General features: G+C 49.9%; 3 protein-coding genes and 1 long non-coding RNA gene across 9 annotated transcripts in view; 2 read left to right on the forward strand and 2 right to left on the reverse strand.

The window, feature by feature from the left end:
- Window positions 1-6,730, forward strand: part of LOC307226466 — a 14,520-nt gene extending 7,790 nt beyond the window's left edge. Inside the window, exon 2 of the long non-coding RNA XR_013843453.1 lies at window positions 6,562-6,730. This is a non-coding gene — a long non-coding RNA (uncharacterized lncRNA). The remainder of the gene's footprint in view (window positions 1-6,561) is intronic.
- A 36,895-nt stretch (window positions 6,731-43,625) lies between these two features.
- On the forward strand, window positions 43,626-85,626 carry PHF24 (PHD finger protein 24). The gene is made up of 8 exons (XM_079995028.1): window positions 43,626-44,407; window positions 70,677-71,052; window positions 72,619-72,804; window positions 73,126-73,204; window positions 77,503-77,693; window positions 77,946-78,112; window positions 79,180-79,272; window positions 83,833-85,626. The coding sequence occupies exons 2-8, from the start codon at window positions 70,681-70,683 to the stop codon at window positions 83,930-83,932; spliced, it is 1,188 nt and encodes a 395-aa protein (XP_079851154.1). The 5' UTR covers window positions 43,626-44,407; window positions 70,677-70,680; the 3' UTR covers window positions 83,933-85,626.
- Window positions 85,627-96,752: 11,126 nt separating this feature from the next.
- On the reverse strand, window positions 96,753-105,357 carry LOC307226356 (elongation factor 1-alpha 1-like). The gene is made up of 4 exons (XM_079995125.1): window positions 105,257-105,357; window positions 104,056-104,232; window positions 101,625-101,912; window positions 96,753-97,070 (listed from the first exon to the last, which is right to left on the reverse strand). Exons 1-4 carry the CDS (start codon window positions 105,275-105,277, stop codon window positions 96,864-96,866), a joined length of 693 nt encoding a protein of 230 aa, XP_079851251.1. The 5' UTR covers window positions 105,278-105,357; the 3' UTR covers window positions 96,753-96,863.
- An 11,659-nt stretch (window positions 105,358-117,016) lies between these two features.
- Window positions 117,017-141,122, reverse strand: DNAJB5 (DnaJ heat shock protein family (Hsp40) member B5). Of its 6 annotated transcripts, none has more exons than XM_079995033.1 (4): window positions 140,958-141,122; window positions 127,423-127,679; window positions 123,608-124,212; window positions 117,017-119,089 (listed from the first exon to the last, which is right to left on the reverse strand). In XM_079995033.1, exons 2-4 carry the CDS (start codon window positions 127,631-127,633, stop codon window positions 118,856-118,858), a joined length of 1,050 nt encoding a protein of 349 aa, XP_079851159.1. In that variant the 5' UTR covers window positions 127,634-127,679; window positions 140,958-141,122; the 3' UTR covers window positions 117,017-118,855. The 6 variants fall into 6 exon arrangements, with proteins under 6 accessions (XP_079851159.1, XP_079851158.1, XP_079851156.1 ...); XM_079995032.1 differs by lacking the exon at window positions 140,958-141,122 and adding an exon at window positions 135,317-135,404; XM_079995030.1 differs by lacking the exon at window positions 140,958-141,122 and adding an exon at window positions 134,115-134,485.
- Between the last annotated feature and the right edge of the window lie 523 nt (window positions 141,123-141,645).

Consider the following 141,645-nt stretch of genomic DNA (forward strand, 5'->3'; position numbering starts at 1 on the left):
ATTTCCCTATGCCTTGCTTACAAAGAGACAGTGCAGTGCAATGGCTAGTGTCGGACTAGGACCCAAGAGACCAGGCTTTGAATCCCCACTCAAACATGAAGTTCACTGGTTGACCCTTCGGCCAACCACGGCCACTCTCGGCCTCCTTCACAGGGTTGTTGTGGAGACAAAATGGGGAGGGGGAGAACTATCTACAGCACCTTCAGCCCCTTGGAGAAAAAGGAGGGGGGAAGGCAGGAAAGTTCTGCCTTACCATCAGCCTGGCAAAAACCAACATCCTGGGTCAGGACACCACCAGCACTTCACGCATCAGCCTTGGGGACCACACACTTGAGGTGGTAGATGATTTTGTCTTCCTGGGATCTACCATAACCACCACCTCCTCCTCCTCCTCCTCCTCCCCCCCCCTCCTCCTCCTCCTCCTCCTCCTCCTTCTTCTTCTTCTTCTTCTTCTTCTTCTTCTTCTTCTTCTTCTGTGATCCCTCGTAGCTGAGTAAGATTGTCTTCCAAAAACACGGTTTTAACAGTGAGTCTGTAAGTGACCGTGGAGGCCAATTCTGGATCCACACGTCCTTCCACAGTGGGGACATAGGTTTCTGGGTGGGAGTTGATCACGGTGAGGGTTTGCCAAGCGTGCCTTCCTCTTAGCACATTTCTCCTGAGTTCAAGCGTCTTCAAAGCCCATGACACCTTTGGTCAAGGTTGTTCTCCAACTGGAGCACTCGCAGGCCAGTGTTTCCCAGTTGTCGATGTTTATACTACATTTTTTAAAAGATTTGCCTTGACAGAGTCCATAGCCAGCAACCTTTCCATCGACACTGAGCTGTGCTAATGTCCAATACCAAGATGGAGGTGTATCAGGCTTGCATGTTGAGCACGCTGATTTATGGAAGTGCATCGTGGGCAACTTACAACCACCAGGAGTGACACCTCAATGCCTTCCACATGCGCTGTGCCAGGAAGGTTTGGGGCATCACATAAGAGGACAAACAAAGCCCACAGTCTACGCTGGCTTGGCCATGTCCGCAGAATGGAAGATGGCAGGATCCCCAGGGAGGTGCTCTACAGGAGCTGGCTTCCAGCACCAGGCCACTTGGCAGACCAACTCTGCTGTGCTACAAAGATGTCTGCAAACATGGCATGAAGGCTGGCAACATCAAACCTGTCATGTGGGAATCCCTTGTAGATGACCACAGTGTCTGCAGACAGACAATCAGGTCTTGTATCCATAGCAGTGACCAGAAGAGGAAAGACCTGGGAGGAGCACAGGGAGAAGAAACACCTTCCTCTGTCCCAGCTGCAACAAAACATGTCTCTCCCACATCGGTCTCTACAACCACAGCAGGCGCTGTAACTCTCCAGAGGTTGGACTTCACCCCTGAAGGCACACTCCTCCATCATCTCTCGAGACAGATAGATGCCAACAGCAATGGCTTATAGCCATTGACAGCCTTATCCTCTGCAAATTTGTCTAATCCTCTTTTAAAGTTGGTGGCCCTCCCTGCCACAGTTTTGCCATGCACTGCGTGAAGATTTCTTTTATCTGCCCTGAATCCTACAATCTGCTTGGGCTGGTGGAGTCCCAGTAGCCTAAATGTTTCATGGTGGGAGGCCACAGCTGAGCTGCCATAAATTTTGTTGACAGCGCTGCCTTGTTCTCTGCTGGCCCCCGAGGGAGAGGAAGGAAGATCCTACTCTCTCCGGCAGATAGAAGTCACGACGAGTATTTGTCTGTAATGCACTTGCTTGGGCTTCGAGGCTCCTCTCACCAGCACGGAAATGCCAGCTCAGTGTAAGCCTCCTGAAATCTCTTTCTGGGCGCGTGGTTTTCATTGGACTCTGCACTATTTTCATTGGCTGTTTTTATTAGTTTGCTTGCGGATTGTTGGCCTGTGGCCTGTCTCCATTTAGAGACAGAGCACCCCAGGGGGATGAGCCGCCTTCCTAAACGCGGATGTTTGTCTTCTGCCTGCCAGATCTCTCCCAGGAGTTGTGACTCTCTCACGGCATCCTCCCCTGGGCATCTGGACTGCGGCCCAGACACGCCAAGCTGCAAGCAAAAGGCTCCTGCTGCCCTTGCTTTCCAGGCTAGCTTTCCTTCTCCTCTGCAGAGAGATGCACCACGACCTCCAGCTCTGCATGGAGAAGGTCCCACCTTCGTTCCCTGCTGGTGTCTTATAGAACCATAGAATTACAGTGGTACCTCGGGTTACAGACACTTCAGGTTACATAGGCTTCAGGTTACAGACTCCGCTAACCCAGAAATAGTATCTCAGGTTAAGAACTTTGCTACAGGATGAGAACAGAAACTGTGCAGCGGTAGAGGCCCCATTAGCTAAAGTGGTGCTTCAGGTTAAGAACAGTTTCAGGTTAAGAACAGACCTCTGGAACGAATTAAGTACAAAGGTTGTTGTTGTTGTTTAGTCGTTTAGTCATGTCCGACTCTTCGTGACCCCGTGGACCAGAGCACGCCAGGCACTCCTGTCCTCCACTGCCTCCCGCAGTTTGGTCAAACTCATGCTGGTAGCTTCGAGAACACTGTCCCACTATCTCATCCTCTCTTGTCCCCTTCTCCTTGTGCCCTCCATCTTCCCCAACATCAGGGTCTTTTCCAGGGAGACTTCTCTTCTCATGAGATCTTCTCATGAGGCCAAAGTCTTGGAGTCTCAACTTCAGGATCTGTCCTTCCAATGAGCACTCAGGGCTGATTTCCTTCAGAATGGAGAGGTTTGATCTTCTTGCAGTCCATGGGACTCTCAAGAGTCTCCTCCAGCACAGAGGTACCACTGTATAAAGGGACCCCCAGGGGTCTTATAGTTCTGTGATGACCTGGGACTCGGGCTCGGACTCAGAACCAGAAAAGACTCAGTCTGCACCGGATCCTTTGCCTCAGGCATCACCTGAACCAAGTCTGGGGCTGATCCTGAAGAGTCCCAGTCTGCACAGCTTCCCCTGCAACAAGCACCAGCTGGGCCGCGTCAGGGGCCTGATCCTGCCCTGGCTCCAGATGCGGGGATGACCTCATTGCCTTCAGCTGGGCCATCACTTACAGCTGCTCCACTAGCAGTTGGGTCAGGGGAGGCTGAGGCGGCCTCTGGGTCTAGTCACCCACCGACGTCTCCTGAGCTGCAGAGACTCTGGTCTGAGAGAAGGAGAGACCTGAGTACTCGCAGGAGGAGTGCTCACCTTCAGGCGAAACAGGAAGGTGAGTCACTGAGGGATCAGGACCGGCCGTTACCCCGTCAGAGATAAAAGGCTGTCGGATCCCGCCCCAGATTGTGGGAGCAACATTGCTGTATGCCAGCTCCTGCCTGAGATCCTGTACCTGTCCTTGCCTGGTTTCCTGCCTTGTGTCCTGCCTTGGCCCTGTCAGACTGACTCCTAGCAGAATCTTCGGATTCTGGACCGGTCCTGGACTGTGTTTCACGGGTTACCCCCATGCCCAGCACAAGTTCAACCCACTGCAATGCAGGAATCACAGCCTAGAGAATCCCTGACAGATGGCCATCTGACCTCTGTTTAAGCACCTCCAATGAAGCAGAGGCCACCACCTTCCGAGGGAATCCATTCTAATGTTGAATGGCTCTTCCTAATGTTTTCTTGGAAATCTTCTTTCTTGTGATTTCTGAAGGGCTATCATGTGGACGATGATACAAGCTTGTTTTATCCTGCTTCAAAGAGAAGAACTCAAACCAATGGCTTCAAGTTCCAAGGAAAGAGATTGCAACTCAACATCAGGAAAAACTTTCTGACAGTCAGAGCCGTTTGACCATGAGATGGAAGGAGGTGAACTCTTCTTCCTTGGAGGTTTTCAAGCAGAGATTAGATGGCCATCTGCCATGTATGCTTTAGCTGAGAGTCCTGCATTTCAGGGGGTTGGTCTAGATGACCCTTAGGGTCCCTTCCAAGTCTGTGATTTTATGATTCAATATTTCCATCAATGCATGTGTAAACCCAGATATTAATTGATTGACAATTTAATGCTGCCTTTCAGCCCTCAGAAGGGTCCCCAAGTCAACTTAAACAGTATGGGGGGGTAGTCAGCTAATTTTTACTCAGAGTAGGCCTATTGAAAGTAATGACCCTGTCCTTCCAGTTCTGCAATTCTGTGATTCCATGGAAGCATCCTCTAGATCATCTCTACCCACCATCAATAGTTTTGGCACGAGATCCCTCTGCTTCCTGTGCACGTTTTCTCTAAAGAGTAAATGCGTCTCGTGTGACGCTGGGCATTTCCTCCTCGCTTCCTCTCCCTTTCCCCGTCCAGGCCTTTGATTCCAGGGAGATTTGCAGCTCTCAATGTCTCTGTCAGTCCCACCCGGCTCTGATCAAGGCCTTTGCTGAATGAGAAGAGAGAGGCAGATAGGAGTCAGGCCTCCTCCCAGCATCATTCCAAATAAGCCGTCCTCCAATCTCCGTGCTCTCTTTCAAGTCTGCTCCAAACAGACGTTGGGAAAGGGTTGCTATGGAAACACCAGGACAAGGCCTTTTACATAAAAATCGTGAAAAGTGTGTGCGTTGGGGTGGGGAGGGAGAGCGATGGTAAAATGAAGTAAACCTCTCGTGGGCTGCTTAAGCGAGAGAAGGAAATATGGAGGGGTTCATTAGCAAATGCAAAGCCCTGTCTTCGGTCCTGCAAATGGCCCATGGGCTGCTATGGGGCTATAAAGAGCAGTTCTGTGCAAATGCTGCTCCCCCAGTCACAGACAGCTGTCCGTCCCGGGAATACAGGTGAAAAACATTGTTAAAGATAAAATAACCAAGCATGTAGAAGAACAAGCCTTGCTCAAGCACAGCCAGCATGGCTTATGCCAAGGCAGCTCCTGCTTTGCCATCCCATTAGAGCATGGGTAGGCAGACTAAGGCCCGGGGGCCGGATCTGGCCCAATCGCCTTATAAATCCAGCCCTCGGATGGTCTGGGAATCGGTGTGTTTTTACATGAGTAGAATGTGCCTTTTTATTTAAAATGCATCTCTGGGTTATTTGTGGGGCATAGGAATTTGTTCATTATTATTTTTTTCAAAATATAGTCTGGCCCCCCACAAGGTCTGAGGGACAGTGGACCAGCCCCCTGCTGAAAAAGTTTGCTGACCCCTGCATTAGAGTTTTGAAAGTGCTAGCAAGCATATATATGGCATGCTTGTGCTTTCAAAAAGCTTTTGACAAGGTGCCTCACCAAAGATTCCTGAGTAAGCCTAGCAGTCAAGGAATAAGAGGAGAGATTCTCTTGTGGATCACAGATTGGCTAAGTCCCCTAACCTGGTGCTCTCCAAATGCAATGGACTACAAGACCCCTTGATCCTCTCCAATAGCTGAATTTTGCAAGAGTCTTGCATGGCTGTGTTGGCTGGGACTGATGGGAGTCCAAAACATCTGGAGGGCACCAGGTTGGGGAAGATTGCTCCTCTGTGCCAATGCACAGCCTGGGAAGGACTCTTTGGAACACTCATGTCATGCTTGGGGGTGGAAATCAGTGTGGGAATGTTCAGGGTGGCAGGAGAGGATATAGTGTTCATTAATATCCTTCCTAACTTGCGCTAGCAAGTTCCTTTACTTAGCACATTCCCCCTTTTTATATGCACAGCAGATAGCTGGATGCAGGCTCATGTGAGCATCTCACTATTATACAATTCAGTCTGTCTCAGATTGAATTGTACGTTCCTGGTAAGTTCCCTTGAATCCCTCTTAAAAGAATAAAGACGCTACAATCTTATTCAAAGTCAATAAAAGTTTACTTACATCAGTTCACATTTGGATTCCTGAAGGCAGACTTGGTTACAAATATGTCCATGTGGATCTACCCCATATGGGTGAATGATCCCAGTGCTTCTGCTCGCTGAGAGCTAGCAGAGCAGTCCTAGCTAGAAGCTGGTCAAACGAAGAAGGAAGTGAAAAAGAGAGAGGTGTGCTGCGTCACTCGTCCTTTTGTTACCTGGACAGGTAAGGCCATGCCCACCTTCTATCACATGCAAAAGGAAGGATGCTCCAGCCAGGAGGAACAGGAAGTTTCGACTGGCTGGACCAAACATTCCCTAGCCTGTCTTCTCTAGCATTGCAAGGAATGTTGTATTTGACTGCCTCTCATGGATCACATCCCACAATCAGTTCATCACAGGGCCCAGTTATTGATTTGATTTCTCTGCTGCCCTTCCCAAGAACGTCAAAAGAGCCTGCTGGATCAGGCCAAAGGGGGCCCATCTGGTCTAGCATCCTGTACTCATACTGGCCAGCCACACACCTCTTTTGAGAAGTCCAAATTTTCGCTGGCTAGATTCAATTCTAATCCCTCTAACCTCCCTTGGAGTAGGTTTGCGGGTATGGCAGAAGGAGATAGGATGTGCCCATGCGATGCCCACCTGGTGGAAACTCTCACTCACATGGTCCTTAAATCTAAAATGTATGATGAGCTCCGCCCACAATTTCTAGACCATCTATGTATTCCAACATTGAAACCAGAGACAGAGGTTATAGGCTTCTTATTAGAGGGGAGAGACCAGGAGCTCACCAAGACAGTAGCTAAGCTCCTCTATTTGATTTTTTGTCGCCGAAGTACGCTACAGGATCCTGCCCTTGCTGGAGACCCACAGAGATGAAATAGATTGCTCACCTCTTCTTCCCTTTGGCAAATGACTGTACTGTTGAAATGGTGACGAGATCGCACTGGCCTATTTATTCTGAATGTTTGTATGAGATGCCAATAAAGGTTCGATGATGATGAGAAGACCAAAAGCAGGGCCTGAGCCCAGGAGCATCACCATCCCCTCCTCTGGTTTGCAGCAACTGGGATTTGGAGGCAGAGAATAGAGCCATCCTGGCTAGTGGTCACTGACAGCCCTCTCCTATGAGATTCACTGCATGTTACAGTCTCAGAGAAAATGAAAAGAAGATGCTATACAGGTGGTACCTAACCCTGGCCAAATTGGCAAAAATGTAAAAGAACAGTTCAGATGCTTGTTGGAGGTGTAAAATTGGAGTAGGTACATTTATGCACATGTGGTGGGATTGTAAGAGAATAAGAGAATTTTGGGACACCATATATAACCTGAGGCCTTCCTGTGAGGAATAATGTCCATGGAAATTAAGAAAAATCATAGACCTCTGTTCATGTAAGTGACCACAGCAGCTAGGATTTTGATAGCAAAGAATTGGAAAAGTGATAACATCCCCACAAAAACTGACTGGCAAGCAAAAATGATACAATATTTACAACTTGCAAAGATGACAGGGAAATTAAGAGGAAAATCAATACAAAAAGTTAATAAAGAGTGGATAATGTTTAAAGAATATCTTAAAAACTATGGTGATAACGGTAAACTCCTGGCAGATCTAGAATGAATCTTGAAATATAAAGAAATGGGAAAACTTTAAAAAAATAATGAATTGTGTACAGGATAACAAAATGCAAAACAGTACAATGAGAAGAACCAGAAGTTAGTGTCCAAGAGGTGTAATAGGTGGAATGGGTATTGTTTGTATTGTATGTATTGTTTAAGTTTTATGTAAATTAATATTAAAAAGGTCCAGTCGCGGACAACTCTGGGGTTGCGGCGCTCATCTTGCTTTACTGGCCGAGGGAGCAGGCGTACAGCTTCCAGGTCATGTGGCCAGCATGACTAAGCCACTTCTGGCGAACCAGAGCAGCGCACGGAAATGCCGTTTACCTTCCCCCCGGAGCGGTACCTATTTATCTACTTGTACTTTGACGTGCTTTCAAACTGCTAGGTTGGCAGGAACAGGGACTGAGCAAAGGGAGCTCACCCCGTCGCGGGGATTCGAACCACCAACCTTCTGATTGGCAAGCCCTAGGCTCTGTGATTTAACCCACAGCACCACCCGCATCCCTTACATTAATATTAATTGATGTATAATAAAAGGTTATTTTTAAAAAAGAAAAAGATAGCCCTCTCCTCCTCTATGAGTTTGCCTAATACTCTTTCGAAACCTGGGAGAGGGGCAAAGAACAGAATCATAAAAAACATATTGAAAGCAATTAAGAACTTCTGGGGCTATATCTGGGTTGGGATGGCTGGCTGTGCTTTGTCCTTGAAGCGCAGGAGCCAAGTTGGTTATTTACAGGCTGGGTTTCCCGTTTGCAGGGACGCCCAGTGACTTAGGGGCTCTCACGTGACTGCTGGCGTTCTCTTTTTATTGCTTCCATTACCTGGAGAGGGACGTGACCACAGCCACAAAGGCCCTCTTTCCAACAGCTCTTTCTGAGAGATATATGTCAGAATGGTTAGGAACTATAAGGCAAATGGCCTTGGCACTCAAGCCAACATACCGGGTGGGAGCTGGAGGGAAGATTTATTGAAAAGTCAGCTTTATTCAGGAGCTTTTGGAATGGCAGCGTTGGAGATAATATCTCGCCCAACCTGCTGCTTTAAAAAAGGAGAGTTGAAAAACAACTGGGGAGGATGTAGAACTGTTATTGGTAATCTTTCTTACGTTATAAAAATAGTAAATAAAAAATAAGAGCAGTGAAAAGTCTCCATGGTGTTGTGAGGGGTCTCACTCCAACAAGCACTTGTGACGAGTTGATGCTGGAAAAGCAGCTTATTATTATTATTATTATTATTATTATTATTATTATTTATACCCCCGCCCATCTGGCTGGGTTTTCCCAGCCATTCTAGGCGGCTTCCAACAAAATATTAAAAATACAATAAAACATCAGACATTAAAAGCTTCCCAAAACAGGGCTGCCTTCAGATGTCTTCTAAAAGTCAGGTAGTAGTTTATTTCCTTGACATCTGCTGGGAGGGCGTTCCACAGAGCGGGTGCCACCACCGAGAACCTCACTTCTCACAGTAAGGGAACAGCCAGAAGGCCCTCAGAGCTGTACCTCTGCATCCAGGCTGAATGATGGGGGTGGAGACGCTCCTTCAGGTCTACTGGGCCGAGGCCGTTTAGGGCTTTCAAGGTCAGCAACAACACTTTGAATTGTGCTCGGAAACGTAGCTAAGGTGGTCCTGCTAGGGTTGCACTTTGCCCCTCTGACCCACCACAGACAGGGAGACCCGGCTCAACATGACCATTCCCTGCCCCATGTTTGTTCGTGTGACTGTCAGGCTCAGCTACGGTACAGTCAGCATGGGAAAGGGGAGCCATGAGCAGCAGACTGTGGGACTGGCCTGGGATGTCATCCCGTCCTGACTGAACAGAAACAGTTTCATAGAATGGAAGTGGGTGGCGTATCCTTGCCAGTCTCCTGAGGCTGGGCTGAATGGCATGAAGCTGTTGTCTGTCGCCATTCTGGGTCCTTGGGTCCTGGAGCTGTAGCCTGGATGCTCAGAGTTGAGAGTGGATTTCATGCTCTTTATTCAGCTCATAGTGGTGAGGAGGAATGGAAGTTCCCCCAGAATGTCTGCTTTATATACATTATTTACACAATGGGCTGCACGTGATTGGCTAATTCCGGGATTCACCTGTAGGCCAATCAGGTTGCGGATTCACTTCTACCTGGAGCTGGATTGGGTGGCTCCTGTGGACCAATCAGACTGATGCATTCTGAATCCTATTGTTCTAGGACCAATCAGACTGCTGCCTTTTGGATCCTATTCAACTCAGTACATAACACGGGTGCAGTGCTGTGTTGCCTGTGGCGGCTGTGTGCGGTGCACAGCAGACAGCTCAGCAGGATCCCACCTTCGTCGCCAGTGAAATATACTCAGAGTCCTGTAGTGATTTCATGCTCTTTATTGCAGCTTGTAAAACAGTGATTGAATTGCCCCCCAAACCTTTTATATACATTATTTACACAAGGAGTCCTCTCTGATTGGCTGATTCTGCTTCCCTCCTGGAGCCTGATTGGTCTTTTCCTGCAGGCCAATCAGTTGTTGCGTTCTACGATCCTACCAGCCTAATGTTCTAGGATCCAAGCTTAGTACATAACACCTGACCAATGTCCATCCAAGCTCTGTATTCATATTATATTTGCAAAAACAAAGAAAGTCAATAGACTTGATGGCAGGATTTAAACAAACATTCACATTATTAGCATTAGAAAATGTTTAGAAGATAGTGAAATATGATGGTGTATTTACTGTTATTTTTATGTCTTTAGGCTTGATGTTATGTTATTAATAACTTTTTCTGTTAAGAGATAGCAAAGTGGGTGAAAATAGAAACAAACCAGAAGCGGAAGTTGGGGGAAGCCTTGGAGAGGAGGGAGGGAGGAATATATAGTAAATGTTAAGAATTTGAGATGTATGTAATGAATGAAAAAGAAAAATGATTTTTTTTTTTTAATGTCCATCCAAGCTCTGTTTCAAAACATCCCAATGGAGGAGAGTCCACCACCTTCCGCCCCACTGTTGAATGGCCCTTACCTTCAGAAACTTCTTTCTAAGGTGGAGTCAGAATCTAATTCCCACCCTCTAGAGCAGGGGGAAACAAGCTTGCTCCATCTTCCATGGGACAGCCCTTCAGATATTTGAAGGTGGCTTCAAATATTCTTGAGAGTCCCATGGACTGCAAGAAGATCAAACCTCTCCATTCTGAAGGAAATCAGCCCTGAGGGCTCACTGGAAGGACAGATCCTGAAGCTGAGGCTCCAATACTGTGGCCACCTCATGAGAAGAGAAGACTCCCTGGAAAAGACCCTGATGGTGGGAAAGATGGAGGGCACAAGGAGAAGGGGACAACAGAGGACGAGATGGTGGGAAGCTACTAGCATGAGTTTGACCAAACTGCGGGAGGCAGTGGAAGACAGGAGTGCCTCGTGTGCTCCAGTCCATGGAGTCACGAAAACTCGGACACCACTAAACGACTAAACAACAACAAGTCCTATCACCTCTCATTCTTGTCTTCTCCCTCAACCATTCCTCATAAGGCTTAGTTTCCAGACCCTGGAGCCACAGGCCAGTCCACTGTCCCTCAGACCTTGTGGCAGGCACTGGGGGAGGGGAGCTGGGAGAAGAGGCGAGGGGGGGCAAGTAGTCTTCCTCCCCACCACCCAGCCCCAGCTTCTCATGGGTAATAATAATAATAATAATAATAATAATAATAATAATTTTATTTATACCCCGCCCTCTCCAGCAAAGACCAGGCTCAGGGCGGCCAACACCAGATATAAAAACAATTGATTAAAATACAACTTAAAAACAAGATTAAAATACAACATTAAAATGCAGGGTAGGCAAAGGGAGCTTGTCTGTTCTGCTTTCTGGCCCACAGGAGCACCAGGGCAGCGGTGGCAGCAGTGGCGGAGGGAAGTTGAGTGGCACGAAAGGGCTGGCTCTGGAAGGGGGCTGCTTAAAATGGCACTCAGCCAGCTCGGCCCAGCCCCCTTCCCCCTCTAGGAAGGGCAGGGAGGGAACTTCCGGGTTAGCGCCATCGGCGAATGGCGGAGTTCCTCCGATCGGAGGAACGGGCTCCGTGGAAACTGGGTCTTCCCGTCGTGGCGAAGACGGGGGCCCGCTAGAAATCCCAGGCGGAGAAGCCTGGGAACGTGGGGTTTGGCAGAGCACCAAGAGCGCCTCCCCTACTCGCGGGGAACCCCTTTTTTGGGGCTCTGGAGTGGAGTGGGGTGAGCAGCACGGTGCAGCGAACCGATTGCTACTGTTACGGAAGGGGGGGGCATGTCTTCTTCACCTTCTTCGCTACAATATATTTGCTCAATTTTCCTTTCCTCCAGGCAATGTCAGGTGCCAGACTATGCATATTTGGGACCATTGTTTTCTCATCCCCAGGAAGTGTTTATCTGCGCATATCTCCAGCTCTGCATATCTCCAGCTCTGCATATTCCCCCCTCCCTCCTCCATATGTTAATCCGTGTAACCCAACCTCCCTTTAATATATTCATGATGTAATCTGTGTAACCAAACCTCTCTTTAATGTATTCATGACGTGTTTTGCACTGTATTCTGGGACATGGAGGGAGTTTCAAAAACTCATGTCACCCCTTTCTCACTGTTCAATCTTGCCTTGAACCTGTTGCGCAATAAACTTGGATCTTCTGCTGTTTGCTCCTGTCTCCGGCTGAGCTCATTTCCTCCGCAGGGACCCACGGACTTAGTCCGATGAGCTGGGTGGCAGAGCAGCCTCGCAATCAGATTTTTGCCGTAACAGATGGCGCCCGTTTCCACTGTTACGGAAGGGGGGGGCATGTCTTCTTCACCTTCTTCGCTACAATATATTTGCTCAATTTCCCTTTCCTCCAGGCAATGTCAGGTGCCAGACTATGCATATTTGGGACCATTGTTTTCTCATCCCCAGGAAGTGTTTATCTGCGCATATCTCCAGCTCTGCATATCTCCAGCTCTGCATATTCCCCCCTCCCTCCTCCATATGTTAATCCGTGTAACCCAACCTCCCTTTAATATATTCATGATGTAATCTGTGTAACCAAACCTCTCTTTAATGTATTCATGACGTGTTTTGCACTGTATTCTAGGACATGGAGGGAGTTTCAAAAACTCATGTCACCCCTTTCTCACTGTTCAATCTTGCCTTGAACCTGTTGCGCAATAAACTTGGATCTTCTGCTGTTTGCTCCTGTCTCCGGCTGAGCTCATTTCCTCCGCAGGGACCCACGGACTTAGTCCGATGAGCTGGGTGGCAGAGCAGCCTCGCACCCAGATTTTGCCGTAACAGATGGCGCCCCAACGTGGGGCATGCGGTACTCCCGCGTTGCTGACCGGGGGCCCCGAAATCTTCAGCCGGCACCAGGCCATTTTGCCTGGGAAGATCCTTTGGACCCCCGGCCATCTTCCGGGCGGTAATCGAAAGCCCCAGGAGTTCAGCCGGGGAGCAAAGAGGGATCCAGCCGGCTTATTCATCAATCCCGGGATCATCATAGAAGACACGTGAGTATAAGGAAAAGGAAAAATCCAGTGCAGTGGTGGGAAAGGGGTGGAAATCTCCTGGCAACTGAATTCTCTGCCCTCCTCTCTATCGCTCCTTCTCGCCTGTCTTTTGGTCCAATTGGTGAGAGAGACCGTGGACTGCTGCTCGACCCAAAAGGGGGTTCTGAGCTCTATCTCTTTCTCCTCTCAAACCCTCCAGTCAGCTGCACCAATTGGGGGTCCGAAAATAAGACGGAGAGACCCGGCTTGGAAAGACAGCCGACTCCCCGCAACGGACTCTCTCAGTTGAAGCAAGGGTCTGGAATTCTTCTTCCGAACTTCCCGAGCGCCCTTACGGAGGGGGCAGGAAGGGGTCTGGCTTTCTGTATCAATCCCAGCCTCACTGGTTGGTGCCACGTAACACGTGTAGCGTGCGTGAGCCCGCTTCCAAAAGCAAGGGGGATTTTCGGTTCAAAACTCTATCCAGGGATCACCCGATCTGGCACCGCACGGCGCGGGCGTTCAGTAGGGCCCCTTTTCCTGAGATTGTGGCGATAGGTAGGAGGTTGCCAGGAGGGATAGCCCATGAGGAATTGGGCAGGATCGGAAGAGTGGAAAAGGACCCCAGGTTATTGACTAAGGAAATAGGAAGGAAATATAAGGAACCGGATAGCTAGAGCTCTTTAAAAACCCACTAAGGAAGTCGCCAAGCGACGAAAGACCCCTCTTTACTATAGCCCCCTGTACAAGTTACCCAAATCCTAATCAACCCCTCTCCTTCTCCCTTCTCTATCCCCCCCAAAAAAGAAAACAACAACAAAAGCAACAACAACAACGCATGCTTATATAAAAGGGTACCCAGTCAACTAAGCATTGTGAGCCCTGCCAGTTTGGTTAACTGGTGGTGTTTGAAGAGGCAAGGAGGCTCTTAAAACCATGTGGGACCTTCCTACTAATTTCACTTAATGAGGCTAAAGGAAGCAGCCCAACTCCTTGCAATAACCAACTAAAGGATGAGAATATGTGTGTTTACATGTTGTCTGTTATGTGTGTTGTGTGTTAATACATGTATGAGAATGTGTGTTTACATGTTGTCTGTTATGTGTGTTGTGTGTTAATACATATATGAGAATATGTGTGTTTACATGTTGTCTGTTATGTGTGTTGTCTGTTCCTTCTGTCTCTGACAGACTGCCTTTCTTAAGCGCGCATAGTTTAAACTGCAAGCTTGCTTCAAAATTTTAAAACTAAGGAAGCCATGCTGGACCTTATCAGTCTTAAATAAGACCAAATGAGAATGAAGGGTGCAAATGTTTACCCCACCTCTTGCTTTGCCGCAACTTTTCAGATTGTGAGTCTACAGTCTATTTTGGAATGTGAATGTTTCTAATGTTTCTGGAATGTGAATGTTTCTAATGTGAATTAGATGTTTCTGCTGCAAAAGCGTAGTTGAGCACAACTGCTCTCTCAAGCTAAAATGCAGTATATTTATTTCATGAAGCACATAAAAGGTAGAAGCTTTGATAGTGTTGCAGGAACCCCCCCACCCCAATCATTCTGTTTGTATAAACTTCACACACACACACACACGCCACATTTCTGTTATAAATTCATAGAAAAATAGAAAATCAATCATACATCGGATTTGCACTGTTTCATTTTATTTTTACTCCATATGACAAGAACTAACAAAGGGGGGTGACTTAGTCCTGGTCAGCCATAATCCCTTCACTGTCTCAGCACATACACAGGAGCCCTGCCCATGCCAACCCTGATGATCCCAGACAGAAGACAATCAAGATCACAAAGAACTTGCATATGGGAGTGGATTCAACATGGACTGAAACAAAGGACACTGATCAGATCTTCCCTCAGGGGGCAGGAAACTGCAAACTCCCCTTTGTCTCCTACAAGTTCCTGGAAGGGGAGGGGGAAAGGAGGAACCAGCCAGGTGACAAGACACTCAGGTTACCACCAACTCCTCCCTCAGCCCCTCCTTTCTGTAATGTATGCATGATGTTTCTGGGGGTGGGCTAGACCTAGAGGAGGGGAATTTCAAAAGTTTTTATAAGACCTTGCACACTATTCTTCTGGGTCTTTCCTCTCTCCTGCACGTGAGGGGAATACCCTGTTGCAACAGTTCAATAAAGGCCAAGCCTACAGGCTGCTGTTTTGCTCCAAGTTATCCTGGTTGGTGTCTTTGTTTTGTCCAAGGGAGCCCTCGGATTTTTCCGGTAACAATAGACAACAATTGTCTATCTATAGAGTCCAGTCCTGATACCAGTCCCTAAGATCAACCAGGGTTTCTTATTGGAAATTACCTCCCCCACTTGGTTCTGTCTCTTTCAGACCCCCCCCCCCCTTTCTTACTTCTGTGCCAAGTGAATTTACTCCTGAGTGAGCTTCCTTCAACAAGGGAAGGGGGCACATTCTTTGCTAAAAGTACCCGACATCTCACCGTCCTTTATATCGTTATTTAAAAATCGTAGTTCAGAGACATTAAATCAAATCCAGGACTGGTTCTATTATTTGAGTGGGTATATCAACTGAAATAACCCTATGCTTATAAAATATTCTCTCCCAGATTCTCTTCCTATCTTATCTTAGGAAACTGTTCTTCCTTTAGAGGGTTCTGTATAAAACTGGATACTTTTATTTTCCTCTTCCTTAGTACATGATAGGAGCATTGAGTGTGCTCTCTTCCCCAGTAGTGCCTGTGTACATAAGTATGTGTGTGTGTCTTTGGTAGTACAAATCTTGCTGTGAAATCTTGCTGTGAACCCTATATTTTGGAGGGTTGGACTAGAGGACCCTAGGGTCCCTTTCAACTCTCCCAATTTGTGGCTGTGTGGAAGGACATGTGTCCGCAAGCATTGCAGGGTAATTCTTAATTCTGGTGTGGTGATGGAGTTAAAATTCAGTCTAGCTTTGCTCTTTAGTTTTAAAAGGTGAGAGGTGAAGCTGTGATGTTTTGAAGCACAACTGGTAATATCAATTTTGTCTACTATTTAAAAATCAGACTTCAAAGTCAATTCAAAGTTCAAACACATACAAATACATATGGGCCTTGACCAATCCTGTAAATAAAGGGGCAGGAAAAATTTTGTCTGCAAATGGGAAGGCCGAAATAACTTAGAATGTTAAAAAAAAATCCTATGAATTCTGACTCTCTGGCCATTGTTCCCATATATAAGGGCGTGGCATTGTTCCGCGAATGGCCAGAGGGATATTAGCCCTTTCCTGTACATAAAGGAAGCAGTCGCTTTGCTTGGGCTGAAATTGCTAGCTTTTGTTGGTGAATACTTCAATTGCTGAGTTTCTCTTTTTTGTTTTAAATCTAACCCTCTTTTAAAATCTACTCCTCCTTACCCTTCCCTTATTCAAATTCTAATTTTGCCAAAAGATGCGACATTTCAATAGTATAGAAGATTTGCTGAGACATGAACTCCACACATGCACAGAGACTAGATCAGCTAAAAAAAAAAGAGAGAGGAAAAAGAGAGAGAGGAAGGAGGGGGAACTGTAGAGGTGGGGAGAGGAGGTTTATGTAAAACTTGGAACCATTGAGAGAAATCACCCTTAATGTGTCCCAAGTTTGAAATCTTAACATGCCAAATTCTTTTCACAGGTAAATATCAAAGCATTCCACCCCTCAATGGGATTTAAGTCACAGACTTTGTTTATGTGCAATTTTAGGAACAGCATTTCCTGACAGGCTTCTCACATGAAATAATTTTCCCTTTTAACAGGATATGTGAACCCCGATAACAAAGTGTTTGTCCCTTTTTCCTCCCACAACAACTTTCTTTCTGTTCTGTGAAATCCCTGCTGTAGTAGTGACTTCCATCTCTTTGTGGCTTTGACACTTTTAAAGTTACAAATAATCTGTTTCCATTTATTTAATCCGTTTTTCCATGGTCTATGAAATTAATCGAAGCATAACCAAACATTGTTTGTGGAATGGTATTTGTTTACCTTTTGCCTGAGCATTTCTTATTAATTCTGTCATTTGGCTAGTTCAAGGTACTTGCAAAACTTTAAATTGCCATTAAGTCATTTTCCAGTATTTTGCTATTAACATTCTAGCCGATGTTGTCACATCAAGAAACACTCTTTTATTTTCATTGTTACTTCGGATTTCTTAAAATTCTGTGTCTTAGCATTTATTTATTTTGGTTCCTCATAGGTCATTGTGTGTGTTTGTGTGTGTGTTTTATTATTTTAACTGTGTCTTTTAAGTCCACCCTGCCCTTACAGGATATCACTTCTACAAGTGTGTTACTACAGATCCAATGAAAAGCTTCGCCACCACAACAACAGACACCAAAGTTTTCAAAGTGGCCACAGCTATCTCTTTCAAAGGATATAGACTGCCGGGGGGTGGAGTTGAATTACAAGGACATTTTCTGACTTTTGAACCTCAAGATACATATATAAAATATCCCAATTGTCTCAAGATATGCAACTGAGATTTAATTAGTTTGTTTTGTATTATGTGTTATTATGTAGGAATGTTGAAATGTGTCTGACAGTGTGTCATTTCCACAAATGGGGGGGCTATTTTTGTGGCTATTTTTGTGTGTAAGTGTTTTATGTCTAATGTCTTATTCCTTACACCCCAGTGGAGGATCCTCATACATTTTATGCCTTTTAACAGATCAGGCTATTATGTAGTCCAATGTTTAGACTTAGATAAATTTATAACCATATTTCGTTGTTTCACCTGGCACTCTGCCAACTTCCCTACCCATTTTAAAAATGTGCTAAAACTCACTTTACCAAGGAGAAGCTTCAGGAAGGTATATATGCTTTGGTTTAGCAGGAATAATCCCTTATAGAGTTAAATTGACTTATTTGGACGAGTGCCCTTTAAGAGTGGTTTTATTTTAACTGATTGGTTTGGGAAGTCGAGAACCATGGGGCAAGATAAATTCAAATTGGACTCAGTTTGAATTGGGCAAGTGTATCCAGGCTGCAATTAGCTTTTGGTCCTTAATGTGCAAGTGAGCAACTTCCCATGACTGCAAGACCAGAGCCTATAATAATAAAATCCCATGGAATGGCCAAGGCTAGGATATTTCCCTCAGGACGTGTCCAAACCTGTGCCAGCTGTGATGGGTGCCAGGCAACATGGTTAATATGAAAGCCCTAAGTGGATTCACCAGGGATTGCCACTACTGTGAGACCACAGAAGAGCTACCTTGACACCTGAGAACACAAAAATGGCGGGGGACAAAGCAAACTGCATTTTTTTTTCAGTCAGTAGTGGACCTTCCTGCTAAATGTAAAGCATAGACCACTATTAAACAAAATACGACAGGTGTCCTTTTATGCGATATCCTATATCCAGCTATCTGCACTACTATACTTGCAAATGGCCTTAAGAGGCATGATTTGCAAGTCCCTTTCAGGTTTGCATAAACCCACACCTCTGGTACGGTAGATACCAAGTTATTAGTTAGCGCATATCTATAACACGCATGTACATTGTATTGGTCAGTGTTGCTCCCTCCTTTGCTGCCCTGCTCAACCCACCTCCTTTTCCATTAGGGCCTATTCCCACTCACACGGCACCCCTACCTTCACCGAGATTTAGGGTGCGGAGAAAAGATTTGCAAGTTCTTACAGAACTTTAATGCAAATCTATCTCCGAATGGGGGACTGTTACGGAAGGGGGGGGGCATGTCTTCTTCACCTTCTTCGCTACAATATATTTGCTCAATTTCCCTTTCCTCCAGGCAATGTCAGGTGCCAGACTATGCATATTTGGGACCATTGTTTTCTCATCCCCAGGAAGTGTTTATCTGCGCATATCTCCAGCTCTGCATATCTCCAGCTCTGCATATTCCCCCCTCCCTCCTCCATATGTTAATCCGTGTAACCCAACCTCCCTTTAATATATTCATGATGTAATCTGTGTAACCAAACCTCTCTTTAATGTATTCATGACGTGTTTTGCACTGTATTCTGGGACATGGAGGGAGTTTCAAAAACTCATGTCACCCCTTTCTCACTGTTCAATCTTGCCTTGAACCTGTTGCGCAATAAACTTGGATCTTCTGCTGTTTGCTCCTGTCTCCGGCTGAGCTCATTTCCTCCGCAGGGACCCACGGACTTAGTCCGATGAGCTGCGTGGCAGAGCAGCCTCGCACCCAGATTTTTGCCGTAACACTACTTTCACGGAGGGAAGCCGCACAGCCATCGCCGGAGAGCGCTGACTTTTTCCTGATGACAATTGGACTCTAAACAAGTACCCGTGAGTAAAAGCGGAAGATTTGGGCAAGAAAATTTGTGAATTAGGCAACGAAGCGGGAAGGTCTAAACAGGAAGTCTGCCTTCATCAAGCACAATATTCTAAATTGATAAACCAGGAAATAGAGTGGAAGATTAAATTAATGAAACAAAAAACCTTTGAATCGGCAAACAAATGTGGAAAACTGCTAGCTTGGCAGTTGAAGAGGAGACAAAAACTAAATACAGTTACAAATTTAGAGATTGAAGGAAGAAATATTCAGAACCCTGTGGATATTAGAAAGTGCTTCCAGAGATACTTCAAAAAATTATACACTCAAGGGCCGCAAGACGAGGTCGAGATTAAACAATTTCTGGAAAAAAATGGGCTACCAAAATTGTCACAAGAAAATAGATCAATCCTGAACTGCAAAATAACACGACAAGAGATTGAACAAGCCATTCAGAATATGCAAATGGGCAAATCTCCAGGGCCAGATGGGCTGACCTCCAAGTATTATAAGACATTAAAAGACTATTTGATACAACCACTGATGGAGGTTAGCAATGAAATTATGGAGGGGAAGAGGGCGCCGGAATCGTGGAAGGAAGCCTTTATCACATTGATACCAAAATCGGAAGCTGAAAAGACACAACTTAAGAACTATTGTCCCATCTCTCTTTTAAATGTGGATTACAAAATATTTGCAGACATTTTGGCAAGTAGACTTAAAAAAGTTTTAAATGAAGTAATTCACAAGGACCAGGCAGGCTTTCTCCCAGGTAGACACTTGTTTGCTAACACAAGGAACATTATTGACATCTTGGAACTTTTGCAAACAGACATAAATACAAAAGCAGTGTTAATTTTTATAGATGCGGAGAAGGCCTTTGACAATATTTCCTGGAAATTTATGAAGGGAAATTTAAAAGAAATGGGAGTGGGATGGGGTTTTGAGAATGGGATTGATGCAATATATTCAGAGCAAAAGGCTAAACTGATAGTCAACAATGTGGTTACAGAAGAGTTTAAAATCGAAAAAGGAACACGACAAGGCTGCCCTATTTCCCCTTTGCTATTTATTTCGGTTCTGGAGGTGCTCTTGAATATGATTAGAGGGGACCAGTTGGTGGAAGGAATTCAGGTTGGAGCGAAACAATATAAACTTAAAGCTTTCGCAGATGACCTAGTTTTGACCCTGCAGGAGCCAGAATCTAGTACGAAAAGAGTATTACAATTGATTCAAGATTTTGGTCGGGTGGCGGGATTTAAATTAAACAAACAGAAAACTAAGGTATTGGGGAAAAACTGGACAGATACAGAGTCAGAACGGTTTCAGAAAGAGACAGAACTAAATGTGGTTAAAAAAGTAAAGTACCTAGGGGTAAACATAACAGCAAAAAATCTGAGTCTTTTAAAGGATAATTATGAAAAATGTTGGTCAGAATTTAAGAGAGACTTAGATAGTTGGACAAAATTGAAACTTTCTTTGTTAGGCCGAATTGCTGCTATCAAGATGAATGTATTGCCAAACATTACAGATTGTGGACAAGACGGAGTGCTTCCGGAAGTGGCAGAGAGATATTTCTAAGTTTGTCTGGCAGGGCAAAAAGCCCAGAATTAAGTTTAAGATATTAACTGATGCGAAAGAAAGAGGGGGCTTTGCCCTGCCAGACCTAAAGTTGTACTATGAGGCCGCAGCTTTCTGCTGGCTAAAAGATTGGCTACTTCTCGAAGACACTGATGTATTGGATCTGGAAGGTTTTAACAATGCTTTTGGTTGGCATGCATATTTATGGTATGACAAGGTTAAGATCAATAAGGCCTTTAAGAACCATATTGTCAGAAAAGCAGTGTTTAATGTCTGGACAAAATATAAAGACTTATTGGAAAATAAAACTCCAAGGTGGCTTTCACCGCTGGAAGCTAAGGCCCGAAAAAGACTCAATATGGAGGCCAAATGGCCAAAATATTGGGAAATATTAGAAAAAGATGGAGACAATTGGAAATTGCAGAGTTTGGAGAAAATTAAGGACAAAGTGCGAGACTGGTTACATTATGCTCAGATTAATGAAGTTTTTAAAAATGACAAAAAGTTAGGGTTCCAGGTGGAGAAATCGAAATTGGAAACAGAACTGTTAGAACCTAAGACTAAGATACTTTCAAGAATGTACAACTTGCTGTTAAAATGGAATACACAAGATGAAATGGTTAAATCGGCCATGATAAAGTGGGCACAGGATATAGGGCATAATATCATGTTTGAGGACTGGGAAAGGTTGTGGACCAACGGGCTGAACTTCACTGCATGTAATGCTTTGAAGGAAAATGTAATGAAAATGATATATAGATGGTACATGACCCCAGTTAAACTTGCCAAAATATACCATTTGTCTGATAACAAATGTTGGAAATGTAAAGAAAATGATGGAACATTCTTTCACCTCTGGTGGACTTGCCCGAGAGTGAAGGCCTTTTGGGAAATGATATATAATGAGTTGAAAAAGGTATTTAAGTATACCTTTACTAAGAAACCAGAGGCCTTCCTTTTGGGTATTGTCGACCAGAAGGTGTTAAAGAAGGACCGAACATTTTTTATGTATGCAACAACGGCAGCAAGGATACTCATCGCTAAGCACTGGAAAACTCAAGATCTACCCACACTGGAAGAGTGGCAGATGCAACTGATAGACTATATGGAACTAGCCGAGATGACCGGCAGAATCCGAGACCTGGGAGAAGAGAAGGTTGAAGAAGATTGGAAGAAATTTAAGATTTACTTTTAAAAGCATTGTAATTTGGTTGAATGTTAAGATGGAGGCTAGATCATAAATAATTGACCACCACTAAATTAGATGCAATTAGGATGATAAGTGAGATTGAGGGAAAACCATAAACCTTTGGGAGAACTATTAGATTATATTCTAAATGAATGGGACATAAGAATGTAAACAAGATGATAAATTGCGGGCAAGAATTGACAAAGATGCAAGTGGGAGCGGAAGACGTGAGGGAGTCCAAAGAAGTTATGATATATGTTACATTGTTTATTATATTTGCATTTATGTTTAAAAATCTTAATAAAAATTGATTTAAAAAAATAAATAAACAGGAAGTCTGCCTTCCGCTTTTTGTAAATAGATTGAAGCAAAGATCGTACAAGCTAAATAGCCTGGAAAATTGATTTTAGGATTGAAATTTCCTGCACCCATAACTATCAAAACCCTCTTGACAGCAGGAGAAAAGGGGGGGGGGACTTTGACTGCCTAATCCTGCAGAGTGAGAGCAAAGGAATATAAGTTTCCATCGTCCCAAACCTGGGGACGGGAGGTCAGGACAGAATTTTTTGGAGATGCCCATCAATTGAAAACGGAACACTTTTGACAAATAGAAATAAAAGAGAAACAAATTAACTTCAATGCTGCTCTCTGCTTTTTGTATTGTAAGGAAACAAAGTATTTGAAAATCGAAAGTAAATTTCCTTTCGTTGGATACATTTTAAAGATGGACGTTAAATAGAAACTCTGTCCCCTAGAGGGAGGTTGCCAGTTTGTTTTGCTGCAGTTCACAGTGAGACATAACAGCTGTGAAAATCAGCGTGGGACCAGATACTTGACCTTGAACAGAAATGAGCAGGGAGGAAGTTTCACCCTCTGCCCTTGGCAAAGTAAATGCTATGCTGCAGCAGTTGCACGAGAAAATGAACTTGATGAATGGAAAGTTGGATCTTATGACTGCTGTAGCTAGCAAATATGAACTGACAGGAAACGAAGACAAAGAAATTTCACAACAACTAACTCAGGAATTTGACTCAATAAAGCAAGTCCAAGGGCAGATGAAGATGGGAGAGGCTGTGATTGCACCTCAAAAGATACAAAGGGAAAGATCCAAAGTCCTGCATGACCAAAAGCCGCAACATTGGAAGATCGAATTTGGAGTGTGTCTGGAAGTGCCTGGAGTCAAGGAAGCTCTTAGCTCTGGTGGGACTGTGAAACAAGTTGACAGTTACTTTTGGAATAGAATCATAGAATCATAGAGTTGGAAGAGACCACAAGGGCCATCGAGTCCAACCCCCTGCCAAGCAGGAAACACCATCAGAGCACTCCTGACATATGGTTGTCAAGCCTCTGCTTAAAGACTTCCAAAGAAGGAGACTCCACCACACTCCTTGGCAGCAAATTCCACTGTCAAACAGCTCTTACTGTCAGGAAGTTCTTCCTAATGTTTAGGTGGAATCTTTTTTCTTGTAGTTTGGAACCATTGCTCCGTGTCCGCTTCTCTGGAGCAGCAGAAAACAACCTTTCTCCCTCCTCTATGTGACATCCTTTTATATATTTGAACATGGCTATCATATCACCCCTTAACCTCCTCTTCTCCAGGCTAAACATGCCCAGCTCCCTTAGCCGTTCCTCATAAGGCATCGTTTCCAGGCCTTTGACCATTTTGGTTGCCCTCCTCTGGACACGTTCCAGTTTGTCAGTGTCCTTCTTGAACTGTGGTGCCCAGAACTGGACACAGTACTCCAGGTGAGCTCTGACCAGAGCAGAATACAGTGGCACTATTACTTCCCTTGATCTAGATGCAATACTCCTATTGATGCAGCCCAGAATTGCATTGGCTTTTTTAGCTGCCGCGTCACACTGTTGGCTCATGTCAAGTTTGTGGTCAACCAAGACTCCTAGATCCTTTTCACATGTACTGCTCTCAAGCCAGGTGTCACCCATCTTGTATTTGTGCCTCTCATTTTTTTTGCCCAAGTGCAATACTTTACATTTCTCCCTATTAAAATTCATCTTGTTTGTTTTGGCCCAGTTCTCTAATCTGTCAAGGTCGTTTTGAAGTGTGATCCTGTCCTCTGGGGTGTTAGCCACCCCTCCCAGTTTGGTGTCATCTGCAAATTTGATCAGGATGCCCTTGAGTCCATCATCCAAGTCGTTGATAAAGATGTTGAATAAGACCGGGCCCAAGACAGAACCCTGTGGCACCCCACTAGTCACTCTTCTCCAGGATGAAGAGCAACCATTGATGAGCACCCTTTGGGTTCGGTCAGTCAGCCAATTACAAATCCACTGAGTGGTAGCATAGTCAAGACCGCATTTTACCAGCTTCTTTACAAGAATATCATGGGGCACCTTGTCAAATGCCTTGCTGAAATCAAGGTAGGCTACATCCACTGCGTTCCCTTCATCTACCAGGCTTGTAATTCTGTCAAAAAACGAGATCAGGTTAGTCTGACACGACTTATTTATCAGAAATCCATGCTGACTATTGGTGATCACAGTATTCCTTTCTAGGTGCTCACAAACTGTTTGCTTAATGATCTGCTCCAGAATCTTGCCTGGTATTGATGTCAGACTGACTGGGCGGTAATTATTTGGGTCCTCTCTTTTCCCCTTTTACCTTTTGGATTACAAAACTAACATAGGGGAATAACCTGATGAAAGAAAATGGAGATTATTACGGCATGGAGTTCCCCGGAGACCCACTCCCCAAGGAGAAAGGGAAGAAACTACGAAAGAATTCAACAAGGGACAAGGAGGTGTGTAACCACAAACAAGAACAAGAAAACCTGCAGAGGGGGCATAGAAGAGACCTGAGAGCCTCGGACATTAGACCACCAGATTGATGGACATGATGTAATGGGTAGAAAGGACTGACATAACCCGAAACCAGGAAGAAGGGACGTTGGATCAAATTAGAAGAGAACTTCTTTTTACATATCTTTTTATTTTTGTAATTAGTGTAATACTAATGAAATATCAGAATGTGCTGGGAAGGAATTAATTGGCTTTAGTAGAAAGGTTTCAGGAGTTAAATATAAATATGGTTTAAATTTTGAAATTCTATGGTTTTGAAGGTAAGATAAGGTTAATGAAATTAATGCTAAATAGAGACAGATTGTTAAGATAAATATTTAAATAAAAATTGAGAAGTATGGGAAGAATTTGCTGAAATAATGAATAAATTAGAATACAAAAAGGGAGGTGTGAGGAGGTCCAAGAAACAAGTTAATGAGAGGATGTAATTTGAATTTGTATTTTTTTTTTCTGTTATGTACTTTTTTGGTTTTTATATCTTTTTATTTTTTATTTTTTGTATTTTTGAAAATCTGAATAATAAATAAAAGAGGATTAGACAAAAAAATAAATAGAAAGGGCAGGGAGAAGCCAGGTGGAGGGAGGGAAGAGGTGCCGCTGCAGTTTGTGTGAGGGAAGGGGGGAATGGAATGGCGCAGGAAAAAAATGGTGCAGCCCGAATGAACAGAATCCCTAAGCAAATCCACGGACAGTCTGTGGGCCGGATCCCGAAGGCAGTTGGGCCTGATCCAGCCCACCACCCTTAGTTTGCCAACCCCTGCCCTGGATCATCTTGGTTGCCCTCCTCTGCACACCTCCCAGCTTGTCAATCTCCTTCTTAAATTGTGGTGCCCAGAACTGGACACTGGGCTCCAGGTGGGGACTGACCAAGGCAGAAGAGAGTGGGACTATGGCTTCCCTTGATCTGGACATGAGACTTCTGTGGACAGGCTGGACAAGGAGGGTGTGGCAGAGCAATGGTGTTTTTCAACTGAAGTAAGAATCCCTGGGAATGTGGAGCATCTATCTGGAGCTGATTTTAACCAGAACAGGAGAACCAGCTCCTTTTAAAGCAGGGTGTGTGGCTGGAGAAGGTTTTTTGGAGCCCCTGATCTAACAATGAAAAGTCCCTAGTTTCCTCTAGTCATTGTGGTGTGTTTATGGCATTTGCCTGGCTCCGAAGGACAGTTGCTCTCCAGGGTACTTTAGAAGGCACTTGGGCAAAGGTCTGCCCAGAACCATCTCAGGTGCCCGCAGTCATGAGAGGCACTCCCCTTCTCACCAGGCAGGTCCTTGCCCAGATGCGCCCAGAAGCCTCTCTCTCTGCACTGGCCCTGACTTGCTCTGCTCCACAGTCAGGGCTGCCAGGCTTCTATTTGCCTTGAGGCAGCACAAATTTCATAGCATCCATTAGGATTATTGTTATTAGCCCTGAGTAGGGAAGAATCGAAGGCTGACGAAGGCTAATTAATTGGTGGGGGGGGTGATGGATGATGGATCAAGGAGCTGGCAGTCGGATGGGCCGGTTGAACGGCTGTTGATTTATTGGACGCATCACGTTGGGTTCACATGTCTGGTCTGCAGCATTTATCTAAGGGGCTGTGCTTCCTGCTCAGAGACCAGGAAGATTGAGGAGAACCTCACAGTCCTTGCAAGGTCACCATCAGAGGAGAAGGCCAAGGGCTGCACAGGGGAAATGAAGGCTCAGGAGAAGACCGACAGGCAATATTATAGATACTTTCAAATATCTGAAGGGATGACACATGGAAGATTTATTTATTTACTTACTTATTTATTGGATTTATGTACAGCCCTAGACTCGGAGGTCTCAGACTGGTTCACAGAAAAGACCACAATATATAAAATCAAAATAAGAACAATAACACCCCCCAAAAAAGAGTCACATTTTAAAAGGTCATAGGATGTCACTCAGGTCAACCAAAGGCCTGGTTAAAAAGGAGCATTTTTGCCTGGCGCCTAAAGGTGTACAATGAAGACGCCAGTCAAACTTCCCTAGGGAGAGCATTTCACAGATGGGGAGCCACTGCAGAGAAGGCCCCGTTCTCGTGTTACCACCCTCTGGACTTCTCGAGGAGGAGGCACACGATGATTTCAGGGTCTGAGTAGGTTCATATGGAAAGAGGCAGTCCTTGAGGTATTGCAGTCCTGAGCCATTTAAGGCTTTATAGGTCAAAACAGGCACTTTGAATTGGGCCCGGAAACTTATTGGTAGCCAGTACAGTAAGATGCAGCAAACATAAGAAAACAAGAGCCCTGCTGGAACAGGTTAATGGGCCACTAATGGTGTAGTGGTTAAGAGCGGTAGACTCGTAATCTGGTGAACCGTTTTCGCATCTCCGCTCCTCCACATGCAGCTGCTGGGTGACCTTGGGCCAGTCACACTTCTCTGAAGTTTCTCAGCCCCACTCACCTCACAGAGTGTTTGTTGTGGGGGAGGAAGGGAAAGGAGAATGTTAGCCGCTTTGAGACTCCTTAAAGGTAAAGGTAAAGGGATCCCTGACCATTAGGTCCAGTCGTGACCAACTCTGGGGTTGCAGCGCTCATCTCGCTTTACTGGCTGAGGGAGCCGGCGTACAGCTTCTGGGTCATGTGGCCAGCATGACTAGGCCGCTTCTGGTGAACCAGAGCAGTGCACGGAAACACCGTTTACCTTCCCGCCGGAGCGGTACCTATTTATCTACTTGCACTTTGACGTGCTTTCGAACTGCTAGGTTGGCAGGAGCAGGGACTGAGCAATGGGAGCTCACCCCATCGTGGGGATTCGAACCACCAACCTTCTGATGAGCAAGTCCTAGGCTCTGTGGTTTAACCCACAGCGTCACCCGCACATCCCTACTTGAGACTCCTTAGGGTAGTGATAAAGCGGGATATCAAATCCAAACTCTTCTTCTTTTTCACAGTGGCTGACCAGAGTGGGAACCCCATAAGCAGGATTCAAGCACGAGAGACCTCTCCGCTCTTGGAATTCCCCACAACTGGGATTCAGAAGCATTGCTGTGGAAGCAGAGTGTAGCCATTGTGGTTAGTAGACATCAGGAGTCCTTTCCTCCATGAATCCCATGAATCCTGTTTTAGAGCCATCCAGGTTTGTGGCCATGACTGCCTCCTGTGGGATTAGACAAACCCCAAAAGGATTTGATGAATTCACGGAAGAGTGGGCTATCAGAGGCAACTGGTCACAATGGCAGTGCTCTGCCCTTCACTGTCAACGACACCAATGCTTTTGGACCCCAGCTGCTGGAAACCACAAGGGGGGAGGGCAGGGCTATTGCGCTCAATCCTACTTGTGGGTTTCCCTCAACATCTGCTTAGCCAATCTGACAACAGGATCCTGCACTAGTTGGGCCATTGGCTTGATCCAGCAGGCTCTTCTTCGTAGCATCATAGAATTGTAGAGTTGGAAGGGACCCTTGTGGGAATGTTCTGGGGTGCAGGAGAGGATATATTGTGAGATTATATCCTAATACAACTTGTGCTAACAAGTTCCCAAAATATCAGCAGAGTTTATGACATTCCCCTTTTAGGTTCACAACGGTAACGTGTGCACAGGTTCGCTAGAACCTCTATAATAATTACTCTGGTAATTTCCCCTTTGTTCCCTCTTAAAATACAAGACACGACACAGTCTTTATAAAAGTATAAAAGAGTTTACTCACGTTCTGTATCACAATATGATCCCAGAAGGCAGACAGGCTTAAAAAGGTAACATACATTTAGAATTTATCTTATAGGAAGATAGTCCTTTCCTCCTATCTTGGCTGAGAGCCAAGAGGGCATCCTTAACACATGTTGCTCCTTCGAAAGATAAAGATGAGAGAGAGGCAAGAGAGCAAGAGAGAGATGGCTGGTCTGCCCTGTGCTTTTATCTTTACCTGCACAGGTGAGGCCACACCCACCTCTGGTCACATGCGGAGGAAGTCTGTCCCAAGAAGTTTACCTGCTTGCTGGACAGACATCCCTCCCCATGTTCTAACATGTACACTCTAGGAATGTTGTCATTGACTGCTCCTGTGTTTTACATCCCACAACCCTGAGGGTTAGCTGAGTCCAGAAGTCAGCAAGGTTTACCCTGCCTGGACCGGTTCACTCCAGCAGAGATCCTTCCATGGGATGGATCATGCGAGCATGTGAGCGTGTGCGCCCGCATTTTCCGGAGTCGGAGTCTGTGCAGACGTGATTTCCGGCATCTGCATCTGCGCAGATGTGATTTCCAGTGTCTGCTTCAGCGTAGATGTGATTTCTGGCATCTGTGTCTGTGCAGACACAATTTCCGGCACCACAAAAGCGAGCCGGCAGCTCGGTTCAGAGGCGGTTTGGGGGCTGGTTAAATGACCTCCATGGGCTGCTTTTGACCCATGGGCCTTAGGTTGCTGACCCCTGTCTTAGTCCAAGCCCGCAATGCAAGAATCTCAGCTAAAGCATCCATGACAGATGGCCATTTCACCTCAGCTTAAAAACCTGCAATGAAAGAGAGTCCACAGCTTCCTGAGAGAGGTCTTGCTGTCAGAAAGTTTTCCCTAATGTTGAGCCAGAATCTCCTGTCTTGTCACTTGAAGCCATTGGTTTGAGTCCTATGCTCCTGAGCAGCAGAAAACAAGATTGCTCCATCTTCCATGTGACAGCCCTTTTGATATTTGAAGATGGCCATCATATCTCATGTCAGTCCCCTCTTATCCAGGCTAAACATATCATTCAGGCCTGGAGCAGACAGTGCAGGGTTGCAGAAACAAGCTCACACAATTCCCTGTTGCATGCACCAAAATCTGAAGCTCAGAGCGGAGCTTCTTCCCCTCGCCCGATGTGAATCAGGGGGCATTCCAAAATGGTTATAGGACTGCCTTGCCTTACCTGGTGCCCATCCAGAGGGCACCAGGTGGGGCAAGGAAAAGACTCAATGGTGCCCACAAATAAAGGCAGCTCACAGTGCATTAAAAGTCACGAGGGCACCCCGGAAACAATAGTACTAATAAAAGCTTGGAAGGCAATTAGATGCTAAAATGCCATATTTAACTGCTCAACAGCTCTCTAAACAATTTGCCTATTGTGTTTTTTAAAAAATTGCTTGCTTTCTAAAAACAACAGCAGCAGCAACCCCACAGAGCTGTTCCGGGCTGAGTTCAGGAGAAAATGCCATATGACGGGGGTCTGTAGGAATTAGGGACCACTACAATTACAATTAGGGACACGGGTGGCGCTGTGGGTTAAACCACGGAGCCTAGGGCTTGCTGATCAGAAGGTCGCGGTTCGAATCCCCGTGACGGGGTGAGCTCCCGTTGCTCGGTCCCTGCTCCTGCCAACCTACCAGTTCAGAAGCAAGTAGATAAAAAGGTACCAATCTGGCGGGAAGGTAAACAGCATTTCCGTGTGCTGCTCTGGTTTGCCAGAAGCATCTTAGTCATGTTGGCCACATGACCTGGAAGCTGTACACCGGCTCCCTCGGCCAATAAGGCGAGATGAGCGCCTCAACCCCAGAGTCATCCGCGACTGGGCCTAATGGTCAGGGGTCCCTTTACCTTTACCTATGCTTATTAGGGGGAGGGGGCACATCCCCTAAGCCAGACAAGTCCAAGGCATGTGGGGACCATATCAATTAACAGCAGCCACTTGAAGTGTAGCAAAGAAATGGTTCTCTCAGGGGCTGCCAACGTGGGGCCCCCCCAGAGGCTGCTAACCGACAGAAACCCATCATCTCTGAGCACAGGCCATGCTGTCTGGGGTGGGTGGAAACTGCAGCCCAATGACATCTAAAGGGCACCGCATGGGCTCCTGCGATTTTGGCCTGTATTCAAAGCTATATTCATAACACATTTTGCTAGCAAGAGGGGGGGGGAGGGCACGCGCTTCCCTTTGCATAACACCGGGCACAGCTCTCCACAATATGTTAAGCGGGAGGGAAGCTCTGCGATGGATCTCTCCGGCTCAGCAGTGTCATTGTCTGTATATCAGCAGCTATCACCTCCTCCCTCAGACAAACAGACCGCGCATACAATGCAATTCCTAGGAGCAACAACAGCGGCAGAAGGCTGCCTCTCCGGCCCCCTGGAGAGAGCAAGAAAGATTCAGCGGCGCCCCCGGGGGATCATGCAAGCACCCCCGGTGCGCGTCTGCCACGTCCCACTCCAGCCGGCAGCCACGGGTTGCTCTCTGTGCCAAGGCTTGCATTAACACGCTCGGGTGCTCCGGACAGGGGTGACCCCATTTATCTCCGTAGACCTTCCCACCTCCAGTGAAGATGGGAACATTAATGATATTCATTGCTGGGAGTTCATTTCCATTCCTTCCGCCGGAGAGGCAAAGCTGGAACGTGTCATTACAGAGCGCATGCAACATTTACAAGCAGGACCATAGACCGCTCCATCCTGGGCACGGGGAGGGGATCATGTGGAAAGGATGAAATGCACAGTCTCTCTCTCTCTCTCTCTCTCTCTCACACACACACACACACACACACGCCTGGCACCAGCAGCAACAAGCCAAGGCTGGGGGTGTTTTGTAAGAGCAAGAAAAGCTGGGACTGGGCACAGAATTCAGCATCTGAAGTTCAATTCTATTTAAAAGGGGGGAAGGCTAAGTTTCTAGTCCTTATGGTGGTGGGGATATTCTTGAAAGGGTGTGGGTAATACACGGTAAATCTATATCTATATCCATATCCATATCTATATATCTCTTTATATCTATATCTAGCTATCTAGCTATATACAGTGGTACCTCTGGTTGCGAATGGGATCCATTCTGGAGGGCTGTTCACAACATGAAAAGAGCGCAACCTGAAGTGCCGTATCTGCACAAGTGCGCGGCGCAATTTGGTGCTTGTCCACGTGCATGAGCGGCGAAACCTGGAAGTAACCCTTTCTGGTACTTCCGGGTCGCCACGGGACGTAACCTGAAAGAATGTACAGTGGTACCTCGGGTTAAGAACTTAATTCATTCCAGAGGTCCGTTCTTAACCTGAAGTACCACTTTAGCTAATGGGGCCTCCCGCTGCTGCCGCGCCACCGGAGCACGATTTCTGTTCTCATCCTGAAGCAAAGTTCTTAACCCGAGGTACTATTTCTGGGTTAGGGGAGACTGTAACCTGAAGCGTCTGTAACCCGAGGTACCACTGTAACATGAAGCAAATGTAACATGAGGTATGACTGTATATATATCTCAAAGCTAGCACTCAGAGGAATTTTCAGGGGTCAGCAGACAGACCCCCAATGTATTCCACGAAGCAGGGGAAATCATACAAAATGAAAAAAGGTACCTGTGATTATGTGTAATTTGCACAATACCTACAGTTGGCATAATTCAGCTTGCAGTAACCATGGTGTGCGGTTTATTCTTCAGGGGTAAGGAAAGATGTCTTCAGTGCAGAGGTACCCCAATAATACCATGGCAAATGCCTCTCCTAGAAGCTGCTCTCCCCACATATTTCTCAGCTGGGAAAATATTGCATCAAAGAGCCACAAAACATCCAAGGGAGATGAGATTCTCTGTTTCCCATTTGCTCTGCTTATCTATTTCATTCCTGAAAAGCTCTTACAGTTTGGGAATATTTTTCCTGATGTCGTAGAAATGTCCCTTCTGTGTAATATGAACCCTCTGCCATTTCTTTCCCTATTGCAGCAGGGGCCAGGGCAAACGCTTCTTGGGAGGGAAGGGAAACTTCAGAGCAAGCACTCCGATGGATCAGGCTGCCAAAGAAGAGATATGTGTCCCTGCCCGACTTTCCCAGAGGTAACCATCATCTTGTGGGCTTTGCCCCCACGATCAAGCAAGTGTAATAATAATAATATGTTATTTGTACCCTGCCCTCCCCGACCAGGACCAGGCTCAGGGCGACTAACATCAAAGTTGTTGTTGTTTAGTCGTTTAGTCGTGTCCGCCTCTTTGTGACCCCCTGGACCAGAGCACGCCAGGCCCTCCTGTCTTCCACTGCCTCCCACAGTTTGGTCAAACTCATGCTGGTAGCTTTGAGAACACTGTCCCACCATCTCGTCCTCTGTCTTCCCCTTCTCCTTGTGCCCTCCATCTTTCCCAACATCAGGGTCTTTTCCAGGGAGTCTTCTCTTCTCAAGAGGTGGCCAAAGTCTTGGAGCCTCAGCTTCACGATCTGTCCTTCCAGTGAGCACTCAGGGCTGATTTCCTTCAGAATGGAGAGGTTGGATCTTCTTGCAGTCCATGGGACTCTCAAGAGTCTCCTCCAGCACCAGAATTCTAACATTGAAGTATGATACATTAAAAGCATAAATCAAACAATTGATTAAAATACATCTTAAAATCAACAGAAACAACTCCTAGCAATGCTTGATTTATAAGCTAGAACACAACTACTTTATAATATAATCATGGGACATTCAGCGAGTATAAAACAATCCAGCTACCTAAGAATATAATTATAAATGAACCTTAAGTATGTACACAAACTCAATGAGAGGTGTGAAGTGTAGAAGGGGAGAGGTGCCGGCCGCATAGTGGCAAAGCACCCAGGTCCCCCTAACTGGGATTTCCATTTCAAAGGTGAGGCTCGCAACAAAATGTAGCAGCACTGTGCACTCCTGCGGTTCCAACCATCCAGACGGGACCCCTTCTTCCAGGATACTCCATTCCATTACTCTTTCCACCACTGCCGGGCATTCCATAATAAATATGGCATGCTCAGTCTTCATTGGGCTGGGGGGGTTGTGGGGGGGTGGGGGGTCCCTCTCAGTGGAGATTTTCCGCAATGAAGACTCTTCTGTTCTTCTGCAAAATCTGGGTTTCCATCGAGCGCTCTGACTCTTCTTTCTTGTGCATGGATTGGAACACCTGAATCAGCAAAGAGCATCCGCAGGATCAGGCCAGTGGCCCGCCTAGTCCAGCATCCTGTTCTCACAGTGGCCAACTGGATGCGCAGATGGGAAACTAGCAAGCAGAGCAACCAAGCACCAGAGCAACTCTCCCCTCTTTTGGTTTCCAGAAACTGATATTCAGGAGTATCGCTGGAGGCAAAGCATAGTCGTCCTGGCTAGTAGCCCATCAATAACCCCTTCTCCTCCATAAATTTGTCTGATTCTCCTTTCAAGCCATCTGGGTTAGTGGTCATCCCTGTCTCCTGTGGGAGGGAGTCCCAGGGTATAAATATACACTATGCGAAGAAGCACCATCTTTTTTAAAAAATATATAATTTTATTAAAGATTTCTTAATTTACAAAAATGCATGTGTTGTCCCTTTTTTCATGTGTTGTCCCAGAAGGCAGACTTAGCTTAGAAAAGTAACATACACCTGGAAACTATCTCATAAGGAGACAGTCCCTTTGTCCTCTCTTGGCTGGAGCCAAGAGAGCATCTTTGGCTAAGCAGATGTTGCTTCTTTGACGCTGTAGTCAAAAGGGGGAGAGATGGCTGCCCTGCCCTGTGCTTTTGTCGTTACTTGCACAGGTGAGGCCATGCCCACCTCTAGTCACATGCAGAGGAAGTCTGTCCCAGCCCAAAAGGAAACAGGAAGTTGACCTGCTGGCTGGACAAACATTCCTCCCCATGTGTAAACATGCTCACTCTAGGAATGTTGTACTTGACTGCTCTTGTGTTTCTCGTCCCACAGACATTCGTATTGTGTACAATGTTAGGTTAGGAAGAAAAGGGGGGAAAGAGGAGGAGAGGGGAATGGTGAGTGGGGTGGGCTTGGGTGGCAATGCTTCAATTCTTCTCCTTAGTGTATGTGTGGGGTTTTGTGTCAACGTCACTTTTGTGGGTTCTCTTGACTATTCTTTTGTTGTATTCCTTTGCTGGTGCCATCTTGACTGCATCGGGGGCCACATTTGGAGCAAAGGACCATTTTGCTATTAGCATATAGGAGAGGGGACAGGCCTTGGAAATGCTTTGGTCCAAGACCCTGGAGAGCAGCTGCCAGCCAGAGTTGGTAGTAATGTGCTAGGAAAAGCCAACGGTCTGTCTCAGCATAGATTGCTCATGGGGACCAAGGAATTCAGGCTCCATCTCCCTACCTGGCCCATTCCACCCACCCTGCTTGTTGTCCCTGGGCCAGATGTCCCAGCCAGCCCTGTCCATCCCATCCTCGGGCCTTTGATCATCTTTATCACTCTCCCCTGACTCCTGTCCAGCTGGCGCCAACCTCCTTCCTAAGTGCTCGCAGCGTGATTGAAGGGAGGGATTTCTGCATCTCCAGCCAGTTGGCTCTCTCTGGAGTAGCTGTGCAGCCGGACACCAGGAAGCTTGTGGCTTTGATGCATTAGGAGCACTTGCAAAAAAACAGCCCCGTCTTGCCACAAATTGATGCTTCTCTTCCTCGCCACCCACTGCCTGCAGGCGTTTCCATGGCACTGGGTGCCCGGGAAGAAGCAAGAGGCTTTGGCAGGCTGAAGCTCTTAGGGTGGGAGAATCACAGAATCTTAGAGATGGTAGAGACCCCCGAGGGTCATCTAGTCCCACCCCCACCCCCGAAAAGTAGGAATAGGAGCAAAAGAATCCCTAACAGAAGACCATCCAACCTCTGCTTATAAACCTCCCATGAAGTCCACCACCTTCAGAGGGAGTCCACTCCACCGCCAAAGAACTCTTGCTAATGTTTAGTTGGAATCTCCTTTGTTGTCATTTGAAACCATTGGTTCAGATCCTCCCCTCTGGAGAAGCAAAACAAACTTGCTCCATCTTCCATGTGGAAGCTCTTCCATCTTCATTTATTTGAAGATGGCCACCATCTTCTCTTCTGCATGGTGCTGGGACCCACAGTATCTCCAGGGCCATTTCTCTTCCCAAAGACAGGTTCTTCCAGACCCAAATCTATCCTAACAGCCACCCACCCAGCCCTCTTCTTATTTGGGGTGCCTCCAAAAGGATGAGATCCCACCATGTGTCCCCACCACCACCAGAGCTGCCCCAGCTCAGCAAGGGACCAGGCAGCATGGCTAAACTATGGAACTCCCTCCCACAGGAGTTTCAGTAGAAGAATTGAACCATTGCCACCCGACCCCACTCCACTCACAATTCCCCTCTCCTCCTCTTTCCCCCCTTTTCTTCCTAACCTAACACTGTATACAACACTTGTTCTTGTTCTTGTTGTTTAGTCGTTTAGTCGTGTCCGACTCTTCGTGACCCCCTGGACCAGAGCATGCCAGGCACTTCTGTCTTCCACTGCCTCCCACAGTTTGGTCAAACTCATGCTGGGAGCTTCGAGAACACTGTCCCACCATCTTGCCCTCTGTCGTCCCCTTCTCCTTGTGCCCTCCATCTTTCCCAACATCAGGGTCTTCTCCAGGGAGTCTTCTCTTCTCATGAGGTGGCCAAAGTCTTGGAGCCTCAGCTTCACGATCTGTCCTTCCAGTGAGCACTCAGGGCTGATTTCCTCCAGAATGGAGAGGTTTGATCTTCTTGCAGTCCATGGGACTCTCAAGAGTCTCCTCCAGCACCAGAATTCAAAAGTATCCATTCTTCAACACTAGACTGCTTTAAAAGAGGATTAGACAGATTCATGGAGGAGACAGCTGTCAACGGCTACTGCCCCCCCCCAAAAAAATGCAGAGTTCTCTTTCTTTAAGGAAGGGGTTGTAACACTGCAGGTATGATTCCTCTCCCTAGGTGATTTTGGGTGGAAGTCTTTGAAAAGACTGTAACAGTCATACCGTAGAAAAAAAATCCTAGGTTGCTAAGTTTGTATTTTGAATGGCGGGTTGGTTGCCCCCCAAGTGTGCCTGGAATGTTCTATCTGCAGTAAGAGTGCAAATCCTGAGTCAAGTCTGTGAGTCTGATGAAATTACAATGTAAGATAGAGCGGTCCACTTTTCCACTTCTAGTGAAACCTGAAGGAGGATCTGTCCATGGTGCTAGCAGGAAAGGAAAGGCCTGTGTAGTTTGCCGCCCTTTCAGACTCGCCTGGAACACCTCCAGATTCATGCATGGGATGTACATGAATCCTCAAATTCATTAGTCAGTTTCTCTATGAAACGGGCAAGTTGACCAGCTTCCCACTGAATTTCCAGTGACCAAATATCAAAATTGCACACACGCTGTTTCTTATTGCAAAGTTGGCCTACTATACACTATTGTTAAATAACAACGGAATGTTTGTATCATGCTTTAGGGCATTCAAAGTGCTGCACATTCATTATCCAGTTGCAAGTCATACAAGCAGCTGGTATTGTTATCCCCCATTTTGCAGAAGAAAAGACTGAGGCTGAGAGAATGGCTTGTCTATGGCCACCAATTCAGTGATGGACCAGTGGTAGCTTCCTGACCCCCAGTTCCAGCCTCTCTGCCACTATCGGCTGCAAGAGCTATTGCAATTTTCTATATATTTTGTAAGCAGAGAGAGGGCTTGTGGTTGCATACTGTACATTTCCAACGGAAGATTTTGTCTGGCGACTGAATGCATTTGTGCATTTGGGGAGAAAGGTGTGCTTCCTGTACACTTGCCCCTGCTTGTTATAATCCATGTCTCTTGTGACAAAAGAATTCAGAACACCCTGTGGTTCAAACTGCAGCCCCCACTCCCAAAACAGCCCCACCATTCTCCACCCTGTCAGTGGCTTCTTAGCATTCTGCAGCTTCCATTTCTTGGCTGACCAAAAGTGAGGCCTGATTGCAGATTCTTGGGCCCTGCTGAGCCAGCAAGCTCCAAAGCTAATTCTACATTCATTAGGCACAGTCTGCTGGTAGGAAGCTTTTTCGCCAGATAAAGATTTCAGAGGATCACACTGGCAGGGAGAAGGGGCAGGAGGGGGGGCCTCAGCTCACAGACAGGACTGCGGGCTATGAAAACCTTCTGTGCCGACAGTCACTTCAAAGCCTCTGGTACAGGTGGAGGAATGGCTGTTTGCAAAGAAAGGGATAGCAGGCAGGGGAGAGAGACCTTACTCTAAGCAGGCATGATGCAGCAGTGAACACTTCCCAACAGTGGCACAGACGCTTCCCTCGTTGCCAGCCTCGCCACCAGAGGATCGGCTGTTTACCTGACTTTGAACATCAAAGGTTCGGCAGAGTTATGGGGGGAAGTGTGCAGGAAACAAGGAACGGTTCGAAGGCCCCAAAGGAACAGATTGTCTGGGGCACAACCTTGAGCAGAATCTTGTCCATACACTGGAAAATATCACAGAGGGATACATGGAAATAAGGGAAGTAAAAATTAAAAATCACCCTGCGTCGAAGGGCTTGCAAAAGGAAAGCTAAAGGATGCACTTAACCCTGGCTTGCAAGTTACCAACTGGCGTAGCCCACTCTGCAGGAGCCTGGAGGTCCATTTCTGTCACCAGACAGCCACAGTTCCCTGCAGCTCACCTCCCTTGTTAAAGCCAAGATTTTGAGGGTGGGGGGGCACCCTGTTGTTGTTGTTGTTGTTGTTGTTGTTGTTGTTGTAAATTCAACTTATACACTGCCCTATACCCAGAGGTCTCAGGGCTGTTCACAACAAGACCACAGCATATAAAATCAAACCAAAAGCAGTAAGTCAATAATCTCTCCCCCCCACACACACACACAATATGGCATTCCATAGATTAGGAGCAACTGCAGAGAAGGCCCCGCTCTTGTTTTGCAGCCCTCTGGACCTCTCGAGGAGGAGGCACACGAAGGAGGGCCTCAGAAGATGATCTCAGGGTCCGGGAAGGTTCATATGGAAAGAGGCAGTCCTTGAGGTATTGCAGTCCTGAGCCATTTAAGGCTTTATAGGTCAAAACCAGCACTTTGACTTGGGCCCGGAAAAGATACACACACACACATAGGATACATTCAAATGTGCTTTCTTCTTCGGGCTGAGAATAAGTTCAGGGACAACACCTTGTCTCAAACGGTCAAGCTGCATTTTATTAAAATTCAAAGCAGCAAGGAACACAGCGAGCCCCCAGTGCCCCTCAAGCTGTTGGCACAGACATTTTCTTGTAAACAAACAGGCAACGGATCTCGCGCGTGCCAGTCACCTGCAGCCAAAGGCCAGCTGGTTCTGCAATTCCTAAAGATAGGTTGGTCTTGCTTTGCAGGGCAGGAGGCTGCCATTGGCGCTCAGTCTCTGTTTTCCTTAAGAAATGTTTGACCCTTGCTTTCAATGCAAAGGGTCCTCAGGGCAGCTGGCAGCAGATTCAATGAAGACGGTAAGGATCCTTCTTTTAAAAAACAACAGAAAGAAAGCAGGAGAGCAAATATGCCAGTTTGAAATAATAAAACACATTAATGACCCTTGCAAGTTTGGATGAAGAGGAAAGCCTTTCGCTCTCTCTCCTCATCAGGCGGAGCACAGAGAAGGGCCTCTGAGGATGAATCTGTTGTGGGCATTTCAGGTGCCACCCAGACCCCTTTCTTGTTGTTAAGTCATTTAGTCATGTCCAACTCTTCGTGACCCCATGGACCAGAGCATGCCAGGCACTCCTGTCTTCCACACCCAGATCCCTTAGGGTTTTGTAAGTCAAGACGAGCTCCCTGCCTTGGGTCCAGAAACAAACCAGAAACCAGTAAAAGGTTGTGTTTTTTAAATAGCATCATAGATGAGATAAATTTATTGTCATTGTCCGTATATACACAGTATACACAACAACGAAAATCAAACACCCAAGACCGGATTCACATACACATTTGCACGTATCTCCAACACTCTCATCCTATTCAGACATAATCTATTAAAACATACATAATCCAGAATATAACACAACCTATTAGAAGCATAGCATAACCTAAAACCTATCTCATTCCTTACTACTCACTGCTTGCTATTTCTTACAACTGGCCATGAGATCATTGTTTAGTGCAATCAGAGCTCTTGGATAGAAACTATTCAGGAGGCGTGTGGTTCGTGTTTTCATTGTCCTATATCTTCTGCCCGAAGGCAACAGTTCAAAGAGGTTGTGAGCAGGATGGGTGGGATCTCTCAGGATATTGTGTGACTTCTTCAAGCTGCGAGACGTGAAGATCTCATCCAGGGTTGGTAGTTGGAGCCCAATAACATTCTGGGCAATTTTAATTATTCTCTGTAAGGCTTTTTTATCCATTCCAGAGCTGCTCCCATACCACGATAATATACTATAGGTTAAGACACTCTCAATGGTACTATGATAATAGGACAGAAGTAGGTGCTGGGATAGATTCAATCCTCTGAGCATTCTCAGGAAATACAACCTCCCCTGCACCTTCCTCACAACCATATTAATATTTGCAGTCCATGAGAGGTCCTCAGAGATGTAAGTGCCCAGGTATTTAAAACTACCAACCCTCTCCACCTCCTCGCCATTTATGTGCAATGGTAAAAATACACTTTTCTTTCGCCTAAAATCAATTATGAGTTCTTTGGTTTTTTTGGTGTTAAGCATAAGATTATTTTCTTTACACCATTGAATTAACCCCTGTACTTCTTTCCTATAAGCAGCCTCATCATTCTCACTAATGAGCCCCACCACTGTTGTATCATCCGCAAATTTGATGATTGTGTTGGACTTATACAGTGGGGTGCAGTCAAATGTGTACAGGGAATAGAGGAAGGGGCTTAACACACACCCCTGAGGGGCTCCTGTGCTTAATACTAGAGTAGAAGAGTGGTAAGGTCCCATTCTCACTGTCTGCGGCCTATCATAAAGTTAGGAGGGAACTCAGGGGACATCTAGCTCAACCCCCTGCAATCACAACTAGAGGATCCCCAACAGAGGACTGTCCAACCTCTGTCTGAAAACCTCCAGCAAAGAATAGTCTGCCCCCTTCCAGGGGAGTCCATTCCACTGTTGAACTGCTCTTACCACCAGAAAAAAGATTCCTAATGTCTATTTTTTTGTAATTTGAATCCATTGGTCCTCCCTTCTGGAACAGCAGAAAACAAAGCTTGCTCCATCTTCCAGTTGACATCCCTTCAGGTGCTTGAAGATGATGAACAAGTCACCTCGAAGCCTCCTCTTGTCCAGGCTAAACATGCCCTACCTGGAGATGATGCTGGGCAATGGTCTGGGAACCTTCTGCATGCCAGACAGGTGTCCTGCCACTGAGCTGCTGTGACCCATTCCAAAAAGGGCAGTATAACTTTGTCTCTCCCACACACACACACACACCTGCTCCCTGCCCATCACCTGAGCATTCAGCCTGGAGAGAAAGAGGCGCAGCCCAGATGGGCTGGCGATGTGTTTTGCAGTTCCTCACATGACCAGTTTGAGTTGGGCTCTGAGGTCCCCTTTGGCCAACCAGCAAAGGATCCTGTCGTCGGCAAGAGAGCGAGAGTCACAGCAAGCAGGAACATGGTGAGGAAGCGAGATAAAGTAAACTAATTTTCATTCCCTGTTTCATTCACAGCCGGAATGAGTGCGGGGGGGGGGGGGGCAGATTTTACATCAGTGAGGCTGATCTTTGCCCACAGCTTGCCTTCATCTGTAGCTGCCTGTCTGCCTGTCTGCTGTGATGATGGGCAGCAGCAAGAAGCTGGAGCAGAGATTCTGCAAACCAGATGAGAGTTGCCCGGCTGAACCAAAAGGGGACTGCTGCCTCCCTCAACATAATCTTAATTAAATGGCAAAAAAGGCAGGAGATGTCATGGGATATTTTAGCTGGGGAGGGAGGGGATAAAACAAGCAAAGCTGTGGCAAGAGAGATATTGCTAATAAGGGCCTACAGAGAACTGCCAGCAGAGGAAACAGCTGCCTCATGCGGTTACGAACAGAGGGCTGAAAGAAATTATTAAAACTTCACTGTGTTGCACAGAGATACTTTGCTGGAGTCTTCATTTGCCCATTTATAGGCATCATGCATGCCTTTGGTAAGGGACTATCTCATTCTCCACTGGGACTGGGAGCTTCAGACTGGAAGGTGTGCAGAGGAGGGCAACCAAGATGACCAAGGGTCTGGAAACCAAGCTGTATGAGGAATGGTTGAGGCAGTTGGGTACATTTCGCCTTGAGAAGAGAAGGCTGATAGATAATATAAGAGTCATGGGGCTGTCATGGGGAAGATGGAGTAAGCTTGTTTCCAACTGCTCTGGAGAATAGGATGAATTCAAACCAAGGGATTCAAGTTCCAAGAAAGGAGATTGCAACTAAACCATGAAATAGATTCCCTTTGAAGTGGATGGACTCCCCTTCATTGGAGGGCATAAAAATACCTGAAAAGTTGGGTGTCCATCTGTCGGGGTTCTTTCAACGTGGGCGGGGTCAGTTTCAGTGCCGCTCTCACACTCTGGGCTTCCCAAAGGGTGGTCTGGTTGGCCACTGTGGGAACAGGATCCTGGCCTAGATGGGCCACTGTCCTAATCCAGCAGGTCTCTTATTCTAGCATACAAAACACATGACAATATTTATATACACATCCATTGTTGAACCATTGTCTTCTAGAACAAATCCTGCTGCATATCGATTTCGTTCTTTGTAAGTGACTAATATTATAATTACCCGTGCTACAGATCACTCATATTCTTTCAACATCTGCTACATCTCCTCTCAGCTGCAGCAAAGCATTAGATCGTTGTAATTCTGCTACATATATGTGGCATTAAAGGAACCTCTAAGCTTTCAAACTCCAGCCCCACCTCATCATCTAGCCAAAAGCGAAGCTGCCATGCACCTTGTCCAGAATTAGGGACAGAAACATTTTCATTCTGAGCTCAAAGAGGACAGGATCACACCCCAGAATGGAAGTGGAGGGTGATGTCAGCCCAGGGCTGCAGGGATCTGAGTCCATGTTCTCTCTCCATTATGAAGCACACGAGGGGACCTTGAGCCAGGCACTCCCTCTCGCCTCAGCCTACCTCGCAGGGCTGCTGTGAGGGGAGGTGGAATCATTAGACCCCTGGAGAAAGGCTGGGTTATTAAAAATGGAATCTGAACAAGGTCAGAGGCGAGCCAGAAGGAAGGGGCTTGATCTTAGCCAGGTTTTGGTCCCAGAATATTTTATGGGAATATTTTGATTACTGTAACCCAGAAACTCCAGCGGGTGCAGAATGCTGCAGGAAGGTTCCTTACGGGGTCCTTGCCATGGGATCACATTCATCCAGTGCTTTACCAACTGCACTGGCTCCCAGTGGAGTACAGAGTCAGGTTTAATGTGCTGGTTTTGACCTTTAAAGCCCCATGCGGCCTAGGACCCACGTACCTATCCTGGTATGCCCCGCGGAGGACCTTAAGGTCCACAAATAGCAACACTTTGGAGGTCCCGAGTCTCAAGGAGGTTAGATTGGTTTCAAATAGGGTCAGGGCCTTTTCAGCACTGGCCCCAACTTGGTGGAATGCTCTTTCCCAAGAGACCAGACCCTGCAGGACTTGACATCTTTCCGCAGGGCCTGCAAGACAGAGCTGTTCCGCCTGGCCGCTGGTTTGGACTCAGTCTGACCCTTATGATTCCCTCCCCTTATGGTCTTGATCTATGGACTACTTTTAAAATGAGGCTGCATTTTAAATTGCATTTTAACCTGTATTTTAAATTGGTTTTTTCCTCCCCTCTCTTTTTCTCCTATTATGTTTTTACTGTGATTTTATTGGTGTTAGCCGCCCTGAGTCTGGCTCTGGCCAGTGAGGGCAGGGTATAAATAAAAATTATTATTATTATTATTATTATTATTATTATTATGGATGCCAGAGCTAGCTATTAAAATACCACACAGCTGACCATGTGCATCGTGTGAGTCCCTCACCACCAAATGCACACACAACTAGAATTGGCAAGCTGCAGAGACTGACTTAAGCCCTAGTCCCTGGGGTGGGGGATCTACAGGGGCTCTCCAGGTGTTGCTGAACTACAACACCCATCGTCCCCTGACCATACTGGCTGCTGGGGGAGAGTGGAAGCTGGAGTCCAACCACATCATCCAACCTTCTGCAAATCAAAAGCTGTGTGCAAAGTAGCCCGGAGAGACTTCCTCGGGGCTGGTTGCATGGGCTTTGAGTGTCCCTTTCCGAAATCGCAGGGACGCCTCCCTCTCCCAAGGCCAGGGCTGCAGATATGGTCCAGTCAGGCACACAGGAGGATGGAGCTGTGCCTTCCACGGAGGGGAGGGTGGGCTCCTCTTGCCACATGGCGCCGCGCGCTGCAGTCTGCCGCCCCCCTCCCGCCCCCCAGGCCACAGTTCTGCCAGAGCCTGACTGTCAACACGCGCGTGGCAGTTAGGATGTAGCTCCATCCCCTCCCCTCCCCAGCCCCCTCCAGACTGGGGCAACAGCCTAGACAGATCTGGGGCTGGAGGAGGAGGAGGGGGCGTGGGGCGTGGTGGGGCGGAGTGGGGCGGGGGGGTGTTTGTCCTGCGGGAAGCGGAGCCCGCCCGAAGCTGCCTTTCCCTCTCCTGCGGCGGGCAGGGAACTGGCGCAGAATCCGCAGTTCTCAGCGAATGAGGGAGCTCAGGGAGGGGCTGGGTTGAGACTGGGAGGGGGGGCGGGTGTCATTAGTGCTTCCCAGCAAAAGCAGCTTCCTTTCCAGGCGGGGAGGAGAGAGAGGCAGGCTGGGGACTGACTGGTGCAGGGAGCCCGGAGCAGGCGGAGTTGGTGGTCTGGCTCCCTTCCCTTCCTTGCGCATCCCTCTCGCTCGCCCGCTGCTGCATCCCTCCTGCATCCCTGGAGAGAGAGCGGTCCTTGGGTACCAGCGTCCTCGGAGCCTGCCCGCCGCGGCTCCTTTCCTGGGCTGTCCTCTCCTGCTGCTGCTCCCATCCTCCGGGCTCTTCCTCCGGGGTACCGCCCTGCCCTCTCTCTCTCCGCCCTGCATCTCCTGGAGAGAGCGCGCAGCATCCCTTCTCTTGGGCACCAGCCTCGGCATCCCAGCCCGCATCTCCGAGGAGTGCAGCGGCGGCGCCTCTCTCGATGCAAGGGCGACCACGGTGATGGGCTTGGAGTGGGCAGCTTGTTAGGTGTGGAACCGAGGCAGACTACCTCAGGTGAGCGGATCGCAACAGGGCAGGCGGGGAGGGTAGTTTTGCGGAGCCCTGCCCTCTGCAGACAGGGTGGGAAAGCGCTGTTCCAGGGGGTCTCTGGAAGGCAGGTGGGACCCAGTGCCCAAGGGAAAGTGAGGGGGCAGGGCTATCTAAGGAGATTTTTGGTCCAGAGAGGACCCCCAGGATTAAGGAGGCTTCGGCTGAGGTGGGAGGTGCAATGAATGCTGTCCTGGCTCCAGGGACTGACCTGGATTGAGACCTTTAAAAAAACTGCATTTGTCCATCATCATGCCCCCGGCTGACACTTCCAAAGTAATAAATCGTAACTGGAAAGCGGGTTCTTTTGCATGCTGGGTGTCGCACAGACGGCATAAGCAGAGAACCGTCCTAGTAAGGGGCAGTGCAGGCTGGGTGGGTGGCAGAGAGACGTGGCTGAGTTTTGGGTGGGCTGCATCATTGAGATGCATCTCTGGCCTGAGGCTGGCATCGTGCTGTGAGAGGGAAGTGGCACGAACATGCCCCCTGCAATGTGTCGTGCGAAAGGGGTGGAGGATCCCTTCTTGTGACGCAAGAGCGGCTGGTCAAGGTGAGCGAGGGGCCGGCTGCCGGTTTCACAAGCAGGCTCTGTTGGTCGGGCAGGCACTGCAGCGCTCCTGGCCATGGACAGAATTGAGAAGCTGGGGTTGCCTGCCTTTTGCCATCAGGAATGAAGCCCTTCTCAAAGCCCTCCCTGCAAGGCATGGTCCCTCGCCTAGAAAAGACCCAAATCCACTTTCCACTGCCGCTAACCACTACTCCCCACCCCCTCAAAGCCTCCCAGGTCATAGGGCTGCTTGGTTTGAAAGAAAAGAGGGCACCAGAGTGGTGCCCGTGTGGGCAACCTTCCATGCCAGGTGGCTTTGGGCATCCTGGGCAGGTGCAAGAGGTTTATAGGAAGCTGCCTTACACTGAGTCAGATCATTCATCTATCTAGCTCATTTTGCCTGCACTGGCTGGCAGCACCTCTCCATGGTTTCAGACAAGGAGTATCCCCCCCCCCCAATACCTAGAGACACTATTGGGGATTGATCCTGGGCCCTTCTGCATGCAAGGCAGGTGCTCTAACCACTGGGCTATGGCCCTTCCCCAAAGGCAAGTGCCCACACAGGAGAGGACACCGAGCAGAGCAAAAGCTTCAGCCTGCGTTGGTGCCTGCCTCTCTCTCACTACCCGTTGCATCTGGTCCACAGGAAAGACATCAAAAGAAAACAAATTCTGGGTGTAAAAGCTACACAGACAGGGAACGTGAAGTTCAGGGGGTGGAGGTAGGAGTGGGCGCAACACCTTAATTCTGTGTGAATGGGTGCAGTGCCTTAACTCTGCTCCTTGACATCCAGAAGACACAGAGCCCCATCTGTGGGCAGCATCCCAGCCAAGCAGCCTTCTGACCTGAGTCTGCAGCACTTCAGATTTATCTTTTCCTTCCCAGACTTCACGTTGGTGGCCAAAAAAAATCAATGAAAACCCCATCATTCTATTCTGAAGGGGCAGTTGCTTGTTTTGAGAACAGGAGCACAGAATACCACACCACCCACCCCACACAACACACACACACACACACATACACACTTCTGCAGCGATCTCTCTGAACTGCAGACTCACCAAAAGGCATGTCTCTCATTGTCTGGTGAATGAAGAATTCAGGGAGATGGAAATAATTTATAATAGGTACAGGGGATCCAAAGATATTTGTGCCTGAAGAAAAGCCCCCAAGGAATTAATGCTGTGTTGGTGGCCGGGCAGAGCGGGGACCAGTAGAGGAGCCAAGGCAGGGTCCTGGTTACCAGTGAGGGTATCAATGTCACCAGGAGGTCAGGGAAAGATAACTGGGTGCCACACACATTTGGGTAAAGAGGATACAAGGAGCTTAGCCAGATGGAGCAAACCAGGCCTGTGGTTCATTGGCATCCTATGTCCTTTTAGAATGTGTTGGGGGGGTTATTGGGTTGTTTTTGTTCTGTATTTTATCCCGTGAACTGCCCTGAGACCTGCGAGAGGTATATACATTTAATAAAGAATAATAATTATAATAAACCAAAGAGTGGTGACAGAAGCAGAATGTTGGAGGAAAAGGCACCATATTGGTCCATTGACGGTTTGTGTGGGATTCCTTTGTGAGAATAGATGATATCACCCAACAGGACAGCTGTGCAGACAGCAGAACGTGACGTGCACCAGAGACACTTATGAAGTGTGTTGTGCTACAGAGGAGAGCCAGGTGCCCAAGGATAACGTGAGAGATTGCTGTCTGTGCAGCAGCACTTGCAAGGAAAGTGGGAAGGGGCTGGTGCAGAACAAACGGAACAGGAGCCAGCAATGTGATCCTGTGGCTCAAAAGGCCAAGGGTTTTTAAGTTGCAGCCTCAGAAATAGATGCTCCCAAGGTACAGGATGTAACCACCTTGCTCTCTCCAGCACAGGTAAAATCCCATTTGGAAAACTGTGTTCCGTTCTAGGCAGCCAGCCAGAGAAAACAGACAGGGCTTCCTATTTTTAAAAAGAAGTGTTTAAAAGAGCTAACAGTTTTCCATCGATCCCAAAGTTTATTCATCTCAGGACATTTGCTGCACTAAAGAACACTGGCTCCAGAGGGATTTTTCTTGGCTTGACTGGAGAGCTAAACCTCAGGTAAACCTTAGCAGAGCTAGGCCAGTTTGGGGCATCAGGACTCTCATCAGGCTTGGGGTGGGTAAAAGAAAAACAGAGAAGAAAGAATAGAGAAGAGGAGTGGTCTTAAGAGAGAGCACCAGAGCATGTGTAGAGCACCTATTGCTTCCCAAATCTCAGGATATGGCTCCTAGGTGACAGGACTGAGGCACTTCAGTCAATCTCATTTGCAGCCATCAATTTTGTTATCTTCCAGAGAAGCTTGCTATCAATTTCAAGACAAAATAAAAAAATTCCTTCCAGTAGCACCTTAAAGACCAACTAAGTTAGTTCTTGGTATGAGCTGTCGTGTGCATGCACACTTCTTCAGATACACTACTGGAAGGAATTTTTTTATTTTGTTTTGACTATGGCAGACCAACACGGCTACCTATCTGTAACTGAATCAATTTCAAGGGGAGGTTTGAAATGTGATCAGATTCTGCTGCGAGGTCAGGTAAAAGGAAACTCTTCTTCCTGCAAGACGTAGTTAGACTATGGAACTCTCTCACACAGGAGGTGGCAAGACGCACCATCTTAATATCTGATGCCGTGGTTTCTCAGCTGAGAGAGGAAAGGACTCTGCTCATGCTCAGAGGCCCCTTCTGCTTAACCCTTGATAACAAACTCGTTGGCGTATGGTGTGTGCAGCTCCCCAAGTGTGTAGGTTTGTGGCAGTGCAGTTTTGTGCTGGAAGAAATTCAGTCAGACTCCAACTCTTCAGACCTTTACTGGCAGGTCCAAATCATTAAGGCAGTTTCACTATATACAGGATTCCCCATGATGCGTAGTGGAAGCTTCAGGCTACAAATGCAAAGCAAGCACAACTCAAAGCATACATACAGCACAGAGCTCAGCATCAACCTGGCAGAGCTTTCTCTCAGTGAAGCAAAGAGGCAGCGTTGAACCCCTCTTAATAGACCCAAGAATGACCACACCCTTGGCCGGTGGCCAGATCACAGTTACCTACTTGGCTGGTGGCCAAGTCAGTGACCTTCAGACCCTAATTACAAGACCTGTAGGTGCAAAATAAGGGAAGCCCATTCACCAGATTTTCTTTAACAGCAATTAAAGGAACCTCAACAAAACAAATTTCACATCTTCTCGGGTTCAAGCCAAATCAAGATGTTGAGAGTCAAATCAAGATGTTGGGTGACGGGGGGGGGGGGGCAGACAGGGTGTCCTAAACCACCTCTCATTCCTGAACTAGATGTGAGTTTTTGTTTTTTGCCTCTTTGGGTTGGCCATAGAATCACGGAACGGTACAGTTGGAAGGGACCCCAGTGTCATAGATGTCAATGTTTCCCTTTTTAAAAGGGAAATTCCCTTATTCCAAATAGGATTCCTCGCAAGAAAAGGAAAAAGTTGACAGCAATGCCCAGTGATCACCCAGCCCAACCCCCTCCAATTCAGGGATCAGAACAGGTCCCACACATTCCCAAGTGACCCAGTGGCTCATTCATACATGAGATCCCTCAACACAAGTTAAAATACTACTGCAGTCTGAATCCCAGGCAGGGACCTGTGGCAGTGGAGGCATATCATTTAAATAATAATATAAAATAATTTATTATTTATACCCCACCCATCTGGCAGCTTCATTAGGATGGCTCTTCTCACTTTGGTCAGCCTTATGGAATTATGTTCCTATGCCCGCCATTGGCTCTGGTGCCCCCTATAATTAGTCTCTCTCCCTTCTGACCTCCCAGTCCCCTTGGCCTGCTGATCAGGCAGTTTGTCCAACCGAGTGACCAAGTTGTTGAGTGCTGCACAAACCTTGGTTTGAGGGAAACCTGGATCGCATCTGGCAGGCAGGAGCCTGCTGAGACGAGACACCTTTAAGAACCAGGGATGACCCTATTGGCTTTATTCCCAAGTCATCCAGCAGTGCCAGGAAACACGCCTCCTTCTCAATAAGGCTGCCAAGTGAAGCTCTACGCTTTGGACAGCTCCATGGCGGGCAGAAATCCAACAGGTACGGCATGCGTCAGTACACCTGTGTGGCCGGGAAGCTGCCACGGGGCCAAGGGCAAGGTGCCAGCTCCATCCCTTGGGAAGGCAGAGACCTAGAATTGTTGTGGGTGAGATATTGCCGCTGGGCTTCTTGGATGTGTCAGGAGCCAAACTGCAGACGCCTCGTCCCTTTGTGTGCCAGCTGGCTTCTTGCAGCAAAACGTCAGTTTGCAAAGACAATGGAAGCTCTGGAATAAAAGTAGGCCATGAATCAAGCTCTCTCGGCTGCCTCTGAAATTAACGGTCCATTCATCTCCAGCTTCCTGGTCGACAATTCATGGGAGGATCCCATTCATCCTCTCTCGGTTTTTGCCCTAACATTATTCAAATGTGTGATGCAATTGAATGTGGCTCCTAAATGGCCAACCCCAAAGTGCTGCCTTCATTATGGGGTATTATTTACACAGCACCATTAGAGTGCCGGGCACTTCACAGAGCCCAGGAGGACCAGTCCCTGCCCCCAAGGAGCTTACAATCCAGCACCCAACACTTGGTGAGGCAGTAGAGGAAGAGGAGAGACTAGCAAATAAAACCCAAGTTCTTTTCCGTTCCATATACTTTGGCTGCACAGACATGATACTTCTAAAGCCCATTCCAACACACACACACGTATTCTGGGAACTGTGGCTCTGTTGGGGGTGAACTACAGCTCCCAAGATTATTTGGGGAGAGTGTGTGGTGTTTGCACAGCCTCCATCTTCACCCCAGTATAATTTGGAAAATGGACCTACATTAGTCGTGCTCATTCCCTTTGGTGGGTCTGTTCTTTGTGGCGCTAGCACCAGATACAGCCCAGAAGGTGAGCCAAAGGTGTCTCAGAAAAGGGGAGTTTTGAGGATGGATTTAAGGGAAGGGGGAGGCACCTGTCACAGAAGCATGTGGGGCAGCAAGGGGAGAAGGGTGGAATTGCTTGAAGGAGGAGGAGTTCTTCGGATGGGCAAGGAGGGCAGTGGAGCAGCAGAGAGGTCAGGGGTAGAATTTACTTCACTGGAGGTTTTTAAGCAGAGCTTGGATGGTACGGTTGCCATGTGTCCTCTTTTTCCAGGACACATCCTCATTTTCAAGGGTAAAATTTCTGTCCAGGTGGATTTTTAAAATTTGCCATAATGTCTCTGGCTATACTTTCTGGATGAGACATAGACATAATTGGTGGCTGAAGACTTGCTTTCCTCTTCTCTTTTCCTGACCCCACCCCCTCACAGATTCTATAGGCTACATATAGTAAGGTTACCAGATTTTTTTCAATGAATCGGGGGACACTTTTCAGCTTCAATGGATTTTGTATGGGGACTGATTTGTAAATCCAGGGACTGTCCCCAGGAAACGGGGACATCTGGTAACCTTAACATCTAGTAAAGGTAAAGGGACCCCTGACCATTAGGTCCAGTTGCGGACGACTCTGGGGTTGCGGCGCTCATCTCGCTTTATTGGGCGAGGGAGCCGGCGTACAGCTTCCGGGTCATGTGGCCAGCAGGACTAAGCCGCTTCTGGCGAACCAGAGCAGCGCATGGAAATGCTGTTTACCTTCCCGCTGGAGTGGTACCTATTTATCTACTTGCACTTGGACATGCTTTCGAACTGCTAGGCTGGCAGGAGCAGGGACCGAGCAATGGGAGCTCACCCCGTCGTGGGGATTCAAACCCCGACCTTCTGATCGGCAAATCCTAGGCTCTGTGGTTTAACCCACAGCACCACCCGCGTCCCATTAACATCTAGAAGGGGTATTTAAAATGGGAGTTCTCATAGCGTCCTCTTTTTGGTCTTCACAATATGGCAACCCTAGGATGGCCATCTGTCATAGATGCTTTAGCTGAGGTTCCTGCATTGCAAGGGGTTGGACTAGATGACCCTCAGGGTCCCTTCGGACTCCTATGATTCTATGATCTGGACTGGCTTTCAGGCTCCTGAGTCCCTTTCCCTAAAGTCTTAGGAAAGCTGCTCTCTCTCTGCTTTACAACAATGCCTTTCTCTTGAAGACGCTGCAGTGGGAGGGGCCGTTGACATGCAACCAGAATTCCTTAAGATCCTGGAGAAGTTATTTACCCAGCCACCCACCCCGCTCCTATTCACAAGGAGCAGTTTCCAGGGGTGGTGGTGGGTTTTGGGGTTGCAATCTGGGAGGGAGTGTGCTGCTGTCGATCCATTCCTTGTGAACAGACAGCCTGTTAAAGAGGTGTTGCAGACTCTTTGCAATTCACAGTCATTTGCATGCCTTTGCCTGTGGGTTTGTTGCTTTCACAGAACCCTAGAATCCTAGAGTTGGCAGGGACCCCCCAAATGTCATCTAGTCCAACCCCCTGTGGTGGCAGGAATCACAGCTAAGGAATCCCTGCCGGGTGGGAAATGCTGGAGTCTGGCCTGAGACTTCAGGGGGAAAGTGCATTGGCAACAGAGACAGACAGCAGCCTCTACAATCAGCATGCATCTGTTTGGAAGGCGACAAGGCAGTATTGCCTGTTTTGGCATTCATGTCTCGCTTTTGGGCTTCCTCTGGGGGCAGCTGGCTGGGCACTGCAGAAACAGGAGACTGGACCCAGTAGGCCCCCTTCAGTCTCATCCCGCAACCCAGATCATCTCCTGTTCTTGCACTTTTCTGTTCCAAAGCAGGGATCCTTTGTCCCCCACCCCTGCAGATGTTGGTGGACCACAGCTCAGCATCCTTGACCACTGGCTAGGCCACAACCAGCAGCCTAGGGTGCAATTGCCTTTCTGGTTCCAGAGTCCCATGCCAAGGAAATGGCGACAGTTGTGTCTCTAGTTTCACACACACATATTCCTGGGACTTTCACAGAAACATACGATGGCACCAAAGGAAAGTTTGAAAGAATATTGGAAGCTAGATATTCAGGAACAGATTTTAGATGAAGATTGGGAAAAAATCTTTCGGCATCCACCCTTTGTTGCGACTCCTAGGATAATCCAGGAACAAGGGTTGAAGTTGGTACAAAAATGGTATTAAGCACCTGTAAGGTTATATCATATTACAAAATCTGGAAGTAAGAATTGTTGGAGGAAATGTGGAGTGATGGGAACGTACAGTCATATGTGGTGGGATTGTCCGTTAGTTCATGAATTCTGGAAACAGATTGGTATAGAAATATCGGGAATTGTGGGTAGGAAGGTGGAAATATCTAAATTAATGGTTCTTATTAGCCTGAGTAGCACCAAGTTAGAAACAAAAGAGGAATGTAAATGGGTAAAATGGATGGTAATTGCAGCCAGACAGGTTATAGCGAGTAATTGGAAAAACGCAGAACCAACGGAGGAAAAACCTGGAAAATATTATAATTTCAGAATATCTAACTGTGAAGATACACAAAATGAAAGAGTTTAAGGTCAGTGAGGAGGAGGAGGAGGATTGGTTTGAGAAGATATTGAATTATTTGGGCAGGTTTGAACAATTCGGGGCTATTAAAATGTTAAAAGTTAAATAAACCTTGTGGAGGGAGGAGTGTTAATGTATATAGAATTGTACATATGGTTTGATTTGAATATGTTGTTATTGATTATGTATACCCAATGTATCAGCCGCCTGGGGGGTTTCACTGTTTGTGTTTTGGTTGTTGGTAAAAAAAACAACAACAGGAAGGCAACTGAGTTGGGTTAACCCTGCTTGGCAGGGGCTCCCCAGAGTTTTACGCTCTCTTGCACCCAGTCCATTTTGGTGCACTGCAGTCACTGGGCTCAGAGGAAACTCCTCGCCCTGTTTCTCACCTTACAGCCTCTAGAACAGTTTTGCAACTGCAGGTAGAAATGAAATGCAGGTGACCTTGATGCCCACAGCACACCTGCGTCCTGGGTTTCCCCTTGGAGTCTGTGACTAGCTGGCTGAAGCAAGGAGGGTGAGGGGGGGCTCCATCTGCTTGGGCTTCTGTGCATGCCCCCTCCTGTTTGTGTGCCAACACACAACACACCCGCACAGCCACACGCCATCCCCCAGGAACTCGCCCTGGCTGGCACGCCTTTCGCCAGCCACTGCGATTTATGAATTAAGAAGTGTAGGCACATGCCAAGCGCAGCCCAGCTGGCAGCCTCCCAGCACGGCTTTGGACTGCTGTAATTTCCTGGGGGTCATTTTTGCTGCAATTGTTCATCATAATACTTCTAGGCAAGGGAGAAGGGGGAAAGGGGCACAGCCTGGCAGGACCTGCGAAACCAAAAGGATCTCAGCAGACGGTAAAGCCTCTCTGCCTCTCCAGCCCAGAAGGGGGGCTGCATGCTCATTTTGACTAGGAAGTTACTTTTAGCAGTAGTAGAATCGTAGAACTGTAGAGCTGGAAGGGACCCATGGGTCATCTAGTCCAACCCCCTAGAATGCAGGCTGGAGGGGTCAGTGTATGCAGTGGTAAATAGCAGTGGAACTGGTATACAAACAGCCACCAATGTGCCCATGGCACTTCAAACAATGGCAGCGAAAAGGAAAGTCCCCTGCCTGCAAAGAGCTTACAATCTACCGTGAAAGACGGTCTCTTGGCTTCAGGCACTGAGGAGCTGCTGTCTGTCAGAGGAGGCAAGGCTGCGATAGAGGGGCCCCAGGGGTCTGTTTCTCACTCAAAGGCAGCTGGTGTTGTCTGCTCTGACTGGCATGTCTTTTGCACCCTGGCTGCCAGAGATCCTTTTAACACAGAGGGAGGAGGGCTCTGCGCTTGACCCCTGGGACTCTCCTCTTTCCTCTTCACGCCCTTCTCAAGCGCTTTGGCCCAGCTGGGAGGTCTACTTGACCTGTAATCCTACCTCTTTCCTGCCTGGACAGAGAGAGGGGAAGTTGTGACACTGGGGTGGAGCAGGTAAAAAAATCTCTCAACTTTTGGTATGACCGAGATGCAGCCTCCTGTTTAATGTTCCGGGCCACTTCTGTGGCTCCACTGCCTCTCGCCTCTCGCCCTTCCCATCCCTGGCATGAGACGCACAAACACACAAAGGTAGCCCACCAGGGAACATGACTCTTGGGTTAAAAGGTCTCCCTCCCCATCCCCACCCCCACCCACCGGGTTTTGCATGACCTTCTGCATGAAAAGCGTAATCACCTCAGAAGAGATTCCCGCATCAGTACAAAGGGGGCACCCTCTTTGGCAAAGCGACCAACTAGATCCCCAATATGAGGATCCCTGAAGCAGGACAGGGCACCAACTCTCCCAGTGGCATTCCATTTAGTATGGCAGCACCTGCCCTTTGGAACTCCCTGCCTATTGATACCAAGCAAGTTCCTTCACTGCAGTCTTTTGGGCACCTGCTGAAAACCTTCTTGTTTAGAGAAGCCCACCCATATGCTTAGAAAATGGGGGTCATTTTCATCTGATTTAGTGCAGCATTTTAAGTTGTGTTTCATTTTTAAGTACTGTTGTAATTCCTTCTTGGTTTCATTGTTTTATCTTTTTGTAAACTGCTTTGAGGGTGTTTTTCTTTTCCACAGTCAAGCGGTGGATAAATGTTATGAAAGAAGCCCTATAAAAATAAATAAATTCCCCAGCAACTGGTACTGCTGCGGTGTCACATGGCCTCCAATACTGTAGATAGCAGATATTCGTCACAGCCTTTGATAGCCTTGTTCCACATGGATTTCTCTCTCTCCTTTTCAAGCTGTCCAGCTTGGCAGCCTGTGGCAGAGAGTTTCGCAGGTTAACTGCGTCGCATGAAGAAGTCTGTCTGGATCCTGCAACATTCAGCTTTGTTGGAAATCCAGGAGTTCTAGGAGAAGGAGCAAAAGGTTTCTCTAGCCACTTTCTCCTTGCCATGCATAAGGATGCTTCATCCAGATGTTTGAGGATCACCAGCCAGAGATTCTTTCGCTGTGATTCCTGCCTTGCAGGGGGTTGGACTAGATGACCCTTGGGAATCCCTCCCAGCTCTACAATTCCATGATTCTGCATGCCAAGCAGGTGCTCTGAGTTTCAGCCCTTCCCCTAACTGTACCTTCCTTTGTACTTCCAGTATATAAAACCAGCATGGGGGGGGGGGTCTACGTCTGCACAAAACCTCCTCTCTGATCCAGTTTTAAACAGTGATGGACTCTCTTTGTTCTCTCCTTGCTTTGTAACAACCCCCCCTCCCCAAGTCCCCTACAGGTGTCTGATGTAATTATCATCTCATCGGTGACTCAGCCAAGCTTGCAGGCTGACTGGGTGTCTGGCGGCCTCCATCCTTTATGAATTTACACAGGGCCACAGCTGACTTGAAACTGATTTCGCCCGCAGGCTGCCTGCGGCATTTCCTCTCCACACGCCCAGCCCCAAGCCAGCACCTACAGACCCATCTCGCACCTGGCCTCCCTTCCTTGTTTCCTAAAACCAGTTTTCCCTTTGAGTGACTGCCTAATGTCCCCAAGCTGAGCAATTTCACAACCACTTTGGCCTTGCCTGTTTCTTGCATGGTCAAAGATGTCCCAGCGGATAAACATGTCCTGTTTTGCACCATCTCAGCAGGTAAAACGGGTCAGCAGCTGATTGTTGTTGAGTCGTTTAGTCATGTCCGGCTCTTTGTGACCCCCTGGACCAGAGCACGCCAGGCACTCCTGTCTTCCACTGCCTCCCGCACTTTGGTCAGACTCATGCTGGTAGCTTCGAAAACACTATCCAACCATCTCGTCCTCTGTCGTCCCCTTCTCCTTGTGCCCTTCATCTTTCCCAACATCAGGGTCTTTTCCAGGGAGTCTTCTCTTCTCATGAGGTGGCCAAAGTCTTGGAGCCTCAGCTTCGGGATCTGTCCTTCCAGGGAGCACTCAGGGCTGATTTCCTTCAGAATGGAGAGGTTTGATCTTCTTGCAGTCCATGGGACTCTCAAGAGTCTCCTCCAGCACCAGAATTCAAAAGCATCAATTCTTCGGCGATCAGCCTTCTTGATGGTCCAGCTCTCACTTCCATACATCACTACTGGGTAAACCATAGCTTTAATTATACGGACCTTTGTGGGCAAGGTGATGTCTCTGCTTTTTAAGATGCTGTCTAGGTTTGTCATTGCCCCTTCATGGATCACCGCCTTGCCGTGGCGAAGGGGCTTGAATAACTCAGAGAAGCTATGAGCCATGCCCTGCAGGGCCACCCAAGATGGACAGGTCATAGTGGAGAGTTTTGACCAAACATGATCCACCTGGAACAGGAACCAGCAAGCCACTCCAGTATCCCTGTCAAGAAAACTCCATGGACAAAGACAACAGCAGCTGATTAGGGCAGGTCAATGGAAAACCGCCTCCTCACTCTGCACAGGTAACCTCTGGAACTCACTTCTTCAAGATGTGGGGGCAGCCAATGACTTAGGCGGCCAGTCTGTGGAATAAGATTGGTTTATCGATGGCTACTAAACCCGGTGCTAGATGGAAACTCCATGTTCAGTGGGGCCTGCCAGCAGAGTAGGCTGCCAGCAGGAGTGGGCTGCCGTCTCCCATCCCGGGTTCTTGGATTTTTCGTTGGCGGCCTGCAGGCTCCGGGGATCTTTCGTCAAACTCAGCAGGACTCATATGATGCTCCTGTATCGCGACGTCACAAAATCCCCAACCTTTTCTTTGAAGCTGCCACAGAGAGCGCCTGGATGACAAACTCCACTTATTGGAGCTCCATTATTAATAATTGTGGTCTTTGCTTTGTTCTGACTGCAGACCTGCTTTTGAGACCCAGATTAAGCTCGCAGCTAGAGCTCCACCGAGAGACAAGAAATGCATTAATTAGGGAAGGAAGAGAGATCAGGTTGTGCCCCCAGCCCAGCGGGGGACCTGTTTATCCAGCGCACAGAATCTTTGGAAGGGAGATGGGGATTATGCACTCTTCCTGTTTCCAGCAGAACAGTGTGCTGTTGCACAGAAGTGCCTTTTAGTGTAGAGAAAGAGCTGAATAAGCGTGGAAAGCTGGTGCTCTGCCCCTGAGCTCCAGCCCCCTGGGTTCCTTGGCAAAGGGGCTTCTTCTCCCTGGCATCTCTAGCTGCACTGGCTCCCGGTGGAGTACAGGGTCAGGTTTAAGTTGCTGGTTTTGACCTTTAAAACCCTATGGGACCTAGGACCCGCATACCTATGGGACCACCTCTCCTGGTCTGCCCCACGGAGGACCTTAAGGTCCACAAATGACAACACTTTGGAGGTCCCAGGTCGCAAGGTGGTTAGATTGGTCTCAACTAGGGCCAGGGCCTTTTCAGTACTGGCCCCGACTTGGTGGAACGCTCTGTCACAAGAGACCAGGGCTCTGCGGGACTTGACATCTTTCCGCAGGGCCTGCAAGACAGAGCTGTTCCGCCTGGCCTTTGGTTTGGACTCAGTTGACCCTTCTGTTGCCCTCCCCTTATGGTCTTGATTCATTGACTACTTTTAAAATGAGGCTGCATTTTAAATTGCATTTTAACCTGTATTTTAAATTGGTTCCCCCCCTCTCTTTTTCCCCTATTATGTTTTTACTGTGATTTTATTGGTGTTAGCCTCTCTAAGCCCGGCTCTGGCCAGGGAGGGTGGGATATATATATATATATATATATATATATATATATATATATATATATATATATATATAATTATTATTATTATTATAGCTGCCTAAGCTTCTGCCTTTCCATGCCTCCACCAAAACGGGCGCACATCTATTCCAACTTCTGCAGCCACCCATTTCCCCACTATAGGAAGGGGTCAGAAGCCACCCAAACAAGCCGCAGGTGTGGTTTAGAGTGAGGGGAGGCAGCGTTTTTTAAGAGAATGGGAGGACCTGGCACTACTACAGGTGATAATAACATCATACCCGTTCTGTATTTGTAAGCATGACTGTGGAACTCCCTGCCACTTGATTTCAGGCAGGCGCCTTCACTGGACTCCTGGCACCTGCTAAAATCTTTCCTATTTAGACAAGCCTACCTGTGGGTTAAACCACTGAGCCTAGGACTTGCCGATCAGAAGGTCGGTGGTTCAAATCCCCGTGACGGGGTGAGCTCCCGTTGCTCGGTCCCTGCTCCTGCCATCCTAGCAGTTCGAAAGCACATCAAAAGGGCAAGTAGATAAATAGGTACCGCTCTGGCGGGAAGGCAAACGGCATTTCCGTGTGCTGCTCTGGTTTGCCAGAAGCGGCTTAGTCATGTTGGCCACATGACCCGGAAGCTGTACGCCGGCTCCCTCGGCCAATAAAGTGAGATGAGCGCCGCAACCCCAGAGTTGTCCACAACTGGATCTAATGGTCAGGGGTCCCTTTACCCTTTACCTTACCCAGACTCTTAGAAAGCTGCGGTAATTTTGATCTGTTTCAGTATCTTATTGTATTTATTCTTATTTTTTGTATGCTTTAAAGTATGGTTGTAAATTTTTCTTTTCTTTCTTGTTTTATCTTTCTGTAAACCACTTTGAGCTGGGTTTTTCTTTTCTTACAATCAAGCGGCGTATAAGTTCTACACAATAAATGAATAAATAAGTGTTTGCCTGCAAGGCTTTTCTGCGAGGTTCCCACTTAAGAACATAAGCAGAGGCTGCTGGATCAGGCCCGTAGCCCATCAAGTCCAGCCTCCTGCTCTCACCGTGGTCCTCCAGGTGCCCCAAAGGGAAACCCACAAGCAGGATTCAAACACAAAAGCGGGACTCTCCCCTCCGGCGGTTCCCAGCCGCTGGTATTCACAAGCCTTGCTTCCTCCCACCGACCGCGGAAGCAGAACACAGTCATCTTTACTAGTAGACTTTACTTCAACGAATTTCCTCTTTGAAATCCAATTGGTGGGCATCCCTGCCTCCTGTGGCAGGGAGTTCCATAGGTTAGCTATGTGCTGAGTTAATGCAGGACGTTCTTCTATCTGTCCTGAATCTTCCAACATTCCTTTTCATTGGGTGTACTCCATTTCTAGTGTTAGGAGAGAGAGGAAAAATCTTTTCTGTCCACCTTTTCCATTCCTTGCCCAATTCCAAGAACATCTGTCATGACTCCCCTTTCTCCTAATCCCCCAGTGCTGTGACATTTCCCCATCTTCTGTGGCAGAAGTTCTGGTTGGGGCCACTTAGGTAAAGCACCTTCCATTGAAATAGAGAACACTGATGAAATCTAGGGTGCTGCCATCACTTACCCAGTTTCCATTTGGGTGGATTTCATCCTCTCTTTCTATAACCAACCTGGGAGCAAGGGGAGGAGCTCTTCACTTGATTGGCAGGCGCTGTCACCAGTCACAGGCAGGGCCCACCCAGATTCCCCCTGGTCCCACCCACGGCTCAGTTCACCTAGCAGCCCTGCCCTTTCAGGATCACCTGTATCCTTTGCAAACCCTCCAACTGGTGGTTCACCTGCATTCCTGCCTATGATGGAAATGCTCCACAGTTGCGATTCCTTTACCATGGGGTAAATCCCACTGAACACAGTGGGGCTGGCATCTGAGTAAGTAAGATTTACTCTGTAAGAAACTCTGTGGTGGGGGTTCATTGATCTTCATTGATCTGGTTTTGACTGTGGCAGTTTATAACATTGTCATAAATTTTCTTAGGGAGATTGGCGTTCTGAAATAATCTCGTTGCATACCACCTCAATCTTCATGGGTTCCAGGCACTTACCTGGGCTCTGTTTCCTTGGAATGAAGGTCAGCAGAGACTGTGGTGTCTTTAAGATGCATGGTTTTATTTACCTGAGCGTAAAATAGAATAGAATCCTAGAGTTGAAAGGGACCACGTGGGTCATCTAGTTCCGACCCCATGAAATGCAGGGTTTTTTTGCCCAAGTCGGGACTCAAACCCATGACCCTGAGATTAAGTCTCATGCTCTAACAGCTGAGCTATCCTCCGATGGAGGGGATCACAGCATTAGTACTGCAGCAGATCTTCTCCAGCAGGTCCACCAGAGATCAAGCATGTCTCAGTGTCTCCAGCTTCCAGCCTGTTTCCACCTCAGCTCTCACATCCCACCCTGGCTAATGTTCTCCTACCTGGCAGTTAGGAGATGGGGATGGAGGAAAGCCCCACCCCCACCATTCACCTGGAGGAAATTGCCATTTAGTTGTAACTCTTGCTTAAACTTTTGTGATGGTGATGAGTACACCTAAGTCGGGGGGGGGGGGTAGGGCCATTGTCTTACAATGCCTCACAAAGAAATTGGTCTGAGCAGTTTGGCACCTTCCTCTGTTTGATTCTAACCCTCCCTGGGTACAGGACCCCAAGAACTGGAGGGGACTCTGGGCATCATCCAGACTGACCCCCTTCCAAAACCCACAACAGTATAATAGTGTTCAGGGATCAAGGCTTTTTAAACAATATTGTGCAATTTATTGGGATCTCCATTGTAGACTTTGCAGTGAGAGAGACAGGGAGAGAGAGTTTAATCTACAACCTCCATGACATTTTGGAACAGGGCACTGGTCATGTTGAAAGTCGGTTTTGTTCCAGACAGGGAAGGCAAAGCCAGACAGCAAATGCGCATCTGAACCAGGCCAGAGAGTTTGCCTTGCTCACCCAGCGATCAATAACAGGCATCAGCTCCCAATAATAATAATAAATGGGGAGGAGGCGCGGTTTTTAGCAGAGACAAGAGCTGGCATATGGTTCACCTGTCAAATCCCGGGGGTGGGATCCGGGGTTACCCTGGCAACAGGAGACGGAATCAATAACACCCAAATGCAAGGCAGCTAGCAGAGAAGGAGGGGGTGGGGAGGGTCTGGGAATGCCAAATGTGGGAGGGGCTTCTTGTGCAAGCTGTTTGCATGACTGCAAATGAATCGAGGAGTATTTCAGCCCGGAAACTTTCCATCAGGCTGCCGTTGGGGTGGGGGTTTGCATGAGAGTCCAGGAGGGGGAAAGGCTGGCACCGGCAAGAAGCAAGAACACAAAATGCATCCTTGTTTGGTGTGTGGTGTATATTTGCGTATCGGCAGGTCGATCGTGGATCATTAACCAGGAAGATAGCTGCTTCCTGGCATTGGACCCTAAGCCATGTGGGTTTTATTCCCAGCATTGGAAGTATCTCTTGCACTCTCTCTCTCTCTCTCTATGTGTGTGTGTGTGTGTGTGTGTGTGTGTGTGATCCCAGCTCAATGATGGAAAGAAAGGCAGGGAGCCAGCAAGCAAATGAGGTCTCAGTGCTGTTGTAAACAAAAATTGCCCTTTTCCCTTATGGGGTACCCAAGCGCCCATATAGAGTCCTTACATAGGTTCCCTATTGGTAGGAGAAAATAACAGAGGCCAACCAGAGAATATTGAGAAGCAAAGCAGCTAGTAAGCCTGATCTTTATTCATCTGTTGCAACAGAATGCTCCCCTCACATGCAGGAAAGGAGGAGGAACCCAGAACCAAGGTGTGCCCGTCCTTATATAGACATTTTTAATTGCCCCCCCCCCCGGAGTCCAAGACCACACCCAGAAACATCATACATACATGACAGAATGGGTGTAGCTCAAGACCACCACCACCCCAGATACATCATCCCTACATCACAGAAAGGGCGGTCCACAGCAGAAATCTGAGTGCTTTGTTTATCTCCTGTCTCTCCTGTCTGGCAGGTTAGTTGATTGGATAGCCTGCTTACTAGACTGGATTGCCTGGGGAGTCTGGCCAGTCTTTTGTAAAGATAAATACTTAGTTCCTGGGCCAGGTCACAGGCTCACACCCTATTCATATCTTAAATGTGCCCTTAAGACAGGATTTGTGAAGGAAAAGACAATGGGGAGGCTTTTCCATTTTCCTTGACCTTGCAGAGAAAACATTTGGTCAGTTTGGGACAGTTTGGGAATCAAAAATGATTCCAGGTCGGTCTTCCTGTGCTGATCTATGTACGTGCTTAGTTGGTACACTTATGAACATTGAACTTATGAATCTAAGACCTCAAAATTCCTATCACAGTGCCTTGCTGTGCAGGAGAGCCACCCCTATTTTATAGAGCCATAGAATTGTAGAATTGAAAGGGATTCCTGAGGGGCATCTAATCCACCCCGTGCCATGCAGAAATCCTGCCCACAGCCATCCCTGGTATGCTCAAACCAGCAGCCTTCTGGCTAACTGTCAGATGCTGTCAGGGCTGCCCGAGGTCCCAGCTCACAAAGGACCAACGCCAGTCCGTTGTTATGTACAAGAGTCTTTATTGAAACGCAGTTTCGATTTCAAAGCCGTGGCGCGCAGCTCTACGTCTCAAACTCTAGACCGCTGAAGCTCCGTCTGAATCTCCTCCCCCCAGACACCAGTTTAAGACTGTAGCCTTGCTCCACCTCTTCCTTTGCTCTTTCCTCCTCTGGGTCCGCCTATCCGCTGGAGTCTTGTCCTTTCTAGACTCTTCTGACGCTGAGTCCCCTGAGTCTTCCCCCTCCCTCCGGCATGCTTTAGGACCTGGCTCCCAATCCGTGCTTCCTGCTGTCCCGCGCGCCTGTACATTGAACTTGGCGCGCGCGCCCAGCCAGCAACCTTTCTCCTGACCGTTACACTGCTCCTGTCACTGCTTCCGCCCTCGGGGGGGCTAGCTGGACCTGACTTCCCCTCTGTTCCCTCACTCTGCGATGGGGGCATGGCCAGCTCTGACTCATCTTCTCTCCCTACTGGAGGAGACGCTGGCCCTGATTCATGAGACTCTTCCCCCCCACTCTGCTCTGGTGGGGGAAATGGTCCTGATTTCCCGCTGCTGCTTTGGGAGTCCCCGCTGGCCCCTTGCTTCTGGTGTGTCCCCCCTGGGACCCCCCTTGCCCTGGCCATCGGCGCCCCCCTCTGGGAATCTTCTGAATCGCTGGAGAAGCTCATGGAATCTCTCGGGCCACTGTCATACTCCCCTACGCTGCCCTCAGATTCTTCCCCTTCGCTCTCCGTTTCCTCTCTCCCCTGTGTCTCTGCTCCTGAACCCCTGACATCCATCCCCCCTCGAAGCCCCCCCTTCCCCCTCCCCCTCTTCGGGTGTGGGTTCCGGGTGCTCCAGTGCTGTGGGGGTGAGTGCGGGATACAGTCCTTCCCCCCTGGTGTGCAGCTGGCCGGCTGGGTCCGTAATGGGCTCGTCGACATCGATCTCCTCTGCTTCCATCTCTCTGCAGCTGTGCTCGAACCCAAGATCCACCCCCAACACGTCCATGTCCGTCTCCCCCCCCCCCGTTGCCCTGGGGGATGCTCCCTTCAAAGGCCCCTTCAGCAGTTCCCTGCTCCATCCCACCTCCGGTTGATCATCCCACCAATACGAGCGGTCCGTGACAGACTCCGAGAGTGATCCCTCCGGGGAGCGTGTGTCGGGTGCTGGTTCCTCATCTGATGAGAACCCCTGGAACGTGCTGGCTGAAAGTGTGGGTGTGAAAAGATATTCGTCGAAATAATCTGCCGGCATGGGTCTGTGTGGGAAGAGTGCGTGAAACTCGTCTTTGAGGTAGTGCTCCTCCACGGCATAGTACGGTACCCACCTGTTGGCGCTGGCCGGGGTACCTTCCCTGGCAAGGAGATATTCCACGCCCTCTTCCCCCCACCTCGAGTCCAAAATCTCCGTGACCTCGTTGAGTGGCGCCGCTCTCGGCGACCCCCCCCCCCGTTGGCGATTTGCAGGGTGGGTCTGGTGCGTTCCCTGGCGCCTGAAACCTGTGGGGTTCCTTGTAGGGTGTGAGCACTGATCTATGAAAGACCGGGTGCATTCTGGAGCCCTCCGGGAGTGTCAACCGGAAGGCTACCGGATTGATTTGTGCCTCGACTTGGTAAGGCCCTAGCTGCTTGTGTCTGAGCTTCTTCTTAGCTAACGTCCTGGCCGGCACTGCCTGGGCTGCTAACCAGACCCAGTCCCCCACCTGGATGTCTTCCCCGACTCTCCTGTGCCTGTCTGCCTGCACTTTGTATGCGTGTTTTGCTAGTTCTAAGTGCCTTCGGAGCTGCTCGTGTACCTCCCGTAATTCCGCTGCCCAGGCCTCTGCTCCCTGTGTCTCTCCCTCCCCCACTTTCTCTAATCCCGGGAAGGTCCTGGGATGCCGCCCATTGTTGGCGAAGAACGGTGTCACCCCCGTGGACACGTGCTTCGTGTTGTAGGCAAACTCGGCCAGCGGTAGGTAGTCCACCCAGGTCGAGGGCTGTTGATTCGCGTAGCACCTCAGGTACTGCTGCATGATGGCGTTGACCCTCTCCGCTTGTCCGTTGGTCTGCGGGTGTCGTGCCGACGCTAAGTTTCCTGGAGTAGAATGTGCACGGCCTCCAGTCCCCTTGCGGATCTTACTGCAACAGGACTGCCCCCACTGCTCTGTCCGAGGCGTCCGTTTCCACCCTCATTGGTTTGCAGGGGTTGACGTGTAGCGGCTGTTCTTCGGACGCGAAGAGACGCTTGAGTCTCTGAAAGGACTGCTCCGCCTGGTCCGTCCAGGTGAACTTCTTCTTCTTAGAGCTGAGGGTGTCCGTGATGGCCGCCGTCTCCATCGCGAACCCCTTGATGAACTTGCGATAAAAGTTGGCGAAGCCGACAAACTTCTGGACCTCCTTCCGATTGCGCGGGCTCTTCCAGTCCAACACTGAGCGGACCTTGGTGCTATCCATGGCGAGTCCCTTGTCGGACAGCTTGTAGCCCAGGAAATCCACCTCCGTCATGTCGAACTGGCACTTCTCCAGTTTGGCGTAAAGTCTGTGCTCCCGTAGCCTCTGCAGGACCTCCTTGACGTCTCTCTCGTGAGCCTCCTGCGATTCCGAGAAGATCAGGATGTCGTCTAGGAAGCAGACGCACTTCTTGTAGAGGAGTCCCGCTAGCACGTGGTGCATGAAGGCTTGAAAACAATGGGAGCCATTTTGCAAACCAAATGGCATAACCCTGTATTCATAGGTGCCCAAAGGCGTAAACATGGCTGTCTTCCACTCATCGCCCTCCCGCATGCGTATAAGGTTGTACGCACCTCGAAGATCCAGCTTGGTGAAGATGCGACCCTTCCTCACCGTCGCGAGCAGGTCGTCGAGCATGGGGAATGCCGTGGGCTTTGTCCTGGAATTGATGATCCGGTAATCAACTATCAACCTCCGTTGAGGCGTGTCTTTTTTCTTCACAAAAAACACGGGACTGCCCCCCGCTGCTTTGGATTCTTGGATGAATCCCCGCTTCAAGTTGTGATCTATGAACTCCCTGAGTTCTTGCAGTTCGTCTTCAGACATGGAATACAGTTTCCCAGTCGGCAGCGTCGCCCCCGGCAGGAGGTCAATCTTGCAGTCGTAGGGCCTGTGGGGAGGCAGCTTGTCCGCTTCCTTCTCGCAGAAGACCTCCAAAAACGCCTTGTACTTGTTGGGTACCACTTGCAGCATGCCTAAGTGTAGCTGCGGTTCATCCTCTTGCCCCTCTTCTTCCTGGCTAGTCAGGATGCAGTGTTCTGCGCAGTATGAGGAGCCGAAGGTCAATTGACGCTGGTACCATGCTAATGCTGGGCTGTGCCTGTCCAGCCAACTCATGCCCAATACTATGGGCGTGTCTGACAGGTGGGTGACGTTGAAGCTGATGACTTCGCGGTGATTTCCAATTCGCATCACCATTGGGGGCGTTTGCTGTACCACCTGTCCTCCTAGTAGCTCTCTTCCATCGACCGTGACGACATTTAGGGGCATCGTGGCTGGTAGAAGCGCTATGCGATGTTGCTTGATGAAATCCACTCCTATAAAGTCTGCATTACTACCACAGTCAATGGTAATAGGGACTTCCATGGTGAATCCATTGGGTAGCTGGAGCGATGCGGTGAGTTGCACCACTGGTTTGGGTGGGAGGGGGTCTGTGGGCTGTAAAATCTCTGGGGACTGCTTCACTGACTCGCCTGGCTGGGCCCCAGTGCCTCTGCCTCCAACCAGGCTTCGTCGTTTCCCTGTAGCTGTTCCCCCTGCTGAACTGCTCCTTTTACTGTTGCTGAGGCTGCAGTTTACCTCTGGAGCCTCTGGGGACACTCTTTGGCCATGTGCTGTGCACTGTCGCAGATGTAACACTTCCTGCTCCCTCTAGGAGTCTTCGCCTTGACTGCTCCTGGCGTTTGGGCTCTGGTTGCTGTCTGAGCCCTGGCACCCCCTATCTCCATCGGCTCTTCTCCCCCTCCCAGTGGAGGCGTGGACTGGGCGCGCGCTGTTTCTCTGGGTAGGAAGGGAGTCGTTCTGGCTGGTGTGCGTGTTATACGTCCCTCATCCCTGCTCCAAGGACGTTCTTCCAGACGCACCCCTATTGCCAGCGCTCTTTGCACGACTTCTGTGGTGCTGTTAGGTCTCTCCCCTCTTGCCAGTTCGTCTTTCACAGCCCCATTCAACCCCTCCCAGAACAGATCTCTGACGGCAGCGGAGTCCTTCTCCCAGCCCAGCACATTTACTAAAGCAAAGAAGCGGGAGTGATATTGTCTCACAGTGGCTTTGCCCTGCTTCAAACCATGCATTTCCCTTCTGGCAACATCCACATCAACCGTTGATTTAAAACAAGCGTCCATAGCCTTGATAAAAGCGGTTGAATCTTTGAGGGCGGGGTCATTTTCGCGCCATAAATTGCGCAGCCACGATTTAGCCTCCCCATGCAGGTGAGTTATTATGAACCCCACTCTCTCCTCCTCATCTCTAAAGTCTTTCCGAAGCAAATTGAGCGCGTAAACTATGTCTGCTCTGAAGTTAGGATACTGCTGCAGGTTCCCGTCGAAATGGGCTACGATGCTGCCCCCCCCTCTTCCTGAGGCCAACTCCCTCCGGCTTGGGTCCTGGCATCCCCTCTTTGCCCAAACGTTCCAACCTGGCAGAGCGCTGTTGCTTCTTCCTCTCTCTTTCTGGACGCTGCTACTTCTGTGTAAAGCGCCGAGACTGCTTCTTGCAGCTGCTTCACCTTCTCCTCCGTAGTCATCCCTGTCGATTATCGTGAGCTCGCAAAACACCAAGTTTTGCACCTCGCTGCGCCAACTCACGCTGCGAGGGTTCAGTGCAGACGGAGCTTACTGTCAGGGCTGCCCGAGGTCCCAGCTCACAAAGGACCAACGCCAGTCCGTTGTTATGTACAAGAGTCTTTATTGAAACACAGTTTTGATTTCAAAGCCGTGGCGTGCAGCCCTACGTCTTAAACCCTAGACGGCTGAAGCTCCATCTGAATCTCCACCCCCCAGACACCAGTTTAAGACTCTAGCCTTGCTCCACCTCTTCCTTTGCTCTTTCCTCCTCTGGGTCCGCCTGTCCGCTGGGGTCTTGCCCTTTCTAGACTCTTCTGACGCTGAGTCCCCTGAGTCTTCCCCCTCCCTCCGGCGTGCTTTAGGACCTGGCTCCCAATCCGTGCTTCCTGCTGTCCCGCACGCCTGTACATTTGAACTTGGCACGTGCGCCCAGCCAGCAACCTTTCTCCTGACCGTTACACTGCTCCTGTCACTGCTTCCCCCCTCGGGGGGGGGGGGCTAGCTGGACCTGACTTCCCCTCCGTTCCCTCACTCTGCGATGGGGGCGTGGCCAGCTCTGACTCATCTTCTCTCCCTACTGGAGGAGACACTGGCCCTGATTCATGAGACTCTTCCCCCCCACTCCGCTCTGGTGGGGGAACTGGTCCTGATCTCCCGCTGCTGCTTTGGGAGTCCCCGCTGGCCCCTTGTTTCTGGTGTGTCCCCCCTGGGACCCCCCTTGCCCTGGCCATCGGCGCCCCCCTCTGGGAATCTTCTGAATCGCTGGAGAAGCTCATGGAATCTCTCGGGCCACTGTCATACTCCCCTACGCTGCCCTCAAATTCTTCCCCTTCGCTCTCCGTTTCCTCTCTCCCCTGTGTCTCAGCTCCTGAACCCCTGACAGATGCGCTGAGCCATTACGTCACCAGAAGGACAGAACTTATTTTCTGGTATCCCAAAAATCATTGTCCTTGTTTTGTCCATGCCCCACACCCCCTGGGCTTGGAATGGGGGTGGGAGAGAAGAACAGAAGTCCATGTCATGTCCAGTTTGTGACTAAATTAGAAGTAAAAAGACCCAAAAGGGGGGGGTGAGACTGGGACAGGCTTGTAGCATGTGTCTGGAGGGGGAAAGGGGAGACACACTTGCCCCACTGAATGACCCATAATAACTGGAGGATCCATCCTAACCAGAGACCCAGTGTGGCATAATGGTTGCTGGACTAGGGTGTGGGAGACCAGGGTTCGAATCCCCACTTGCGATGAAGCTCACTTGGTGTAGGAATAATGGAAGACGATAGGGGGTTGGATGCAGGTGAGCTGTGCAGAAGCACGCTGGCAAGCGTGCTCCAAGACAAGCTGCCGGCCAGCTCTGTAGAGGCTCCTTTTATTAGCACAATATGCAAAACCAGTCAGATACATTTGGGACTGTGACCTTTACACATCTTCCAATCCCGAGATCGTGGGGTGGTACAAAGTTATTTTGGCACCTGTTTCCACCGCGTCATTTTCCCCTTGCACAATGTATGACCAAGGGGACTAAGGTCACAGACAGGGCACAGCAGACCACTAAGAGAGCAAAGGTTAGATGGAGGTCATGATGTTCAGACAGCTGTGGCTTTGTCTGCGGGTGGAAGTGTGCTCCACACCCGACAATCATTCCTTCAACTTGGTGACTTTGGGGGCAAGTCACTGCCTCCTAGCCTAACTTACCTCACAGGGTTGTTGTGGGGATTGAAAGAGGAGTGGGAGAGCCACCCTGAGCCCAGTTTTGGCTGGGGAGGTATAAATGCAATAAATAAATTGGCTTAATTTATAAATTGTTTAAATTTAGAAAACCAAGTCTCTAGGCCTTGTGGCATTCGAGGTACAGGAAGAACTTTCAGCCACAATTCTGCCCAGTCGTTTTGTGAGAAACTAGACTTTCCTTTCATAACTCATAGACTTTTCATAAAAGAATAGAATCACGGCAATGCTCAATTCTTTTGAAAGCAAAGACAGTGATTTTGGCAAAAAGAAAAAGAGGTTAGGATGCTGCTGCTATTGTCTGGAGAAGGAACTCCTTGTTTTATTTTTAAGGCGTTTGTTTGTTTGTTTGTTTGTTTGTTTGTTTCAAGAAGTAAAGAACATGAGATGATGGCAGCGCTGAGCAGAGAATATCTCAGGGCCTGCATTGTCCTCTGTATTCAGGGGTGACCTCTAAGGTCTCAGGGACGCGAAGTTGCAAAAGAGCAAGCCTTGCTGTAGGGAATTGCCTTGCAGGGAGACATCAGCTGCGTTGCTTCAATGACAAGCAAGAGCATTGTGGCACCTGGAAGACTAGCAGATGACTGTGGCCTCAGATTTTGCGGATAAGAGTCGCCTTCAGCCGATTGGAAAGGAGATTTAAATCCGCTAAGTCTTTAAAATGCCAGAAGACTCCCTTGTGTTGGGATAACGGGGGCAGGCACTGGACTAGGACTGAAGGCAGCTGCTGATATAACTTTATAGACTCATAGAATTGTAGAGCTGGACCCCAAGGAATCACAAAAGAGAGCTTGCTGGATGCAAAGGGAACTCTGCAACCAGTATCCGAGGCCCAATTCTGCTATCTGGTGTTTTCCATTGAAAGAGAGCATGGTAACGTAAAAAGAGCCTTCTGGATCAGGCCAATGGCCCACCTAGTCCAGGATCCTGCTCTCACAGCAGTCAGCCAAGTCTTTGGCCCCACTGGAATATTAAGAATGGCAGAGCTGGAAGGTACCCAGGGATCATCTAGTCCAACCTGCTTCAGTGCAGAAATTACAGCTACAGAATCCCTGACAGACAGCCACCCAACCTCCATTTAAAAAAGAGACACTACCACCTTCTGAGATAATCTATTCGTGACTCTTAATATCAGGGTCATGGGTCCGAGTCCCACGCTGGGCAAAAGATTTCTGCGTTGCAGGGGGTTGGACTAGATGACCCTCATGGTCCCTTCCAACTCTAGGATTTCTGGGACTGGGGTATGGAGGCAGTGATGCCCTCCGCCTCTTCCCCCCAGAGGAGCCTGCATGTACAGCTGCCCCACCTCTCTCCCACTGTCACCCGCCTACCTGCCAGGTGAAATAAATAAATGAAGGTCTTATATATATAATAAATGTTCATAAATGTACCAAGCAAACACGTACATAAATGTATAAACCACATGTCTGAAGCAGCACAGGAAAACAGTCCTTTAATCATTTTGGTTCCCAGACTGACCAAATGTTTTCTCTGAAAGGTCAAAGGAAAATGGAAAAGCCTCCCCATTGTCTTTTCATTCACAAATCCTGTCTTAAGGGTATGTCTGTGTTTGAATAGGGTGAGCCTGTGACCTGGCTCAGGAACTAAGTATTTGTCATTACAAAAGACTGGCCAGGCTCCCCAGATAATCCAGTCAAGTTAGCATTAACAGGTAGCTTGCCAGACAGGAGGTAAACAAAGCACTCTAATTTCTGCTGTAGACCACCCCTTTCTGTGAAGTAGGTATGATGTTTCTGGGGGTGGTCTTGATCTACAGGGTGGCAATTTCAAAAGTCTTTATAAGGCCTTGCACGCCATTTTTCGGGGTTCCTCTTCCTCTTCTGCGGGTGAGGGGAGCACCCTGTTGCAACAGTTCAATAAAGATCAGGCTTACCAGCTGCTTTGCTCCTCAATATTCTCTGGTTGGCCTCTGTTCTTTTCTCCGACCAATGGAGAACCTGCAAAGGACTCTGAAAGGGCTCTTGTGTTCCGCATAAGGGAATAAGGGCAGATTTTCGTTTATTACATGGGTGGGCTAGCTCTCCCCCTGCTAGCTCCTCTCATAGAACCCTAATTGGTACCAACCCCTTCTCACGGCTGCCTCTCTTTCAGAGCCATGGGGGTGCTGATGTCCAGACGGCAGACCGTGGAGCAGGTCCAGAAGGTCAGCCTGGCTGTGTCGGCCTTCAAGGACGGACTGCGAGAACGCAAGTCGGAGGGCAGCACCAGCCGGAGGGGCACCATCGAGGACACGGTGCAGGAACTCAGAGAAGAGGAGGCGTCGGAAGCAGGGTCTTCGGCGGGGCTCCAGCAGAAGGAGGAGAGCCGCTTCCGCAGGGCGGCCTGGGAGAGGCTGCGGGACGGGCGAGGGGTGGAGCCCGAAGAGTTTGACCGCACCACCTTCTTCACGCCGCCAGCCTTTGCGCGCCCCACACGGAGGGAGCAGGATGACGAGCCCATTGAGATCAGCCTGGAGCAGAGGGAGCAGGTGGGCACAAGCTAAACCCCTGGAACAGGGAGGGAGGGAGGAGAGACAGAAGCACCTGGGCAAGAAAACCAGAGGGGCATGACACATCGTAGAATCGTAGAGTTGGAAGCGTTGGATGGATTTAGATGAGCAGGAGAGGATATTTTACTTACTAATTATCCTTCCTCATTTTCTCATGGGTGTAAGAATGCAAATACCTATTTCAGCAGAGTAATGCCACCATCTGTGGGCAGCTTATCTCTAGAAGCTTTTAGGACACGGTTGTGCAACTTTCTAGAGCAGTTTTACTATCCAAGGGCAGACATGGGTCATCTTCTCCTGGTTCCTTCTTAACAAAGAAATCACTCTCAAACTGAGTAAACCAGGAAAATATCTACTTTACTCACTTAAAGGTCTTGCCAGGATTCAGCATGTTCAGTGATGGAAATCAAGCAGGCGATAATCCTTAAAAGTTACAAATGTCCATAGTCCAGTTCAAAATGGAGGGCGCTCCCTGGAGGAGAGCTCACAGAGAACCCTGCCCATTGCAGGTAAGAAGAAGGAGCAGCGACAGAAAGAAGATTAGGTTCCTTTTGTTCCCCCATTCTACTACAAAAGTTTAGAGGATATAACATCATAGGGTCACCTGCTTGTGACTTTCTAGCAATCATGCATTTGTTATTTGGCTGCAGATCCTCCCCCAGGAAGGGGCCCCCAATAAAAATAAAAATAATTTATTATATATATACCCCGTCCATCTGGCTGGGTTTCCCCAGTCACTCTGGGCGACTTCCAACAGAATATTAGAATACAAAACCTATTAAACATTAAAAGCTTCCCTAAACAAGGCTGCCTTCAGATGTCTCTTAAAAGTAGGATAGTTGCTTATTTCCTTGACATCTAGTGGGAGGGAGTTCCACAGGGCAAGTGCCACTACCAAGAAGGCCCTCTGCCTGGTTCCCTGTAACTTGGGTTCTCGCAGCAAGGGAACCGCCAGAAGGCCCTCAGCGCTGGACCCCAGTGTCCGGGCTGAACGATGGGGGTGGAGACGCTCCTTCAGGTATCCTGGACCGAGGCCATTTAGGGTTTTAAAGGTCAGCACCAACACTTAATTGTGCTCAGAAATGTACTGGGAGCCAATGCAGATCTCTCAGGACCGGTGTTATGTGGTTCCGGTGGCCACTCCCAGTCCCCAGTCTAGCTGCCGCATTGGATTAGTTGCAGTTTCCGGGTCACCTCCAAAGGTAGCCCCACGTAGAGTGCATTGCAGTAGTCCAAGCGGGAGATAACCAGAGCATGCGCCACTCTGGCGAAGCAGTCCAGGGTCACAGCCTGCGTACCAGATGGAGCTGATATACAGCTGCCCTGGACCCCCCGTTCTCAAGTCCAATTTCCTGCAATGCAGGAATCGCAGCCAAAGGATCCCTGGCAGATGCCCGCCCCCCTCTGCTGCTGCAGGAGTAGGGAAGAAGTCTACAATGCCATGGGTTCTCCTGAACTGAGGAGGGAATACTGAGGGTGACCTCCTTCTCCTGGTGGTCCCTGCAGCTGCTCAGGGCTTCAGCCTTTCCTCCCCTCCCCACACAGGTGACCAACGACGAGACGTGCGAGGTGTGCGAAGTGTGGACAGCGGACAGCCTCCTGCCCTGCCGTGTCTGCACGAGGGTCTACCACGACGGCTGCCTCCGCCGGATGGGCTTCCTGCCCCAGGAAAACACCAGCGAGGTCATTGAGGCGGCCCATTCGGAGACCGGCTGGAGCTGCTACTCTTGCGTAAGCAGCGGGTGGGGGCCCTGGGGTGCTGTGGGAGGGGGAGGGAGATGTCTTATGAAGAACTGGGGGTCCCTAGCCTGAGGGGCGGTCACTTACCCTCCCCTTTCCAAGAGAGGATTGCACCCATGCAGAAAGGGAAAAGATAACCATGATGGTGAAAGGAAGCCTCCATTTCTGAAGGCCGTCTATCTTTGAGGACCATACACTGAAGGAGTGAGGGCATTGGGGAGGGGACTTTGAATCTGAAAATCCACCCAGTTGGGTCCTGGGAGCCTCCCAACAACTGACTCACCCTCCTTTCTTCCCCCCCCCCCACCCCAGGACAATCTCAACTTGCTCCTCACTGAGGAGGAGATGAGCAGCCTCTTCCAGTCCTTACAGCAGGGCAAGGTCGCCCCAGGTAAGCCTCCTGTGCTGCGGACCCACACTCGACTCCTGGGCCATGCATCCACCCGTGCAAAGGAGAACAGGGGTGAAGAGAGGGACCCACGCCGGCCGGTCTCTCTCCCCCTTCACCCAAACCGCACAAGCAGATTGCGCTTTGGACGGGGAATGCCTGGAGAGCAAGGAGTAGGGCCAGTGGCCATGATCCCACCACTGTAGCACCCTGCTTGTGGTTAACGCTTAGCTGGAATGAAATATTCAATGCAGCAATAGAGAAATTAAAATAGTAATTTATTTGTCAGACAAATAAATATGAGGCACAGTGGTATATGGTTACCAAGCTCTGGCCTGGCCTCTTGCCATTCTGGCCAGCACTTATATTTCCTTAATCCAGCCCCCTTGCTCCTCCTGTGGCTGCCTCTGTCCAATCAGCCTGGTTGAAATTCCTATTGGCTGTTTGCTAGAACCAATCACAAAAGATACACCCATTTCCTTCTGTCCTTTTATGGGAAACAAAAAGCTATATATTCTTCTATCTATAAATGACAAATAAGTAGTAATATATCTTACATGTGTCTCAACAAGGAACCTTAATTACCAGCTCACCTCGCCCTATTGCCCTCCAAAACAGATGGTTAATCTTAAATTTTTATCTTAAACAGATGTCAAGGATCATCATTGAAAGATCTCCTTCTCTTGAAGGTCTTTTAAACAAAGGCCTGACAAATGCTCTAATGATGTTTCCTGCTTGGCAGGGGGGGCTAGGCTGGTGGCTGATGGCCCCTGTGATCTCTTCCAACTATATGAAATAAGAATCTAGCATAAGGATTTAACATTTCTTAGCTTCTAATTCCTTTGCATAATTACATTTAAGCCAATATATTTAATACATAACATAAATAACCTTTTAAAAGGAAAAGAAATCTTAAAAGGATCTCAGTTTAAGAAAGAAACAACTTTAGAAAAAGACTTCCCAAAATATTCTCTTCCTTTCTGCCAGCTAGATGCTTTTCCATTGCTCTTGACCTTTCAACCTTAGGAAAATATGGCTCAAGTTTAATGGGAGGCACATGGTTTTATTTTACTATTTACCCACTCTTAATTATGTTTATCTCTTTTTTTTATCTTCTGTAATATGTAGGGTCAGTGTAACCTTGGCTGTCAGCCTGTAATTCCCTTTTTACGACTTTGAGAATTGTTTTCTGCTATAAATCAGGGGGCCCCCTTGTCTAGGAGGAAAAACATTTTGCCAAGGTTCTTAGGCAGCTGCTCTTCTGCCTGGCATGAACATTTGAAAATCTTTAAGCTCATTTTAAAATACAGGCCCTGATCAAAATATAAGCTTGATAAAAATGCAGGCTTATGATTAGATGCCTCACCACCACCAGGCCTTGCCTTCACCATGACCTATCCTTGGGAGTCTTGCCTTCCATTGTGGGGGCAGGAGGCCACTCCAGACCTCCATACCAACCACCCCCTGCAGGAAGGCGAAGCGATGGTGAGGGAGCCTGGTGGGCCATGGTAGCAAGCGGAAGAGGAGGCTGCTGTGGGCAGGGCTGGCTCTATAACTGAGTTGGGCAGAATGGGAAAGGGTGGCAGGTTGGCATCCGGGTCCTAGCTCACTTTCCTTGCTGGAGAGGCAATTGGCCGCCCCAAAAGGCGTCGCCAAACAACTCCACACCTGTTCTCTCGGCTGTGCTTTCTGCACCCTCCTGCCCGTAATTCAGCTGCTGGTGCATTTTCCTAAATGGCTGCTCTGCACATGCAGGGGTGGAGGAAGGGGGCGGGGGGCTGCCCCAGGTGTCACCACTGAGGGGGGGTGAAAAAATGCCGGGTAGCATTCACCGCGGGGCCTGCAATGCGCCTGAGCCACGGGTCTCTCCTGGGAGTGGCACGGTAGCTTGGGGGCTCCGCACTGCCCCAAACGGTCTGACCGCTGCTTCCCCCCCCCCCCAGCTGTAGGGCAACTGAGTGGGAGGAGGCCCCACGGAGCATCCTGCCCCAGCTCGCCCTGTCCCCGTGGGCTCCTGGCCCCACCCCAGGTGCCCAGTTGGCTTTCTCTGCCGCTGCACACATGTCCTGGCCAGCCCTTCGGTAAGGGTGCATGAGAAACAAAACCTGATTGTTGATTGTAGGAATGAGACACAGCCAGGAGGGATGTTCGCTTCGGGCGGCAAAATGTATTTGGCCGGCCATGATTCTGGGGGTCTTGAGTGGGACTAGGTGTGTCGCTGGGTTCAAGGCGGAGGCCTCCCCTTAACTGGGGGCCCTCCTACTGAGAGGGTGCAGCAGCTGCAAAAAAGAGAGGCAAATTCCACGCTAGGGATCATTAGGAAAGGAACTGAAATGAAAACTGGCTGTATCATAAGGCCATTATGGAAACCTGTGGTGCAACTGCATTTGGAGTACTGGGTCGAGTTCTGGTTGCCTCATCTCAAAAAGGATATTGCAAAGTTGGAGTTCAGAGAAGGGCAACAGAAACGGCTGAGGGGCTGAAGAAAGGTTGCAGCATTTGGGACTTTTTAGTTTAGAGAAAAGGCAGGCAAAAATGGACGTGGTAGATGTTTATAAAAATTATACATGGCATGGAGTGGGTGGACAGAGAAAAGTTCTTCTCCCTTCTCCCCACTAGAACTCTAGAACTCATGGACACGAATGTTGGAAGATTCAGCACAGAGAAAAGCAAGTCCTTCTTCACACAGCACCTAGTTAAACTGTGGAACTCCCTGCCACAGTGATGGCCACCAAACTAGATGGCTTTTAAAAAAGGATTTGTGTTTTTTTAAAAAAAATAATATTTATTAAGAATTTAAAGATTACAAAAAGAAAGAAAGAAAATTAAAACAAATCAATATAATACAATACAAAGACAAAGACAAAAACAAAAACACTACGTAAAACATTGAATTAACAAAACAAAACCAAAACAATTAAAAACACTTCCAATATTTTCTTTTTTTAAAAAAATATTTTATTAAATTTTCATACAAGATCCCTTCACCAAAAAATAGTACACAAAAAAGCCAAAACAAATACACCAAAAAACCATATAGAAAAAAAGAAATAAAAAAGAAAAAAGAAAAAGAAAAAAACCAACCATTCAATACAATTTTTTTTATATATATAACTAACTGGACTTCCTCACATCTCCTTTACCCTGCATTATTTATATTAAAAATATCAGCAAATTATTACCTTGTTTCATACCTTATTTTGTACTTTCCAAATATTATACTTCTAAATTTAAGATAATTTTTATCATTTACTCATACCTTAAATTTAAACATATTGTTGCCTTAAATTTCGACCTTTTCTTACTTATAACTTAATTTTCTATTTTACAAAATCTATTTGCTGGAACTGAGATTTTCTAAATCGTGCAGATACTTAACATTCATACAACTTATATTGTTTTTGTAAATAGTCCTTAAACTTCTTCCAGTCCTCTTCCGTTGTTTCTTCTCCCAAGTCTCGGATTCTGCCAGTCATTTCAGCCAATTCCATATAATCCATCAATTGCGTCTGCCACTCTTCCAGTGTGGGCAAGTCTTGTGTCTTCCAATACTTTGCAATAAGTATTCTTGCTGCTGTTGTCGCATACATAAAGAAACTTCTGTCCTTCTTTGACACTTTCTGGCCGACAATGCCCAAGAGGAAGGCCTCCGGTTTCTTAACAAAGGTATATTTAAATACCTTTTTTAGTTCATTATAGATCATTTCCCAGAAGACCCTCACTTTTGGGCATGTCCACCAGAGGTGAAAGAATGTCCCCTCAGCCTCTCTCCTCTCTCCTAAGATTTTCAATCTTAGCTTTCAATCACTTGTTTCATTGACTTCCTCACGCCTCCCTTTTTGTATTCCACTTCAATTAACTGTTTCAGCAATTCCTTTCCATCTTCCTCTGTTTTCTGTCCTGTAATTAATCTTAACATATTCTAACCTTATTTTTTTCCCTTTTAAAAAAGGATTTGGCAACTTTTTGTAATCTTTAAACTCTTAATAAATATTATTTTTAAAAAAATAAAATAAAAAAGGATTTGGCAAATGCATGTCGAGGGCTCTCAGTGACTGCTCTGCCTCCGCAGCTGGAGGAAGCAAGGGCATCTGAATCCCAGCTGCCGGAAACCCCTCGGATCCTGCTTGCTGGTTTCCGTGAGAGCAGGATGCTGGACTAGATGGGCCACTGGCCTGATCCTGCAGGCTCCTTTTGTATTCGTATGAGGGGAGTGTGGCAGCGCTAACAGCTCAAGGGGTTAAGGCTCTGCAGAGAGATAGAGAGCGGCCACTGACTCTTCCCATCTGGTGGCTCCACAGACAGTGCACTGACCTTGAATGTCTTCTTGGGCTACAAGCGGCTGTCGAAGCAGCAGCCCAGCAGCCAGGAGCAGGAAGACCAGGACGCCCTGCAGTTTTCAGCGCTGGATCCAGAGAAGAAAGGCCGCATCGAATGGGTGGATTTCCTCTCCCACGAGTCCGTCCTGCAGCTGCAGAGATCACGGACACAGGTGGGTGAAGGTGACTCCGATGAGGAACCTAGGAAGGTGCCTTCTGTTGAGTCACTCAGTCCATGGATGCCTCCAGCCCAGCACTGTCCCCGTCCCCTCTCTCCGAGGCCTGGCAAGCCATTGCATCACTCCTGAGCGCTGTGGTGGCCAGTTCAGGAGTGCAAAGCCCCTTCCACACCCCTCACAGCCAAAGCCCCTTCAAAGACGTTGCTCTAATCACACGCTCCTCCTCTGCTCCCCCCCCCCCCACAGAACGCCCTGCTGCGCCTGCTGACGGGCAAGGAGAGAGAGCGGGCACGATCCACTTTCTTGTCGCTGGACCAGCACGGGGACGGGCTCATCAGCGAGGCAGAGAGTCGGCGCAGCCAACACACATGGTTCCGTAAGCGGCACAAGGAGGTGCCCTCTTGCAACGTCAGGTAAAGGTCCTCACCCGCCCACTCTGAGCCACAGCCTCCCTGGCTTGGCTGGGAACCCTCCTGCATTTGCCACTGGGCACATGGGCACATTTAAAGCCCTATGCGGCCTAGGACCCACGTACCTAAGGGACCGCCTCTCCTGGTATGCCCCGCAGAGGACCTTAAGGTCTACAAATGACAACATTTTGGAGGTCCCGAGCCTCAAGGTGGTTAGATTGGTCTCAACTAGGGCCAGGGCCTTTTCAGTACTGGCCCCAACTTGGTGGAACGCTCTGTCACAAAAGACCAGGGCCCTGCGGGACTTGATATCTTTCCGCAGGGCCTGCAAGACAGAGCTATTCCGCCTGGCCTTTGGTTTGGACTCAGTTGACCCTTATGTTTCCCTCCCCTTATGGTCTTGATTTATCGGCTACTTTTAAAATGAGGCTGCATTTTAAATTGCATTTTAACCTGTATTTTAAATTGGTTTTTTCCCCCCTATTATGTTTTTACAGTCATACCTCATGTTACGTTTGCTTCAGGTTGAGCATTTTCAGTTTGCGTTCTGCGACAACCCGGAAGTACCGGAAAGAGTTACTTCCGGGTTTTCTCAGCTCGCACATGCGCAGAAGCGGCAAATCGCGACCCGCAGACGTGGGTTGCGTTCCTTTCAGGTTGTGAACGGGCCTCTGGAATGGATCCCGTTTGCAACCAGAAGTACCACTGTACTGTAATTTTACTGGTGTTAGCCGCCCTGAGCCTGGCTCTGGCCGGGGAGGGCGGGGTATAAATAAAAATTATTATTATTATTATTATTAAGCAAAAGCTTTTCCCCTTGGCCTGGGAATTCTGGGTGTCTGCCTGGTTTTTCTCCAACCTGTTGAGAGTTTGGGGCACCTTTGCAAAGTCTTCTCAGCCTGGGGAAGGGGCCGGCCTCCCCCGCCCCGAGCCCGGCACCCTAGCAATGATCTTCGCAATGCCACAGGTGACCTTGGGGTGCCGTTTGTGGGGCACCTGTGGCCAGAGTCCTTCATCAGGCTGCTTGTTGGGGTGATGTAACCCTGGGGGTGCCCTTTGCTTCCTTACAGCATCAGCCACGTGGGCCCCATCTCAGAGAGCAGCCCAGCCAGCGATGCAAGCCAGGACCAGGTGCTGTTGAATGCAGAGCCAGAGGAACCAAGGTAAGCAGGTCACTGGGCAGAGAAAGGTAGTCTGTCCTTAAAGGCCTACGACAGAGTCCGCAAGTTCAGAAGAAGCATTTGGCAGGGTCCACCTAAGACTGTACTGTTTCAGATGAAGAAACCACTGCAGGTGCCTCACTGGCTGGGAAATCTATAGAACTGTAGAGTGGGAAGGGATCCCCAGTGGCCATCTAGTCCAACCCCCTGCAGGAATTGCAGCTAAAGAATCCCGGACAGGTAGCCCTTTAGCCTCTACCACCTCCCAAGGGAGCCCATTCCACTGTCAACTGGCTCTTGCCGCCAGAAAGTTCTTCCTAATGTTTATTCAGAATCTCCTTTCTTGACATTTGAATCCACTGGTTCAGGGGATCCACTCAGGAGCAAGGGAAAATCACCTCGCTGCATCTTCCTTATGAGAGCCCTTCAGATACTTGAAGATGGCTATCATATCTCCTGGGACACGGGTGGGTGGCGCTGTGGGTTAAACCACAGAGCCTAGAACTTGCCGATCAGAAGGTCAGCGGTTCGAATCCCCGCGATGGGATGAGCTCCCATTGCTCGGTCCCTGCTCCTGCCCACCTAGCAGTTCGAAAGCACGTCAAAGTGCAAGTAGATAAATAGGTACCACTCTGGCGGGAAGGTAAACGGCGTTTCTGTGCGCTGCTCTGGTTCGCCAGAAGCGGCTTAGTCATGCTGGCCACATGACCCGGAAGCTGTACGCTGGCTCCCTCAGCCAATAAAGCGAGATGAGTGCCGTAACCCCGTAGTAGGCCACGACTGGACCTAATGGTCAGGGGTCCCTTTACCTATCATATCTCTTCTCAGTCTTCTATTCTACAGGCTAAACATCCCCAACTCCTTCAGCCATTCCTCATCAGGCTTGGTTCCAGACTCTGGGGCAGCACCCAGGCCTTATCCTCTGTCTGTGGGTCACATACTGGTTCTGGAGCTCAGGAAGCCTGGATTATGTTCTCCAGTCTTTGAGCAATTCTCTGCAGGCACCCCGGGTTCTTCCCCTGATCCCTCCTCACATAGTAACCTAAAAGCCTGCAGGATCAGGCCACTGGCTGCCTAATCCAGCCTCTTCTTCTCACAATGGCTAGCTAGATGTCTGTGCAAAACCCACAAGCAGGAACCAGGCACAACTCTCTCCTCCTGCTGTTTGCAGCAGCTGGTATTCGGAAGCATCACTGCCGCCAACTCCTGCCTCAGTTTCCACCACCGTAATGTCACTCCTGACTTTCCTAAATGTTGGAGAGATGTGCCAACTCTTGCAATATCGCTCTGCCTCATTAGGAGCCTCTCTCAAGCTCCCGGGTTTCCATGGCGACTGTTGGCAGCAAGGCAAACCCTAAGCATCCTTCCAGTTTGGGGGGAGATGACTCCCGGTTCGGGTGGGGAGTGGTGGGCAAGAAGGAGAAGCACAGCTGGGAGGGGGGCTGCTTGTGAGCCGAGGCCTTGGTGGGATCCAAAATGAGACGGGAGCCATCCTGCAATGACACGTTTCTCCAGCCATCTGCCTGGTTCTGCCGTCGCCGTCTCTCTTGCCAGGCCTGCCTGCCAACGAACTGTCACTCAGGCCTGGAGCAGATTGGCATAAGAGCAAAGGCGGGCATCTCTGGCTGCTCCCCAGGCCCTGGACAGATGGATGGGCAAGCAAACTTGACTCTCAAGAACCGCTGCTCCCTGGAGTAGAATGAGGTAATCAGGTATAATAAGGCTGTGTTGTCTAATGGTTAGAGTAGCTCAGTTGCTCAGAGCCTGGAGCTGATCACATCAACATTGCGGGTTCAATCCCCATACGGGACAGCTGCATTGCAGGAGGTTGGACGAGATGATCCTCAGGGTCCCTTCCAACTTAACCCTATGATTGATTCTTATGAGTACAGAACCTGGGAGAGACCAGGGTTCGAATCACCACTCAGCCACATAAGGCTGGCTCACTTGGGCCAGGCACCACCTCTCAGCCTGCCTACCTCTCAGGGTTGTCATGAGGGTCAGACGGGAAAGCAGAGAACCGTGTGCGCCACCTTGAACCCTCTGAAGGGAAAGTGGGTGGAAGTGGAAGAGTAATTTAATAGCAACTCTCTGCTTGCTGAGACCAGAGTCAAGGGAGAGGGGGAAGGCGGGACTGGGATGATTGAGGGGGGAGGAAATGGGAAGAGGAAAAAGAGGAGGGGAGACAAGGGCTGGCTGAGAAGCCAGTGGCCACACATCTCCCTCCCCAGGGAGGTTAAGGTGCCCCACGTTGCTGGGGGCTTCCATTATTATTCTTTTTTTATTGTCTTTCTGCCCCACCTTTTCCTCCAAGGAGCTCAAGGTGGGGCCGGACATGGTTCTCCCCATCTTCACTTTCTCCTCCTCCTTCTTCTTCTTCTTCTTCTTCTTCTTCTTCTTCTTCTTCTTCTTCTTCTTCTTCTTCTTCTTCTGCGATCGCTCGTAGCCGAGTAAGATTGTCTTCCATAAACACGGATTTAACAATGAGTGTGTAAGTGACGGTGGAGGCCAATTCTAGCGCAGATAACAATGGCTCTCAAAGTGACCCATTCACAGTTGGATCAGGTGTTAAACAGGGTTCTGTCATTGACCCAACTCTATTCATTATTTTCATTGCCATGATCCTGCACTTTGTCAAAGGGAAACTCCCCACCACCCTCACAGAATTCCCCCCACAACAACCCTGGGAGGGAGGTAAGGCTGAGAGCCTGTGAGCGGCCCAGGGCCACCCAGGGAGCTTCACAGCCGAAGGGGCAGGACCCCTTGCCCCACACCAGTTGCGTCACGCAATGGTGGCTTTGGCTTTCTCTAGGAGGTCAGCACTGGACTCTCCGCCCTGGGAGGGCAAGCTGGCTTGCTGGCCTGCCTCATGCCCAGCTCCTTTTCATTCTGTTTTGTTTTTTTAAAAATAAAATTTTATTAAGATTTTAAAGGTTACAGAAAAAAAAGAAAACAATCGAAGAAAAGAAAGAAAAAACAGTACATATAAAAAACAACATCATCAAAAAACAAAAAAAGAAATAAAAGAAATAAAAAACAAGTCAAACCTTTAACTCACTTACTTACATTCACTTACTTCCTTGACTTCCTCACGCCTCCCATTTTTGTATTCTAATTCAATTAGATATTCCAGCAAATCCTTCCAACTTTGTTTTTATCCTAATAATTTATCTTAACATACTATAATTCCCCTCTTTGTATTCTAATTCATATAGATATTTCAGCAAATCCTTCATCTTATTTTTATCCTTATATCTTATCTTAATATACTATAATTTTCCATTCTTTCTTTCACCAAATAACCATCCACTTTTACTTTATGTAATCTTATTTCTCATTAAAACTTATATATCTGTACTTATTCTTAAGACGTTTCCCCTAGGGTCAAAAAAGATTCCATTCCACGATTTTCCCATCTCTCATTAAAAGAAAAAAAAGCAAATTATATTGTATACACTTTAAATTCCCAATTTTCTTCCACCAGATCCCCTCCCCGGTTTTGGCCCCTAGCAATAGTTCCATCAGGGACACGGGTGGCGCTGTGGGTAAAAGCCTCAGCGCCTAGGGCTTGCCGATCGAAAGGTCGGCGGTTCGAATCCCCGCGGCGGGGTGCGCTCCCGCTGCTCGGTCCCAGCGCCTGCCAACCTAGCAGTTCGAAAGCACCCCCGGGTGCAAGTAGATAAATAGGGACCGCTTACTAGCGGGAAGGTAAACGGCGTTTCCGTGTGCGGCTCTGGCTCGCCAGAGCAGCGATGTCACACTGGCCACGTGACCCGGAAGTGTCTCCGGACAGCGCTGGCCCCCGGCCTCTTGAGTGAGATGGGCGCACAACCCCAGAGTCTGTCAAAACTGGCCCATACAGGCAGGGGTACCTTTACTTTTACCTTAATAGTTCCATCAATCTCGGAAAACCATCAACCCGGAGATCTTAAGTCCGAGGCTCTTAAGCATTCTGTGCCAGCAAAGCCGCTGGCTCAGCCTTCCCCATGCCTGGCAAGTATTTTGGACTACAACTCCCATCATCCCCGGCATCATATAGCCATGCTATATGGAAAAAAAATTATTGATTTCCATATTTATCACATAGAAAAAGAGAAAACATTACAAAACACACAACAAGAAAAAGGGGGGGGGAGAAAAGCACACAAAACAAAATTCTTACTTCAAATCTCTAATTCTCATTACATTGATAGCTGACTTCCTCAAATCCCCTCTATCTGAATTTCATTATAACCCCTGTATAGCAGTTCTCCAAGTTCATATTTCTAATAATATTCACTCCTTTCATTTACTATCCTCCTTTCTCTTATTAATATTCTAATCCTTAATATTTACTACCACATATTCTTATTCTACCCCTAAGCCTATTTGTTACTTCCAAGAATTTTATAAGTATCTTGTATCACAATACTTAGCTAAATATTCCTTAAATTTCTTCTGGGAGCTGTCTTTGAGAACAGCCAGAGGTACCAGGCCAGGGGAAGGCTAAGCCTTGCTCTTGGGCCGGCATCTGCTGGGGGCTCCATCCTGCTAAGCTTTTCCCTCCCTCTCTTTCCTTCACAGCCGGACCATCAACTGGCCTACTTTCCTGCGAGAGAGCACCATCTACATCCTCGCCGCCCGGCCCAACAGCCCTGCCATCCACCTGAAGCCGTTGGCATAGGGGCACGCTTGGCAAGGGGGGAGGCGGTCAGAGACAAACAGACTTGCCTTGCTGGGAAGAGCAGGAAAGTTTCCACGATCCTGCCAAGCCATCTGGATTGACACGGGCAAAACTTCTTGATTGCTGGAGCAGCCAAACGACACAAGCCAGAAAACAGCCAGGAGATTGGTGATGATGGAGGGCAAAGCATTTGGCCCCTATGCCCATCACTTCCCTCCCCTCACCCCCTTCTCTGAATCTCTCCCCACACACCCAGGACCCTGGCTGCATCATTGGGCAGGGAACCCCCTTTTTTAACAATCGGTTTAAATCGCAGACATTGCACTTCCAGGTTGGCCAGTTCATAAAACAGTTCAGATCCTCCAGCTGCTCCTCCTCACAGCTCCTGCTTAGAGCCAAAAGAAAACTCAAGTGTTCCTCAGCCTTCTCATTATCCAGCAGGCACGGCCAAAGAGCTTGTGCATCGCAGCCAAGTTCCAGGGTTCCTGCGCATCTGCTCATCTCAGCACCTTCCTGAATGGCCAGTGACAAAATGAAAGCCTCAGCATTGGGCTCCTGGTCAAGAAGTCACAGAATCATAGAATTGTAGGCTTGGGACCCCCAAGGGTCATCCAAACCAACCCCCCCCCACAAAGTCCCCTGTTGCATTCTAGTTTGCTATTAGCTATTGCAAGGGGAGAGGAGGAACCAGCTACAGGCAGAGGAAACACTTGTTTTTCAATAGGGAGGGAGGAAATCTGTTCGGTTCCCGTTTAAAGTTGAGCTTGCCTGGCTTTCCTAGACAATGTGAGGAATCAAAAGACAGCTGTTCCTCCAAATTCACACTTCTCTGAATTTTTGCCATGCAGTTCTCCAGCCACGTAATATGCGCAGGCAGGCAGGCTGATGCTGATGAAATTTCATGAGGACGTCTGAAAGTCAACAATTCTCAAACTGCTCTTGAAATGTGTCGAACCAAACTGAAGATTGGAAAAACGAGAAAGTGAGAGAAACTGGAACTGACAACTTGGCCCTTGCGGAGCTGAGAGAGTGCCGAGATCATGGGCTGCCCGCAGGATCTTGCAGTTTCACCTCTCAGTAGCGGCAAATGGAAGTGCTAGCTAGACAGACACAGGCTCATCATCACAAAATAGAGTCATTTGCCAGACCCAAATCTCCACTCTTTGTCCACCACCACCCTGCCAAATTGTCATATTTACAGCCACTGTGGTGGATCCTGGCCCCTAAGGACCTGGAACCCTGCAAGGGGAATTCCACAAAGACCTATTTCTGCATCTCTAGGAGATGACCCCAGGAAGAGGGTGCACACTTCAGCAGAACCGGGAGAAGCTACCTTCTGGCCAAGGCTGAACATGCTTCCCCTGTCCTTTTTTGAGTGGTTTCTACTCCCAGGAAGGCTCCCGATAGCTCAGCCTGGAGAACAGAGTGAAGAATACATGAACCACCTGGGATATGGGCCTATCAGGCTGAGGGTCCATCTAGCAGCGATGCCCATTGGTGCCCATTGGGACTGGTAGGGCAGGACGCAGGAAGACCAACAGCAGGTGGCGCCAGAGGTGGCTGATTCCAGTTCTACAGGGGCAACTCTAAGATGAAGAGGGAGGAAGCTGGCAGGTTGCGCCTGCTCCCCAGAGGGGTTGTAAGTAAGAACAGAAGGCAGGTGGAGCCTCCATGTATTTTCCGCTCTTGTACTCCGTTAAGGGACGCAGGTGGCGCTGTGGGTTAAAGCCTCAGCGCCTAGGACTTGCCGATCGAAAGGTCGGCGGTTCGAATCCCTGCGGTGGGGTGCGCTCCCGCTGCTCGGTCCCAGCGCCTGCCAACCTAGCAGTTCGAAAGCACCTCCGGGTGCAAGTAGATAAATAGGGACCGCTTACCAGCGGGAAGGTAAACGGCGTTTCCGTGTGCGGCTCTGGCTCGCCAGAGCAGCGATGTCACGCTGGCCATGTGACCCGGAAGTGTCTCCGGACAGCGCTGGCCCCTGGCCTCTTGAGTGAGATGGGCGCACAACCCCAGAGTCTGTCAAGACTGGCCCGTACGGGCAGGGGTACCTTTACCTTTACCTTTACTCCGTTAACTTAGAGCAGCTAGAGGCCTCTGGGGAAACCTTACAAGAGACCACCCTGCCCTGGCCTCTGCTTTTACCTCCAATGAAGGAGCTTCCATCACCTCCTGAGGAAGCCCACTCCACTGTCAAGGAGTTCTTCCTGATGTTTAGTCGGAATCTCCTTTCCTGTCTCTTGATTCCATCCGTGGAGAAAGCAAGCTTGCTCCCTCCTCCATGTGACAGCCCTTGAGACATTTGAAGATGACTATCCTGTCTCCTCTTTTCCAGGCTAAACATACCCAGCTCCTTCAACCGTTCCTCATCAGGCCTGGTTTCCAGACCCTTAATCACCCTGGTTGCCCTGCTCTACACACCTTCCAGCTTGTCAACATCCTTCTTAAATTGTGGTGCCCAGAGTTGGACACAGGACTCCAGGGGTGGCCTGATCTGACCGAGGCAGAATAGATCAGTGACTTCCCTTGACCCGAACACTAGACTTCTGTAGATGCAGCCTAGAACAGCATTCGCTTTTTCTGCTGCTGCATCACGTTGTTGACTCGCTGTTGGCTGTTCCTATTTAACTCGGCCTCAATCCTGGGCCGTGCAACAGCGGAAGAAGGGTCCTGCTGGATCCCTGCCAAGTGAGGGCCAATGTGCCCTGAGCTTCAGTGGCTGGTCAGGTGACCTGGCCCTTCCCCACCCCTTCACACAGCAGCCCAGTCAGGTTTACTAGCATGGGCAGAGACTTGCAGCAAGAACACAACATGGCTTGTAGATTACAGTGGAAGAGCAATGGCTGAATAGCGCCAGGAAGGAGCCTGGGGGAGACCTCCCCCCTCTAGGGAGCGGTCTTGCAAAGGCTTTAAGCTACCCAGTCTCCCCACCCACTTGGAGAAATGTGCTGTACCTTGGGGAAAGCAAGACAGCTGGTCAGCCTTGGCCCCCATCCCATCCTCTTTCACCCTCTGCCAAAGCAACTGCACCCACTGAGAGAGAACCCTCCTTATCCAACACGCACAGTGGCCAGGATTTTCCATCCTTTTGCGATGAGCACCTGCCCTGTATTTTGGTGATGCCCCTCTCACGTTCCTGTTGTCCCAGGCCAACTCACCTGAATCCCCCCAGCATCCAGACATGGCCAGGGGCATGAATCCCCTCAAGGTGTCTGCCTCTCTCCCTTCCATCTTCAGAAGAGCGGCTGGCTGCAGCTGGATCAAGCCAAAGGGGCCGCATCTAGTCCCACATCATCCTCCCATAGCAACCAACCAGATGCCCATTACAGGAAGCCCAGCAGAAGGAACAGAGGCTGGTGGCTTCTAATCCTGGAGGTGATCTATATACAGGATGGGGAGCTATCAGGACTGCTGGCCATCAATTGCCTTATCCTCCATTCACTTGCTCAGCCTGCTTTCAAGGCCACCCAAGTGGGTGGCCATTGCTGCATCTTGTGGTAGCCAAATCCATGGTTTAACTTTTGTGTTGTGTGAAGAAGTCGTTCTTGTCTGTTCTGAATCCAACGCCCTCCAGCTTTGTTGAATGGAGAGCCCCCGTTGGGTTCCAGTATTGGGAGAGAGGGTCTCCCACAGAGAGTGGCTGCAGAGGAGGCCCCTCTGCACTTGACGGAACAGAAGGTGGCAACTCGGACTTTGCCACGGTTGCCCAGCAGAGCCTTCCCGAGCCACAGCAGGCCAGGCCAAATGGAGGGGATGGCCTCACCTTAGGATAGGAATCGGCCATGTTGCACATAATGCATCCCAGAGAGGTAGCCATATTGGTCAAAGCCAAAGGACCAGCCAAACACGTGCAGTGCAGACGTACAGCTCTCAAGTTGCACAGAACTTGTTTCTTAAACTCGTTCAATAATCTTTAGGGGGCCTTTTTCAGAGGACTCTGCAAAGATGAGTAAACCCATGAGCAGGACTGCAGGGAAGTCTAGACTCCTCTCTCTTCCTTTGCCCTCCCACTGCTCCTGCTCAGTTCTGTACCAAGGAAACCCAAATTCTGTGATCTGAATAAATGATGTACATTGAGCACGTTTGGTTTTTGCATAGTTTTTCCTGATTTTCGCAATGTTATTCTGGGGATTGAACCATTAAGCCTGGGGTTTTTTGCACAATTTATTCCGGTGGGGTTGGGTGGGGTAGGAGCCACCCAAAACTTTGACCCACCACCAAAAATCCTCTCCCTCCCTCCCTCCCTCCCTCCCTCCCTCCTCCAGCTTCTGGGATTTCACTCATCATGGCCCAATATATTTTCAGTCTCATCTCCTTGCCATGAGGCCTAGAAACTTGGCATTGGAGGGTAAACTTGAAAGCTAACATTTTGGACACTGATATTTGGAGGAGATAGAGAACCATTGTTCTGAAGTGTGTGCGGTTTGCATGCAGGTCTGTGATTCTCACATGCAATCCTTACACCTGGTGCTAGGCAACTCTGACGTTGAGACATGGACAGACACACAGTGCAATTGTGACCTCTGCCCATGGGAGCAGAATATGCACCCCACTCCAGTCCAAACTGATGTGATTTCCCCCTCAAGGATCTTCCACAAAGAGTCCCATCTTCAGACTCACTCGAAAGCTTTTTGCCAGCTCCTGACCAGCATCCTCCTGAAGGCAGCTCTGCACCACCGCATCAATGCGCGTCCCACGCCATTGCTCATCGCTTGATGACTCACAGCCGAATGTGTGAACTGGCCCCCACGGGGCAGCCTCCTTGCGTCTGAGGTGATGATGGGTGCTGAGGAAGCTCTGTCTGAGGTGGTGGCATTGTCGTGATTCATTCACACATTCATGTTGTCGCCGTCATCCTCTGGTGAGGAACATGCATGTGCAACGCCAGCCTGCGTCCACAAAGAACTTGACACTCCCCTCTCTGCCAGCAGACAGAGCTGGGAATGGTTCTGGAAGTGGATGAGTTGAATATTACTTCAAGGTGGGTGATGGGACATGGGTGGCTGGCTGGGGGTGCAGGACAGGTTGCGAGCGAGCACACACACACACACACACACACACACCATCTCTCAGCATCTGCCACCAGAGGCAACTGCCTAACAGCAGGACTGGCCCTGAAAACTGGCCCACAACCCCTCCTGCTGCAAGGGTGGAGAGCACCCAAAGCAGGCATGGGAAAGCTGAGAACTTCGAATGAGGCCCTCTGACCATCTTCATGTGGCCCTTGGGAGCCACCCTCATCTGGTGTTTTTGTTTGACTGTATCAAATTCAGGCACAGCCAGAGCTGGAAACAGCTCAGTTGGCTCCCCTTCTTCCACCGGGAAACCAGATTTCTTCCCTGACATCCCATGTCACGTGCCCAGGACCAGGGCTTATGTTCTTAAAAAAGGAAAATGTTTAGGGGTACTCTCATTTTCCTACTCGTATTGAAATACCACCCTGCAATGAGGCCAAACTTAGATTCACAAAATGTTTCGGGGTATGCGTACCCCAGAGGAGGAAAACACTACTCAGGACTGAAAGGGAGCTTCTGGTTTGACTGGCCGGCACCAAAGCCTTCGATCAAGAAGCCCGACCATTGAGGGCACCAGGAAGGCAGCCTCGTCCATCACAGCCCGCCAGGGACTCTCAAGCGCTGCAGAAGACGCGTCAATATTTCAACAGCCGCCTTCCTGAGAAGGCACTTCAGAGAGGCAGGATAATATAGGGCAGCTCCCCCAGCCAGAAAGAGACTTTGCAGCAGATGTCTGGAGAAGGAACGTAAAAATTAACATCCGGCAGAAGCAGTACTGAGCAAATTCTAGCCTGAATGCATGGTTTTGCAATTCAGAAAGTGGTTTTTCCAGAGGAATGCAGAACACCAGGGATTGGGTTTTGGAGAACAACTGACCTGCCAAGGGGGCTATTGGTTGAGACGTGGGCCTCTTTCTCCTTAAGGATTGTGGCAGAGGTCTCCCCTCTGCCTTTGGTGACTGGGATGAAAGCTCACTCAAGTGGCGAGGGTTCCCCATGTCAACGTTTGCTTGATTTCAGAGCAATATCGTGCCTATAACGTTACGTACAGTGTGAGGAGGAGTAAACGTCTTGTGGCAGCTTCAGGACTAACTCACTTATAGCAGCACACGCTTTTGTGGCCTGTGGGGGTGTGAGGAAACAGCCTCTGGCTCAGTGGTCCCCAGACTTTTCCAGGGGCCCCTCCCCATGGGCCTATAGATTCATCCCCCATGCTTTGCACCGTACCCTATTAAAAAGCTTTATTCAGAAGAGCAGTTTGCATGACCCACTGAGCAAGATAATAAGGCAATAATACCCAAAGCAGTAACAATTAATTGCATATTGATTCAAAATCCAATTAAAACCATTCAGTCTAATTAATTTAACAAAACTGATGAACTCAATTCAGCGATGCCGGCTTTTCAGTCCAATAGTCATGGACACCTCTAGTGACCCCTGCCACCCCTGCCACCCTCACCTCTTAGCGCGTCCCCCACACACACACACACACCTGTAATCCCACTTCACCCCCCAGTGGGTGGTTCTGCCCACTTTGGGAACCAGCTTATACCATGATGCATTTGCTGGTTTTAAAGGCGCAATGAGCCTCTTTTTGTCATTTTTGCTGCGAGAGCAACATGCCTCTCTCCTCCCCGCACCCATCCTGTGTGCCATGTTTCTGAAACGTCTCCTTTGTTACCTAGTCCTACACAATCACTCTCTCTTGTTGACTATGGTAATATCCTGCTTAATCGTATTCCTCTTGCTCAGCTCCAACCGATTATCGCTTCTCATCTTCTCACTTAATTCTCCGTGCATTAATCTGGTTACACCTCCGTACTTCCGCTCACCTTTCCCGCTATTGTTTCATGCTAATGAATTTAAACACTTCTAAGCTTTATTCTTGCTTTGTCTCTGTTCTCCACCGCAGGCCTCGCATTCATCTAACAAGCGTCTCTGCCCTCTCAGAGCGGGGAGCACCTGCTCTGCATGCAGAATCGTTGGGAGTGAAATAAATATAATATATATTTATATATATATATAATAAATGTTCATATATGTACCAACCAGGCATGCACATAGATATGTGGAGCACACGTCTGGAGCAGCACAGGAAGACCGCCCTGAAACCATTTTGACTCCCAAACTGACCAAATGTTTTCTCTGCAAGGAGGGAGGGGATGAGGGAACCTTCCCATTGTCTCAGGAATTGGGAAATCACCATCTCAAAGGAATGGCCAGACTACCAGGAAAGGCAAGCAGATATGGCATTATCAGATAACCTGGCAGACAGGAAAAACAACAACATTCAAATTTCTGTTGTAGACCACCTTTTCTGTGATGTAGGTATGATGTTTGTGGGGGGTGGTCTTGGGTTACACCTCTTCTGTGATGTAGGTATGATGTATGGAGGAGTGGACTTGGACTCCAAGGCGGGCAATTTAAAATGTCTATATAATGGCGGGCACACCTGGGTTCTGGGTCCTCCTCCTTTCCTGCGTGTGAGGGGAGACCCTGTTCCAACAGATCAATAAAGATCAGGCTTACTAGCTGCTTTGCTTCTCAATATTCTCTGGTTGGCCTCTGTTATTTTCTCCTACTGACAGAGAACCCACATAAGGACTCTATAAGGGCTCTTGTGTCCCCCATAAGGGAATAAGGGCAGATTTTGTTTATTACAGGAGGGACCCTGAGGGACATCCAGTCCAACCCCCTCCGCTAAAGCATCCATGACTGATGTCCCAGGTTCAGTCCTCAGCCTCGCCAGACAGAGGCAGGAAGAGACGCCTTCCCTGCAATGCTGGAGAGTCATGGCTGCCAGCCAGTGTCGACAGTCCTGGGCTAGAAGGCAGCATCCTCTGGGGACTCAGCCTCCCCTCCCTTGGCTCTCCTCTCCCATCTGCATGGCCTCTTTTGCCCCAGTGCAAAAAAAAACAAAAAAAAAAAACCCACTTAGAACGGACTTCTCCCAGCTGGGTCTCCTCCAGATGTTTTGACCTACCAATCTTATTCCAGCCGACCTGGCTGGACCTGATAGGTGCTGCAGACCGAAACATCTGGTGGGGGGAGAAGCCAGCCTGCGGTGGGATTTTTCTTAGGTCTCTTGTAAAGTGAGGCCAATGTCACCTGCTCCAGAATGCAACCTCTGGATCTCCAGACTTGTAAGAACCAGCTCAAGATCCGGAGGAGCCTGACGGCTGAAAAGGCAACTCCAGATAAGATGCAAGGAGGGTTCTGAGACACGCAGCAAAAGGGGGCTGAGTCAGTTGCGTTTCATGGACTGTGGCTGGATGAGAGATGGTGCAGCATTGGGGTGGCAGGACATGGTTGGGTAAAGGAGGAGCAGCTGGAGAATGGATACTTTGCCTATACAGTCTGTGTCCTAATGGAAATGCTCTATCCAGTTCCTTGGACTTCCTCCCATAATGCATCGCTGAATAAAGTCTGACCAATTGGCAATTTGGGGGGAGCCTCCATTCCTGAACCCCCCCAGGGGAATTTCCTTCCCGGAACTCTCTTGCAAGTGCCTCTCCAGATTTTCTATTTGACTTCTCTTTCCTGCATGCAGTCAATTTTGTTTTAAACGCCTTGCCTCTCAGCTAATATGTGGTCTCTTCCCCACCCCAATCTCCCCTCCTCTCCCTCTCTTTCTCTCTCTTAATAAACAGAGCCATCAGCTAAAGTCCTGCTTGTTTTCCTTCCTGCACAGCACCTAGGGGCACTTTTTGTTCATTTCCTCTAAGCAGCATGATTATTTTGTTCCCTTAGGCTGGTGCCATAATTTGCAGCACTTTATGTAAAAGGCCACCATCTAGTGGTGGTAAAGTACCATCTAGTGGCCACATGCAGAAGGTATTGTCACACACAAAAATGCAGGAATTTGGATTTCCACTCACTACATGAACCTGGGCTAGTCAGTCACTCTCTAACCCACCTTGCAGGCTTATTGGGGGAAGTAAAATGGATGAATCATGTAACTTATTGGAGGCAGGGAGGAACAAAAATGTAGTTTTTGTTAGGATATAGTTCTGTTTCATCTTAAAAGGGTGCCGGCATGACTGTTGTGTGTCACATGCCTGTTTACTTCCAGCACAGTCTGCTGGGAACTTCCATTTGTATATTGCTTTTGCTTTTAGCTGTTTTTGCTGGAGACGAAGGGAAGCAGACATGTTTTTTTCCTTTGTTCCTGCTGCTGAATAAAATGCTGCTTACACATGTCTCTGTCCGCCTCTTCTGCTGTGAGAAGATTTACACACTCTGCTGACTGAGCGTGCATGGGTCTCTAAACGTATCTGAGGCTCATGTCTCTGGCTGATGCTGTTGCAAGGGAGACCAATGATCGGCTGCCGGCCGGTGGCTGGAGCCAGCTGGGGGCCTGCCTGATGCCCCCATCTCCCCAGCAGTATCCCAACAGTTTTAACAAATGTTAAGCACCGCAACCAGCATAATCCAAAAGGTTGCTCTGTGACACAGAATGAATGGGTAGGTCTTCTCCTCCGCTCTGCAGCTGCTAGATAGGAGAACAAAAGCGAAAGTGGGAGGGGGCTGAGCTGGAAGCTGGAGACCCGCAGACCTGCTTGCTCTGTGCTGGATCCAAAACTGACTAATATCTGTTGGGGTGTGGATCCTGTGAACTCCTCCCTCTTATGCTCAGGTTGTATATGTGTGTAAATAAAAGTGCAATATTTAAAATGCAGTCAAACCAACCATTCATGTTTTGCTAGACAGGCACATGATAGGAGCTGAAGTTCAGAGTTTTCCTGCAAATTTACAAGAGGGAACTCAGAGACTCCCACTGTGCCCTGACAGGCAGAGGGCAAAGCTGTAGATATTCTCCTACCTTCCTAGGAGCACACATTCTTTCCATGCTGCCAGCAACATGAGAACATCTGCCAAGTCTGAGCTCCACGCTCTGCCTACATTTTAAGCTAGACTTAGGTGTGCCTTTGTAACCGAATTGCCATTTGAAGCCTGCCTAAGCAAAGATGCTGAATTTGTTGCTCTTCAGCAAGTATTCCAAGTGAGCAAATGTTCTTTTTACCTTTTACAAGACTGTTTGTGTGAATATTGTTGAAAAGGGGGCAATATCAGGAGAATCCTGGATTACTTAAACTAAAAGGCTAAAAGTAGCTTCCCTTTTAAACTGCAAAGGGATGCAACTCTGCTGAACTCACAAAGGTGAAGAAGGATGGATGATATCTAATAAATATATTCTCTCCTTGCATCTATTCACAGCCCAACAAAAACCATATATACTGAAGACACCCCCGTCTCCGTTGACCTTTATTGCAAGAAAACCCAACCTGGACATGTGCCTGGAACCCCTGAGGTCTCTCGCCTCTCGGAAATCAGCATTTAACATGACTCTCTCATGGCTCAGGATGTTTCCCCAGAGCTACCTGGAGGGAGGAAAGGATTCCAAGAAGCATGATTAGAATAAAAGATGGTTTATTGTTGCAAATGGTTAAAAAGCAAGACCATCGCCTGGAAGAGGCTTGGTTCATGCTGAAAGGTTAAAACATCCCATCACCTCCCATGGACCCATCCACGTCATGGGATGAGAGGGAACCACCAAGGGGTCCGACTGCTGCCCCATAAGCTCCCAGGCTGACCCAGCAGTGGGGAAAGGCCAAAGGGCTCCCACCAAGAGGCAGCTAAAGGACAAGGAGGCTGGGAGACCTTTGCTCAAGAGGCCCAGGCAGTGAGCGGGAGATGGGAGTGAAGGGGAGAGGGGAGCCTGCTCAGGGCTTGGCTCCTTAGAGGGACAGGAAAGGAAGGAAAGGCTCTGCTGCCTCCCTGGCCTGGGCTGCCACCCGCAAAAAAATCTGTGCTTAGAGAGGAGAGGAAGGGGAGGTGGGGAAAGGGCTCCGTGGCTTCAGTGGGGACAGTGGAGAGTGACCTGGTGGGGACATGGGCACCAGACTCTGATGCAGAGACGCAGTGGTCGGCCTGGGGCACCTTGGGGGTGGGGGTGGCAGCTAGAGGTGGGGGCCTGTTGCCCAGGGAGTCTGGAGCACCAGGAACAGATGGCAGTGGGAAGGGTGACAAAGGAGGCAAGATTGGGGCCAGGGGAGGGAGCGCTTTTAAAAGCCTGGGGGATGCCGGGAGGTTGGGGACCCAGGGCTCCCAGGTTGGGATGGAGGTCCTGGAAGCTGGGGTGGGGAGCTGGAGGGCAAGGAAGGAGGAGGAGGAAGCCTGATAACCTGATCCCCAGCCCCACTGGGGCCCATGCAGGATTTTAAAGGGGGCAGAGGGCTAAGGGGTCTGTGGCTGGGCCCGGGGAGGCAACGACAAGGGGCTCCCAGGTTGGGACGTGGGCTTCAGAGCCAGAGAAGCAGCAGAGGACGGTGCCTCAACACCGTCAGGATCAGGCTCTGCCAGGGAGGGTGGGCGAGGACGCAAGGGGGGTGCTTTGACAGGCGGGGGCAGGAAGCTCTCTGGCTCGGATGGCTGTGGCAGAGGCTTCCATTGCGGAAGGAAACCTCCGTGGCCCAGAAGCCGGCTGGAGGACGATTCTGATGCCCAGGGGAGATGCAGGAGTGCCATGCCATGGGAGGGAGTGGAGTGACAATGGCCCTGACCTGGCATGGGCCCCGGGAAAGTCCTGGGCATGGTATGGGGTCTGGGGCCACGGGTTCGGAAAGGCCTGGGGGGCTGGCGCATAAGGTGGGGGTGGGAAGTGCCCTTGGGGCCCCGGCGGAGCATGGAAGGAATCCGAAGGCACGAAAGGCTGAGAGATGAACGGCATGGCTTGGGCAGGGGGCTGCTGGAAGGGAGTGGAGGAAGGGGGAGACTGAGCCTGCTGCATGAGGGGGTCCCAGGAGGCAGGAGGGGACTGCGAATGGGGAGACATGGCGTTGGAGACAGGGGCCCAGGAAGCCTCACCAAGCAGCGGCAGCTGGTACACAGGATCTGGCCAGGGGAAGCGCGGCCCCTGCTGGAACGGGGCTGGAGGAAGGGGGTATGGGGAAGGAAACAGCACTGGGAGCCCATGGGTGGGGCACAGCAAGAGCGGGGGGCCAATTAGGTTCCCCCAGGAACCCCTTGGAACACCAGGGCTGCGAGTGTCTTCCTCCGCCAACACAAGTTCCTCTTCCTCTAGCGAAACTCCTGCGTCGCTCCCAGATGCTGAGGAGCTGAGGGGGATTGCAGAACGTGGCCTCCTCTCCAGCCCAGCACCCGGTAGATTATGTCCGGAGCTTCTTGATGGTCTGGGGTGCAGCTTAAGTCTGGAGCTGCTGGTCAAGGGTCCAGAGCGGGGGTCAGGTGTGGAGTTCCTCAAGGTCCCAAGGAATGGATCTTGTCCAGGACTGCTGGTCGAGGGTCCAGGGCGGGGGTCAGGTGTGGAGTTCCTCAAGGTTCCATGGAATGGATCTTGTCCAGGACTGCTGGTCGAGGGTCCAGGGTGGGGGTCAGGTCTTGCAGGGCACGGATCTTGTCCAGAACTGCTGGTCGAGAGTCCAGGGCGGGGGTCAGGTGTGGAGTTCCCGGAGGTCCCAGGGCACGGATCTTGTCCAGAACTGCTGGTCGAGGGTCCAGGGTGGGGGTCAGGTCTCGAGTTCCCGGAGGTCCCAGGGCATGGATCTTGTCCAGAACTGCTGGTCGAGGGTCCAGGGCGGGGGTCAGGTCTCGAGTTCCCGGAGGTCCCAGGGCATGGATCTTGGCCAGAACTGCTGGTCGAGGGTCCAGGGCGGGGGTCAGGTGTGGAGTTCCCGGAGGTCCCAGGGCATGGATCTTGGCCAGAACTGCTGGTCGAGGGTCCAGGGTGGGAGTCAGGTCTCGAGTTCCCAGAGGTCCCAGGGCACGGATCTTGTCCAGAACTGCTGGTCGAGGGTCCAGGGTGGGAGTCAGGTCTCGAGTTCCCGGAGGTCCCAGGGCACGGATCTTGTCCAGAACTGCTGGTCGAGGGTCCAGGGTGGGGGTTAGGTTTGAATCTACTTAAAAATCGAGGGGGCAGCTCGAATCTGGTGGTTCTTGAAGGACCAGGACACAATTTGTATCCAGAGCTCTTCCCCAAGCACCCAGAGTGGGGGTTACTTCTGGGGCTTTTGGGGGGCCTAGGGCACAGAGGTGGTTCTGCAGAGTCAGGGGTATCAAGGGCTCTTCGCTCAGGGGTGCTTTTGGTCTGTGAGTAAGAGTCCTGTCCTGAGAAAGAGAGAGAGGGAGGGAGGGGGTTAGCAGCTTCCGACAAGGCAAGTGACTCCGTAAGTCAGCTGTGCACCCACAGGTTTCAACCAACCCCCCCCCCTGCACCATCACAACTGGTCCTACATGCTTGATGCTCCCTTGTGCCTCCAGCCCCAAGGTCACCCTGTCCCAACCTCCAAGTTTTGAACATCTAGACCAGGGGTGGAGAACATCTGCAGCCCTCCAGATATTGTGGGAATCCCAACTCTTTCAGTTCCAGCCAGCATGGTCAGTGGTCATGGGTGACAAGGGAAATTGCCTGAAGTCCCTCAGCCTCCCAAGGCCTGGTCTCCAAGGAGGCAGGGGTCCCTCTGACTAGCTCCTCCTTTAGAAGAGCCCACTCACTCCCCATTCCAAAAATTTCAGCTGCCAGGTGGTCCTGGGATGACAAGCTCCCCTACTTCCTCTCCTAGGGTGATGGGCTCACCTTGTCCAGAAGACCCAGGGAGGGCTCCTCCCTCTTCCGGGAGGGTGGCAGGCTTTCCTTGAAAGAACAGGTGGACCAAGTTGGCAACCTGTTCTTGAGAAAGGATACCCACATCAACAAGATGTTGTGACAGCTCTGGGACAAGAGGCTCTCCTTGACCAGAAGGCCCTGGATGGACAAGTTGTGCTCCCTCTCTCTCTTCTGGGACAACAGGCTCTCCTTGACCAGAAGGCCCTGGATGGACAAGTTCTGCTCCTTCTCCCTCCTCTGGGACAAGAGGCTCTCCTTGACCAGAAGGCCCTGGATGGACATGTTCTGCTTCCTCTCCCTCCTCTGGGACAAAAGGCTCTCCTTGACCAGAAGGCCCTGGATGGACAAGTTCTGCTTCTTCTCCCTCCCCTGGGACAACAGGCTCTCCTTGATCAAAGTGCCCAGGACGGAGAAGTTGTGCTTCCTCTGGAGCGACAGGTTCTTCTTGACCAGAAGGCCCTGGATGGACAAGTTCTTCTTCTTCTCCATCCTCTGGGACAACAACCTCTCCTTGACCAGAAGGCCCTGGACGGACATGTTCTGCTTCTTCTCCCTCTTCTAGGACAAAGGGCTCTCCTTGACGAGAAGGCCCTGGATGGACAAGTTCTGCTTCCTCTCCCTCCTCTGGTACAACAGGCTCTCCTTGACCAGAATGCCCTGGATGGACATGTTCTGCTTCCTCTCCCTCTTCTGGGACAACAAGCTCTCCTTGACCAGAAGTCCCTGGGTGGACAAGTTCTGCTTCCTCTCTCTCTTCTGTGACAAAAGGCTCTCCTTGACCAGAAGGCCCTGGATGGACATGTTCTGCTTCCTCTCCCTCTTCTAGGACAAAAGGCTCTCCTTGACCAGAAGGCCCTGGATGTACAAGTTCTGCTTCCTCTCCCTCCTCTGGGACAACAGGCTCTCCTTGACCAGAATGCCCTGGATGGACATGTTCTGCTTCCTCTCCCTCCTCTGGGACAACAGGCCCTCCTTGATCAAAATGCCCAGGACAGACAAGTTGTGCTTCCTCTGAAGCGACAGGTTCTTCTTGACCAGAAGGCCCAGGGATGACAAGCTCTTCTTCTTTCTCCCCCTCCTTTGGGATGGCAAGTGCTCCTTGACCAGAAGGCCCCAGAAGGACAAACACATCTTCAGCCCAACCCAGGTCAGGTGCAGTGAGGGCATTTGCTGTTGGCACCAGTTCCTGCTTAAATCGCCGCAACTGAAAGGCCGCTGTGGAGACATCATATCCCAGGATGTCATGCAGTTCCCAGTAGAAAGGGGAGCAGTCGATTCCTCCCCGGAGCACGTCGGCGATGTAGCGCTTCAGGAGGGCATCCACCTTGCTGCGACACTGCTCTGCAACGCGCCAGACTCCTGCCTGCCTGAGAGCCGTGGACATCATAGAAGGGCTGGGGACGTGGTCTGGTGCCTGGGAGGAGAGACTCCTCCATGTCCTCAGGAGAATCTTCTCTTCCTTCTCGGTCCATTCTACAAAACATTCACAGAACCATAGAATTGTAGAGTTGGGAGGTACCCAGAGTGGGATAATCTGCAGTCAAAATGAACATTATATTTGCTAAATAAGCATATGGAGGGGCTAAGACACTTTGAGTTCCTCCATTCCTAAAGAAGGCAGCTCTATGTGGTGTTATATCGTCTTGTGGTAGGATGTAGGGCAAAGGATCTCAATCTTTTCTCCTTCCTTCTTGCCCCAGTCTCTCTCTTCCTTTCAAGTAAGCAATGTGAGCAGATGTAATGATAGAATTGTAGAGTTGGAAGGGACCCCAAGGGACATCTAGTCCAACCCTCTGCAAGGCAGGAATCTCAGCTAAAGTATCCATGACAGATGGCCATCCAAGCTCTGCTTAAAAACCTCCAATGGAGGAGAATCCACAACCTCCCAAGGGAGACCATTCCACTGTCAAATAGCTCATACTGTCAGAAAGTTCTTCCTGATGTTTACTCAGAATCTCCTTTCTTGCAACTTGGAGCTATTGGTTCGAATCCTACCCTCCAGAACAGGAGAAAACAAACTTGCTCCAACTTCCATGTGACAGCCCGAGAGATATTTGAAGACTGCTATCATAGCTCCTCTCAGTCTCCTCTTTTCCAGGCTAAGCATACCCAGCTCCTTCAACCGTTCCTTATCAGGCTTGGTTTCCAGACCCTTGACCATCTTGGTCTCCCTCCTCTGCACACCTTCCAGCTTGCAACATCCTTCTTATTGTGGTGTCCAGAATTGGGCACAGGACGCCAGGTGTGGTCTGACCAAGGCAGAATATTATTACTTCCCTTGATCAGGAAACTAGACTTCTGTTGATGCAGCCTAGAATAGCATTAGCTTTTTTTGCTGCTGCATCACACTGTGAACTCATGTTAAGCTTGTAGTCCACTAAGACCCCTAGATCCTTTTCACATCTATTACTAATAAATCAGGTTTTCCCCATTGTATATTTGTGCATCTGGTTCTTCCTGCCTATGTGAAGGACCTTACATCCGTCCCTGTTAAAATTCATTGTTAGCTTGCACCCAGTCTGGTGCAATCTGTTAAGGTCATGCTCAAAGACCAGGCTCCATTTTGGAAACTAGTTTTGTATTTTGTAACTAAAAACTATTTTACTTGCATACTACTTGGATATATTTGCTGTCTGCATTAAAATGTAAGTAAACATTTATGTTTTTACTAAAACGTAAGGTTCATTCTTAGCAACAGGAACAGAGAGAGAAAATATCAGCAGAACACAAATAAACAGGGATAAAAGGTGCAATTGCCTAATTCCTAGCTTCCAGTAAGCTGCAAAAGCACACAAGTGTGTTTACTCTGCTAAAAAGCCCTTCATATTTTTCCCACACAGAAGGGATAGAATGCTTGAATTTTGATTTACAGACTTAATCCTCAATCCATCTCCATCAAGTCCAAACCCCGGAAATGCAGGAATCACAGCTAAAGCATCTTTGACAGGCAACCGTCATGTCCTTTTTCTCCTACTGCATCCTTCCTTCTGCACCCCGTGTCAAGGAGAACCATCTGACCCCAGGGCTCCTTGGTCCCTCCTGCCTTCCCAAAAGGACTTTTTGCATGAAAGAGAAAATGAACTTGTAATATCTGGATTTGAAGATTGAAAAAAAATACTGCTTTAGAGAAGACAGAATGGTTGGAGCTTAAAGAATGAATATCATCTGTAGCTGCAGAGAGCCGGGAGTCCTTTTATTCTACTCTATTTTTCTTCCGTTTTTTTCTTTCTTTCCTTTTCTCTTGCTTGCTCCTTCTTTAGATTTCTCCTTTTCTTGCATTTTCTTCCTCCAGACTTTGCTCTTTTCTAGATTAAGTATCTGTTTTATCTCAGCATGTTATAAAAAGAGACTTTGTAATGGGTATGCATTTCTGTATATCTTTGAATTTATCTATCAGTAAATGTTAAGACAAAAAACCCCTCAAGTTCAAGAGTTCTACCCACCTAAAGGAGTATACAGGAGGTCCGGTTTGAGATGGTCCAAGAACTGCTGCAAATTGGTGCCTTTGACCAGTCCTCCTCTCTCCCTCAGGATCTCCCACCTGCAGAACCAGGTCATCTGCAAAGGAGAGACCCAGACAGACCCCCCCGGCTTTCAGATTCTTGCCCAGTTCAACTTCCGGAGCAACCTTGCATCTGCTGAACCAAAACTGCCCCTCCTCCAATTCTGCAAACTAAGGCACCCGCCTCACCTTGGCCCATTATAGTGCCGGCCCGGTTAACGAAGAAGTCGAGTCCATGGATTACTGATTAAGTCCATCCGTCAGGGAGACTGAGAAATCCCTTAGCAATTTCCACCTGAGATACCCACCTCCCCACTTCCTCTATCTGACCAGTGTGGCCTGGCTTCTGATTGGCAGGACTGGGTCAGCTGGTTGTCTGAACCACTATGGGAAATAACCCCTTAAAAATGGCTCTACGGATCTTGATCCCTCTTGGTCCTGCAACTGATGCCTGAACCAGAATCTGAAGCCCTGATTTAGGTAGCTGGGTGTTCCTCCCAGCTGCATTATGGCATCTGCTACCCTCAGTTTCCCCGAGAGATGGGTTGCCTACCTTGAGGCTGGGCTCCTGCAGGTTGTCCCCATAGAGGGCTGAGATGGGGAGAAAGAGCACCCTACCAGGGTCCCTGTACCACGCCCAGAGCCAGTCCCACACTTTCCCAACGATGTCTTTGTAGCGGTCGCAGCTGTAAGGCTCCGGCGTGGAAGAGTCCATCTTGTTGACACACACCACGAGCTGCTTCACTTGCTTGCTGGCTACCAGGATCTGCTTCTTGGTCGTGTGCCAACGCTTTTCAAAGTCCCTCTTCTCTGCAGAGATCACAAACAGCATGCAGTCAACCTGAGGGAGGGAGAGGAGGAAAGAAAAGGCCGTCAAAACTCTCAGTCGCCTGGCCCTGACTTTCTGCCAGGGAAGGGTATTCCATAAGAACATCAGAAGATGGCTCTCTAGCCCAGCAGTCTCTACTCACAACGGCCAAGCAGAGGCCTCAATGGGAAACTTGCAAGCAGGATTCAGGCAACAGAGCCCCCTCCCTTCATGGGGCTTTATTGTAGGGGATGAAGCCCCCACAGCCCCTTGGATGCAAGTGCATACAGTGGTCCCTTGCTTCTCAAATGCCTTGGTACTTAAACAACTTGGAACCCAAACACTGCAAACTTGGAAGTAAGTGTTCCGGTTTGTGAACTTTTTTCAGAAGCTGAATGTGCTCCGTTTTGAGTGCCATGTTTCCATTTTGAGTGTTATTCTGAGGTCTGTCTGTTTTTGCTATTTTGCATTTTTGCGGCTCTTTTTTGTTTTGTTTTTGTGACTGTGTGGAACCCAGTTCACCTACTGATTGATTGTGTGACTGCAGTACATTGTTTATTGCTTTCATTTTATGGATCAATGGTCTCATTAGATAGTAAAATTCATGTTAAATTGCTGTCACTGCCTCCTGTGGGAATGGCCCTACTGCATCAGAGGGTGTTGCGGGGGCGGAGATTCATTTAGAACAGGGGTCCGCAAGGTTTACCTCGCCTGGGCCGGTTCACTCCAGCAGAGATCCCTCTGTGGGCTGGATCACACGTGCGCCTGCCATTTCCAGCACCTGCGCAGACGCAATTTCCGGCACCGCAGAAGAAAGTCCCCACACCATGCTGCACCAGTTTAGCGCAGCGAGCAAGTGTAGCAGGAAACTCCCCCCCCCCCAAAAATCATTCAGTTTGTACAAACTTCAGACTCACTCACACTCACACACTACATACTTCTGTTATGAATTCATAGAAAATCAACCATACATCGGATTTGCACTGTTCCACAGGGAACAGTTTGATACAGGCCAGCCCAGCACATCCACAGGAGCCCTGCCCAGTTGCTATGCCAACCCTGATGGTCCTAGACAGAAGACAATCAAGATCACAAAGAACTTGTATATGGGAGTGGATTCAGCATGGACTGGAACAAAGGACAATGATCAGATCTTCCCTCAGGGGGCAGGAAACTGCAACTACCTTTTGTCTTCAGGAAATGACTCATGGGGGGGAGGAGAAGGGAACCAGCCAGGTGACAGGACACTCAGGTTACCACCACAACTCCTCCCTCAACCCCTCCTTTCTGTAATGTATGCATGATGTTTCTGGGGGTGGGCTTGACCTAAAGGTAAAGGTAAAGGTACCCCTGCCCGTACGGGCCAGTCTTGACAGACTCTGGGGTTGTGCGCCCATCTCACTTAAGAGGCCAGGGGCCAGCGCTGTCCGGAGACACTTCCGGGTCACGTGGCAAGCGTGACATCGCTGCTCTGGCGAGCCAGAGCCGCACACGGAAACGCCGTTTACCTTCCCGCTGGTAAGTGGTCCCTATTTATCTACTTGCACCCGGAGGTGCTTTCGAACTGCTAGGTTGGCAGGCGCTGGGACCGAGCAGCGGGAGCGCACCCCGCCGCAGGGATTCGAACCGCCGACCTTTCGATCGGCAAGTCCTAGGCGCTGAGGCTTTAACCCACAGCGCCACCTGCGTCCCTGCTTGACCTAGAGCCCCACAAATACCCCAGAGATGCATTTTAAAGAAAAACACACATTCTACTCATGTAAAAACATGCTGATTCCTGGACCATCCGTGGGCCGGATTTAGAAGGCGATTGGGTCGGATCTGGCCACCGGGCCTTAGGTTGCCGGCCCCTGATTGAGAAGGTCCAGGCCAAGGAAGAGCCCAAAGATTTGACAAGACGGTGGTGGCTGGTACCCACTGGAACTGGCAGGACAGAAGACAAGGAGGTGGACAGAAGGTGGTGCCAGAGCAAGCGGCTGGCAGAGCCAAGGAATTCTTGTTTTATGCCCCCCTCTTCTTCCTGCTAAGCTTTAAAAGGGCAAAACTGAGAGTGAGGAGGAGGGAGAATTTGACACCCAGCCCCTTCCCACCAACACATTTACTGCATGCACAGGACACAACCTTTGGCATGAAACCTCACCTGCCCCCTTAGCTACTGAGGAGCAGAGACTCTCACCTTTTCCTGGCCTTGCAAGGAGCAGCTGCGGAACATCCCTACACGACTTGGGGGGTCTGCAATGGCGACCTCATACTTGGGGCTCTTGTAGTTCCGTCTCCCGGGAGTTTCACCACTTTTCTGAACTTGCTGGAGTGTCTCCAGCAACTGCCTGTACGACTTGCCTTGCTCCACCTTCTGCAAAGGAGACAGAGGTGGCAGAAAATCCCAGGCAGGCGGGGGCATACAGCGGACACCACCCCCACCCCAGTTTAACAGCAGTTAGGTATGCCAAGCAGTATCCAGGTTAACACTTTATTCATTGACATGTTTTATTGGCACTGCCTATATGATGTCATTTACACTGATTTTATGTCATTTTAATGGAAAATACAGTGGTACCTCGGGTTACAGACGCTTCAGGTTACATACGCTTCATGTTACAGACTCTGCTAAGCCAGAAATAGTACCTCAGGTTAAGAACTTTGCTTCAGGATGAGAACAGAAATCGTGCTCCGACGGCGCGGCAGCAGAGGGAGGCTCCATTAGCTAAAGTGGTGCTTCAGGTTAAGAACAGTTTCAGGTTAAGAACGGACCTCCGGAATGAATTAAGTTCTTAACCCGAGGTACCACTGTATTGTTGGGTGTTTTGGGGAGGGGTTTCAGTCTGGATGATGCCCCGAGTCCATTCCAGTTCTTGTGGGTCCCGTACCCAGGGAGAATCTAAGCTTTTATTTCAGAACTAGCCAGACAAGTTCCTTTGCAAGACCATGACCTTAGCTGGCTACTGAAATGTCCTCATCAGCATCCCAAAAGAATGAGGCAGGTTACAGGAACAGCAACCAGTGATGGGACCTTCCAGGCTGATTGGGGGAGGGGGCATTTCTCCACCCTGCTCACCTGGCTGCCAGGTGAGCTGGAAGCTGGGCAAGGGCTTGAAGAAGGAGACCCAGTGACCTGCTTGCTCTACACTGGACCCAAAGCTGTGATTAATGGAGAAGCAAGATCTACCGGGGCTGTTGGGGCCATGAACCCCTCCATCTTACGCTCAGGTTGTACAGATATCCAGAGATTCTGAAGCACCTGCAGCTCCTGGGGTCTCTCGCCACTCGGAGACAGGGGTGGCATGTGAAAATAATTTGTATTTTCCTTGCTTTGAGCCACCTTGAGCATCATTTGGCAGAAAGGCAAGCCACGAACTTAATAATTAGGAAGGAGATACCTGTTTCCAGAGGGTCTCCATAGTTTCTGCTTTAAGATGCCCACATTTGTAGAGAAGGTGGCCGATGAGGGTGGACTTCCCAGACTGCTCTGAACCCGAGACCAGGATCCGGAGTGGGGGGTTCCACATCTTCTCTGTGCCCACAGCTGCCAACTCCTATATAGGGGAGGGAAGGGAGCAAAGACAGGGTGAGAGATGGGCATGGGCCTTTGGGTGAGGCACTGAATGAGAACCTGCGTTTTACAAAATGCTAGTATACTGCTGCATCATTGAAAAAATTGCAGTTTACAGCAATAAAACCATATAAAAAGGGTTTTTTAAAAAATAATAACCATTGTGGAAGGGTGCGTTCTTTATTTTCTGAAGGTACTAAAAAGTTTTCAGCAGGTGTTTCAAAGTTGACACAGAAGGTACCTGCTGAATCTCCAGTGGCAAAGAGTTCCACCGGACTAGCCCAATGATACTAATGGATCAGGTGTGTCAGGTGAGGGGAGCAACTGAATGAAGGAGCATCAAATCAGCCACTACCCTAGAGGTGCAAGAACAACTTTTTCTGAAAACCTAGGATGACAGTCCAATAATTGAAGAACTTTTATTAGAGATGCCCCATTCAAGAGGTATGGTTCAACCTGCAAATTCCAAGAGCTATTCTCACCCGCATTAACAGAAAGCACAGACACAAACACACACACACACACACACACACACACACACACACTGCCTCACAAAAAATACATTGTGTACAGCAAAGCTTGGGAGTCAGGCCACATTGCCCAACTAGCCCAATATCAACCTCCCTCATGCCCTCCCCTCCACCCAAATACACACACACACACACACACACACACACACACACACACATATATATATATATATATATATATATATATATATATATATATCAGAAGGAAACCTCTTTCATCACACACTCTGTTAAGGAAATGGTTTGAGGGTGACTCTGGGATCAGCTCCATGCAAAGTTGGGGCTCTGCCACAGAAGTAGATTGGTTCCCACTAGCAAAGCTGCCAAGGAGATCTTCGCTGTGATTCCTGCATCGCAGGGGGTTGGTCTAGATGCCCCTTTAGGTCCCTTCCAGCTCTAGGATTCCGTGAGCCTTCTGTTTCCAGAATCCGCCCTCTATCAAGGACACTGAACCCCAGCTGTACCAGACTGTCGCCCCTCAACACAGGCACACTCTTCCGCTATCTCTCCTGGTTCCCACTGCCCCCTTTACAGCGGCTGCATTAACAGCCAGGAATTCAACAGGTGCAGCTTTCCACAGCATTTAGGAGATGCGGAGACGGAGAAACTTTGCCTGCTGAGTTCCTGCCTCCTGTGCAGCTGCTAAAGGCACAGGTGCACCGTCAGAAAACTCAGGAAGCAAGAGACAGCTGGAAGACCAAGATTGCACCTGGCGGCATCCTTTGGCATCACCAGCCATAAGAGCCACCTCCCTGGTTGTCCTGCACGGAGGCACAGCAAACAGTACCAGCAGAAGACACACACGGGGGGGGGGGGAGGGTCTCGTTCAAATAAGCACCCGCCCACTAAGCAATTCTTCCTTGCAGCAATGGCAGAATGAAGGTCAACTTCTGAGGCTGCAATGGGCCAATGGGCCTTTCTGTCCAACCTACAAGGCTGCACAGCATGCTGAATTTTTAAACTTTCAAATTCCAAAAATGAGGGGCTCTGAAAAGTTTTAAGATGACTTGGGAATTCAAAAGGTGGTTTGGTTAAATTAGCGTAATTGAGGTTTGCTTGGAAAGTAAAATGGGTGTGAAATTGCAAAGAAATTAGTAAAAATGATTGCCAGGTTCCTGTGGTTATATTCTATATAAACATTCTTATTACTCATTATGATTATGATTATGATTATTAAGCATTACTGGGCATTTTCAGAAAATTAAAATGCTTTGCTTTTCTGAAAGCATTTTGTGTGTTTCTTTATCAAACATAGACTTATCAAGCTAAGTATTGTCCAGTCACAAAAATAACCAGAGATTTGAATTCCTCCCACCCAAAAACAAATTTTTAAGATTCCCCACCAGAAAAGAATTCCGATTCTTGCATTGCAAGATGAGCCCTTGAGGTCCCTCCCAGCTCTGTATTTCTGAGCTGGAAGACTTGGAGAGAGCAAGAAGCTTCTTTCCAAGCAGCTACAACATCCCAGAGTCAAGGTCAGCGAGTTCAACTCAGACCCGAGAGAGACCCGAACTCAGCTCCCCAATGGGCTATGAAACTCACTGGGTGACCTCGGGGGCCAGTGGCCGTCCCTCAGCCTAAGCTCCCTCACAGGACTGTTGTCAGGATAAATGGGGAGCGGGGAGAGGAAAGAGGCTGCCCACCTTGAGCTCCTGGGAGGAAAAGTGGGGTATAAATGCAAAGTGAATAAATGAGCTCAGAAGCCCATTATGGAGCAGGCAGATATTGCCTAAAGAGCCCAGACTTGGGGGTGGGAGTCAGGTGGCGAGAGACCAGCCACGAACAGATGACGCTAGTAGGACTGCAAGAAGGAGGACTATTCAAAATATTGCAAGAAAGACGATGAAGAGAATTAGGTAATGACAATTAAGAGTAACAGAGAAATTAAGAAATGCAGAATAAGTGATAAAGAACGGAAAATCATCAGAGGTTGTGGACGGATATTAATAAAATATTGTATAAGATAAGAAGTTATGTTAAATGATTGTTGAAAATGATATGTAAAAAAACCCCCAATAAAAATGTATTTAAAAAAGAAAGAAAAGAGACCACCCAAGACTCCCTCCCCCGCTTAAATCCTCTCCCCCAACTCTCTTTCTCTCACAACAAAGGCATCCTCAAGTCCAAAAATTTAAATGGATTTAGGCCTTGGGGGGAAAGTTGCACTAATAAAAGGGGGTAACAGTTGTAATCACGGAGGGGTTCGCTTCCAATTTGCACCGGTGCAAATAGTAAACACAATGCTCATTGCAATTGTCTGCTAATTGGAGACAAACTAATTGGAGGAGAAGAGGAAGAGTCAAGCCATCACCCTCTGCAAGCGTCAACCAAGCCAGATGGTTGAGCCCCCCCCCCAACACCCAACGCCCCCTCCTCCCTAAGCCTCCCATAGCAGAGAGCATGTACCTTCCAGGCCCCGGTCCTTCCCCAGCTCTGCCCCCAGGTTTCCCCCTTGCAATGCCCCCACCCCTCCCAGAGGGAGCTTTAAACCCTGGCCACGCCCACCTGCAACCAGGGGAACTCCCTGAGCAGAGATTAACCCCACCTGGCACCCTGCTGAGTCATCCAAGCATATTCAATAAACACACAAGATGTAATCGGCTGTACATTTGAAAAAAATAATATATACTATTCATTGTATTGAATTGTAGATTTCAACAGAAGTAACTCAAAGTTCAACGAAAAAAGTAGAAGACCCAGTGGATCAGTTCATTCACTAATCAGTTTATGCATAAGGTCCATATATGTGAAAGGGTCTATTCCACCTGTCTGTTCCTAGAGTCCAACAATCCACACGAAAGGTTGTTGCAGTTCGACAAGGATTTCCGGAATATTAGCCTTGTTTCGTCGTCTTGGGCGAACTCATATATGATATCACTGGACAGTGGATCATCCTTGTTTTAGACTCTGTGAAAGGATTCTGTGGAACTGATATTTTAAGGTTGTTTAAATGAATATTCTAAATTGTAAAACACAAAATCTAATAAAAAATTATATTAAAAGAGTTTGTGCAAGCAGAAGGTGGGGGGGTGGAGAAGAGGTGCTTGTCCTCTGCACCTGCCCCACGGTCCTTGTTAGACCTCCAAGGTGAGCTGAGCGTCTACTTACCTGCAGGAACAACCCCCACCTGGGCAGAAGAGGTGGAGGCCAGCTTGACTGGAGGCTCCCTGGGCTGAAACAGCTTAAAATATTCTCTTTCCAATTATGCTGGCCTTGCAATTATGCTGTTTTCAGTGTGTATCCTATAGACCTCCATTGGTAATGTTTTATTTATGAAATCTTTAAGATAATATTTTAGTTTCCTGCTAGTTATGTTGCTTTGAATGTATATTTCATAGGTGACCTTCTGCTGCAATGTTTCGCTTTGGAATGCTTATTTGCTGCATTACTGTCGATTGTCATTTGAGGCTTTTTTTCCACCTTAAAAATATAAAGTGGGATAAAAATGAAAAAATAATAATAAATATTAAAAGGCCAAGGGGAGCAACAGAGTCTGCTGCCAGCAGGCTGACACCAAAGGGACATTAGCTTTTAGTGGGGGGTGATATGACGATTTTTAATATAAAAAAAACCCCAGCTTTTATGCCAATGATCATGGACAAACAGATCAGCTTCCAAAAGCAACATTAGACATTTGGTTATCCTAACCATTTATTACAGACTCTGCAAATGCAATATCATCATTTTGCTATGTCTCCCACCAGTTGCCAGATGGAGCTGTAAATGTACCGCAAGTTTTCCACATAATGCTGTTGTTGAAACTTCACATATTTCTTCCTGTGGACACCTGGCTGTGTGAAGAGACATTGTGTTGTCATCGCTGTTTATTAGTGCTCAAGTGTATTTTATACTTCCCCAATAAAATGGGGGTGGGGGGCGAGACTCTGTTCATTATGCATGTGGGGTGCTCACGTCACTCCACTCTGCAGCCACCAGAGGGCGGGCTGCCCCCAAAAGAAAGCAACTCTTTCCCCCCCCCCTCCCCACAGAGCCCATCTGCAACGCAGAACTGGGGGGGGGGGGCAGAGAATCTGCATCAGTCGCAGTCCTCAGGGGCACAGACCCTCCATGGCATCCGAGGAAACACTGACAGCATCCTTCGGGTCTTCCCCATGCAGCGCCCCCATTTAAGGAGCGCCCCCTCCAGGAAACCTCCGCCCAGCTGGCCTTGCAAGGCGGCTGCCCTGTGCCTCCGCAGAGAATCACAGAACTGGAAGGTGCCTTCCCAAAACCGCCGGAGTCTGGACTTCTTTCATTCAACTATGGAACAAGTCCTCAAAGGCTGTTTGCAGGTGTCATAAGAATTCTAAGGTCTCAAATGTATAAATTAAATGTTCATAAATGTACAAGGCAAACACATACATAAGTGCAGTGGACTCTCGGGTTGCGAACGTGATCCGTGCCGGATGCACGTTCACAACCCGCGTCTGCGCACACGCGGGTTGCGATTTGGCGCTTCTGCGCATGCGCAAAGCACAATTTAGCACTTCTAACCTGTTCCAGTTTCCGGGTTTCGGTGCTCCGCAACCTGAAGTGGCTGCAACCCAAGGTATGATTGTATATAAGCCACGTATATAAGCCTCCTGAAATAGTACAGGAGAGCAATCCTGAAGCCATTTTGACTCTCCCAAACCAGTTTGACTCTCCCAGTGACCTCAAATGTTTCTCTGCAAGGAGGGAGGAAATGGGAAAGCCTCTTCATTGTCTTTTCCTTACCTGTCTTAAGGGCGTATTTGTGTAGGAATAGGGCGAGCCAGTGACCTGGATTCAGGAATTAAAGTATTTACCATCACAAAAGAATGGCCAGGCTGCTAAGGTGAAGCAACCAGTGACCATTATCAGGTATCCTGGCAAACAGGATTTCTCCTGGAGGCCGCCTCTTTCTGTGATGTATGATGTTTTTGGGGTGGTCTTGAGCTACAGGGTGGGCAATTTCAAAAGTCTATATAAGGGCTTGTACGCCATTGTTCTGGCGACAGAGGACGAGATGGTTGGACAGTGTTTTCGAGGTTACCAGCATGAGTCTGACCAAGCTGCGGGGGGCAGTGGAGGACAGGAGTGCCTGGCGTTCTCTGGTCCATGGGGTCACGAAGAGTCGGACACGACTAAACGACTAAACAACAACAACAACGCCATTGTTATGGGTTCCTCCTCCCTCCTGCATGTGGTGAGTGAGAACCCTGTTGCAACATTTAATTAAGATCAGGCTTACTAACCGCTTTGCTTCTCAATATTCTCTGGTTGGTCTCTGTTGTTTTCTCCTTCTGATAGAATACTTAAGGACTCTATACAGGCTCTTGGATACCCCGTAAGGGAAAAGGAGCAGTGTTTTTCTTACCTACGGGACCGCCTCTCCTGGTATGTCCCACAGAGGAACTTACGGTCTGCAAATAAAAACATCCTGAAGATCCCAGGCCTCAGAGAGGTTAGGCTGGCCTCAACTAGAGCCAGGGCCTTCTCGGCCGCGGCTCCAATCTGGTGGAACGCTCTGTCCCAAGAGACTAGGGCCCTGCGGGACTTGACATCTTTCCGCAGGGCCTGCAAGACAGAGCTGTTCCACCAGGCCTTTGGCCAGGGCGCAGCCTGACCCCCTCCTCTGGCAATCTGCACAGAATTTTGTTTATTGGTTGCCATCAATTTGATGTTAATTAATTTTTATAATGAAATGTTTTTAGAATCGTTGGATTATTTTGATTGTTGTTAGCCGCCCTGAGCCCAGCTTCAGCTGGGGAGCGCGGGATATAAATAAAATTTATTATTATTATTATTATTATTATTATTATTATTATTACACAGGTTTCCCAAAGAACAGGGTGCCTCCAGTAAGAACTGGATAGGCCTGTTATGGAAATTATGGGGGGGGGGGCACATCTTTAAAGTTGTTAAATGTTACAAATATTATGCATAAAGGTATCCTTTCGACTTGACAGCTCAGGGAAGTTACCTAGCTTTAAAAATCATATAAAATCAACTCCTTTGCCAGTTTCCTTCATTCCACCGCCATTTTGCTTCATTAGCCAAGGACTTGGAACCACTTGGTCCCCGCCATAATCCCTCAAGCGGGAGGTCACATACTCACAGGAAGGTACTCATAGGTGTCAATCGCTGGGCAAAGGCACTCCTCCGGACTTGCCCAGGTGGCAGACTATGAAAACCAAAGTTCTATGGTCCCTTTGTAGTAAGTAGGTGCTCAGAATGTTCTTCCCAATACATATCCTGTATCCGCCTGTTGCCCCAACACATTCCTCCTGTGTTAATCATGTATAAACCTCCCCTTTTCTGATGTACCAATGATGTAGTGATGATGCTGAATGAACTGTATGCTGGGATAAGATAGAAACTTTTAAAAGTCCTTGTCACCCCATCCTCGGGGTTCAAAATTCCTCTTTGAGCCTGTTGCGCAATAAACGTTGGTCTACAGCTATTTGCTCCGGTTGGCTGGACTCCTTCCTTTATTTCGCAGGGACCCGCGGGCTCAGCCAGACGAGATGGGTGACTGAGCATCCTCACACCTAGATTTTTCCATAACAGGCCACTTACGTTCTTAGATTAAATAAAGGTAAAGGTAAAGGGACCCCTGACCATTAGGTCCAGTCATGGACGACTCTGGGGTTGCGGCGCTCATCTCGCTTTACTGGCCGAGGGAGCCGGCGTGCAGCTTCCGGGTCATGTGGCCAGCATGACTAAGCTGCTTCTGGTGAACCAGAACAGTGCACGGAAACGCCGCTTACCTTCCCGCCAGAGCGGTACCTATTTATCTACTTGCACTTTGACGTGCTTTTGAACTGCTAGGTTGGCAGGAGCAGGGACCGAGCAACAGGAGCTCATCCTGTCGCGGGGATTCGAACCACTGACCTTCTGATTGTTGGTTTGCAAGCCCCCTCCACAGAGGCTGGCCCCTCTCATATACTGACACTGATCAGCAAGCCCTAGGCTCAGTGGTTTAACCCACAGTGCCACCCGCGTTAAGATTAAGTAAGCAGGGCTAATTGTGCACATGAGAATGCAGGGTCAGGCTCTTCCAAGATGTGAACTCATCATCATCTGCACTTCTGATAAGTACACACATTAAAAAAACAAATCACTGCCAAGTTAACTGGTGTCACCTTTTTAGTAAGAAGGGAAATAATCAGGTTAGCTAATCCACAGAACAACAGCACTGTGGGTGGGTGGCAGGGAAGACTGTGGGTCTCTCTGGTGAGAGCAGGGAGCTCCCTAGACTTGCGGGTTAGCGCCATCGGCAATGGCGGCGTTCCTCTGAGAGGAACCCACTCCGTGGAATTCGGGTCGTGCCGCTGCGGTGAAGGCGGAGACCCTTTAGAAATCCCAGGCCGATGAAGCCTGGGAACATGGGATTCGGCTGACACCAGGAGCGCCCCCCCTACCCACAGGGAAACCCCTTTTCGGGGGTTCCAAAGTGACGTGGGGTGAGCGGCGCAGTGTTTTGAATCGACCGCTATTTTTACGGAGTGAAGCCCCGTAGCCGTTGCCGGAGAGCGCTGACTTTTTCTTGTGGACAATTGGATTTCAAACAACAACCCGTGAGTAGAATGGAAATTGGATTTTTAAAGTATTTTTAAATTGGCACCGATCGGGGAAGGTCTAAACAGGAAGTCCGCCTCCCCTTTCTGTAAATAAACTGAAGCAAAGAACCTGTTAACTAAGGTCGTGGAGAGTTTTATGTAAAGGATTTAAATTCCACTGATTGAAACTACCATCAATATTCTTTTTGGAAGCAGGGGAGCCTGCAGGAGAAGGTTAAAATTCGGGAATTGAAGCGCCACTTCCCTAAACCCGTGAGTAGTCTGTGAGAGCCCGCTGACAGTGAATAGATAAATTTGACAACTGTCAAGTTAGCTGTCAAGATACAAAAGAAGGACTTTGTTTCTACTGTCCGTTTTTGTTACAATCTTACGTTTAAAATGAAGGAAGGAACTGTTACAATTTAACGTATGGGACCTTTGGGTCTGTGCTGGAAGGAGCGAAAAGGAACTTGAATCCCTCTAGAGGGAGCTTTGGGATATTGTCGTAAGGATGCAGCTGGGAAATGGCTTTTAAAGATAAAAGCCCTGAGAAACCAGTTTTTGACCTTGGACTGTTTAAGGATGGCGGTCGGGAAGGAAATCGAGTGTGAACTGAACAGGACATTTTATCTCTTGGGAAAGCTGCAAGACCAGATAAATGTTATGGCTACTAATGTTGTAATCTTGGGAACAAAAGTGGGTATTAGTAAAGAAGTCGACAAGAACTCGGCACAGGAACCTCTTCCAACTGAACAAATTGAAAAATTTGAGAAGGAGAATCATGTTGCGATTAAAGTGATGAAAGGAGGAGCCGTAACCCTACAGAGGCAAATGGTGGACTACAATTTGAGGCCTCACATGATGGCAACTAGGAGAAGCAAATTTTTGGAGATGGAAGCCTGGCTTGGCCTGGAAAATGAAAGATGGAGAGATCACCCTATGTGGAGATCAAATGACCTTTGGATTACAAATCTGAGCCAGGTGGAGGTTGGAGTTTCGGGGGCCTTTGGATTTGAAAGGAGTGTGAAACAAGATTTGGAATATCCTATAGGCCCTGTTTTTAACTATGGAAGTTTGGCAGGAAGGAATATGATTACCGTTGGGTTGGAGCTTCCCCGAGATCTGGTTTTCAACACCAAAGACTATCAAAAAGACCGGCAGAGGGGACATGAAAGAGACTTAAGAGCCTCGGACTTAAGATCTCCGGGTTGATGGTTTTCCGAGATTGATGGAACTATTGCTAGGGGCCGAAACCGGGGAGGAGATCTGGTGGAAGAAAATTGGGAATTTAAAGTGTATATAATATATTTTTTTTTTTCTTTTAATGAGAGATGGGGAAATCGTGGAATGGAATCTTTTTTGACCCTAGGGGAAATGTCTGAAGAATAAGTACAGATATATGTTTTAATGAGAAATAAGATTAAATAAAGTAAAAGTGGATGGTTATTTGGTGAAAGAATGGAAAATTATAGTATTTTAAGATAAGATATAAGGATAAAAATAAGATGAAGGATTTGCTGAAATATCTATATGAATTAGAATACAAAGAGGGGAATTATAGTATGTTAAGATAAATTATTAGGATAAAAACAAAGTTGGAAGGATTTGCTGGAATATCTAATTGAATTAGAATACAAAAATGGGAGGCGTGAGGAAGTCAAGGAAATAAGTGAATTTAAGTAAGTGAGTTAAAGGTTTGACTTGTTTTTTACTTCTTTTTTCTTTGTTTGCTTTTTTCTTTCTTCTGTTTTTTGATGATGTTTTTTTTTATATGTACTGTTTTTTCTCTCTTTTCTTCGATTATTTTCTTTTTATTTTATTTATCTGTAACCTTTAAAATCTTAATAAACATTTATTTAAAAAAAAAAAAAAGAGCAGGGAGCTCCCAGAGGTGGGGAGATTAAATTGGAAAGCACACATTAAAGGCCACTCAGCAACCGTAGCAGAAGGCAAGAGACAAATCTATTCAAAAATACTTCAAAGGAAGCAAAGGATCTGTGTGGAAAAGCCAGCATGCATAGCCTGATTTTGAACTCCTTTAAACCTTTGCATATATAGGTCACTGTAGTCTAGGCTACAAATCGTTCTTGGGTGGCAGAGGGACCTCAGAGGCAGAGTGAGCAAGGAAGGCCTTCGGTCGCTTTCTCCTTTGCAGAAATCCAAGACAGAAAGCTCTCTCTCTCTCTCTCTCCAGGTTGTGGCATGAAGAGCACGGGTCTCCACGAAGGAATGTCTTGATTCCCAAATGCAGATTGGGCACATTAAAACATTCTGGAGCTTTGAAAACCTTTTGGGCTGGGGACAGTCTTCCTGGACTACAATCCCCATCATCTCTCTCGGGTCACTGTGGTCAGAGCTGATGGGAATTTTATAGCCCAACATCACCTGAAAGGTGACAAGAATGGCAACTTAAACTGTCGGAGTATGCGCAGCTTGCAGATCTAACTTATAGAATAAGAGATCAAGAACAACATTTCTTTAAAGAAGATTGGAAAATGTTTATTGAATATATGAGGGGAAATTGTGTACACTTGAAAACGTCAGCAGCATTAAGATAAATTCAACAGTGTAAATAAGTTTCGATGGAAGTAATAATGGAATACTGAATGGTTTAGTTCATGGGTAGGCAAACTAAGACCCGGGGGCCGGATCCAGCCCAATCGCCTTCTAAATCCGGCCCGCGGACTGTCCAGGAATCAGCATGTTTTTACATGAGTAGAATGTGTCCTTTTTATTTAAAATGCATCTCTGGGTGATTTGTGGGGCCTGCCTGGTGTTTTTGCATGAGTAGAATGTGTGCTTTTCTTTAAAATGCATCTCTGGGTTATTTGTGGGGCACAGGAATTTGTTCTTTTTTTTCCATTACAAAATGTAGTCCGGCCCACCACATGGTCTGAGGGACAGAGGACCAGCCCCCTGCTGAAAAGGTTTGCTGACCCCTGGTTTAGTTTATATAAAATATGCAGGGATTTGTGTTATGCAAAATGAACCATGGAAAGAGAAGGGAAGTCACTGATATTTTAAGGTTGTCTAAATGAATATTCTAAATTGTAAAACATAAAATCTAATAAAAATTGTGTGTGAGAGAGAGAGAGAGAGAAAGAAAGAGGGGGGGGGTTAGCTTCCCCTGCGCTCAATGGAAACAGCAAGCCTTTTTCAATCAAGTATCTTTGCATTCGCTACTCCAGTCTCAGACAAGCTGTGTGTAACTTCAACACTTGCTCTGTGACATGTTTGCAATTAATGCAGCAAAAAATACATTGCAACCTTCCCTCAACTTGCTGAAAAGGTCTGCAAATATTAATTGCTGGGTATTAGCTGGCACATACATCTGGTTTTAAGGACCAGCCTGAAGAGTCCTGGACCTTTGTGACCTGGAAGACTGCATCTTAGAGTGCAATCAGACTAGCCAGGCCAATTCAGTGACTCTCCGGTTCTTCAAGGAGAAGCGGAGCCAGGCAGAGAGAGGTCTCCCAGCACAGAAATGCTGCAAGGACAAGGCAGGCGCAGTAACGCAAAGGCACACAAAGAAACTATTTTTAAAATACTTTATTTTCTTTAAATATTAATACGGGACATTACAAAAGAATAAAGAAATACAAAAAAACCGCTATAAAACCACTCGGGGTCTCCCTGAAACGGAGAAAAACCCCAGAGGCGCTCCTCCCAGCCCCGCTCTCACCCGCCAGCCCTGCCATCCTCCACCAGCAGCCTGAGTTTTTTTGTATTTGTTTTAAAAAACACACACACACACGTCGGGGGGGGGCAAAGAAAGGCATCGTCTTAACCATTCAAACTGGTTGGTAAGTTCAACACTGCGTTAACAGTTTTAATCTCCTCAGAGAGAAAAATTGCACATTAAAAGGAACCAAAGTGTGAGGTTCTGTACAGCTATACAGGAAGCAGCAGCAGCCGCTGCGCTGCGTCCAGACTCTCCGCCCGACCACAGGGCAAGCCGAGGGTCAGCTCAGGAAAAAAGCCAGGCTGAAGCGGGCGGTCACTCTGCTCACCGCCACCCCTACCCCCCCGGGGCACTGCTGTGGGCAGCCCAGGCAGGCGCCCCCGTTTCAAGTCAGAGAAAGCAGCTTCCAGACAGGCGAAATGGAAGTCAGGGATCCCAAGGTTTTGGCACCACGTTTTGTCAGGGAGGGGTTTTAATAGGGGGGGTGGGCAGGAGAAAGGGTGCTTTTGCAAAACAGCGTCAAAACCCTTTGGAAGCCAAGCCCACTTCACTTCCCTGCGGGTGGAGCAAAGTCTCAGCTGGAGAGGATAAGAAACGCTTCTCTGAAAATGTCCCTCTGAAAAGTTTTTTAAAATGCAGCCTCTAAATAAAGCACCACACAAGCAGGTCTCCCGGCGTCTCTCCTCCTCTTCCCCACGCTGGCCTGGCCCTTCCGGATCTCCCTGAAAAACGGCACCCCCGTGCCCCTAGACACGCACACGTACACCCCTCTCAGACTCTCCTCAGACCCTGGCTCTGAACCTTGAGGCCGACATAGCTTGCACCCTTCTCAGGCCGGCTTCTCCCATCCCCGGCCCCCGCAAAAGAAAGGGAGCGCTCAGATGAACCACACCGGACAGTAGAAAGCAACCCTTGCAAAGTTTCTATTAAGCGTAAAAAAACCCAAAAAACCCAGGAGCCGCCAAGCCAAGCAGGCCTCGAGCTCCGTGGCAAACGCGGCAGGTTGGTGCGCCGGCTGGAAGAGTCGCCCAGGCAGGTGAGCTTGGCCTGGCTCCGCAGAGCCCAGACGTCGCGTGGGCTCCAAAGCGAAGGTGGCGCGGGGGGGCAGAGGGCGGGAGCAGGCCTTCTCCGCTCCCCGCGGAGGCACACAGCGACGGAGGAATGGCACCGTGGGGGCCCAGTCCAGGTGTGGACGGGCCCTGCTTCTGCAAGGCAGGATCGGACGGCTTCTTGGCACATTGTCCAGCGGCAGCCAGAGCAGAGAGTCGCTTAGAGAGGTCCTCAGACCGTCCGCAGGAAGCAGGAGAGAAGTCCGGGTCCTATTTACACCGGAGTAGGTTGGGGTAGCCACGTCCCGGCTGCTTGTCAAACTGCCCAGTGGAAACCCTCCAGGAGCGGCAAGAGGGGTCTCGAGGCTTGTGCCAGGCTCAAGAGGGAGGGAGAGGGGGAGAGAGCGGGTGGGAGGGTGCCAGCCGGGCCATGTGGCAAAAGAGGGAGCGCGCACACAAGCCAGGCCAGAGCGTCTCTTGGAAAAGGAGGACGGGGGTGGGCAGCCAGGGGCGCTTCCCCCTCCCCGTGCATCGCGAAGGTCAAGTGGACCGCAGCACCCGTGCGTGAAGTATTGCTGCTCGGAAGGCAAGGTGGCCGGCCTGGCAGGGAGGCCGGGGGCCGTCCAGCCCGGAGGGGGGCCCCTAAGAGCAGGGGAGGTGCTGCTTGAGGATCTGCCGGGTCTGGGGGGCTATTCTGTCCGGGAAGCGGACTTTGAACTCTACGATCAAGTCCCCGCGCTGGGTGGGCACCTTGGGGAAGGGCAGCCCCTCGCCACGCAGTCTCTTCACGGTGCCCGGCTTTATGATGTCGTTGCAGGGCAGGGGGATGACGCGCCCATCCACGGTGGGAATGTTGACGGTGCAGCCGCACAAGGCCTGCAAGAGAAGGAGAAGGCAGGGTTAGGCCAGGCGCAGGGCTTGCAACCAGAAGGAGAAGCGTTGCTCAGGCACAATTCGAAGCAGTACGGGTGACGTGCAAACACCAAGAAACAGAGAGAAGATTAAATGCTTAGAAAATTAAAACAATGCAAAATAGATATCAAGACTCAGATAATAAAAAGCAGCACAACTTTATTTTAGGCAGGCTCAGGGAACAGCCGCCAGGTGCACACAATACCTGCTTTTTTAAAAAATGCACTTTCTTTCAGAACATTTCTATTATGTCGCCCCTGAACTCCATCCCAAAGGATCAGAAAAGGAAACATCTTGGGGGGCAGAATTATGGAATTCCAGCCTGCAACCTGCACAGAGCCCGAGCGAATGAGCCAGCACAGGCTAAATTTAGACAGGCTTTACGGCTTAATCCCCAGCAAGGGAACCAGAACTGGAGGGGGGGGCGGCCGTGACTTCCAGCGCCTGCTCAGCTGTTGCACACACAGCAGCCTTTGCTCGGTTGGCAGCCAGCGGCCTCCAAAGCTCATGAAAGCAAGAGTCGCGGGAGGGGGCAGCTTCGGCTTTCAGTCCTGGGGGGGGGGTGCATGCTACTTCCAGGAAGTTAAAACTTTCGAGGATCCTCTCCTGCCAGCTTCAAGGATAATGGTCTGGAAGGGCGGAGGCAGCAGAGACAGGCCTCAACCAGGGCTATTTTTACCCGCCAACGCAGAAAGAGAGCGGCCAAAGGATCTGCCCTGACCCTGACCTGTGTGGGGAAAGAGGAAGATGGCAGGGCGCTCCCTTCGGCACCCTCCTGTCTCTCCCTATCCCCCATACCGTATTTTTCGCTCCATAAGACGCACCTAGTTTTCAGAGGGGGAATGCAAGAAAAAAAATATTCTTTAAAGGGAGCGCTGAGCAGAGCCTGTATGCATCCCAGGCTCTGCTCAGTGCTGCCTTTCACGGGGAAAAGCCCCCAAGCATCACACACACGCTCCGCACGGCTCTTTAAAGGGAGCATGGCTCTTGGGGGCTTTTCCAGGAGGTGGGGAAAGGGACAGAGGGGCTAAGCCAGAAGCTAGAACAGCAAGAGGGAGTGCTGAGCAGTGATCCCTCTAGCTGCTCTGGCTTTTGGCTTAGCCGCACAGCTTGCATTCACCCCATAAGACGCACACACATTTCCCCTTACTTTTTAGGAGGGAAAAAGTGCTTCTTACAGAGTGAAAAATACGATAATTGTACAGCAGGGAACATAAAACTGGCTGAGTCTCTCCACTATGGAGCCAGCCTAGGCTGCGCTTTGCCTCTCTCCCGATGGGACCCTGAGCAGCAAGGCTTGAGGTTCCGGGCTGCTCTGTCTCCCCAGAGACTCTGCAGGTCTGCTAGGCTTCCCCAGGTACATCAGAGGCAGCTTCTAACTAGGGACATGAAGTCGTGGCCTTAAGGCAGCCTTCAGAACATAACTGCCTCCAGTGGAAGTGAGTTCCATAGTTTAACAACAAGCAATGTGCTTGCTTTTATGCAGCCTCCTTCCTGGGAGACAGATGTTGCGCTCAAAGGATGAAATAACAGCGAGATGTTGCATCAAGAAGGAGTCCCGTCCCACCTTCCTCCATGTAAGCCTGGCTGCTGCGACAAGAGCCCAGGTCAGCTTGCTCAGATCACCTGGTCCTGGCGGCACCTTGTAACTGGGCTGGCAGTGCCCAGGCTGCATATGGCAATGTTTAATAGGTTGTTGTATTTTAATATTCTGTTGGAAGCTGCCCAGGGTGGCTGGGGAAACCCAGCCAGATGGGCGGGGTATAAATAAAATATTATTATTATTATTATATTATTATTATTATTATTATTAGGCGGAGAAAGAGATGCAGCTGCCTTACTTGTTTCCAGCCCCATTCTGTCCTGTTCAGACCCCTATAAAGCTCTCCCTCAGGTCTGTGAGTCCAGAGAGACGTATCCCAGGGCCCCACACACCAGCCCAGAATTATCAGTGTTTTGGCCTGGAAGTCCCTGTGTCTCCAGCCCCGCCCCCTTCCCAAGGAGCCACCCGCAGACTTTTAGGAATGGATAAATTTGTTCCAGCCCACAGTATCTCCGGGAAAATCCACACGCCTTGGGGCTTCACCCGCCAACGAGCACGAAGGAGAGAGATTTCACAGCAGATACCCAAATGGCCCTGACTGGCTCCCACCCAAAGAGGAAAAGCTGGAGGAGGAAGGCCAGCTGAAGAAGCAGGAATGGGAGAGATTGTGGGGGGAGAAGACCAGAAAAGCTTCTCCTTCACTGAGGCAAGCCAGTCGAGCTCTGCCGCTGAGCAAGAGGGGAAAGCCCCTTTCATGCCATAGGGAAGCTGAAGATCACTTGTCTCTTGACACCGTGCAGAGTGCTAGATGACTTCCAGGCCAGGGAGATGCTGCAGGTGGAGCCAGAGGCTTTGCTATGCAGTTCAGCTCCCCCACAGACTTGCAGAAAGTCTTCCTTCTCTCTCCCAGCCTCTCCAAGCGAGGGCACTCACCTTCCTAACAACCCTGCAAGGCAGCTTAAGCCGGGAGGGAGCCGGGGGGCCAGGCGTCAGGGTCCAACGGCTGTGACCCAATCCCACCATCACATCCTGATCCCTACGCCAGCTTCTTCAATGTATTTCCTGTATGCTGCACAGTGCTTCCCAAACTCGGGTCTCCACCTGCTGTGGGACTACAACTCCCATCATCCCTAGCTAGCAGAACCAGTGGTCAGGGATGACGGGAGTTGTAGTTGCACAACAGCTGGAGACCCGAGTTTGGGAAGCACTGATGCAGCGTAAAAGGCAGGAGCTTGTGTGCCAATGCAATTGTTTGGGAAGAGGGTGAGAGCGTGGAATAATTTGGTGTTGGTGGGAGAGAGGGGGGAAAGGTGAAGACTCAGGGGATCCATTGGGGTCCTCTTGAGCCCCCTCCCCACCTCTCGAGCGCCAGAGGCGTCCTGCCTTCCCCTAACTTGCCCTCCGTCTCTCTCCTTAAGAGACGCATCCAGCAGAAGGCTCAGCCAGGTTCAAAGGTTGTGCAAAGACTGAACTACACACAAGCTGGGGAATCGGGAGAGGAGGGTAGACTTGTAACAAAAGGCTTATTTTATTTGTTTCCTTCAGACAAAGGCCCGTTCTGTGGGGAGGGAGGCGGTAAACAAGTCAATCTTATCGTTTCCTTTAACGACCGCGACCTTGCAGCATCTTTCAAACAAAGGGGAGAATCGAGGAACTTTCTACATGTCTCAATTTCATTTCATCTCCTGATTTTGGAGGAAGCATCTGGAAGGCTTGCCCTCGCTCTGCCTCTCTTTGCCCAGGCCTACTGGAGTCCGCCTCTGTGGGAATCATGGAATCATAGAACTGCAGAGTTGGAAGAGACCCCCAAAGCTCATCTAGTCCAACCCTCAGCAATGCAGGGGTTCTTCAACCCCTTCTTTGGGAAGCTTCACAGATGCCAGCCTGCCTGCCTGCCTGCACCCCTCAGGGCATCAAGCTTCCTCCCGGGAAGTCATGTTGCTTCACCACATATCACTGAATTGTCGGGCTGGAAGGGACCTCGAGGGTCATCCAGCCCAACCCCAGCAATGTTGGAATCACAGCCGGCAAATCCCTGGCGGAAGGCCTTCCACCCTCTGCTTGAAAATAATAATAATAATAATAATAATAATAATAATAATAATAATAATAATAAAATTTTATTTATATCCTGCCCAAAGCCGGGCTCTGAGCGGCTAACAACAGTAAAATAATACAACATTCTAAAATCAGTTCATTCTAAAATCAGTTCAAATCAAATTAATGGCAACCATTGGGCTAGAGCAGTGTTTCCCAACCTTGTGCCTCCAGCTGTTTTTGAACTACAACTCCCATCATCCCTGACTAGCAAGACCAGTGGCAAGGGATGATGGGAATTGTAGTCCAAAAACAGATGGAGGCACAAGGTTGGGAAACACTGGGCTAGAGTTCTGTGAGGATTACGAAAGGAGGGGGTCAGACTGTGCCTTGGCCAAAGGCCTGGTGGAACAGCTCCGTCTTGCAGGCCCTGTGGAAAGATGTCAAGTCCCGCAGGGCCCTAGTCTTCTGTGACAGAGTGTTCCACCAGATCGGGGCCACAGCCGAAAAAGCCCTGGCTCTGGTTGAGGCCAGCCTAACCTCCCTGTGGCCCAGGACCTCCAAGGTGTTTTTGTTTGAAGACCTAAGGTCCTCCATGGGACATACCAGGAGAGGTGGTTCCGTGAAGGAAAGCCCACCACTTTCCCAGCTGCGCTGTCAAACAGCCCTTGCTGCCAAGGCACCCTTTATCCCGAAGGAACCGCACCCTCCAAAATCCTGGATGATGCAGGAAAGGGGCTCCCCCCACAAAAGGCAGCCTTTGCCAGGACAGAGTGGGGCAGCAAACAGCAGGGTTGCCCCCAGCCCCTGCCTTCCTGCGACAAGCTCTTGTCTACAGCCCCAGCAGCCCCACGGGGGACGCACAGAGCCCCTACCCCGCCCGCCTCGACCCGCGGACGCACCTCTTTCAGACTGATCATGGCCGTGTAGATGATGTTTGTCCCGTCCCTCCGGAAGAGCGAGTGCGGCTTGTCCTTCAGGATGAAGACGATGTCGGCGGGGATGTTGTCGGGAGTGGCGTCTCCTTCCTTGGGGAAGGTGATCTTGGTGCCCTCCTTCCAGCCGCGCTTGATGACGATGTTCAGGATCTTGTCCTCCGTCCGCATGGTCCGGCCGTCCGGGTTCAGCCGCCGGCGGGTGATCTTCATGCGCTTGGTGGCCCCATGGTAGATCTCCTCCAGGGACACCTTGAGCTCGTGGACCACGGGCGGATCCTGCACCTTCCGGCGCATGTGGATGGGCTCCGGGTGGCGGCGGTGGACGCCGTTGAGCCCGTTGAAGCCGAACCGGCCAAAGGCACTGAAGGGGTCACCGCCGTCGTCATCGTCGATGTCCATGTCGTCATGGTCGAAGCCGTTGAAGACCCGGGAGCGGCCGCTGGTGAAGAAGATGTCGAAGGGGTTGGAGCCCCCAAAGAAGGAGGCGAAGGTGGCATGAGGGTCTCCGTGGAAGGTGTAGTGGAAGGTGTTCCCAGAGGTGCCCGATGAGCCACCACCGGTTTTGAGCCCTGAAACAGAACCAGAGAGAGAGCGGGGGGGGGGGGGGACAGTCAGGCGGGTGCTCTGGAAAGGAGTGCTGCAAACAGACCAAGTTCACTAAGAGAAGCAGGATGGGGCAGCCTGAACTGGCCGGCCAAGAACCTGGGCGCACATTTGATGTCTCCTGGCCAGGACGGCTCTGCTCAGGAGAGGAGAGTGGCTCTTGTGAGAAGAGGATGCTGGAATAGGTGGAGCATTCAAGAGTCTTGATAGCACATGGATGGGAAAACGAGGAAATGCCCACCAAAGAACTGTGGCAAGAGAAATGATGGACTACGCGGAATTGGCAAAACTGACACACAAACTATGTGGTAAGGACAACTGTGACTTTAAAGAAGAATGGGAACCTTTTACAAAGTTTTTAAAGAAACAACAAAATGAACTGGACTCCTTGGCAGGTTTTGAATAAACATTCACAAACCTTTAATTGGTAATATACAGATAGAAAAATTAAGGATCTTTACAGTTTTATAATATGCAGAGAATAACATGTGCTGAGAAACCAGAGATAGGAGCTGAGGGAGGTCTGGGGGGGGGTCGGAGGGTGGGGTTTTCTTCTTTTTGGGGAGGGGGAAGGGGAAAAACAGGGACGGGGAGGAGGATGGCGTATTTTTGATAAACTGTTAAGTCAAAATTCCTAATAAAAATATTATTTAAAAAAGGATAGACTAGGTGGGCCATTGGCCTTATCCAGCAGGTTCTTAGTTTCTTATTTCACCACCACAAATCCTGGGAACTGCAGTTTACCCCTTACAGAGCTACAGCTCCCAGCCTCTTTAAGAAATCCGTTTCCAGGATTCCTGAGGGAGATCTGCTGGAGAGGAGAGGGCTCCTCTGCGTGGGTCCTGCTTGTGGGTTTCTCATCTGGCTGGTCCCAGCGACAACAGGAGGCTGGGCGAGATGGGCCACTGGCCTCATCCAGCAGCATCTTCACAGGTTCCCCAGTGACAGGGCCAGGAACCCAACAGTGCAGGACCCTGAGGCCATACGTGACCCCAGGGCGCCGGTCCTTGGCCTTTCAGCAGAGCACTCAGGTACCCCCTTAAAGTGCCTTCCAGACACCCCCGTTCCCCATGGCCTAACCAGACCACACAGGGAAACTGAGATTACAGCTGGCACAATTTGGTACTTCAGCACAAAGCCAGTTACAAGGAAGGAGATCCTGACTAAACATCAGGAGCAGCAGCTGTCTGGCGGTAAGAGCTGCTAGACAGTGGGACAGACTCCTGCGGGAGGCGGTGAACTCTCCTTTGTTGGAGGTGTTTAAGCAGAGGTTGGGTGGCCACCTGTCGGGGATGCTGAGATTCCTGAATAGCTTTTAAGTTTAATAGATTATTGTATTTTAATATTCTGTTGGAAGCTGCCCAGAGTGGCTGGGGGAACACTGCCAGATGGGCGGGGTATAAATAATAATAATAATTATTATTATTATTATTATAGCAGGGGGTTGGGCTAGATGACCCTCGGGGTCCCTTCCAACTCTGTAATTCCATGATTCATAAAGTGTGCAGGCAGGGGGGCTTCCTCCCCTCTAAGCTACAAGATGAGGAAGGGTTACTGCAAGAGCAGAGATGCTTCCAAGCCCAAGAGGAGATCAGGCGGCAAGAAAAACGGCCCAGGGGAGACAGGAGTGCCAGCAGCCCAGAACTTGGGGAGAGAACAGGGAGCTTGAGAGGCTGCAAAGAGGAGCAGAGCCAGGCCAGCACTTTCTGGGTCCCCATTTAGCAGCCAGCCTGCAGCTGCAAAGCTTTTAATAGCAAGACATTCTAGTGCAGCATCTCCACAGCTCTGGCCCCACCAGGGAAGAGGACGGAGCGTGGCCAAGAGAGCTCTCTGGCCTCCCAGAGGACCTGCCCCCTCCCTCCCTCCTTAGCAGCCAGGGCTTTCACTTTAATCCCATAACCACTGGATCCCAGAGAGAAAGCATCTAAATGGGGCCGGGTTCTTCTAAGGACTTCACTTATTCCCTCAGGAAAGAGAATGGCAGCTTTTAGCTGAAATTACAGCAATTTCACGTTGTCAATCACAACTGTGACCTCGTGAGACACAAACCCAAGTCCCAGGAGGCAGCAGGTGGCAGAGAACACCTACCAGATCCCGGCTTTTATTTCCAGATGCTCCTTCTGGCATCTCAAAGCTTCCCCAGGAGAGCATCCCATCTTCCTCCGGCCCCTCGCCGCACTTTGGTCACACGTTAAAAAAAGAAGACTAGCCCTTAAGTTGGCAGAGAAACTGCGGAACTGCAAGGAGGTGGAGGAGGGAGGGAAGGAGCCAGCAGAACGCCCCAAGAAGTCACGGCATCAGCTACTGGCCCACCCCCAGGAGCCCCCCAACCCGTTTCCATGTCCCCTGCCAAACGTCCCCTGCTGCCCCTCCAAATTAGTTTGCAAACTATACTCCAGAAGCTAGATTCACATAGAGCAAATGCATGCAATTCCACGCAATCCGTGTCACTTGTTCCCATCAAAGAACATGCATTTCCAGGCCGGAATTTGGATAAACTCTGCTGGAGGTTGTTTATCTGAGACCTTCTGCTCAGCAAGTCCTGGGCTGGACGGGCTGATTAACACCACTGCTATTCGCAGCAGTTCCCTTCCTCCTGCAGAACCTGACATGTTCCCTGCCAACAGCCTGGGTTTGCTTATGAAACAAGGAGCTATTACTAAAATTGGGAAAGGCTCTCTCTCTCGCTCTCTCTCACTCACACACGGCAGCATGTACTGAAAAGGAAGCGGAGGAGAAGGAGAAGGCATGAGCCAAGCCTCAATTATGCCACAGGGAAGATGTTTGCACCCACAGATCACGGTGCCAGTGCATTTCCACACACTCCGGGAGGAACCAAGTCCTTGCAAGCAGTGCCGTTAAAAGCACCAGTTTCTCCAGGGAGCAGCCGCCAGCTTTTCCCACAGCCTAGGCCCACAAGGGGGCTTTCCTCCTCACTTAGCCACCTTTGCCGCTCAGGTGAGTGAGGTGCCTCCACAGGTTCCCTTCAGAGGTTATCACAGGGAAGCAAGGAAGACACTCTCTCCGGCACATCAGGCCAGAGGCTGGATTTGGGTGTCTCGAGCCCTGCAAGCCTGCAGCTAGGCAGACAGGGACTGTGGCCAGGAGGCAGGCTTAGACCCCCACCCACCCAAAAAAACCGCAAGGTCACTGGCCAGCCAAGAGACCCGGCTTACCTTCTTCCCCGTACTGGTCATAGACAGCCCGCTTCTTGGGGTCGCTCAGCACATCATAGGCCTCGGCGATCTCCTTGAACTTCTCCTCCGCGTTGGGGTCCTTGTTCTTGTCCGGGTGGTACTTCAAGGCCATCTTCCGATAGGCCTTCTTGATCTCGTCTTCGTTGGCTCCGGACTGGATCCCCAGCGCTTTGTAGTAGTCCTTCCCCATATTGGTGGTGGAGACCGTCCCGGCCGCCGCCGCAGACTCTTTATTCCTGGGGTGGGAGAGGAGAGAGAGGGAGAGGGGGCGTCAGAAAGGACTCCAGGCTGACCACTGAACGGTTCCAACACACCCCCTCCAGCCCCGGTCAGTCCGTCCACACGACTGCCCACTAGCTCAGCACCAACCTGCGCTACCGGGGGGGGGGATTGGAGGTTCTAGCGCCCCAACGTCCAGGCCGAGTACTGGGGAAGGCCTCTCAGAGCTCTGCCAGCCGCTGCCCCTGTGGATCTGTCAGTGGTTTGGATTGGGGGAGGGATTTTTAAGGAGGTTGACTCACCCTCCTGCTGCACAATTCACAGGGGCAGAATGCAGAGCGAGCGAGAGGGGTGGTCAGTGTTGTTATTTGGAGGCAGCACCACGTGACGCTGTAACTGGAGAGGGCGGCCGGTTTTGCCAGGCCACAAATAGGTGTGCAGGGAAGGAGCCTTGGGAAGGACAGAACTGGACTGGACAGCAGAAAAGCAGCTGCCCTGCGTTATGTCGAGGGCAGCGTGCGGCCAGGGAGGCGGCAGTCGGCCCTTCCGAGCGCCTGGCCGGTCTCAGCGTTCCCAAAAAGGGGAGGAAGGAGGCAGGGCTGCTGGAGCAAGGGGCAGCGTGGAAGGGGGCAGAGGAATGTGTTCAAAGCAGGCTTCATAACGAAGCAGAACGAGAGGTTAATTAGCCAAGGAAGGATTCCTTCCCCCAGCTTTTTTCTCTCCCTTCTGTGCTTTTGCAGATTGCCTTAAAAGAACTTTTTAGAACAATACAGCACTGGGAGTTCACGCGGGGACACGTTCCCACCATGTACCAGCGGAAAGACGGCAGAGGATGAAGCTGTTAGACAGAGACATCTTGCAATGGGGGGCGGGGGGGGGGAGTTATTTTTAAAAGTAAGCGCGGAAGCGAGAGGAGAGCCTGCGATTTGCAGAGGGAAGCCAGAGGAAGTGACCAGGAATGCAGAGAGGACACAGCCAGGCGAGCGAGGGGGCATGTCAGATCTAAGGGTCAGTGGTCTCTCTTTGCCAGAGCTGGTCAGCTTCTTGCTGTCCACCCCACGCAAAGGTCTCAGACCCACATCCAGCCCAGTCCTCTTGGTTTTCAGGCGCTAGAGCAGACAAAATCCTTCACAAAAGGGAGTCCAAGACTCCAAATTCTTTCCTTTGCAGAACTTCAGAATTCAGGCAGGGATCCAGCTTCCTGTTGCTAACTCCCCTCTCTTTCCGCTGTTTGCAGAACTCTGATGAACCTCAAGGGCTCTCTCACCAACATGCACACAACACCCTCCCTCTCACCCCAGCGTCTGGAACGGCCACATCACACCCTGACCTCCGAATAAGATGCCAGGTCAGCGACTGACCATCTTGGGCCAAACCAGAACCATCTCCGGGCAACCTCCCCCCACCCAAAGATGCAAAAGCCTCAGGAGGAGCTGCATCAGCCACTGCCCCACCTGCAAATTTCCCAGTCAGAACTGGTCCCCAGTGACCTTTGCATAAGCAGGGGGGAAGTGAGGGGGAATTTTGTCAGGAAATGCTAAAGCACCACCCCCTTCCCACTCAATTGTTAGACTGATGAAGTTCACAGTCTTCCCTATATTACATTTATATATATATATAGATAGATTGCACACACACACACACACACAAACACACAAAAGCAGGAGTCTTTTCACAGAGACTGCACCCGTTCCAGCCCTAGCAACCATCGACTGGATGTCTGCCAAGAGATTCACACACACAGCACGGAAACAACCTCCTCCAAAAAACTGAACAGCTCTGTGAAGGTCACACGTGAGGCCGTAGCAGGAAAGAAACTCTCCCATTCGGCTCCCGCCTCCCTGTTACCTGCTCCGCTCATGGCCTCCCACCCCACCAAGTTCCTTGGGGCTTCTTGGGGGAGTTCCTCACCCCAGCCTCCCAAACACCAGCAGTGCCCTCCTTCCTCTCTCCCCACCCGACCCCGGTGGACCAAAAACATTTCTCAGACAAAGCAACCAAGTGCTCCCCTGTCCCAAGTTCCTCCAAGAGGCTCCAGCGGCACCTGGGGTCACAGGGTGAAACACCTGCAGCCACTTTTAATTTGAAACAGGTCAGGTCTCCTGCCTGCGAAGCAAGTCACCACTATGCCCAATTCACAGATGGGGAACTGAGGCTGACGGAGCAATTGCAGCCAGAAAATACAAAGACTTGGGTCTCTGAAGCCCTGGGTCTCTCCCTGATGTAAGCACCTGAGAAAAGCATCTGCTGAATCCGGCCAAGGGCCCACCTAGTCCAGCATCCTGGTCTCCAGGTGCCCATTACGGGAATGAGCAAGTTGGGCCCAAGCACAAGAGTCGCTTTCTCCCCTTCTGGGGTTTCCAGCAACTGGGGTTCGGAAGGCCAGGAGCCCTCGATAGCCCCCTCCTCCATGAACCTGCCCAGTTATCATATTAAGTCCTCTAGGTGGCTTGCCACCGCTGCCTCCTGGGGCAGGGAGTTCCATAGGAGATGACAGGACAAACAGAGTGGGGCAGAGTGGGGCAGTTTGGGATAAGCGGCAGGGAAATCTTGAAGCTGCTCTGGGATACAGAAGGACAGGGTCACGGTCATCAGCCAGCATACTCCTGCAAGGCCCCAAAGTTCCCCATATATTTATCTCCCTTTGCTCGTTTAATCCCCACCACAGCCCTGCAAGGTGGGCCAGGCCGAGAGGTAGCAACCAGCCCCCAAGTGGGGGGAGGAGTGGGGATTCGAACCCTGGTCTCTACCGGGCCCTCATCCCACAGTTCAACCACGACACCAATGCTGCCTCTGATGTCACAGTTGCAGACCCCTCTGGCCAGGCAAAGCCCTTAAGACGCCCCCTTCTGCATCTGCACGGCTGAGGCCCTCCTTCTCTGCCGGGCAGAAGGTCAAGGGCCCACTGTGGGTGCCCCCTCCGCCCCACGGCTGCTGACACATGGCGCCCAGAGCAGCCCCACACATCATGCTCAGCCCTTTCCCGGACAAGCATCTTCTGAAGGGTAAGCCGGGGGACAGAAAGAGAGTTGCTGACACAGAAGCAGCCAATTCCCTCTGTTAATTAGTGAGATCACTAGCTGGAAATAAGGCTCCAGCAGGTGGGGGCAGCGCTGACGGGGCTCCTCAGCCCCACTCATCATGGTGGGAGTTTCTATTGTTAGGCACGCGGGGATCACGGAGGGAGGGGGCAGGCGCACAAGGCGGCCCACGGGAGGTGGGCTTGAAATGCCAGGCTGCATCAGGAGGGAGGGCATCCCCAGGCCAAGCAGCTCACCTGGCGGCAGGTGGCAGCTCTGGAACACACTGGCAGAAAGGAACACGGAATCCGCGGTGGCGACAGTTACAAGCTGCTGCTGGAGCAGACGTTCCCTGCCCAAGTCTCGGGGGCTTGGCATGGCAGCTCGACAGGGACTTCCCCCACAGGAATGAGGCCCCGGCCCAACACCAGGGGCCAGGAACAAAGGCATAGACTCAAGCTCTCCTTGCTCCCAGCCGGTCTGGGATGGTGTCCCCTTGCAGAATGAAATTCAGCACCTTTCTTGGCCAGGATTCCTGACCACCGCAGGGGGTTGGACTGGATGACCCTTGGGGCCCCTTCCAGCTCTACACTTCTACGTCTTCTCTGGAGAGGGAGCCTCCAAGAGCCCAGCTCCACTTTGGACCACAGGGGCCTGCGGCTCACTAAGCAGCCATGCGCAGGTTGCCTCTGAGCGGCCCGTCTGCATAAGCAACCCCTGGGAGTTAGGTTAAAGAGCAGTGGGTGAGATCCAGGAGTTGCACCCAACACACCCCCCCCCCCCGCGCGGAGAGCCAGGGGCACAGGTTCATAGGGCACAGTGGGGAAAAGCCCCCTTGGGCAAACCTGGATGGGGCAGGGGACAAGTAGAGGGGCAGGAGGGCTGGGAAGATGGAGTCCCCTTCCTCTTTCTCATCTGAACTACAAACCACCTGGGCTTCCACTGGTGGAAAGGGGGGGCTGGAGAAGGAACCGCAGACTCAGACGGGACCCTTAAGGGATATGTAGCCCAGCCCCTGCAATGCAGGAAGGAGGGGTGGAAGGGAAGCGAGGAGAGACTCCCCCCAGCCGATCCTGCCCGCAGCTCCCCCAGCTCGGAAGGGCGTGTGGAAGGGGCCCCCCTCCGACAGGCACCACAAGAGCGAGAGATCTTCTCTGCGTGGGGGCCGCCTGACGTCAAGCTGCAGGGAAGACTGCCAAGCCTCATAGGTCACCGTGCGGCTCCACCATCCTCTCGGAGCAGCACCCCACACAGATTTTGGTAAAACACGACTCGGTCCCTGGATAACCCCCCTCCCTCCCACCTGGAGACAGATGCACAGTTTCAGCAGTGCAAGCCTGAGCGTGCTTCTCAGGAATCCCTGGGCAGCAGCACAGCCCTACTCGAGCAGAAGGGGGGCAGGAGCCCAGCCCCCCCCCCCCAAGACGCACACAAAACCACACACACCAGCCCTTTCCACAGATAAATCCACACACAAAAGACTGGACTCCGTCTCTGCTGGAAGCCAAAGGGGAAATGCAAGGCGACCCCCGCCCAGGCCCTTTGCAAAGGGGTCCAGGCCCCCAAGACCACCCACTAAGCATCTGGTCCCTCTGAAGCACAATCAATATGCATCTCCAGCCCCTCATCCTGCCCCCACCCTGGGCAATGTCAGAGCTGGGTCAGGCGGCCAGGGAGACGTCAGCCCCTCTGATCCTCCAACAAAGGGAGTGATGGGGGGGGGGGAGAGAGACAGAAGAGAGGGGCAGGCTGTCTTCCTCAAGCTCCCCATCCATCGCCCTCCACAGCAGATGCCAGACGCCGCACACGAGACAAAGATGGATGCCAGCAGACAGACCACCACCCAAGCGTGGCAAAGGCAAGCAGCCAAGGCAGGGCGGCCAGCCACTTACCGAAACTTCACAAACACATTCATAGCCCAGGCGCTCATTTTTAAAGGCTCCAGCTTGATCCGGAACATGGCTTGCGGGGCCTGGAGCTCCAAGATGCAGCCGCCGCTAAAAGAGTTGCCTGGGAATGGAGGCGGAGGCGCCTTCACCACGCAGCCAGGCTCCAAAAGCAGCCCCCTCCCCAGAGCCAGGAGGAAGAGCTGGCCAAGCCGGACAGGGCACCTGGACCCACAGCGCACACCTGGACTCCAAAGCCAGCTGTTCAGGAAGAGAGCGAAAGACTCCCCCACAGAGGGAATTTGGGGAGCAGCGGCGGTTCACAAGGCAGCAGCCTCCCAGAAGCTTCCCTTCTGCGCTTTCCCGCAGCCCCCTCCCTCACCGCTTGCCACAGAAAATGTTCAATGAAATCACTCGACAGTCAGGATTCCTCCTCTAATTGGTTTCTTGCCGGGTGCTCTGACTGAAAAGCAGACCTTACCAGCCTTCCTGCCCAGCTGAGGGGGGGCCTCTTGCCCTTCTGCTCATCCTCGGAGACTGAGCAGCAGGTGCACAGCCCCACACCGGACAGCCTGTTCGCGATCCTCCCCCCTGAAGGACAGAACAGGGCAGGGAATGGGTGGCCAACTCAGCCCCCCCGGGTCATCAGGAGTCGGCTTGGCATCTTCAATGAATGGCGTTTGAGAAGAAGGTGCCAAATTCTTAAGCCTAAGTGGGGAGACAGTCCGCCTCTCGAAAACCCTCTCCCCCCCCCCCAAATGCATACTTCAAGGCTTCCACACAAGAGACAACCGGCTCAAAGCTAACGCCGTCCCTGCGAGGTCCACCAGTGTCAGAGAACGCCAAAAAAAGTGACTCTTCCGTGGTGCTGGGTGAAGTTCAGCGTCTGCAGACCTACAGCATCCATCCCCGAAGCACATGTCAAAAGCACCAGCCCCACGCTGACTCCCGAGTCTAACTAGCACCTGCGCATGCAGTCACTCCACTTCCTGAAACTCTAGCGCCCAAGTGAGCGCACTTAAGCAGGAAACCTCACCGCTGAGCAAAGAGGCAGCCGCTCTGCTCCAAAAGCCACTCTCGGCTGCCGCTGGACGTCCATCTGAAGCCCCGGCAGCAGCAGCAGCAGCCACAAGGAAGAGCCCGAGAGAGAGATCCCCGTCCAGGGTTCCCTCCCGGTCACACTCCCCGATCACCTGGTCCGCTTCAGAGTCCCCAACACCACCCCAGCCGGATTTTGCAGGCAGACAAAAAAAAAAGAGCAAACAACAGCCACACAATGGTCCTTCTCAAACAATCCACAGCCGTCCCCTGAGATTCCAGAGAAGCCCAGATCGGACCAGGGGACCAGATGTCCCCAGAGCTGCCCCCTAAACAATGGGGCATTTCACCCACCCCCGAACCAGAGGCAGGCACAGCCGCCTGGCCCCGACCCCGAAGGGATGCAGCTGGTGCAGGACCCCCAGGGAGGGGGGTGTTCTTCCGCATCCCCTGCCTGAGGCTGGGCAGGGAGAGCGGAGTCCCGATCCGGAGAAGAGAAAGCGGGTACCTCTCCACGCGGCTCCAGAAGAGCAGAATTGCTGGCATATCAGCGGAGGGAGTCACTCGTGGTGGTGGCAGCAGCAGCAGCAGCAGCAGCAGCGCTCAAAGCCCAAGTTTGGTCAAGGCGCGCAGAGTGTGCGGGAGCGAGCGAGCGAGCGAGGGCTGGAGCGCGCACAGGCACCCGCAGGCAGCAAGGCAGGCAGCAAGGCAGGAATGCCGTGCGCTCGCTCGGGCGGGCAGAGGGACCCTTCCAGCGCCACCAGCGACGACGACAAAGACGGCAGGGAGTCAGCGTGCAGAAATGTCATGATTACACTCCGGGTGAATCATCGCCAGCCATGCCCACCCGGTGCCCACACAGGCAGAAGCGCCAGGGGAGAGGGAGCCGGCAGCAGCGGCCGCCCCCAGACCCCTCCCCACTCCTCCACCCCCTGACACAGACACCCCCCCCCGCACCCGCAGCAGGGAAGTCAACTCTCGCCCCTCCTGGCAGCTGGCACTGGCACTCCAGATGCCCCTGGCGAGGGGGGGGGCTCTGCCCCACTTCGCAGCTGGGACTGGGAAGCGGAGGAGATGTCCAGAGGCATCAAGTCAGGACAGACAGGGTGGAAGAGGAGGAGGGGGGAGTTTGGCTGGGCTGGGGGGACGACATCCCCAGGGCCCCCCCAGGAGACCCCCCAATTGCCCTGCTCGAGGAAGAGGAGGGTCGTCCTCTCCTCCCCACTCCCCGCCCCCGCCCCTCCTGGCAGCTGGCACTGGCACTCCAGATGCCCCTGGCGAGGGGGGGGGAGCTCTGCCCCACTTCGCAGCTGGGACTGGGGGGGCAGGGAAGCGCCCCGAATGGGAAGCGGGGGAGACGTCCCTGGGCATCATGTCAGTTTAGCTGGGCTGGGGGGAGCGACATCCCCAGCCCCCCCCCAACCAGTAACTGGAGCCGGGCCTGGGCAAAGTGGAGAGGGGGCGACAAGTCCCTGGGGGGCATTATCCGTGTGTGTCCCCCCACCGGCCTAAGGAAGGGGGTCGAGTTCCAGCCCCCCCCCCCCCGCATATCTACCCACGGGGGGGGAGCCCACTAGCCTTTTCCAGGGGGCGTCGAGGGGGCGGGGCCAGAGCCAGAGCCCCGCCCCCTGCTCCTCTCCCCTCGCCCCGGAGGGCGCCGCCGCCCCCCCCTCCTCCGCCCCCCCCCCCCTCCGAGCGAGCGAGACTCACCTCCGTCCCGTCCCGTCCCGCCCGCCCGCCTCCCTCGGCCGGGCCCTCTGGCGCGCCAGGGCCGGGCGCCCGCCCCTGCCTAGCAACGGCCCGCTCCTGCGCCGCCCTCGCGCGCCTATTGGCCCCGCCCGCTGCCCATCTCGACGAGACGCCGCTCCCCTTGGAGAACGAGGGGAGAAGCTCCGCCCCCTCCGCCCCGCCCCGCCCCCGCTCCCCTCCCTCAGGCTCGCTCTCTCTCCCGCTTCCTCGATTGGCCGCGCTGCCAGCCAGTCACATCCATTCTCGGCTGTCATTGGTCTCTAGGAGACCGGGGAGCGGCCCCCTCCGCGTGCGCCCTCGCCATTGGCCGGAGCTGCCCTGCGTGCCGGTTTTGGCCCTGCCCACCCGGCGCAGAAGAGAAGCGCGCGGGAGGCTTCTGGAAGCCCCGTGACGTCACAATGGGGAGCGCTCCAACCAGGGAGCCTCCGGCGGGAGGCCACGCCCACCGGGCGGGCGGGGCGCCACGTGGGGGCCGCTGCGCGGGAGAAGCCGCTGCCCGACTGGGGCTCCGCCCAGGCCAGCTGGCGCAGGATCGGGGCCTCGCATGCCGCTTACTCGCGAGGAAGCCGCCCTGGCCCCGCAGACCCTGGCACGATGCATTCGTGAAGTTTGCTCCTGCAAAGGTTTCGTCCCGTGCGAGTCCCGGAACTCCCGCTGCTGAAAGTGGATCTCAGCAGTGCAGCTCGTGTCCTTGGCTGCATTTCTACAGCAGGTTTTTGGCTCCAAGGAGTTTCAGGCGGCGATCCCGTTTCCCCACCCCCACCCCTCATTTAATCCCCACAACAGCCCTGCGAGGTAGTGGTGGTACAGTATTGGTTCTTTAGTCATGTCCGGCTCTTTGTGACCCCCTGGACCAGAGCACGCCAGGCACTCCTGTCTTCCACTGCCTCCCGCAGTTTGGGCAAACTCATCGTTGTAGCTTCGAGAACACTGTCCCACCATCTTGTCCTCTGTCGTCCCCTTTTCCTTGTGCCCTCCATCTTTCCCAACATCAGGGTCTTTTCCAGGGAGTCTTCTCTTCTCATGAGGTGGCCAAAGTCTTGGAGCCTCAGCTTCAGGATCTGTCCTTCCAGTGAGCACTCAGGGCTGATTTCCTTCAGAATGGAGAGGTTGGATCTTCTTGCAGTCCATGGGACTCTCAAGAGTCTCCTCCAGCACCAGAATTCAAAAGCATCCATTCTTCGGCGATCAGCCTTCTTTATGGTCCAGCTCTCACTACCGTACATCACTACTGGGAAAACCATAGCTTTAACTATACAGACCTTTGTTGGCAAGGTCAAGGTAGTGGTACACACCCACAAAGGCACCCCAGTGAGTTTTATGGGCAAGTGTGTGGATTCGAATCCTTGTCTCTCTCAGGACCTGTTCCCGTGCTCTAACCACTATGCCACAGTTACAGATAGGTAGCCGTGTTGGTCTGCCATAGTCAAAACAAAATAAAAAAATTCCTTCCAGTAGCACCTTAAAGACCAACTAAGTTAGTTCTTGGTATGAGCTTTCGTGTGCATGCACACTTCTTCAGATATCTGAAGAAGTGTGCATGCACACGAAAGCTCATACCAAGAAGATATCTCATACCACGAAAGCTCATACCAAGAAGATATCTGAAGAAGTGTGCATGCACACGAAAGCTCATACCAAGAACTAACTTAGTTGGTCTTTAAGGTGCTACTGGAAGGAATTTTTTTATTTTGTTTTCACTATGCCACACTGGCTCTCCACTCTGTAACAGCAAAGCAATGGCAAAACAGAAGGATGTTTGGATGGGCCAGTGTAAAAGCCTTCCCTAAGCTGCTCCTTTGGCTTCAACAACCTGTGGCTGAATGTCGGGTAAGGAGGCACCCCAGAGAGGCCCTAGGATTGCAGCCAAGCCATTGTGGCCAATGCCCTGGGCTGCGTCCTGATCTTGGTGCCAGCTTTGACCAGGGCAACAGCCGTCTGTGGCAGTCTTTGCCTCTTGCTCTCCCTTCCATGTAACCCAAAAACGCTGTGCCTCTTTGAACGGGCGAGTTTAGAAGAGCCAAGGCAGCCTGCGCCACCTGCCTCTTGGGTCAAAGGAATGCCAGGATGGAGCAGAAGTCATCCCTTTATTTTTAACAATTGCATAGAATCCCACAAGCAGCATTTGAGCAGCCCTCTCTGCTCCTGCAGTTCCTAGAAACTAGTATTCGGAAGACGCATCACTGCCTCTGACTGTGGATGCAGTGCATAGCCATTGTGGCTAGTAGCCCCCGATAGCCCCCTGATCCTCCGTGAATTTGTCTCATCCTCTTTTGAAGCTGCCTAGGCTGGTGACCAGGGACGCAGGTGGCGCTGTGGGTTAAACCACAAAGCCTAGGACTTGCCAATCAGAAGGTCAGCAGTTCGAATCCTCGCAATGGGGTGAGCTCCCGTTGCTCAGTCCCTGCTCCTGCCAACCTAGCAATTCAAAAGCACGTCAAAGTGTAAGTAGATAAATAGGTATTGCTCTGGCGGGAAGGTAAATGGCGTTTCCATGTGCTGCTGCTCTGTTTCACCAGAAGCGGCTTAGTCATGCTGGCTACACGACCCAGAAGCTGTACGCCGGCTCCCTCGGCCAGTAAAGCGAGATGAGTGCCGCAACCCCAGAGTCGGCCATGACTGGACCTAATGGTCAGGGGTCCCTTTACCTTAGGCTGGTGACCACCCCTGCTTCCTGCCTTCCTGCATTCTACAAAGGACAAAGAAGCAACAGACACAAATTCAGAATGTTTCCATCTCCCTAGACATCCTGCTGCCGCCTGGAAAGTTGCCTTCATGCAGCAGAGTGACTTGGAGCTGAATTGGAGCAAATAACCAAGTGTGATTCTGTTCATTGGGGACTGAAGGAAAATAATGGCTTCCTGTCCGCCTTTAGGTGTTAATTTGCTTAGCAGCAAATACAGTTGTTCCGCCACCAATTACTGCAGGTCACTGCTTAATTTGCATAGGTCTAGCCTGTAATTGAAGGGTCACAGGCTGTACCTATTTGCTATTATGTCCCATTGTTTACCATTCTCTCACCTTCCAACTCAGAATGAGACCAGCACTCCACGCATCTGGTGATGTGGACTCTAGTCATAGTAGTCTATTGTGCCGTAATAAATCTCTTCCCCTTTATTTCTCTTCCCCTTTATTGCTACATAAACATTCAATAGAAGAGGGTGCATTATTCTGCCGGGGATGAATGAAAAATGGCCCGTTTTGAAAGTCTGCCTTGACGTCGTTCCTTTCAAATCCTTATGTAACAGATCACCTTTAGCAGGACAGCATAAGGACATAAAGAGGAGTGGGAAGGATTGGGCCAAATGTCAATCAACACCTGTATCCTGTTCTCACAGGGGCCAACTGATGCCTCAATGGGGAACCGACAAGCGGAAATTGGGTGCAACAGCACCCTCCTGGCCTGTGGTTCCGAGCAATGCCATTCAGAGCCTCCATACTGCCTCTGGCTAGCAGCCATCAATCACCCTCCCCTCCTCAATGAATTTGTCTAATCCTCTTTTAAGGCCATCCAGGTTGGTGGCCGGCCATCCCTGCCTCTTGTGGGCACGAACTGTGTGCTGTGTTATGTCTTTTATCTATCCTGAAAGTTAAGGATGCAGAGGCCATTCAGCTCCCGGCACAAATAGGATTCAGAATCCACTCGGCCAGAATCTACAAGAATCTGGCTTTCCCACAGGAAGTAGTGAACGCCTGGATCTTACCCTGGGATTTTGGCAGAGGGCAGGGTGAGGCTAGCAGAACAACAGACGGGATGCCCAGCAGTCCCAAGTCTTTACACTGGGCAACAAGAATAGACTTGGCAGAGCTTGTCAGACCTGTGCACCCAGGCAGAAAGAGATTGCATCATGCAGGATGCTCTGCCCATCCCAGAATATGCTCAGACATGGGCTTCTGGTGGCCTTAAGGGGAAGCAGGGCCATCCCAGGGGAGCAGCTACTCCAGAGAGCACCTCATCTCTCTGAGGATGCCTCCTGCCTTAGAGAGAAATCCACACAATTTCTGGACCCCGTTGATGTTCATCGAGCTCCTTGGAATTTGCTCATCGTTCTGCCAGCAACTCCAAGACAAGGCTGGGAAAGGGTGGTGCTTGCATGTTGTGTACACATAGATGCCTGCCGTTCCGGAGATGTTTTCCTTGCCCTGTCTATGTGGTGATGAGGGTGACCATGACACAGATCATTCCCAAGTGATGAGCATTATCTCCACTCTGTAAACAGGGTTCTAAGAGTCTTGCTCACAGCGCTTTGCAGAATGATGGACCATCTTCCGAGGCAACACTTTTGCTCAGACACTTCCATTCTATTTCAGAGCATTGCTAATGTGTGACAGAAAGCAGAAATGAAGCGTGTTTTTCTTTTTTAAAAATTGAATGTACATGCTAGCCTTTATTAATGCTATGTTTATACTGCAGACACCTGCAAAAATCACCTCCGTTGACAAGTGTGAAAGTGGTCTAAGCATTAGATCACCACAGCTACACTCCAGTTCCTAGTCCAGGTTCTACCCTAATTCCAACCTAAGACTGGACGGCACCCAGAACCAATAAATTCACCATTCTGAAATTTTGCTCCAGCATTCTGTGTCCAAGAGTGCCCAGCCAGACACCATGAAATGTGAAAGCACAACTCGCTCTCTGTTGCTGTTTATCCCTAGCAGAGCCTGACTGTCCCATCTACTATTCAATGCACACAGGCAGGGGCTGTTACTTGGAAGGAAGACAGAGAAATTTGTTCAGGCAGGGAATGGTACAGGCTCAGCAGCAGACACAGGGCTGGCTCCCGTCAGCAATTCTGCTGCAGCATTCTGCACCAGCCACAGCCTTCAGCCCAGGCAGGAGGGAAGCCCCACGGAGAATGCATTGCAGTAATCCAGCCTCTCATTTTGAAGAGGATCTCGTTCCGAAGTGTGGGTTCCACCATGCCAAAAGCTGTGTGAGGCTCCCACAAGAAGGGCCTCAGTCAATCCCTTCAGTGTCCAAGCTAGAAAGACACCCTCTTTATAATAAATGAAACTGCAAGCTCTTTGGGGCAGGGACCTATCTTGTTTCCCCACATTGCTCTGTAATGGGAGCCAGTGTGGTGTAGTGACTAGAATGAAAGACTAGGACCCAGGAAACCAGGGTTCAAATTCCCACTGGGCCATGAAGCTCGCTGGGTGATCTGGAGCCAGTCCCTGCCTCTCAGCCTAATCTACCTCACAGGGTTGTTGTGTGGATTAAAAGAGGAGGGGACCAATCATGTAAGTCACCTTGAGCTCCTTGGAGGGTAAAGGTGGGATATATATGCACTGAATAAAGAAAGTGCCATATAAGCTTAACAACAAGAACAATGGCAGTGATAAGCAAACACACCAATTGGCAGAATCTTCAAATTCACTTGGGCAAGGCCAGGGCAACGTTCCCAGAGGCTTAACCCATTGGGACCCAACTGCAGGATCCTTCAGAGGCACAAGGGATGCAGTCTGTAGCAGGAGCCCAGTGGCCAAACACCGCAACCCTTCCACACACAGATGGACACCCTCTGCAACAGTTGCTGCCTTGCAAGCGAAAATCTCCCCAAATCCCCACTGGCAAACTGCTTAAAAACCCCTCCAAACTCACAAGTAAGTCCTCTTCCTGCCTCTCCTTTTGTGGTGGGTCTGGCGATTCCTCTCACACACCGCAATTTAGTGCAGTCAGGGGGGTCCCCGTCCTCTTTGAGACCTCTTTTTTCAGGGGGGATTTTGGCTCTCCAAGATCTTTCCTGGATGTGGCTCTCACCTCCTGATGCCCTTCTGCCACCCTCTGTGCCCAGGTACATAATCACCGCCTCTCCTCCTGCCCTGGCCCTCCCCTGTCACATGGCCTCTGGGCTCCACTTCCCAGCTGCTCTGTGGAGCCTCCCCATTGCCCAAAGGGGTGGCCCCAAGGCTCTCATTGTCACCAGGCAGGCAGGAACCCTGGAGAGGATGACACCCCTCCTTCAGAGTGACGTAGGGGAAGAGAGGCTGGCTATTTGCCACCTACAGGATGTGAGCAAGTGTCATCAAGGGATCCTCTCATCTTGCTGACATGGAGTGTTTATGGGATGGGCTCCTCTTGGAGCCGGCAAGGTAAATATTTTCCCTGGATTATCAGCTGGGATCCTTGAGTCATCTCGGTTGGAACCTGCCACTGGATCCGCCCAAGTCTCCAAAAAGGCTGCTGCACCCAGAGAAGGGGTGGCCGCATCCAGTCTCCATGGCAACCGCTTGAAGGATGCTTTGGTCCATGGTGACATGCAGTTCTGTGCTGCTCAGCCCCTTCGCCC

The sequence above is a fragment of the Podarcis cretensis genome (genome assembly GCF_951804945.1).
Source record: "Podarcis cretensis genome assembly, chromosome: 11".
Lineage (NCBI taxonomy): Eukaryota > Metazoa > Chordata > Lepidosauria > Squamata > Lacertidae > Podarcis > Podarcis cretensis.

What these genes read in the sequence shown, in the direction of transcription:
- DNAJB5 (XM_079995029.1), bottom strand. Translation starts at nt 132,642, where the DNA reads ATGTTCCGGATCAAGCTGGAGCCTTTAAAAATGAGCGCCTGGGCTATG. An exon ending in AATGTGTTTGTGAAGTTTCG is followed by an intron (nt 127,680 to 132,574) that starts GTAAGTGGCTGG and finishes CTCCCACCCCAG; the next exon opens with GAATAAAGAGTCTGCGGCGG. An exon ending in TGACCAGTACGGGGAAGAAG is followed by an intron (nt 124,213 to 127,422) that starts GTAAGCCGGGTC and finishes GTTCTGTTTCAG; the next exon opens with GGCTCAAAACCGGTGGTGGC.
- PHF24 (XM_079995028.1), top strand. Translation starts at nt 70,681, where the DNA reads ATGGGGGTGCTGATGTCCAGACGGCAGACCGTGGAGCAGGTCCAGAAG. An exon ending in TGCAGAGATCACGGACACAG is followed by an intron (nt 77,694 to 77,945) that starts GTGGGTGAAGGT and finishes CCCCCCCCACAG; the next exon opens with AACGCCCTGCTGCGCCTGCT. An exon ending in GTGCCCTCTTGCAACGTCAG is followed by an intron (nt 78,113 to 79,179) that starts GTAAAGGTCCTC and finishes GCTTCCTTACAG; the next exon opens with CATCAGCCACGTGGGCCCCA.
- LOC307226356 (XM_079995125.1), bottom strand. Translation starts at nt 105,277, where the DNA reads ATGGAGACCCTCTGGAAACAG. An exon ending in CCTTGCAAGGCCAGGAAAAG is followed by an intron (nt 101,913 to 104,055) that starts GTGAGAGTCTCT and finishes TCCCTCCCTCAG; the next exon opens with GTTGACTGCATGCTGTTTGT. An exon ending in TGCAGGAGCCCAGCCTCAAG is followed by an intron (nt 97,071 to 101,624) that starts GTAGGCAACCCA and finishes TCTCTTTCTCAG; the next exon opens with GACAGGACTCTTACTCACAG.